This window comes from Mastigoproctus giganteus, chromosome 8, assembly GCF_048544385.1.
Source record: "Mastigoproctus giganteus isolate SK-2022 chromosome 8, ASM4854438v1, whole genome shotgun sequence".
In the NCBI taxonomy this organism is placed as follows: Eukaryota; Metazoa; Arthropoda; class Arachnida; order Uropygi; family Thelyphonidae; genus Mastigoproctus; species Mastigoproctus giganteus.
The window spans coordinates 77,601,994-77,746,172 of NC_143582.1; the positions used below are offsets into that span (position 1 = coordinate 77,601,994).

Consider the following 144,179-nt stretch of genomic DNA (forward strand, 5'->3'; position numbering starts at 1 on the left):
AATGAAGTCTCAAACTGCAGAACTAACTTTACTTTCAAATCAAATCAAATTCGTATGCTTTACCTGCTTTCGATTTCTATGACGGAGACTTTCTTCTCCCACGGAAGACCGAGTACCGAGTATTTGGCTGTAAGGTTTGGATTTAAATTCAACTTAGAATTAATTTCTCTAATTCACAAACACCAAACCCAAGTCTTAGTGCTGAGTACTAGGTTCGCTCTCAGTCTTTGGTGAGAGCACAAGTCTCCCCATAACCGAAACCAAGCGCAGGTACAGCTTACGACTTTTGATTTGATTTCATGTATTGCGTTGAAATACCCCTGGAATTCTATAGTAGTAAACTTGTCTTCTCAACTAGTTGCCCTGGTATTGCAATACCGAATACGGTTGCGAAAATAAGTCACTGAGTAGACCTATGGTTCTGCAATGGTACGGAAAATTCAAAAAGGACGTCCGTTTGTGCAATCATCCCGGTCAAGGTGGTGGTCGTGGCCAAACAAATGTCAATGAGGGCACAGTGGATCTGGTTCGAGGAAGTTTTATGTGAAACCCAGAGAAATCCATACGACGTTACCAGTCATGAGCTTAGCATGTCAAGGTCAACAGAGTAACGTGTTACATCGCCGTCTGAGGATAAAACCAAACAAGTGACAGCTTGTTTAGAAGCTGTCGATCGACAACAAAATCAAGATTGATATATTCCGCCATGATTGCAGTTTGGCAATTACACTGCAAGCAATCTATTGCAGCGCGCACACTTTTTTGGTGAATAAAAACTTGAAGATATATTTTATCACCTGTAGTGGTTTCAGGTTTGCATAATACATACCCTGTGCATACATCAACCTTTCAGTTTTTTAAAGGAGGCTTGTGGACACTCTCTATATTTATTTATCGTTATCATTTTAAGTTTGAAATATCACAAAATGAGTGCGAGCAACACGCATTTTGAAGCATATAATGTCTATTCAGTGAGGATTAGGAGGGCAAAATATTTATTTTGTTCTGGGCACAGGAACATCTAGTTGCACTTCTAGTGTCTCCAATGGTATTTCATATCTATAAATTAACAATTAGGTTGAATAATCACTGTAGTAAGAGTGAAGGTTTTATAGTCACTGGATCACGGGAACCGGGGATGCTTATTTACTGTATTTTTCACTAGCAGTTCTGAACAGCAAGTTATTTCAGCGGTTGTTTTTCAGTAATTCCATCGGAAGTTGTCAGATCAGGCTGTGACAAGCAAATCTATGTTTTTCCTGATATCATATTAGACAGAAAAATAACAAGCAGCACAAGGTCATTTACAAGACTTTCTCTTCGATAGCATTAGTATGGAATGAAAAACCTTGAGTCACCTGCTGTTTTTCTCCTGAATGTACAATGCAAGCAGCACAATCCTCCCCACACTGAGCGGAAAAGGCCCGGGTTCGAACCCCATCAATGACGCGAGGAACTTTTATGTGCTTTTTTTTTACTTCATGGATGAGTTAGTCGGTCTCAGATTCCTCCCATTCCCCCAAAACTCGGATTTTGCTTCTAGCAAAACAAGTCAAATCGACAAGAGAACACTCGCAACTTACACACATATTATATATGTTCAGATGAGTTCGTTCTTCGGTGATCCTAATATAACAGTTTCTTTTGACTGTAATAGGAAGTATAATGACTTGTGAGTTGGTATCCATGTGAATCGAAAGAACAAGAATAAGCTTGGACTATAATTTATTTATTTATTACACTTGGCGGTCCCAGCTAGCTTTCTTGGTAACCCCGCCACATATATAAAATACCGTACAAATAATTTATGCAATGCACATAATATAATACATACTACCACTGACTTTTAATGGGGTCGTCTTCTCTATTGACCCCATTTCTTCTGTCTTTCTCCCCCCAGTCTTCAGTCTCCTCTCCCTCTCTATCTGCTCGCCAGCGTATACCCCACAGGTAAAAATTTAATAGTTCCAAATTAAGTTCGCTCACATTTCGGTCTTTCAATCTAGCGATCAACCCACGCAAACGTTTTTTTTTTTTTTTTTTTTTTTTTCAGGTCCTAGCCACTGAAATCTCAGGAAACTAGGTGACAGGACCTGCCAGAGTAAACTACAACTACTGGATACCTGGTCTGCCTCCATGGGGCAAGTGTGGGCAACGTCGGGCCTCAGCAGGGGTCTGGGGGCTAAATGGCCAGAAGAACAACGGTACACGACATCATACACATCAAGATCCATATACTTTTAAATCTCTGATCTTTACAGTGAACTGCATCACACCACAATGTAAACTACGCGGAGATGGGAGAAACCCCTGGTGCCGTTTGAGCCTAAACACACTTTACACTTTACTTTACTGCCACTAGTTGGTTAAAATCCCTGGGACGTGTAGCCGGACCAGGGAATCTGCTATCTGCGTGCTGATAATACCCAAAAAAGAAATAGAGAAGAAGGTGTTCATGTTCTGATATGTATATTTTATTTTCTGATATGTACAGTTCACAAGTTGCATTTAAGTCATTGCATCAAAAGAGGATGCTTTGAGATCAATAGTTGGTACCGTTAAGCTTGGACGTCCCCAATGCCTTATTAAAGTCTTCGGATTACCATATGAAAATAAACTCTGGTTTTTTTTTTAAATGACAACTCTCACAGCACTGTCTCTGATGTTTTTCAGCGAACGCTACCATTTATACTTGGACAAATAGTTGGGAATTATCGTTTTATCACAATTATTATTATTATTATTATTATTATTAGCTATATGGTGCAAGGAAGCCTGAGCCTTATGCTGCACCAGCCAAAAAAAAAAAAAAAATTCTGAATTACCCTGCGAGAGAAGTAGAAGGGAATCACCAAAAAAAGAAGAATGATGATATCCAGCTCAGGACCCTGGGTGTGCCAAGCCCATACTCACCAAATGTGAGCCACTGGGGTTTTCGTTCAGCTTGTTCGCGTTCAAATGTATATGCATCTAAGAATCGATTCGTTCACAAACTATACATCGGCTAAGAGTAGCTGTGGTTAATACAGTATCTATACAGTATCACGGTTAACTGTAGGAATTGAGGAACTGAAAGGCCCTAGCGACGTGATTTGTAAACTACAAACAAACATCTGTTTGTATGTCATATTATAAAGATGGCTTCGTTGATGGAGTCGTTTGAGCAGCAGTATGCTGCTTTGACAGCTGATATTACATCAAAAACGGGAAGAATTCCGAACCTCTCAGGGAGTAAGTGAAAAACTATATATATCTTAAAAAAAAACTGCGCAGCAAAAGAATTTTTCGCATAACTGTAAGCAGACAATTGATGAAATCATTCAATCTGAATTATTTTATCTTCCCTGTTACCGAAAAGAAACTCATATCTTATAAGAGTATAATTTACCATTAGAGGAAATTTCAGTTTTTCTTTATTTCTTAACGCAGTGAATTGACTTTTATGGCGTTAGTTAAGAATAATACATAGTTTAGAGCAAAAGTTGCAAGCCATGAAAGCTATATATAGTCGTTGTACATGGGCTTAGCCAATTTCTGTGCATAGCTATAAGCAAACTGGGTTTGCCACTTGGTGCATTGAGTTCACCTTGGAGGTACTTTGCTACGAGTTGCTTAGTATTGCACGACTCTAAATAAAAGGCACTGCCGTAATGGAGACGTATATTGCTTTTAGGAGCTCACATCTGGTGAGTACGGGCATGGCACACCCAGGTTCCTTAGCTGGATATCATCATTCTTCTCTTTCTTGGTGATTCCTTTCTACTTCTCTCTCTCCCTCGCTCAGGGTAACTCGGGAATTTTTTTTTTTTTTTTGGCTGGTGCAGCCTAAGCCTCAGGCTTCCTTGCACCATATGGCTAATAATAATAATATTTGAAGTATATGCCACTATTCAGAATTGCGTTTTGACTCTCATTAGAGTTGAAGTCTGGGTTGATGTTTGCATATACTTAAATGGCAATATTTATTGCACCATCTGACATATTGTGGATCCCACTGCAGGATTGCACAATGCTTACCTGCCCGCTGATGAGATTCCAGTCACAGTCAAAACCTGTGTCTGGGTAGTAGCATATATTTTAAATAAAAAGTAATATATTTCTCCATTGGAGTCATGAAATACCGAGGCAACTTGTGGTGAAGTGCCTCCACAATATGAAATTGATGCACTAAATAGCAAACCCAGTTTGCTCATAGCTATGCACAAAAATAAGCTATGTCTGATTACCATGACTTTACTATAAGACAAGAATAATACTTTCTGCATAACAGTGCAAAATTCGTATGTTTCACATAAAAGTGCTTATATCTTTCTTTGTTCGATTTGAGTATTTCATATATTAGAATACTAGCTTGTTTGGAGAAAAACTTTGGGGGGGGGGGAATTAACATCAACTGCTGGTTTGTAGTTTAATTAGCATGGAATCTGGCAAGGGCAGATTTGTGCAAAGGCATTGGTTGGTTCCTCCCCCATTCAGAGTTTGGGAAATGGCTACTGTAATGCTCACCTATTGACTTTGCACCTTGAGCCCCTGACAGACTAAATTCGTATGTTTACGTGGCATCCCGAGTGGTTGAACTGCATATCTTGATCTTCGTGTGATTTATATTGATTTAATGAGTGGGATTATTATAAAATGCATAGCCGATTGTGATTTTTTTTTTTTTTCAGAGATAGAGCCATTCCAAGACATTTTAATCACATTTTAAGCATCTTAACATGCATTTTAATCATGTGGATCACAAACTAAAAATCACCACTACATGAAAAATTTTCAGTAATACTGTATTTTTTCTTTTGCTGCTCCTGTAGACAAAACAGTGTCATTGACATATTGATTCATTTTACCCTCCCCCCCCCCCCCCAAACCCAAGAGCCCTGGACACTTTTATAAATTTGTATGGTCTAGACAAAATATCTATACACAGGCCATATAGAGGAGGGTTCAGGAAAATTTTTCAAATAATAATACTCAGCACACTAATTTAAGTATTTTTTTTTTTTTATCAAAAATATTGTTGATGGCTAATATATACTATGGGCTTAGCAGACTTTTTAAAAAGATAATCAAATTAATGTGGAGCCTGGAGTTGTCACGGGCACTGCCAAATTATAGGCTCCAGAGTTCTCATTTGTGTAGGCACAAATTCAGCTGAAATGAGGACTACTGCCTGGGCAGAGTTGCTTCTGAGTTTTCCTTGGCACAGCCTTGAGAATGAATACAAAACAAGGCTATTTTAGAACAGGGTGTGCACTCCAGTCTGTTTGGTTAAACTGTAATGAACTGTGTTTTTTTTAATACACTAATATTCAGCTAGTGAACACAGGTTAGGTTAGTTACGCCACTAATTCGGGATGGAATCAAGCAAAAAAAACTGTGACCATATGCAATATCACACATTGAAGATTACAAACACTGTTTTTTTGTTTGAATCCACCCTAAATTAGTGGCATAAGCTAAATAACCTTTTGTTCGCTAGCCGAATATTAGGATATTCGATTTTAATATAATTTATTAAATTATATTAAAATATTAAAAAAAAACCACAGTTTAACCAAATAAACTGGAGTGCGCACACTGTTCTAAAGATTAACCTCAAAAAAATATATAGTTAATATTTTTGGGATGTAGGTGTATCACATATCCTGATTGCCTCATGTTAAGGATTAAATTATGAGTACATTAAATAATTTAAATCTTAATTTGTGTAAGAGAAAATTAATTTAGAAAATTAAGATAATTCAAAACGGCATAAGCTAAATAACCTTTTGTTCGCTAGCCGACTATTAGGATATTCGATTTTAATATAATTTATTAAATTATATTAATATATTAAAAAAAACCCACAGTTTAACCAAATAAACTGGAGTGCGCACACTGTTCTAAAGATTAACCTCAAAAAATATATAGTTAATATTTTTGGGATGTATGTGTATCACATATCCTGATTGCCTCATGTTAAGGATTAAATTATGAGTACATTAAATAATTTAAATCTTAATTTGTGTAAGAGAAAATTAATTTAGAAAATTAAGATAATTCAAAACAGAAGAAAAGTTTTGAATTCATGCCATATGTAAGTGCAGTATTAGCCATATGGTACAAAGTAACCCTAAGCTTTTGATGCACTAGCCAAAAAAAAAAAATAATAATAATAATTAATTAATTAAAATAAAAATAATAATAGGTAAAAATAAAATAAACTACCTATTTGACTCCTTATATAGGTATCCAGCTTACCTTTGAATTTCCCCATGCTGTCAGCCTCAACCACACATGAATGTAACTTATTCCAGTAATTTGATTAGCAACTTGCTGTATAAAAGAAAATCTCCTCTTGCAATCTATATAATTGTATAACATCTTATTTCCCATAATTTGAATTTATGGCCTGTAGTTCTCAAATCATTTATAACAGTGAAAATTCATTTTACTTTCACCTCTCAAAGCTTTATGCACCTCAATTAAGTCTTTTCTAAGATCTAGTTTCTAAGCTCTGTAGCCTACAAATTCAGTCTTTTCTCATATGGACACCCTTTTGCTAATCTCTCTTGGAATGATGCCTGTCTTTGGTCCACTTAAAAGAAGCTCAATGTCTTTTTTAAGTGTGGTTTCCATGCTTGAACACAATATTCCAATTGTAGTTTTACAGTTAGTTATTAGCAATGGCCACATGGTGCAAGGAAGCCTATGACTTATGCTGCACCAGCCAAAAAATAAAATAAAATAAGAATAAGAAAATTTAAAAAAATAAATTATTAATAAGAGAAAAGGAAATAGACAACCTATGTGTTTCCCTCCTCCCATAGGTAATTATTCAGCTGACCTTTGAATTTCCCTAAACTGTCAGCCTCTACCACCCATGTAGGTAACTTATTCCAGAATTTATAACTCGCAGGCTAAAATAAAACTTCCTGCTATCCAATCTAAACATCTCCCCTGTAACATGAAATTATGGCCCCTAGTTCTAGAATCATTTATAACCGTGAAAATTTTGTCCCCATTCATTTTACTTATGCCTCTAGGAGCCTTAAACACCTCAATCAAATCTCCTCTAAGGTGCCTAGTTTCCAAGCTCTGAAACCCACATATTCTAGGTCTTTACTCATATGGAGGCCCTTTTGCAGGTCTGACCAGGCAAGTTACCCGTTACCCATCTTTGGGCCCTTTCAAGAAGCACGTGTGCTTTATGTGCGGTCTCCATACTTGAACAGTATAAGAAGTTGCTGTATACTGTGGAATTATGACCTTCCTATGTCTATAAGCAAATGTACAATAAATCATCGATAGAACACCGTGGGCCTTGCTTGTCTGTCTACACTGTTCAGAGAACTTCATGTCTAACCATATTGTAACTCTCAAACCCATTTCTTCCACTGTTTTTAGTTCAGCCACACCAATGTATAATTTAGACTGGGGGTTTGAGCCCGTGACCACCAAATACATAGGATGTGGAAAGGTCATGGAATGACCACCGCATATCCCTGGAGCAATATGGCCTTAGTTGCTAATGCTCCTAAAAACCAAATAACAAACAAACACCAAGTGTATAAGTTATTTTGGGGTTGCTTTTCTCAAAGTGTAAGATTTTGCTGCATTAAAACATAGCTGCCACTTTTCTGATCATCCCTGAGGTCTAAGTTGTCCTAAAGAAGCACTGTTTGGCACTAATTATTGACTAGTGTACTGATCTTGATATCATTTGCAAATTTTGATATCACACCTCATATCCTCTCATCAATATCATTTTGGAAAATTAAAAAACAGCAGTGGTCCCAGTACTAATCATTGGGCGAGCCCCACTTATGTTAGCTTAATGTAGAATAATCATTAATCGAACCCTTTACCTCCTGCAGTCTATCTAAGGATTTTCCCTGTGATTCCAACATTCTAGTGTACAGTACCCTCTTATGCATGACTGAGTCTTGCACTTTGCTAAAATCCAACTAAAAGAAATTATTTCCTGTATACAGAGCATAAGTGACTCAAAATAGCCAACCAGGTTAGTTAAACATGATTTTCCCTTTGCAAAAACCATCTTGTGTTTAATTCAGAATTCCATTTCTATCTAAATGAACTTGTATTGTACTCTTGATTACTGACTGGGACTGAGTCAGATGTTTTTCTAAAATCAAAATAATAATGAAATTATTTCCTACATCCAGCTCATGAGTGGCTGTGTCAAAATAGCTAACCTGGTTAGTAAAATGTGATTTTCCCTTAAAATCTTGTTGTGTAGCCTTTAGAATTCCATTTCTAACTAAATGATCTTATCTTGTATTGCACTCTTTATTATTGCCTCCATAATTTTACCTACTACTGAAGTCAGGGAAAAATAGAAGGAAAGTCAGAGAAATAGTAGGGAAAAATCACAGAGGACAGATATTGATGTTAGTAATTACCCACTTCACCCTTAGAACTGCCTTTATGTATTGACGATATGTTGGCACTTTTCCAATCCAAGTGGATCACTCCAGAGTCCAATGACATCTCATAATTAACCCTAATTATTCCATACACTCTTTCCTGCTGCCTCCCTCAAAATTACTGGGTATGTGCCATCAACTCCAGGAGCCTTATTTACCTTTAGGCATGAAAGTTTTTCTTATGAATAATCATCAGAAATTTCAATATTGCTAATTTATGCTTTTCAGCTTCACTTGCCAGTTTCTCCTCATTATGAAGGGCCTTTCTTCTGTAAAAATATCAATGTATAGTACCTATTCAATTCATCTACAACATCAGCTTGTTCTGGTTCTACAACATATGGTTTAGATCTGATTTGTACTTTGCTTCTTAGTATTCAGATACATGAAAATTTCCTTGTTCTTTGTTTTCTCAGCCATCAATTTCTCCTTTTCATTTGCGCACCTAACCCTTTCTGTGGCACTATTACAGATCAACTTGTAGCTGTTATAAGCTTCAGTACTTTTCATTGTTCTGTAACTTTTCCATACATTGGCAACTTTTTCTGATATATTAATCTGGCTAGTTCATTTATTCATCCATCCATCCCGAAATCCTCATGTTGTACTTTTTTTTTAAACTATAATGCTCATTTACAATCTGTTCGAGCTAACGAACATTAAGTAAATCTGATGTATGACAAATGTCAGTAGGATTGTCTTGAAGGAAGGAGACATCCAGTTACAACTCTTCTGTTGAGTTTACTTAATCACTGATGACTGCATTCACACTGAATAGATTAGTTTAATTAAAACATTTATACATTCACAGCTTCTGACTATAGTTTTAAAGGTATGCCATAATTCTAATGTATTTGCACTTTGTGAACTGTCTCTCCAGTTGATAGTACCTTAAGTACACTATATAGTACCTTAAGCTGTTATGATCTTTCCTGAAATTAAAAACTCATTTGTTTGCCATTAATTACTGCTACCTCTCTCCTCATCATCCAAATTAGAACTCTGTGATCATTCCTTAATGATAGTTCCTGTACTGCTATCAGCACTGTCTTCTGGTTTGTGGGTGATGTTCAGGTCTAGAATAATTTTGCCTTTAGTATTTTCTTAACATGCTGATACAAATAACAGTCATCTAATTGATTTAAAAATTTGTTCCCCATGGTGAATTTCCCTACCACCTGCTCCAATCAATCAGGTAGACAAATTGAGATCGCCCATAATAAGACACTCATACTTGCTAGACCATTCCATTTGCCTGTAGATTCTCTCATCATGGCCCCTAACAACCTTCTGATCTGTAGATTACTCTTACCCTCATATCTTCTACGAACTAACTCATGCCACCCAGATTCAACGCTAGCATGTGTAACTGCTGAATCCGGGAAAGCTTTTAATAAGAAGTATGACCCCAGCATGCTTTCTATCTTCCGTAGCCTTCCTAAATTCATTGTACATAACATAGTGAAATTCACCAACCCCATCAACAGCTATTTTGATACTGCTCTGGGTGACACCATATTTCCATTAGCCCAATAAATGTTAATGTTAGTTGTCCTTACCAGGAGTTTGAATTCACTTATTTTATTGATGATGCTTCTGACATTACTATATACAAGAGACTAGGTGTTCTTTGTGTAGTTATTATCCTCCTTTCAAACCTCTTGAAGTTATATAAGCTTGTTTCCCTATCATTAGCCTCTTACCCATTTGAAACATTGCTACCCTGAGAATCCATATCACCAGATAAACTTGTATCTGTATTACCTCTATTCCCTTCCCTCTTCCAACTGTCATTTTCTATGAACTCTTAAGTATCCTCAATGATACTGGCAAAACCTTGCACCCACTTCATTCAAATGAATCCCATCTCTACAAAAAAAGATTCTTTGTACCTATAAGTTTGGACTTTGAAGGAGATATTAGCTCTCCTGGAATATTGGTATTCATTTTTTTTTTTCTTCAATACACCCCAGGGGCTTACATCTGGTGAGTATGGACTTAGCACACCCAGGGTTCTGAGCTGGATATCGTTTTTTTCTTTCTTGATAATTCCATTCTACTCTCTCTCAATTTTATTTTTGGTCGGTGCAGCATAAGCCTCAGGCTTCCTTGCACCATATGGATTATAATATTAATAATAATAATAATAAGTAAATATCTTTGTGTTTCTGGTGTATTATGAAGATAAACTGTATAGGAAACATGATTATAATACAAAAAAAAAATCCATAATATTTCTGCATATCCCTTGGAAGGTAAATCAGTGGTACATAATGTAGTCCATAGCACTTGCTTCCCAATTTAGAATGCCTTAGTTCTTGTGTTAGTTACAAAGCACATGGTGCAAACCACATAGTGGATGTAGTTCAGCACTGGACTTGTGTGATAATATTTTGTAAATTTGATGAACTCTGTAGTAATTGAATTGTACATCGTTTTTGACTATTAAATTTTATTTTCTCTATTTAATAATTTCCCACTACAATTATATTGTAACTGATATTAATATATAATACCATAAATTGCACTTTGATTAATTGTAGCTATAATTTTCTGTATTATATGAATAACCACAATATATGAAACTTATTTGACTTTAGTCTTAAGTCTAGATGAAAACATGAAATAAAAAAACAACAAAAGACAATATAAAATATGCAGTGCCGGCCTTAGCAAATGTGGATCTGGATTGGTGCATGCTGCCGATGTCCTCTTGAAAAATTCAATATTAACCCCTCAATATTTTGAAATAATGGAAAACTAAAACTATTAAAAATTCATTATTATTTTTATATTATTGCAATTTGTTAACAATTGACCAAACATTTTGATAATATAAACAAAACTAATCAGAAGGATATTTTTCTTGCCTTTTTATTGGCAGAATCTTTCAAAACTGTCTCAAAATTTAAATTCTTTGCTTCTTCTCTTTAAATAGATAAAATTGCAAGGCTGTTGAGTCTCTCTCTCTTGAAGCATCGTCGACCTCAATATGCTTTTATTAACTTTAATCAGGAAAAGCATCTTTCTCCTGACGTTAGAGTCACTGGAATTGTTAAAAATATTCTTAGCGATATGAATAAATTTGGAAATCCAGTGGCTCTTTCATTAGTTGCGAGAAATTTTAAAATATTTAAAGGATTTTTGAAGCATGATTCTGGAAGAATTGGTTTCAGTGCTTCCATTTCCTCCATAAGCATATGGCCACCAATATCTGCTACCTTCACAGACTTGACCAATTCGTTGCTCTCAGTGATTTTGGCATCTGAAAGTGCAATTTCTAAATCTCCAGCATGTTTTCTTAACTCATCCTTTGGAATTCTTAGAAATTTTCCCAAGAAACCAAAAAGATTATTATGTTTTACTAACTGTTCAAAACATGGCTCTAGAGACTGCAAAGTCTTGTTTAAGATTTGATTAAAGCAGTTTATCCTGTAAGCTTCCTTCGGATTTGTTATAGGTTCATCAGCAGGCTTGTGATTGAAGCGTTTCTTTCTTTTTTGTAATCTTCTTGTGCGAAATTCAGGAGATACTTCCAATTCTGTCGCAAGTTCTGTGGCACTAACTAAGACTTGTTTAAAGCCAGTCTCTCTATACTTTGACATCCAGTGCAGAAGCTTTTTAAATGAAGAAAGAGCTGTAGAATCACTTTGCAGTTCTTTACTAACAAAATTTACTTGAAACAACAAATCATACCAAAATACTAATGAAACAAGAAACTCGTATTCCTTGATCTGGTTAGCTAGTGATTCAGCTTCACTTCTTGCTTGAGCATCTTCTAAATAGATAAATTTCTGCTATTTCCAAAAGTGCATCATAGAAATCACCAACTTGATACCTTAAAGCCTTCATAGTTTGCATTTGATACTTCCACCTTGTTTCACAGAAAGGCTTTGCAGAAAGACCCTTCACATATTTTTTGAATACTGGCCATCTCTTTGTTGATGCTGAAAAGAGCACGTACAGATGTTGACATGTCCGAAAGGTAATTGCATCAGTACAGGTTTTAGCCATATCTCCTAGAATTAGATTGTAATTGTGACAAGCACAAGGTGTAAAAAATGCTCTTGAATTTTCCTGTAAAATTTGTGCCTGAACATCTGAAACTTTTCCTCTCATATTAGCTCCATTGTCATAACCTTGACCTCAGATATTAGTTATGTCTAATACTAATATTTTGACTTTCTGTTTCAGCACATTGTACAAATTTTCTCTGATACTGCTCTTTACATTGATAAATTTTATAAACTGTTCATACACACCAACTGGCGTATTGGGCAATGTTCCATCAGAGACGTATCTAATTGTCAGGGACATTTGTTCCTGATGACTGATATCGGTTGTACAATAAAGAATAACGGCAAAATACTTCACCGATTTTATTTGCCCAACAATATTGTTTTGTACTGCATCTCCCATGATACCGAGGAGCTCATTTTGAATTCATTTTCCGAGGTAGTGGTCCTGAATATCTTTATCAGAAATTCATCAAAGGTGCTCTTGAATAATGGGGTCAAATTTTTCCAATAATTCTGTAATACCAAGAAAGTTTCCATTGTTGGAATTTCCCAGTTCAACAGAGCCATGAAAAGCCAAATTATGCTCTGACAAAAATTGAACAGCAACTAATTGTTCAAAAACTTGACACCATCGCTTTTTTTCTTGATCAATCTGTTTCTGTTCAATTTTGTCAATAGTTTCTTCAGCAGAGTCTGCTCTGCAGTTCACAACAATTTACCATAGCTCTGAAATGGCCTTTTGATTTTTCATGCTCTGATAATCTTGTGTGAATATTGGGCCAATCATCAAATCCATTTGTAGCCAAGACGCTTTTCATATCCATTTACAAAGAGGTGACAGAAAAATCAAAATACACTGCCAGCTGATTCTGAGTATATTATCCACAGGCAAAGAATGATTTCCCCATTCAGAAGCTTCCTTTGGCAGTGAATTTTTGTTCGTTCCATGGAAAATCTTCCAAAAGAATTTTTGGTGGACTTTTCTTCACTAAATAGTCTCTCACGTTGAACAATTCTTTTTGGCCAAGTGATTGGATCATGTTATGTTTAGCTGACCTTCAAGGCTTGAATTGTTTTGATCTTCTTTTTCTTGATTCCTGATTGACTCTTTGCTCTGATTAGTTGTGTCATCAGCCGGAAGTATTTCTGAGTCAACATCTGTTTCCTCAAAGTCTTGATTGCTTATGTCACTCTGACTGGTTATTGTGTCATCATCTTCTTGATCATCTTTGAAGAGATGATCTCTTCACTCTGACTTGTTGTTTCTGGGTGAAACATTTCCATGTTAACGACTGATTCTAGAGATGTGCTTTCTTCCACTTTCATAAATTTTTCAGAACTCGGACCTGCTTCGTCGGACGTCCTTGACAAATACTTATCTAAAGCACCATGTTGCTTTCCGTTAGTGGCTTGTATTAATTTATTTAATTTTCTTTTTAAATTTCCACTCAGGTATTTTCTCCCAATATCTCTAGCTCTCTTTGGCCTTGGCATTGCACTGAAATTATTAAAAATAACAAATAAATCTACGAATATGGAATATAAAGAAATGATCATAATGAAACCAAAGTTTCACAGATAAAATTGAATTTGACAGAAGCAAGTAGTATGGGTGCTGTAAAATAATATCAGCTTATGAATTTTTTGCTTTATTTTCACAACCATAAGCATAATTTAAAAAAAGGTTTTGATGGTATTATTCCCCATATGTAATTTACATATTATTTTTATAAACAATTAAATTCAATTTATTGCTCAGAATTTATGATCAAAATATAAAAAATATATTAAAAAATAACCTCACATTCCAAAAAAAAAATTAAATGTAAGTTCTTTTATTGAATAGAACTAAGTTTTATTTGAAATGTAGTTACATTGTAACTACATTTCAAATTGGCTGTCGTGTCAGTCGAATCCAAACTTTATACATCAGAATTTTTTTCTCATGGTTCCAGGAATTTGCAAATTTTCATTTTTAGGTTAGCTAGGAACAGTAGCGTAACTAGAAAAAATTGGCCCCAACGGAAATTCAGGTCACGGGCCCTTCCCTGTTAACCCAACTGCACAATAAAAAACAAAAAAACTCAACATATTACCCGTTATTTCTGAAAAATACCTATCATAATTTTGTTTTTACTTTTTTCCGAACAAAGAAATAAAATACCAGAGGATGACAATTATACCAACAACTGTCTACTTACTTTTTACAGCATACTTGCATTTTACGGGGTATATCAACGTGATTGACATCATTCTTGCAAATCTAGGTTTATCCATGTCACTTACATAGGTTGAGAAAACATACTTTTCTCCCTCTTGGTGCTGGATTATTCAAGTGAAAGAAATAGTTTTTTTTAATAGATTTTCATTTGAACCACTGAAAGATTATGTTGATATATGCCACCAATTCAGGATGGATTCAAGCGAAAAACTGTGTCCATAATCTTGTATACAAGTGGTTCCCAAACTATTGAGATCTACAGACCCTTTAAAAATTTTTTTAAAAAAGTTTATGGACCCCTCCAAAACATTAAAAAAAAAAAAAAAAAAAGTTTATGGGCTCATATATATATATAGACAAATAGAATAGATAAGTGTATGAGTAGGGATGCTGACCTGTCAGGTGTGATTAAGATTGAAAAATTAACGTGCCTGAAAAATAAAAGCAAATTACATAAAATTAAATAAAAATATACAAATGGTACTTAATGCTATAATGGTACTTAGCATTAAGTACCATTTGTATATTTTTATTTAATATATACCAAATAGCATTATACTTAATGCTATTTGGTACTTAATGCTAAGTACTATAGATCCTAAGATTTTAACTGTCATCAAGGGCCGGCAGCCAAAACTAAAGGAAATAAAGCAAGTAAGGCCTCTGTTTCTGTTATGATATATACGTAGCAGACAGCTATGTGTATGTGTATATATATATATATATATATAAATTGAAGTACTATTACTATACTTATCCCTACTTCCTTTCTTCTTATGTCAGCAGTAGCTTTCTTTTACATAAATATAAATCAAATAATATTACCACAACTGAAATTTAAAATTATGTTGGCCTTCTATTTTCTATATAATATTCTATATATTCATTTCGTAGTTATCTGTTGAGCTAGCTGTTATCTTGCCTATTTGCTGTTAAATTTAAATTTTAACCAAACAGCCTTTATGGTTATGATTATTAATTGGGCCTAGTTAAACAGGCAGATGACAATCAGAAACAGATAGCTCTGCCAATTATTGGTGAGATATATTGAAAGGGGTTAGCCCTTGAAAAAGTTCCTTCCAGTGTATCTACAGATCAATAATTGGCTACATTATCATTAGTGTATTCTATATTGTATATGATTACTAATTATATGTTTATTTCCAGGGTATGGCAATGTAGACCTACACAGGCTATCTTAGTTTTTATAAGTTATTTTGGCCTTATGGCCCACTGTATACTGTTATGTTTATATACGTATTCAGTACCTATATAGTAGCTTAAAAGTTTTTCTTTTTTGTTTTGTTTTTTGTTTTTCTTTCAGTAGTTCTTTTAACCCCTTTTTGGTGATATTTCACATTTTTCGGAAATGGTACCTTCTAAGGGGGGGGTACCGCTAAATCATATTATAATTTGCATTATTTTAAATTTTATATCGGTTTTATTAATTGGAATTAAAGTGCTAAGTTATATAGGGGACTATCGGCTACTGTTTATATTTTACCTTTACTTCCCCTTCCCTGTTTGTTTATTTTTGTTATTTTATGTTAATTTTTCCTCTACATTTTTTGCCATACTACTGGCTTATGTTATATGTTGTTTTATTTTGAATTATCGGATATATATATATATATATATGTTTGTATAATTTCCTTTAATTTTATGTAATCTGCTTTTATTTTTCAGGCAGTTTTTAATTGTTCCATTGTAACTACACCTGACAGGTCAGCACCCCTACTCATACACTTATCTAATCTATTTGTCTATATTTCATTATGGTTGCTGAGTATTTCTGCTATTACTTACAGTGATCCGGATCCATAAAATAGCACAATATATTATTTTTTCATTCTTTTTTAGCCGTTATTATTTTTCACTACAACTTATTCTCTGTATTTCTCTGTGTATGTACTGTATATGTGTATATATGAATGAATACTGGGTTTTCTGAAAAGAAAATTCAAAGTTTTGTGTTTAGAACAACTCAGTTCTATTCTTATTTTTACATAATAATAACTTTATTTACCTTAACTTTATTTTACATAATATAACTTTACTTAATATATAATAATTTTATTTATCATTAAGTCGCTAACGAATAATTTGACCAGTTCCAGAAGGTTCATTTTGCATACCCCAGTTTGGGAAGCGTATACTATAGAATACGAAAATTGTTGTAAACGTGAATCCGTTAGTCTTGGATGTTTATCTCACACTTGCCACTGTTTAAAACAGTGTCAAGTGGGAAATAAACATCCTAACTAAGACTAACAGATTAGTGGGCTAGGAATGTCAATCACTGTTACTCGCAACGATCAGTCGGAAGGGGTATTAGATTGTAGATTTACGGAGTTTTTTTTTTTTTTTTAATTTTCATAATTTTACTTTTGCTAGCATAGTACAACGGTTAATTTTTTTTTCATTTGAGAATTTTACGTTTCCAAGCATAATGGTTTTCCCTCATATACCGTTGTATTAAATGTAAACTGCGATTCACTCTGCGGAAATGTTTTCTGTAATAGGTATATAACACGATACATTAAATCCAATTTGAAAGAATTATGTCAATAGCATTAATATACCCCATAAAATGCATGTATGCCCTTTTTACTTTACTGTTATTTTTTTTATTAATGGCTATTAATGAAGTGAGAATAAAATATTTAAATTGGTATATTGATAACAATGATATATTTAATAGGAATCACATAATAATACAATACACTAAATGCTTCTAAATGTAAGTTTAAATATGCATTTAAACACAAAAGCAAATGATGTACAAAAAAAAAAAAAATAATATATATATATATATATATATATATATAATATTTTTTTAAAATTTTTTTAAATTTTTTAAAGACAGTTAATGATCACTGTCAAGCTGAGCTTCTTCAGAGAGACCTAGATAGACTTCAGGAATGGTCAGAAAAATGGCAGCTGTGCTTTAATCCAACAAAGTGTGAGGTATTACACCTGGGAAACAGTAATCCCAAAAAAACTTATTCACTTGGTGGAGTTCAACTAAACCCAGTACTGGAGGAAAGGGACTTGGGTGTTACGATACGGTCAGACATGAAATTCTCTGAGCAGTGTAAACAGGTTGCAAGGAAGGCCCATGGTGTCCTATCGATGATCTATTGAACTTTTGCAAGTAGAGATAGGGACGTGATAATCCCATTATATAAGGCTTATGTTAGACCACACTTGGAATACTGTGTTCAAGTATGGAGACCACACCTAAAGAAAGACATCGAGCTTCTTGAAAGGGTGCAAAGAAGCGTAACTCGCCTGGTGAGATCGGCAAAAGGACGTCCTTATGAAGAAAGACTTCGAATATGTGGGTTGCAGAGTTTGGAAACTAGACACCTTAGAGGAGATTTGATCGAGGTGTTTAAGGCTCTGAGAGGCATCAGTAAAATGAATGAGGACAAAATTTTCAAGATTATAAATGATGCTAGAACTAGGGGACATAAATTCAAGTTATGGGGGGAAATGTTTAGATTGGACTGCAGGAAGTTTTATTTTAGCCAGTGAGTTATAAATTACTGGAATAAGTTGCCTTCATAGGTGGTAGAGGCCGACAGTTTGGGGAAATTCAAAGGTCATCTGGATAGTACTTTCGGGTAAGGGAAGCGCATAGGATGATAGGTTTAATTTCCTTTTTATTTATTTTTTATTTTATTTTATTATTTTTTTTATTTATTAATTATTATTATTTAGTTATTTATTTTTTGTTTTTATCATTGTTTTGTTCGGATTTTTATTTATTTATTTATTTTATTTTTTTTTTTGTGGCTGGTGCAGCATAAGCCATAGGCTTCCTTGCACCATGCGGCCGTTACTAATACTAATATATATGGCACCTCCTTAGCCAGGTGGGCAGGAGCAGCAGTGTGTAGCACATGCTTCTTGATTAGACCGGGGTTCGAGCCCGTGACCACCAAATACAGAGGATGCAGAAAGGTCAGGGAATGACCACTGCATATCCCCAGAGCAATATGGCCTTAGTTGCTAATGCTCCTAAAAACTAAATAACAACAAAAATATATATTTAAATAGCAAGTATGCAAATTGAATAAATTTCATTAACACAAAGCAACTTACCATATATTCTGACATTTAAGTTGATTTTTATTTTCTTGCTTTGAAAATTTATATTTAGAACTTCTTTCTAATTGTATAGAAATCATCAGTTAGCTGAGACACATCCATATTTTCTGCCTTTATGCAGGAATTTTTCTAATGCAAATTCAAACATTATATGAACTCATTTTGTATTTTAGAACTTAGATATTTTGATGTGCCACAATGGCAAATTTAACACTTGTTTCATAGTGTCATCATATTTGGCTAAACGTTTTACCTCAGACAAAAAGCTTCCATTGTATGTATCTTTCAAACTCTCGATGACCTTGAAATGTGATTGAATATTTTGATAATTTTAGAGTTATTTTGATAAGCCATTCCAAAACTTTATGCCAAAAATTAATTTCTTGTTGTAAATTCTATTCTACATTTTTATCCAAACATTTGTTTGCCATCCATAATTCTTTAACATAACAAACCTCTGTCTGTGACAAACTTTTATTGGATATATTTTGCCAATCCTTTATTCCTTTTATCCATCCAGAATTCTGCCCACTTGATGAGAGCATCCAACAGGGTTCACAGTACAGTGTATCCAATTTTGGGGAATAACACAACCAAAATCTGTTCATTTTGAAGCCCAATTTGTTTGTTTTGTAATAGCTTTCTGAAAATGACCTGTTGCTTTGATTTTTTTGGGAATAGGCCGTTAGGTCTACAAATCCCAGGGGCTCACATCTGGTGAGTATGGCCTTAGTACACTCAGGGTCCTGAACTGGATATCATAATTTTTCTCTTTCTTGGTGATTCCCTTCTACTTTCTCTCTCTCTCTCTCTCTCTCTCTCTCTCTCTCTCTCTCTCTCTCTCTCTCTCTCTCTCTCTCTCAGGGTAATTCAGAAATTTTTTTTTGGCTGGTGCAGCATAAGCCTCAGGCTTTCTTGCACCATGTGGCTAATAATAATAATAAAAGGTCCATGTTGTAAGATGATGTAATTCCTTGACACAACAAGCCTCTGTATGCGATGAAATCTCTTCATATCCGTTGTTATTATGTCTGGATAATTAGCAATGTCACTTGGATATTGTTCACTAACTAAATTTTTTAATAGTTTGAGTTTATTGGTGTTCATTTGGTTTTTTACATCTATATCTAGTTTGTGCTGGAAAAGATGATGTTGCAGATACTGAACCCGATGTTGATGCTGTTATTTCTGATGTTTCTGTTGAAGTGAATGAAAAAATTGGAAGAGCTCATGTTGCTCCCTCCCGGGGGGGGGGGAGAAAACAACTTTGGAATTTTCTTTAATTCTTTTTCTAGTGCTTCTGTGGACTCTTTTTCCTTTTAGTGTAGCTTATATTATTCTTTCTTTTTTTTTTTTTTTTTTCCATTCAAAAAAGAAATTATAAGGCAGCAGACGAATTAGTAAAAGTTTTCTTACATGTTTTGTTTCTAACTTACTTGTCGAATAACAAACTTTATAAAATAACTGCACTTTATGCTCTATCAGTGATAAAATGACAAACTCCAACATTCATTAAACCGTAAAGCTTTCTTATATTTAGCCTGTTGAATAGGTGAGTGGGAGAATAATAAGAAAATATGTTTCGTAGCAGACACTCATCGACGGCATGGAACACCACCTAGACACTGCTAGTTGGAGTGAATGACAATAACACAGTTGATAAGAACCAGACAGGTAATCTCAGCCTTTAATTTCTTATACATCATTGTTGATACCAACCATTACGAATGCATTGTCAGTACAAGTGCAATAAGTCTGTGCAATTCTAATCCATTACTTCTTAGCGATGTTTTCAAAGATTTACATATTTCTTCCGCAATGCATTCATTGAGTTCGATTATGTTAAGAAAAGTTACCACAAATCGACCTTGAAATTCAAATAGTACCGTATTACAATTCTCAACATATTTATAACACTAATGTCATTACTTTCATCGTGAGTTTCTATTTCTTAATTCAGGTTTTAAATTATCCACGAAACGTGATGCTATAGCATTGCATATTATTGAAGTACGTTTTGTTCTTCGCAGTTTGAAGTCCTTACTTACCTTGCTGTCTGAAAAACAAAATTTACAAATGTCACTCAAATGATCAACTACCCTTAATTTCTTATACAGCTATGAAAAATGCTATGCTGCTTTCTGTCTTTGCACCTGTGTCGCCAATTTTCTTGAATGGCAATACTCTCTAATGCTGAAAACTAAAGGGCTCTTCGGCTTTCTTGTGCTTCGTTTGTATTACAGTGCCTTTCGATATCACTTAATTTGGCTGTCAGAGTGGACTGCAATATTTACAAAATCACTTTAAATAATCACCATCTAATTTGCAGATTCAGTTCTTATATTTAGTGTCTTTGAGATCACGAAACTTTCAAAGAAAGGAAGTTGAAGAGTTCTGAGTGATTGGTGCAAATTCATATCATTATTATTATCATCATTAGCCATATGGTACAAGGAAGTTGAAGAGTTCTGAGTGATTGGTGCAAATTCATATCATTATTATTATCATCATTAGCCATATGGTACAAGGAAGCCTGAGGCTTATGCTGCATCAGCCAAAAAAAAAAAAAAAAATTTCCTAATTACCCCGAGAGAGAGAGAGAGAGAGAGAGAGGAGAGAGAGAAGTAGAAGGGAATCACCAAGAAAAAGAAGAATGATGATATCCAGCTCAGGACCCTGGGTGTGCCAAGCCCATACTCACGAGATGTGAGCCCCTGGGGTTAATATATCTTTCTCTGATCTGTAAGTGATCCAGCAACAAATTTTCAATAAAAAAAAATTGCTGCCATCAGAGTAATAAAATTACAAATTGTTCTGTCAAATTGTAACAAAATGCAAAGAATATTAAAAAAAATAATAATAAATAAATAAATACAATAAAACAAATCTACAGCAATGAGTAATATATATATATTATTATTGCAAACTATACGTTTGCTGATCGCCAACATCATGGACCATTCGTAATTTGTGAATGGTCCATTGTGTAAACTTATGAAAACTGGAATAATAAATTCACTTATTACAGAATCACAAAAAAGAAGTTGGCATTGTATTGTGCACATAAAGCAAATCAATGCATACTTCTCTATTCAGAGATGTGCATTCATTGTTCACTGAGTGCAAAAGGGGAAAAAAAAAAGGTGCAGTCAAGAAAAATAACCTTTTGAAATTCATGTTATATCTTTCTATGATGTGTAAATGATCCTTCAACAAATTTTCAATAAAAAAAAAAAAAAAATTGACTGACACCACAGTAATAAAATTACAAATCGTTCTGTCAAATTGCAACAAAATGTATAGATTATAAAGTAAATAAATAAGTAAATCTACAGTAATGAGTAACAAATATTAGTATCAAAACTGGACAACGTTTGACAATCGCCGACATAATGGATCATTCATATTTGTGAATGGTCCACATTCACAAATTATACATTCACAATTTGTGAATGAAAACTGTATAAATTATTGGCCATATAGATGAAAATGGGGATAATAAATTTACTAACATCTTCAGCCTTTCTATTACAGGTTAGAAAACAATGGTGGTAATGAGTAAATTTTTTCGTGTTCTGATAAACTTAAATGTAGAATCACAGAATGGTACATTGTTTGATAAGAGCTGTAGAACTTTTTCTGCCAATAAAGCAAATGAAAATCTATGTGATTGGCTAAATTTTTTTGTTTTGTTTCCCACACTCATTTCCCCAGTTTCTCCTTCAAGTAACATTGCAACAAATTTTCCCACAACAAACGAAAACAGAAAAGATCCATATTAAAGGGTTATAAAATGTATTATTCATGACCAGTGTCTGGGGCCTGTTGGCTGTATAGAAAGAAAGCAATAGACAAGGGCAGAATGTTGTGAAAATGGCAAATGAACCTCAAAACCATAAACTTACCGAAACAATGCTTTGGAGCGACCAAAGTAGAGGCTTTACTCTGCCTGCCATTGATTATTCTGCTGTCTGAACACCATGGAACAAATGCTAATTATGGGAAGGATCCCTCCCAATGCTCTGGTCAGTTTCAGAACGAGAGAATCAAAGGTCCGCTATTCAGATGTGTTTCTCGTTAGTATAGTAATAACTCATTTCCCAGTCCTTGTAGTTTTTCATTTCAGATAAAAAAAAAAAAAAAAAAGCCAAATCTAGTGCGATGGGCATTAAAAACAACAATACTGTCCGTAAATTCACGAACACTAAAATAAAATCAGACTGTGATTATATTTGACTCTGGTTTTGCTGAATATTTCATGACTATCTTTTATTTACTAATATTTCTATAAGTGTGGCATCAGTCTAAATGCTAAACAGTACTCGGGCAGGCAGTCGCTGGGTTGATAGAATTTGTTACATTTCATTTTAAAAAAATTGCTCATTTAGCATTAGCAAAGGCACGTGATGCAAGAAAGCAAGCTTATATAGCATCAGCCAAAAAAAATAATAAATAAATAAATAAAACCCTTATTTCACCCATCCACTCGCTCCAAATGTTTGTCAAGTTCTGCCTTGAATCTGTTTAAGCTATCAACTTCTACAACAACAGATGGAAGTTTGTTCCACCAATCAACCACCCGCTGGCTAAAGGCAAACTTCCACACATCTTTCCTACAACCATCTTTCCTCAATTTGAATGAAATTCGTTAATTGTCTTGAAAAATGAATGTCTTCCAAATTTCATAGCCCCCTTTCAAGCTCAGCCCCAATGCAGCCACAGTGGCATAGTTCTGACACTGTCGCGTTCCAGCTCCAATTGAATAAATAAAATATAAATTTTATTTAACTACATAAGGAGCACAATTATTCAAATAAAAACACACCAACATTACAAAACAAGTTTATAGTGATGCATTCAGTGGGAGCGACCGAGGTTGCTAGGCCATACAGTGGGTATACAAAAGTAATGAATTTTCATAAATTTACAGTGATGAGCCAAAACATTATGACTAGCGAGTTGTTATGCAAATCGAAGCAACTGCAGGTAAACTATGGCACATGCGCGGGTCGGGACATGGTATAAAAACACCTGATATTGCACTCTGTTAATCAGTGTTACTCTTGTTCTTTAGATGGGAAAGGCAGCAGGCTTGAGCAATTTTGACAAAGGCCAATTTGTAATGCCCAGATGACTGGGTCAGAGCATATCCGAAACGGCACTGTCAGTTGTGGTTAGTACCTACCAAAAGTGGTCCAAAGAGGGGGAACCCACGAACTGCTGGCGAGGTGTTGGACGACTACAGCTCATTGATGCTCAATGTGAGAGAAGGCTCTCCTGGATGGTACGTGGCAACAGAAGGACAACTGTGGTGCAACTCGGCAGTAATTGGAATGCTGGTGATGGGAATAATGTGTCATAACACAGTACATCAAACCCTGCTTTAAATGGGGCTGCGTAGCTGCAGGCTGCTCCGAGTGCCCGTGCTAACCACGGTTCACCGATGACAGTGCCTGCAATGGGCATGCGAGCATCGAAATTGGTCCTTGAGTGATTGGAAGAAGGTAGTCTGGCCCGATGAATCGCATTTCCCATTGCACCATGTGGATGGCTGGGTACGTGTGCATTGTTTACCTGGGGAAGTGATGGTGCCTGGATGCACCGTACGACAAAAACAAGCTGATGGCGGCAATGTACTGCTGGGATACCCTGGGTCCAGTCATCCGTGTGCCAGGCACTCTGATGCTACCACCTACCTAAACATCATTGCTGACCAGGTACACCCTTTCATGGCAACAGGCTTTCCCTCTGGCAGTGCCGTCTTTCAGCAGGATAATGTGCCATGCCACACTTCCCGGATTGTGTGAGACTGGTTCAAGGAACATGAGGAAGACCTTCCAGGTATTGCCCTGGCCTCCAAACTCCCCAGACATCAATCCCATAGAGCATCTATGGTTTGTGTTGGAACAGTAACTCCAATCTGTGGCATCTCAACTACGGACCTTACAGGAGTTAAAAGGATCTGCTGGTTACATGTTGGTACCAGATAGCAAAATTCGCATTTAGAAATCTTGTAATGTCCATGCCTTGCTGGGTATGAGCTGTTTTGGCTGCACGTGAAGGACCAACATCATATTAGGTAGATGGCCATAATGTTTTGGCTCATCGGTGTATACACCACCTTGCGTCTGGCCCATACGGAAATTCTTTACACCTTATGTCTCTCCCATATATGTGTGAAAATTAATTAATTTTGATATTTCAAGAGATGTGTAAAAATTGGTCTTGAGACGATTACCCTGGATAAGTGGTTCTGAACCTTTTTTTTTTTTTTGCTCGTGGCCCACTTCTGAGTTTCATTCACCTCTGTGGCCCCCCTCATATATTGTTTAATTATAATAAATGCAATATTTATAATAAATATGTACTTTATTAACTGCACTTTTTATTTATAATATGTATTATATGTTTATAATATAAGGAATATTAATAATAAAAAAGGTGTTTATTAACTACAATCTTTATTTATAATAGAAATTTTACTCATATAATATTTTGTTTATTCATAATATACAGTTATGCTCCTAACAAAAAATATTACAATAATATTGTCCCTTAGTTTAGTGAGATCCTTGCAGATCTCACTAATTTCTTTTTTATATCAGTAATAATTTTATTTTAGAAGTGAACTTTTCATGGCTCACTTAACAGTTTCCATGGTCCCCAATTTTATGACTTTTACCCTTGGTCCCCTCAGAAATACAGTATGGCCCTCATTGAGAACCACTGCCCTAGATAATGGCCAAAATTTTTCCACCTTTATAAATTATACAGACTTCTGTTTTCACATATTATGAATTGAAAAATAAATAAATAAATAAAAAAATAAAAACATTATTTTTGTCTGCATCCTTTGTACTCATTGATAAAATGCTAATAATTTTTTTTAAAACATATTTAAAAAAAAAAAAGTCGTTTCAGGTTTCACAAGAGTCCCGCACGACTTAAATACATTTCAAAATCAGTTTTTAAACTTTAAAGTAAAAACATTTTCTTCTCTCTTTTTTTTCTTTTTGTTTATCTTTTTTTTTTTTTTTCCATTTTTTTTTGTTTAATTAAAATTTTTCTGCAATGCACAGGGCCCAATTGGTCCAATCGGCTTAAGGCCAGCCCTGAAAATATGTATTATAAAATCCAATTAACAGATTAAAAAAGAATGAAATATAATAGCATGTAATTGAGAACTCATTGCTACCAAAATGTAGTACTTGTTTTATTGTAAGTTCTTTCTCTACAGAATTGATACACAGTACATTTAAAAATGCTTACTATGCTATATAACTAAATATAGAAATATAATTAAAAACAGTATTTAAATTTTCAAAAAAAAAAATGTTTTATAGCTGACAAGAAAGTGATTGCTAATCAAGTGGAAAAGCATATTGAAGAAACTCATGAATTAGTAAGTACATTTTTTTACTTCTACAGTATTTTATTGCTGATAGAAATCATATTCAAATATGTAAGAATATTTATTTACTAGCTTTTTTTTTCTATCTGTATGTAGCATAAAATATGAATGTATAAGATTTGCGGTTATTAAAAATAACCAGAAGTTGTCAAAAAAAAATCAACTTAAGCTGAAATTTTTTTTAAGTCAACATATCTTTGATTCAGAAAACCACTGTATAATAGGTGCAACATTCCGATGGAGCTTCAAAGCAATGCTGCAGCCACCACGACTGTAGCATATCACTCACTTCAAGGAACACTCCCAAGTATTCTGGATCTTAAGTTTAAAAAATAATAATAATAAACCCATAGTTACAATTGGAAATTAAATGACTTTAGGAAACCTTGTTTGTAATTCCATAAGCAATTTATATCCTAATGTCAGTCAAATGCGTGCTGCAGTATGATTGGATGGTTCATTGATAATCAAGCTCAGTTCTTAATCACAGCTGACAGCTGTTATTCTTCAGACTACTGTTTTTAAATTTTTTTTTAACTTGAGGCTTAGAATGATGCTTGGAAAAGCATCATTCTAAGCCTCAAGTTATGGCAGTCACAGGAAGGTTTTCCATTTTCCATCAGGAAGGTCTAAATCAATGCACCATGGTGTTGGTGCATTGATTTAGACCATATTGTGCTATATGTATTATGTCTGTACAACTTCGTGTTCACTGGCCAATTTCAAATAGTTGTGCAAGCTGAAAAACCCAGAATAACTCAGTGGCGGGGGGGGGGGGAACTACTCTCTCATCTTGAGATTGGCCAAGTCCCAATTGATGAAGCTTTCAGAAATTCCTCTCATATACAAGAATTGAACTCGTATCTCTTCAAACAAGTGACAAGCAGAGAAACCACTATACTGTCACGGTGGATTTCCAAGGTTAGTGATGTGCTACAGTTACCTTGCCTGCGGTTGTGAATTGCACACATAAAAAAGTTGATGAAGCAAAAAGTTTAACAAAAAACATCTTTATATGATGTGTACAATTTGAAATAATAGTAATTGCACATACATCATGGAGTTTGGATAACACACTTTTCAGGAATCTGTGACATTTGGCATTTCCTCATCTTATGTAACACTTCATGAGGCATAAAGTAATTTCTAAATTATTGATTTTTATATGTGTGTATATGTTGAGATGCAGATTACTGTGGCTAGTCAAGTATGTCAGTAATGGACATTTTCAAAATCAAAGAAGTATGGGTTCACATTAAGTAAGCAGATTATGTTAAGTTTCTATATATAAATCAAAATTTATGTTAAAAACTTAAAATAATTTGTAATATTAGTGTGTCCATCTTGTTCTCAGTTCTTTATAGATTATTGTATATTTAGTTGATATTTTTTGTTTTGCAGTGTTTTTTAGTACAGATTCAGGTAACACTTGGATTTCTCAACTTCTATAGCATTCACATTTTTGCTATACAGTAGTTCCTTTGTTTTAATCAGAAGTGCAGTTGGTGGCACTGGTAATCACATAAAACTAGTGTTACTAATACTTTCATAAAAAGTGCAAATATAGGTAAAATTGAAAACAAGCTACTTAAACTACTTTTTGGCAACAGTGAGAATGATGAAAATGAGGACTTAATGGCTCTGAATAAAATTGCATTTTTAAATTGTTTGTCAATAAGACAATGTCAAATAGTTGTTATTCATTTAGTATTAAGGGAAGTGATAAACAAAATCTCTGATTTTAGAAAATACATCAGAATAAATATTCCAGTCATTTACTATTAGAAAAAGATTTTGGATCAAATAGTTTTGTACACTCTACCCATTTCTTTATGATGAAATATACAAAATCAAGCACTGTCCACTATGCCCTTAAACCACATTTTGTAATACCAACTTATATATTGAACAGATCGGTACATTTTCTGACTTTCCCCAAAACTAAGGGTCAACTTACACTCAAAGTCGACTTGTACTTGGGTATCTACAGTAAAGTGTAAAAGATAAATTAATAAGAATACATAAAACAGAAAATAGATAAATAATTAGACAGACATTGGAAGGTGCTAAGCAGTCACATCTGAATGTGCTGTTGTAATATAATATAAATTAACAATAATTATGTAGAATGACAAATATGTTACAAATATAACCAAAACTGATAGTGCAGATACAAAAAACAGTTGGGGTGAAGCAGAATACTTAAAGGTGTGTGTATGACCCTCCCTTCCTCCTGTTGAATAATTAAGGAACACTCTCATTCAATTCACATGTTTACTTTGTCTCCATTATTAAACTCTACCTTCCATATTCATTTTATCTTACATATAATGTGTATATCCCTTATTTAGCTTTCTCTTATTATTATTATTATTACTTCCTCTTCATTCCAGATCTTTTAAATGAAACTACAGTAAAAATGAGAATAGATTAGGGGTGTGTTTTTAAATATACAATTCTGTTACAAACAGTATACATTCAACTAAAAAAAACAAACGATCCATATAATTGCATAACATCTAATGAAAATTTGCCAATACACAATGCTCTCTGTAACTTAATAGATGCCCTCTAAATAAATGTGACTCAGTTTACATTTGTATATTTAAATTATTTCTCTTTTTTTTTTTTTTTTTTCTTTTTTTTTTTTTAAGTTCTTTTGACATAACATTACATAATACTTATCATTCATAAACCTGTCATTCATCATATCTATTATACATAATATATACAGTAAAACCTTGCTTATTTGGATCATCTGTAATTCAGACCGCTTTCTTTTTTATGTAGAAAAAAGAAGGCAACCTGAAAAAAGAATGTAGAAAAAAGAAGGCAGTCTGAATTACAGATGCCTTCTTTTTTATGTATGCATTCTGTTTGTGCAGGGCAGATTTTTCACAAACAAGAATTTAATGGCACAGTTTTGAACTTTTTATCAGGATGATTTCATGCTTTGTGGCATACTATGGCCATAGTTGCCGATGTGCCTAATAAATCTCCAGAGAAACAACAAACAAACAAAAGATTTCACACTTTGTAAAAGAAGTAAAATCAATCAGAAGGAAAAGTTATAAATGAAAATGGCAACATTAAGGCATTGTTTGATAATACATTTGCATATCCTTTTTGCTGAAATTTTTCAAACAGTGATGGCAATATCAAATGCCCTTTCTTACTATTCAGCATTATATAATTCTTACAAGTAGTAGTGTCATATGATGCAAGAAAGCAAACTTATAAAGCATCAGCCAAAAAAAAAAAAAAACCTACCACATCACTTGTCCATCCCCTCCAATAATTTGTCTAGTTCTTCCTTTAATTTATTCAAACTGCTCACTTCCACAACAGATGGAAGTTTTTTCAACAATCATCCACCTGTTGGATGAATGTAAACCTCCGCACATCAATCCTGAAGCCATCTTTCCTCATTTTGAATTAATGCCCCTTCGTGTGTAGTCTGAGCAAGAGGAAGAATGCCATTAGTATTGAGCTTGCTCAATCCATTCAAAACCTTAAACACCTCAGTCAGATCACCTTGCAGGTTTCCAGATGCTGCAGTTTGCAGAACTGAATCCTTTCTTTGTAAGACCACCCTTTCATTCCTTTCACCAATCTCTTTGCTCTTCTTTCCACTTGTTCCATCAATCAGCATCCTTTCTAAAATGAGGCCTCCAGGTTTGTATGCAGTACTGAGGATGTGGCCTAACCATTGCCTTATACAATGGGATAATCACTTCCTTATTACTGCTAGCAAAGTTCCTGTATATTATAGACAAACACCATGAACTGTCCTGGCAGCTTGTCTATACTGCCTAGAAAACTTCATATCTGACGGCACAATTACTCACAGGTCTTTTTCATTTTCCACTATCCTGAGTGTAATACCACACAGTTTGTAGGTAATCTGGGATTATTGCTACCCATATGCGCAGTAAAAATTTGCCAATATTGAACTTCAACTGCCTAATTTTTTTTTAGATCTTGTTTCAGTAGGTTAACCTGATTACTGTCATTACAACGAATGGAGGGGTGAAGTGGAAGGGGTTTTTTTTTTTTTTTTTTTTGGCTGATGCTGCATAAGCTTGCTTTCTTGCATCATATGCCTCTGCTAATGCTAATTAACCACCCTGCCAACCTTTGTATCATCTGCAAATTAAGATATTAAGCCTGATATACCTTCATCAGTATCATTAAGCCATCAGTTTTCTGATCCACCTAATATTGCCTCGATAGCATCAGCAAATTTTCTTGCACTCTTTCTATTTAAGTGTATACCATCCTTGTAAAAAGTCTCCTCTGTTAACAAACACAGGCCATGCTGTGAAAAATTCTACCTCATGAGCCTTGCAAAGTCTCTCCAGGGCTAAATTGATTGATAAGGCTCTCAACATGTACTCCTTCCTATTGCATCTGGGCAGGATTGCAGACACGTTCAAATTTAATCCTAACTCTCTGCTTTTTTCCCAACATTGTATTGTACTTGTTAAGTGTACTTGTTTCAATTATCCACCAAGGTATGGGACTGAGACCATGACAAATAATAGAATATGTACATTAAAACCATTATACATGTAATAAACTGGGTCATCTAACTTGTTTATTTTATTACATAATACATAACCTAATGAAATTTAATTAAACTTTAATTATTATTTATTTTTTTAACAGGTCATCAAAAAATCATAGTACAGATATCTACATACAGTACACACCTATTTTTAATATTTTGACTTACATTGGTCTTGTAACATCATAAAAAATTTAAAATAAAACAAATATTACATACATACAACTTTGTTGTAATGTCATTAAAGAAATTTAAAGGAAACCTTTCATAACATTGCCTCCCAAAAGGGTGGCAATGTTACGAAATTGAGTGGTTTGTACCTCAAACCACTCAATTTCGGAAATGCACAAGGCATAATTTCTTATGGGTTTAGGTAATTAACTATATAATATCGGTGTAGATACACCATAGTTTACCCATAAATTTGAACTACGTATGTAGTGTAAAAGGCATCGTTTAATAGTATCTCAATTGTGGGTGCCTTTTACACTACATGCGTAGTTCAAATTTATGGGTAAACTATGGTGTATCTACACCGATATTATATAGTTAAACTTAGTTTCAGCTTTACAGTGGCTAATTATGTTTGTTGTTCCATCAGCAGCAGATTTTTCTTCTTCAGTTTCAGAATCATCCGAAATTGTCATCACTCTTTGCACAACTTCATTGTTTAAAATTTCACATCCAATATCCATTTTGTCCATATCCAGGCAATCATTTACTTCCTCCATCGAAATATTTTTAGAACCAGGAACATCCAAGCATAACTGCAAAATTTTACTTTCTTTTGGAATGGTTTCTGTATCAGTTCAATATATTTCTGGCCACAACTTATTCCATCTTCTTTTTATTGCTTGAACTGGAACATCATTCCAGGCATCAGCAACATTGAAAATTGCATCTTTTATAGTGTAGCTTTTCCAAAACTATCTAATCTAATTTATTTTCTGCCGAAACAAGTTTTTGAACGAATATTTTGCGATAACGATGTTTCATACTCTCAATCATGCTTTGGTCCCTCGGTTGAATGAGAGATTTCGTGTTTGCTGGCAGAAAGTGGCATGATATTTTGCTATCATTGCTTTTTAAATCACATACATGTATGAGATGAATAGGCGCATTGTCCATCAGTAGCATTGCCTGTTGTGGTAAACTTTTGATGCCAAATGTGATCTTGCACATGGTACAAATATTTTATGAAACCAATCATGAAATATATCTTGGCTCATCCACACATTGTTTTGTGAGAAATATTTAACTGACAAAGCATTTAAATTAATATTTTTAAATGATCTAGGCTTTTTTGGTTCTTCTATAACAACCAAAGGCAATTTGGCTACTGCTGGCATTAGCACATACCATTATAGTGATGCGATCTTTTTGCATCTTATATCCCGGTGCCATATGTTCAATCATTGAGGCCAGTGTAGTGCCTTCCAATTAAGGCCATTCTCATCGCAGTTGTATATTTGGTCTTTAACCAAACTTCAATCAGCTATTTCCTTCTGTAGTTTTTCCCAATAAACAGAAATTGCTTCATTAGCTGCACTTAGCTTCTCACCGTGGATCGACAACTGTTGAATACCATGGTGAAACTTAAATTTGTCCAACCATCCAATGAAAGATCTCCTCCTACTTTTTGAATGAAAGATCTCCTCCTACTTTTTTATTGATTTCATTGGCTTTTTCGATTAATATATGTCCCGACAGTGGAATTCCTTGGCTGTTTTTGAACAAACCATTGAAACCTTGCAGTGTCCAATTGTTCATTTTTAGCAAGCTTCATTGTTTTAAGACTTTTAACCTTACTGTCAGTGGTTTCCATTTTCAACGCGTGGTTTTCAATTTTGTTTGCATCAAGCTTTATATCATTTACTGTTTTCTTCCTATTCCATAAACTAATGCTATACTTGTAGCACTTTCACCTTTTCTTAGACGATTGATTGTTTCAATTTTTTGTCATAATCCCAATGCTACTTTTTACGTTTCTCTGTCATTTCAATGAGTTTACAAAATAAAAATTATTAAAATGTGAAATGAGAGGTTGAAGTACAATTGTATACAGTAAGTTGTATACAAAGACTGAGTGATACATTGCACCAATATCACAATGCAATACAGCGTAGTGGGGTTAAGTGATGGTAAATAAGGTGACCGACAATTGAAGTTCTACTGTATGTCCTCAGAGCTTTTACTCTTAATATCATTCATGCCTATGTGTACAACAATATCACCTTTTGTGCCCTTAAAGATATCTACTCTACAACGTAATATACTTTTGGTCCTGGTAGACATATCCTGGTTCTATTCCACCTATCCTTTTTGCACAACATATTTCCCGTTTTCCTGATAATAGAATTACCAACAATAATTACCTCCTGTGAGACTAGTGCATTCTGCCTTGAGGTTTGCCACTGTTTTGTCTGACGCATAAATGAGGGATCTGGCATTGATTTGGGCAGCTGAGAACTTGATGGTCTCCCCATTTTAATTCCTTCAAAAGCATCCCTCTCATTCTTCAAGCTCTCATAAACTCCCATCAGAATGCAAAGTTTGTGCCTAATTTCCTCACTCTTTACACTAAACACACACACACACACACACACACACACACACACACACACACACACACACACACACACACACACACACACACACACACACACACACACACACAAACAAAGATATCCTCCCTTGTCTACATTATGTCCCATTAAGATAATATGCAAACATCTTTCAAGTAGCACATTTTGTCAGGCCATGATTCATAGGAAAACCCCCTTCAGTTCTCCCCAAGTCACAGCACTCCCACTTCTTTGAGCCCATTGCTTTGCTGCTCTAATCTGAGGCAAGATTTTTGTTTAAATTCAATTTAACTTGAGAATAACAACTCTACTGATAGAAACCTAAGTGTATAATACATATTATTCTATCAAGTTTACGTTATATGTATTATGTTATTAAGTTTATGTTATATGTATTACGCTATGAAGTTTACATTATATGTATTACGCTATCAAGTTTACATTATATGTATTACGCTATACCATTACATTCATAGTTTTAAATTAGTTATAGCCTTACTAGAATAAAGTTTCTTAGCTAAAATAAAAAAAAAATATGTGCCAAACTATGTGATTAGAACCTATGTGCTGCACTACTAGATATGTGATACTATATTCGTGCCAAATCACTAATACAGAAGCTCTGTAAATATTAATGCCATTTTTTATATACTATATGCAGTGCCGTCATGAGATATTTTTGCACCCTAGGCAAATCAAGCATTTGGTGCCCTTTTTAAATTAAAAGTAAATAATCCCCACGACGGCCCAGCACCCCTACCAGAATGGCACCCTAGGTATTTGCCTGGATGCCTACCATACCACGATGACACTGACTATGTGATAAAGTTAAGTTATTAAAATACATTTGTATTGCTATAAATTATAGTTTATATGCCTCTTGTGATACTGATTACACTGCTACAAAACTACATAGCAACATCCAAGTATTGCCTATATCAGTACTCTGTACCACAATGTCATAAATGGTTTGTACTGAAGGAAGCAATTGAAGATTGGTTTTTTTTTTTTTTTTTTTTATAACAGTTCTGAAGGTGAGCTGGATGCAAAAAAAATAAAAACAAAGACCAGTATTAAAATTATTACGTAAAAAGTGCTATTTACAAACTTGGCTTGAAGTTGGAATGAAGTAAAGCAGAGCATAAGTACATTAAAAAAAAAAGGCTATTAAATGATGAAGATATTCTTATTGGTTTAGGTGGCAACAAAGAGATGAGTGTTAAAATGTGTTGTGCACACAGAAGAGAAAAGGATATTAGTCTGGTTTAAGAACATGACTAGAAGAAGCTGAACATGAGGCTGAATATCATGTGGTACAGAAAATGAAGAAAAGCAAGAGCAGGTCAAGGGATAAAGTTTGTAGGGGAAGTGGAGAACTGATGAAGAAAAAAAAAGAAAATTAACTTTGACAAATGCAGGGAACTGCATTTGGGTAGCAGTAATCCTGGAATACTATACCATTTGAGGGACATTGAACTCATGGTAGTTGAAAAAGAAAGCGGCCCGAGGGTAATTGTATGAAGAGGTAAAGTATGAAAAGTTCTCTGAGCAGTGCAACCATAATTATAAGGATTAATTTGTGTCCATTTCTCTTTCAATGAAATCACTAGTTTAGTTGAAGAAGTGAGCTGTATACCCTGCACTGGCATTCCAGTTCATCTCAAAGGTATTTGATCGAATTCAGGTTGCACTCTGGAAGGGATGTCCAATTACTTTTTGGGGAGAGTAATCTATATCTGTCTGTCACAATTAGTGACCTGCAGAACAGCTCATCGGTGATATAAAGGAACTTTGCCAGTAGGGACAAAGAGGTGATTATCCCATTGTATAAAGTAATAGTTAGGAGTACTGTGTACAAGTTTTGATACTTCATTTTAGGTAGGACATGGATCTGTTAGAAAGGAATGAAGAGAAAAGCAACAAGATAATTGAGGGCACAAGAGGATATTCTTACCAAGAAAGAATGATATTTTGTTTGTAGTCTCTGAAAACTAAGAATTTGCGTGGTGGCTTAATTGAAGTGAAATAAGACTTTAAAAGATTAAGTAAACACTGTGCTGATGGCATATTCAAGGGGACATAAATTTAAATTGGAAAAGGATGGTTGCAGATTAGATGTATTGAAATGTGCATTCATCTAGAAAGCAATTGATATTTGGAATAAACTTCCACTTAGTGTTCTGGATGTGAATAGTTTTAATAAATGTAAAGGTTTGGGGCAAATTATTAGAGGGAATAGACAAATGAAATGGCATTGAGAGCATTGTAGTCTACAAGAAGAACTCTCCTCACCAGGCCCTCCCCTATTTTTTATAACTATTAAATGACACCCACACACCTTCAGAATCCTATGCCCACAGGGTCCTGGCCCAAGACAGTTTATCTCAAAGATGCTTGATTAAATTCAAGTTGGACTTTGTGAAGGATGTTAAAATACATTTTGGGTGTGTAGTGTACATATATCTGTTTGTCAGGTGCCTCCGTAGCCAGGTGGGCAGGAGCAGCAGTGCATAGCACACACTTCTTGATTAGACTGGGGTTCGAGCCCTTGACCACGAAATATGGAGGATGCGGAAAGGTCAGGGAATGACCACCGCATATCCCCGGAGCAATATGGCCTTAGTTGCTAATGCTCCTAAAAACCAAATAACAATATCTGTTTGTCATTATGACGAGTTGCCCATTTTTTGCCTTTTTTTTTTTTTTTTTTTTTTTTTTAACTTTTAAATAGCAATCAAGGCTCAGTCCTCTTTCCCCCCCCCCCACCATACAGGGTCCAGGCCCAGGGCACTAAATCCACTTCCCATATTACCATTGACCACTATCTCATATAACTTAAAATACATATCCTCTAGTTTGCCACCTAAAGGGAAAAAAATAATTATCCAAGATATCTCCAGTATTTATTTACTCTCTTACCCTTTTAAATTTCTAAAAATATCAGTCATTTACAACATGGGTAATTTATTTCTATATATGATAACCTGAAAAACTGGAGTTTCTCCTTGTAAGAATACCTCTTTAAAGGACCTCTTTCCAGTATATCTACATTCATCCTGATATGGGTTTCCAGTTTTGTATAATAGTTAACATGTGACTTAACAAATATTTAAATAAGTGGTTAACTTTGGTATTACTGGCTGTATTAGATTTCCATAATGTGGGATCACAACTAGCAGCTATAATATGTTTATGTAAAATCAATTAATTTTAAATGTAAGTAACATTACTTAACATTCATGTGAGTTGGGCTGCATATTTATCCCTATGGTTGGGAAAGCTTTTGATACTGTGGCACATGGAAGACTACTGTACAAATTGGAGCAGTATGGCATTAAGGGCAAGTTGCTACAATGGATGAAAGGATGGTTGAGTGGGAGAAGACAGAGTGGTTATCAATGGACACTGCACTTCGTGGACTAATGTTATTAGTGGAGTCCCCCAGGGTTATGTCGCTTCTTGTTCCCATTATTGTACTTTGGTGGCAACCATTTTGTGGAGATTTCTTTTTTATTTTTTTTTTTTACAAGCAGATCTCACTGAAGTTGTCAGCATGGATAAATCTCATGCATCATCCATTGTCTTCAAACTGAGAATAATGTTTAACTTTTGCACCAGTTGAATCATGTTTTAGCTTTTTTCTTTTCAAACACACAATTATCAGTTGCTGTTGCAGGCTGCTCAGATGTCATAATTAAACAGAGTGTAGTTTCACACTTTCGTATAAACTTTATTAGAAAAATTATATTAATCTCATTAATAATAAATGTATTAAAATATCCGAAAATATTTTTAGATTTTATATATATTTTTTATTTTTTGAAATTTTTTTTCCTTTTGATATATTTGATTCTAAAAGGAAAATTATGATTTTGTGCTTAGTGCAGCCCCCATTTTTGCATTAAATATTCATTGATTGCAGTGACCTATGTTGGGTTGATTCACCATATGACTCATCCTGATTTAATGGGTACTGCAACTCACTGGCACCCACACACATTAGAACATGTTTGATGTCTTCATCATAATCAGTTCCCCTCACAATGTTCAGAAAATAAAATAGCATAAGAGAATTTCCATCTTTTGTATTGTGCAGCAATGAATAAGTAGAGATATTCTCCCTCTTTAGTCTTTATCTTCCATGTATTTCTGTCACCTGCCTCTTCTTTCTTTGCTGCTAATATCTGCAGTGACTCACATATGCATAAGAATATCTATCGCTGCACTGCTACTTGGGGAAGGTTCCCACTTGACCATGTTTTGGGCCATAAAAAAAAAGAAAATAAAATAAAACCTCTTGATTGTATTTCAGAGCATCAGCAGCTGTCACCAGCACAGACTCTGACCCATTCAAATTATAGATATCACACTACATCTGGAAATTGACATAAAACAGGAAAAGAAGCGAATATGGGAATACCTCATGAAGCATTGGCTGCCAAAATGGGACCAGAAGGATAAAGGAAGTATTACCCTGAAATTATACTACAGGTCAGATTTGCTGACCCTAAGATTTTATTATGGTTTACTGCTGCTGGCTGGCCATGGAAGTGAATGCAAAATTGACCAAACTTGATCTCAGCCCTGTGGAAAAGTCTTATTTAGTGATATTGAGGACTGGGCGCATTTTGTCTATACCTGTTCCCTCTATGAGATGTACTGGAGACAAATGATTGCCTGCCTTAACAGCCTTCCTATCAGAAATAAAACCATCTTTATCCAAATGTGAATGCTGCTCTCCCAATAAATTCCCAAGATACCAAAACCCACAATACAAACAGCACTACTGACACCCTACCTCCTTTTGGGCTACATTTCAGACTTAAATCTCCCCCCCCCCAACCCAAGGTGTATTTCTAAAAAAAAAAATAGTACCGGAACACTCTTCTCCAAAAGACTATATGATAATGCCACATCAACTGTACAGTAACTGAACCAGACTTCAGACTCACAGTTCATAGAACAACCAGTTCTAGCATTCGGGAATAGACAAAAACAGAATTACATATGTTAATGAAGAAATTTACGATATCAGGTTTTTTTTTTTTTTTTTAATGATAATTACAAATGGTGAATCAAAATGCAGCGTTTGCACACATCACAGTATATCTCGTTCATTGCATCTCTTTATCTAACACATTGTACTTTAGTAAGAAACATTCAAGTTTCATTGCGAAATTTATATTTTTGTTTTTAAATAATTTTTTAAAGAAATCTATTAATTTTAAAGATTACTATTAATATATATTTTTAGTAGCAATGGGTAAAATAGATATTTCTCCCTCCCCTTTGATTATGCCATTGTTTCATAATATTAGGTGTATAAATTTAATGATCTTCTCTTATGAAATTTATAAAAAAGTACTGGAATGTTGTTCCGGTGCATTCCAGCCCGAATACACCACTGCCCCCCCCCTTCTCATTTGGATTGGTTTCTGTGGCCATGAGGCAACGGAAACCAATCCAAATGCCTCACATATGTGACTTGGACAGTTCTTTCCCCTTCTGGCTTGCCTGCAGGCTTTATTGACTAACTATATGCCTGTTGACATCCTTCTCTGAAGTGTGGAATTACTTTCTTCACATAATACTTGCACTACTGACCACTCTTGAATTCATGAAACCCTTCGTCCTCCCAAAAGGCTGATTGTATCAAAATAAAAAGGTGTAAATAGAAATGTTCCCTATCCTGATTAATGTACAAATATGTTATTCATCAGGAGATACAGCATATAATCTTCACACACACACACGCTCACGCGACCTCTAACTTGAACACTTTCACTCATCAGCAGTCACTCTTTCATGCATTCTCTTAATACTATTTTGTGCGTGCGTGTGTGCGCACACGCGCACGCGCACACACGCACGCACAAAATAGTATTAAGAGAATGCATGAAAGAGTGACTGCTGATGAGTGAAAGTGTTCAAGTTAGAGGTATGAATGTGTGAATGAAAAATCTTTTTCTGAGACCAAATCAGCTCTTAGGTGCAGAAGCATCAAGCTGGCATGGAAAGAACATGGCTAAATACTCAAACATTACAAGGCCCAGCTTGACCCCAGCATTCCTGTTTTCTTTTAGTCCTCATCTCTGTTCATGTTGACGCATAATTCTCTTCCAATCTTTTCTCATTAATTACAGAATAAATTGTTAGTGCCTGGTTGCTGGTGAAGGAACCAGTTGTGAATGTGTGTGTTTTTTTTACTGTCAAATAATAAAGCACACTCACATCAAAACATAATCAAATATTATATCAGTTCCTTAGTGTAAAAAATAAGAGGAGGAAAAAAACTTTTCAGATAATCTAATCAAAATTTTAGATAGCTGGTATTCTAATAACTGGAATTCTGTTGTGTCTTTCTGTATTTTTCAAAAATTATTAATTCTAATTAATTAACCAAAATGGACATGATGTGTGTTTAAAAAACTCTAATGAGTTTTAAATTTTTCTTGCCAAAAATGTAGCATCGAATAATGCAGTAGCTTACGGAGAAAAAATGAATGGCAGTCAGATGGAAGTAAAATAATTTTAATAGTAGTTAGCACTTCAAGGGTCAAATATAGAGTCAAAATAGAGTCAAATATAGTAAATATAGAGTTTTTTATCAAATGTTTTTCTCTTGGTCACTTGGGGTGTTTCAAACACCCTAAACACTCCAAGAAATTGCTCAAGAAAGTTTGGCAGTGGCGAGTGCAGAATTGTGTATCAGCCCAAAATTAGTTCTTGTTTTTTTTTTTTATTATTATTTGTTTATTTTTATTATTTTTTTTATTATATTTTTTTTTTGGTTAGTAATGTTTATAAATATTGGTAATGGCAGTAAGAGAAAAAACATTTGATAAAAACTATATTTACTATTGTGTTATTTTTTTAAGAATAAAAATATATAATTATAAAGAGAGCACTTAGTATAAGAAATTAAAAAATATAGAAAAAACTATTTACACTAAAATTTATTTTATTTTTGTAATATAAATTTGTTTGTGTCACCAGAAAAAAAATATCAAGGACAAATTTCCACACAAGGTGACTGCATTATATACATGCTACTAAAAATGGAATATGTAGAGAAATGGGTGTTATTTAAGACCATTTTTTTTTTTTTAAGTTTCTTTTTTTTTAAACTTAACTACTGCATTTATTATAAGTTACTTATCTGTATGGTATACTGATGAAAAATTTATTACTGTACTTTATTATCCTGTTTGTCACACAGGCTGATTCTCAACCTGCAAAAAAAATGCTTGTGTGACCAATTAAGTTATAAAGTAATTTTTTAATAAAACACTATTATGGCTATGAAAATCATATTTCAGAATTTAACTACATTAATTTTTTAACCGGGATAAAAAAAAAGAATGAAAAATATTTATATGAGGTCATTTTATAAGCTTTTAACATAGGGGCATAAGCTTTTAACATCAGAAACCCCCAGGTAATCATGCATGATATGAAAAAGTAGGTCTGATGTGGGGTTTAAAGAAGTTAAAATTAATTAATTTTACTAGAATTGTTAATTAAATTTCTGTTTTTTATCATTTTAGTTAGAACAAATGGATCTAGAAGTCAAAGGAATGCCACCAAACATTCGTCCTAAATACCAGAATAGAGTGAAGGTGTATACAGCAGAACTTTCACAACTCAACAAAGAACTTGTGAGTATTTTAATGATATGTTAATGAAGAAATTTACGATATCAGGTTTTTTTTTTTTTTTTTTTTAATGATAATTACAAAAACAGAAAGTTACTGAAACCTGTAATATTCTTGTGTCATGTTTGGGTTGTGAGTTCAGAAGACAGATGGCACTCGTTGACATTGTGTTTGAATTTCTGCGGATTGTTATATTCAGTAAATAATAAAGAGAAAGGTGAGATAAATGATGAAGAAGAAAAGTTAGTTCAGTGAGTTTGGAGTTTATCTATGAATGTATGTCAGCTTGAGTGAGGAAATAAAAGTACACAGTTACTTGTGCCATTTACCCTCGTTTGACTCTTCAGTGATACCCAAAAATATGGAAACATTCTTGCATTCTCTGTTTTGTATTTGTAAACTCCTGTGTGGCCGCCCCAGAGTGTAAACATAAAATTTATTCTGTTGGGAATGACCACAGCTGAATGGTTGATGTCAAAGTACAGAGTTACCCATGCCACATGTTTGCATTCATATGATATCACAGAATATGGTAATATTCTTCCACTAATTATCTGTAAACTTCTCTGGCCCTCTGTTGCCGTGTGGAATATAAACAAAAAATTTGTTTACATTGATTAACTGATACACTTGTTTAGCCTAGCTTATAGACCCATGTTTAGACTGGCTTATAGGTTTTGTCTTCAATTACAGATTCAGAAGAATATTATCCATGGGTATATCTGTAGAAAAGACATGCAGAAACTGAATATCTGTGTGATAGAGAATTGAGCGAGTATGTTAAGAGAGGAATCATTAATTAACCTGCTCTGTTTTTTGATTAAAATATAGGAATTTAACAGATGTAGATTTTAATTTGGACAGAACTAGCAACTGTTCAGAAGAAAGACAACCCAGAAGCAAAAGAGAGAGCACAGTTTTTTAGTTGTAGAGGAAATAATATTTGTGATATGCTTATGCCAAGAAAGGTTACAAGTCAAGTTTATCCCCAGCAACAATGTGTTTTTTGCCTTGTGTTTGTGAGAAACAAAACAGGACTGAATTTTACAAAGTGTTGGATTTAAATAAGTTTTCTTCTCCCACTCTGGGGAATTGCCTAAAGGTTAGTATTTAAGGAGTTATTGGTGAATATTTAAGAAGTAGTAGCTGTTTGTGTTGAGTAGAATTTGTCAAATGTGAAGGCAGAATGGAGTATACAGTAAGTCCTCGACTTATGTAAGCCCAAGTTACGTAAATTTTATTATTTTTTTCCTTTTGGGATGGTAAAATTTAAAACAGTGAATAAAGATAATAATAATAAGCAATCAATAACGACAAACACAGCATGCACAAATTGGACAAGTGAGATACAGATTTTTTTATATGACTTAAGATTTCAGTGAAGGGGACACACATTTCACCATAATAACATAAAATCCCACAAAATTCCAGCTATCAGTATTATCGCAAATGCAATAAGATTGGGTTTACTCCCTGTTTATAATTAGGTGCACTAACAGAAAAGCCCAATAACCCAGAAAGTGAAAATTGTTTTATGGTAGTGAGCTTGCATGAGGTGATAATAGTGTTTCCACCTTAATCCTGTGAAGTTCTTTACAGAAAATTTCATTTTGACCATTATTATGGTGCCCACTAATATAATAAGTGACAGCAGTACTAGTAAATTTACCAAGAAAGGGAAAGTGATCGATTTGGATCAGAAAATTAAAATAATAAGGATGTATGAAAATAGTCAATCATTAAAAAAGTATCGCACAGAATTTTAGATTTGTGAGCGTCAACAGTGAACACAATAATAAAGGACCAAGATAGAATATGAGAAGGGATCGGTACCAATGAAGTCAACTATAATAACGAAGGCTACGAAATACATATCAGTTTTTACTGTACAATAACATGCATTCTTTCTACCGTTTATGTTTTCTTTTGTTATGTGCCACTCTGGCTACTTCACTGCTGTCACCAGATAAAGTGGTTAATTGAACTAATTAAAAATACAGTAGAACCCAGATAAGAAGTTTTCCAAGGGATTGGAGATTTAGAATCTCTTACAAGAGAAAATGACCTAAGGGTACGAAATATTAATTACACAAATAAAAATGAAAAGATACACATACATAAGTTACAGATGATTTTTAAGTACTATTTCAGGATTTATAAATATTTTACTATGGGAAACATTTTTAAACTGACAATTTCTAATTGCTTAACATTCTGTTCATAAAACTCAGTGCCTTCACAATGAGTTGCCCTGATTATTATTATATATATTATTTCTCCCTGATTGGGGATTCTACCTCGTGACGGGTATTGCTACCAAGTACACAGGGTGGTTGTTGTTATATCTGGTGTTACTGTCGGTCGAGGAACTCTCTGACTATCCTACAGGTGTTCAGAATTGCAACTTTCTGGAGTTCCTTGTAGGTGTTCGCTGGGAGACCTATTGCTGCTAGGCTGTTATGTAGGGTCTTTGGCACCATACTGGTTGTTGACACGATGACCGGGATGCTCATAACTTGTTGCATATGCCGCATCTCTTTGATCTCCTGTCTTAGGTTTGTGTACTTTCTGATTTTTTTTCCCCATGGGTTTTCTCAAAGTTGCCAGTGTTGGGTACCGCTGTCAGTCAAATAGGTAGCCTTTTCCTTCTTGTCCACAAGGGTTATGTCCGGTCTGTTGTGCGGGATTGTATTATCCGTTATTATAGCACAGTCCCAGTACAGCTTGTGGGTTGGGGTCTCTAGTACTGCCTGGGGTTTGTACTTGTAGTACTGTACACTTTTTTTCAATCAACTGGCATTTTCTTGCTATTTTCTAGTACTGCCTGGGGTTTGTACTTGTAGTACTGTACACTTTTTTCGATCAACTGGTATTTTCTTGCTAGCTTCTGATGTATTATCCTAGCTACTTGGCCATGTCTATGATTGTACTCAGTCTGGGTGATCACCTTGCATCCCGCAGTGATGTGTTCGATCATTTCTGAGGCCAGGTGTCATCATTGACATATGTCATCGGACACTGGGCTCCTTGGCAATGTATTTTCTATAGTTTCTGGTTCTATAGTTGATTATGTGGTCTTGTATGGCAAGCACGAATCCTTCAGTCTCGGGGAAGAGTGTCCCCGCTCTTGAGTCATGCATTGGAAGCAGTTTTATATATGTGATCTTTATGGTGATCATTGTAGTGTCTGCCATGGAGTGTCTTCTCTGGCCATCTTTCTAGCTTTGTTTGTGCCTCCTGGTTCGGAGGGGACTCCTCGCTTAGATTGAGTGGGGTATACCGCTTGTCTGTCTTTCTTATGGCTTGGTGGAGTACTGCTGTGCATTTCTGGAAGTAATCCTTCAGGTTAGCAATTGCTGTTTTCTGTTGCTTGATGAGGTCTATCAGGCCCCCCTTCCTCCTCTTTTCCGAGCAATTGTCAGTCTGCCCACGGCTTACTTCGGGTGGTGTTGGTGGCTCTTGGTCATTATTATTATTACTATTATTATTGGTCATATGGTGAAAGGAAGCCTGAGGCTTATGCCACACCAGCCAGAAAAAAAAAAAAAAATTGAGTTACCCTGAGAGAGAGAGAGAGAGTGAGCAAGCGAGCGAGAGCGCACATGCTTGAAGGGAATCAACAAAAAAGAGAAGGATAATGATATCCAGCACTCGGGAACCTGGGTCTATTGCTTGATGAGGTCTATCAGGCCCCTTCCTCCTCCTTTTGCAAGTAGAGATAGGGATGTGATAATCCCATTATATAAGGCTTTTGTTAGACCACACTTGGAATACTGTGTTCAAGTATGGAGACCGCACCTAAAGAAAGACATCGAGCTTCTTGAAAGGGTGCAAAGACTGGTAACTCGCCTGGTGAGATCGGCAAAAGGGTGTCCTTATGAAGAAAGACTTTGAATATGTGGGTTGCGGAGTTTGGAAACTAGACACCTTAGAGGAGATTTGATTGAGGTGTTTAAGGCTCTGAGAGGCATCAGTAAAATAAATGAGCATGAAATTTTCAAGATTATAAATGATGCTAGAACTAGGGGACATAAATTCAAGTTACGGGGGAAATGTTTAGATTGGACTGCAGGAAGTTTTATTTTAGCCAGCGAGTTATCAATTACTAGAATAAGTTGCCTACATGGGTGGTAGAGGCTGACAGTTTGGGGAAATTCAAAGGTCATCTGGATAGTACCTTCAGGTGAGCGAAGCGCATAGGATGATAGGTTTATTTTCCTTTTCTTTTAATAATTATTATTATTTATTTATTTATTAATATTTTTATCATTGTTTTATTATTTTTATTTTTTTATTTTTTTTGGCTGGTGCAGCATAAGCCATAGGCTTTCTTGCCCCATGCGGCCATTACTAATACTAATACTTTCCGAGCAATTGTCAGTCTCTCCACGGCTGACTTCGGGTGGTGTTGGTGGCTCTTGGTCATTATGATTATTATTATTATTATTAGCCATATGGTGAAATGAAGCCTGAAGCTCCAGGAAGCCTGCTGCCAGAGAGAGTGGGCAGACTGACAATTGAGAGAGCGAGAGCGCTTGAAGGGAATCACCAAGAAAGAGAAGGATAATGATATCCAGCACTCAGGAATCTGGGTGTGCCAAGCCCATGCTCACCAGATGCGAGTCCCTGGGGTTGAACTACCTTGAATAAGTCAATAGCTCAATATTACTTCGACGGTGGATTCTCGAATAGGCAATGCTTTGCCAGTGGATTCTCGGCAGATATCATCTCCTCTGGGAGGTGTTATCCACCGAGAATTAGCAACATTTGTCTTCTCCAGTGGGAAAGCATTGCTTATTCGAGATAGTGCAATATCAGGGCAACTCATTGTGAAGGCATTCACAATATGAGATACGTGTATATCAAAAATGATGCCAGTTCACCTACTTTGGTGATTTTCTACGAACTAAAATAATTCTTGGCATTAACTTGTTCGATTACCAAAATGTTTATATTGTTTTATATATTTTTTTTAATATAAAAATAAAAGAATTTCTATATTTAAAAAATGTATTAACTGGGAAACTGTCATTATAATAATATGCCACATATTCTTTATTACAAACTTTTTATGCGGTAAACCTTTTACTCGGATAACTTCTTACGTGGGAAAATAATACATAAAAATATATAAAATTGAAATTGGGAATGAAGAAAGCAAACGTAGAGGAGGGGAAATGTCTTAAACAGGAATTTCTTCTCCGAGTTTTGACTGTATATAATTATTTTTCTATGTATATAACTAATATATAAAAATATATAAGTAATTAATTGAAAAATATATAACTTTTCTTCATTCTTCTGAGGATATTGTGTGGTTTTTGTAATTTTAGCATATCAAGGATATATTTTTAGTCAGCAATATTTTATTAGTCCTTCTCGAGTTACGTAAAACTCAACTTACGCAAGAAGTCTTGGAACGTATCTCTTACGTACATCGGGGACTTACTGTATTGTCATTGACAAAACTTGGATAGAATTTTTAGCCAACGTGAAGTCATTAAATGTGCAGTTATGGTGAGGAATTTCATAAGTGCTACTCCAAAATATTGGTCATACGTTAACTGTTAGATGGAATTTAAAATCTGTAGTCTTTTCTACCTTTTTAAATTTAAACAAATTTACTTTAGTGGTTCTCCCCCCCCCAAGAGTAAGTGTGTGTGGAACAACCTACATGGTGATGCCATTCTTACTACTATTTTTGTAATCAATGACATAGCATCTCAAGTGATATTCTAAACTATTGGTTTGTTGCTCATTTAAGGTTAGTTATTTTTACTATTCCTTTATGAATATTTGCAGTCTTGCTTATTTTTGAAAGGGATATGGTATTCTTTTCACAGAGTAATATACTAGATTTTCACATTACAAATTTTCTTATAACTGTTTTTGTTTCAGTGTATTGAAGGAGTAATCTGAGAAGTTCAGTGATTTCTATTCAGATGACTAAATCTTTTTCTGTGGCAAGTTAGATACCATTCGTTTTTAGAAAATTCTTTCTTGTCTCAGTTATTATTATTATTTTATGTATTTGACAAGATATATATTATGATGATGTTTTCGATCAAGTATATGAGTACATATTGAATTGTAAGCATGCATAATTTTGAAATTTTGCACACTTAGCAAGGTTTTATAAACTTGAAAATGGAAGTGACTAATAGTATCTAATAGACACGCATGCAGACACACGCACACGCACTCTTCCTTTAATTTACAGCCTTAATTGGTGCTGTGGAAACTGGGTTAAAAGCTGTGAAAAAAGAGTCGTTTCCTCATATTTTGGTATTATCCTATTTTTATCAGTTTTAGCCCATAAATATAGTGATATCTAGATTTTTAACCCATTACAGTATCAAACACACATTAGACCTTTAACCCATTACAGTATCAAACACACATTAAAAATGCTTTTTAATATTAATGATAAAATAGTTTATTAATTATGCTTGACATTTTGCAAAAATATTGATCACATAAAACAGAAACATGACACTACAGCCAAGCCTCACATAATGCAAGTTTGATTAATGCATTTTTCAGTTACCACTATTTTAAAAAATTATACCACTTTTCGCATTTCATGATCCAGTTAACACAATCTTTTTTATGTGATAGTTGAAAAAGATTTGAATCATGTGCTAAGCTTACCACACGTTGGATGGGCAATAAACAAACGTTTGCCCGCCTCATTGTGTTCCATCAACCATTGGAAGATGTGTTACTTGCTTGTCTCCTGCTAATGAAGTCACCTGCAGACTTGCATTTAAAAATTCTAATTTTTAAATGCAAAAATAAAAAAATTAAAAAATATTAAATTTTAAATGTGCCAGATGAAAATGTTGCCAGAAAGGAGATAATGGTAAAAGAACTAGATGAAATCTTTCATATCGCAGAGAACCTCAAAATATTTCCATAACAAATGGTTTCTTCATTGTGTATTTTATGCCAGAGGTTTCCAAACTTTCTCAGTTCAAGCGCCCTTAGTGTCTCAATAATTTTTTCACGGCACCCTAGGCCAAAAGAAATACCTAACAGTTCTGTTTATTAAGTAGTTATGTCCAAACAACTTAATAAGCAATGTTGAAACTGAACTACCTTGAGCTAGAAGTTCGTGTAGTGTCTGACAGATGTCGAGTACCAATGTGTTTCCCTCAAAAATTTAAAAATTCTGCGGCACACAGTTTGAGAACTGCTGTCTTATGCAATAAACATTTAATTCTATAATTATTTTCATTAAATTTTACATGGTGTGCAGTTAAAAAGTTATTTAAAAGGTATTTTTAAAATTCTTTATGAACATTCCTGAAGGTCATGGATCAATTATAATTTTTCCTATTGGTTATTATATTCGATTAATGCATTTCCATTTTGCACAATGCGCTCACAGGATGAATTAATTGCATTAATCGAGGCCAGCCTGTATTAATATCTCTGCCAAATTTAAGTTTGTGGAGGCATTCATTGCATGAAACTTTAGCATTACTCCAACACAATAAAGTAAGTCAATATTTTGAAATTAACGTATTTCAGTTAAAAAGTAATAATAAATAAATTGCTATTAAATTTGCCTGTATGTACAGTGAATATTAACAAACATGACATTATTCTCGTTTTTTTTTTTTTCCAAGGTTCTTGTAACGTTCACTAGATAAAAATTCTGCACAACACTAACCCAAAAATAGGTAATTTTTATGCCCATTTGTTTGAGTATTTATAAATATAAAGTACAATGGTCTTTTCTTTCTTTTTCATCTCTTATTGAATCTCTAGTTTTATCACCATGATTTGCACTGTATCTCATTCTACCAGAATTTTGTTATTTTTGCTGATAGTAATGGAGTTCTATCACATAGATGAGATGTTGACCTTTGAGAATCTTTTTGGTCGTAGAAACTTATTATGTACATTATACAATGGAGTGGTGCAAAATATTGCTTACCCTCTCAAGTTTCCTCAGCTTACACAAAATGAACAGCAATACAACAGACAAAAAATGCAGCACACAAAGTTGAAGGGACAATTAAGAAGAACCCCTAATTCCAAATCAATCAATGACTTGCAAGCAATAAATATTTTTCTGCAGGGCTTCTGAGGATACAATGTTAAATATATTCAGTGAGAATGTTAAATATGTTTAATGAAACATTTAAAATGAAGGCTTCACTTAATTTTTTCTTATGTGAATAGACTTTAAAAGTTATTTAGATGAACTCTTATCTTCATCTATTTGTCATTTTTTGAGGACAAAGTAACTTGCAAGCAATAAATATTTTCCTACAGGGTCTGAGAGGGTACACAGGTCCTGTGGGAAAATATACAATGCCGTACGATCGCCTTCTTTTTTCTTTCACTTTTGCCTTCCTTTAGTAATTTTGGCTTAATTCTTTGATATTTGTCCTCCTCCTGCTGTGTGCATTCTTGTTAAAACACATTCCTTATATAATGACCTTTATTCCCTGCATATTAGCCTGATGATTTACTTATTATAATAGGTCAGTTATTTAATTAGTTTACTAAGTTGGCAATTAGCTCACCATGGGTATAATCTTGACTCTTCCTTAGTCAGTAAATGTCCCCTTTTTTATTTCATTTTGCTAGCAAACTCAGAAAGAAACTAGTCACTTTCTAAAGTAAGTCATATTTTCATTTTTATTTGTAAGTGGTGTACTTCCTACTCCTAGCTTGGTTGTCTTAAGGATTTTAGTATGTTTTAATATGTTGTTAGCTTAAATCAGATTCTTTGCTACCAGTAAGTAATTTTGGAATAAAACGTTACATTATAATAATTTATTTTAAGTAGTAAATAACTGAATGTATTACAAATCCACAGATATAGTTCGGTTTATAGTTCATGCATTATCCTTATGTTTTACCTTTTCTTTCCCTTAGTTTTTTCTTGATAATGGATACCCAAAGTTGGATCCCAAAAAAATCTACATTATTGCAATATTATTTAATATAGTGCCTGTTGATAGGAAATAGATCTAAGATTTTCTGGGATTCAATAAACCATTTAAAATTGCATAACAGACATAGAGTCAAGCATTTAATTTTTAAGTTTTGAATGTTCATCCCACATAATGCCTTTCACACAGTATATTGATAAATTAAGCTCTTCAGTATAAAGTTACTATTTTGACCTTTTCAAAATTACATAGAGTGAGTCTTGCTTTCCTCATGTTTTTGTGGCCAACAAGATTTAAAGTGACTAGTAAAGGCAGTGATTGTAACAATGATGACTGAAAAAATTTTATTATGAGTTGCTGTTGTAGTATTGCATTCTTTTAAACAAATACATCACCAAAAAGGTTAATTTTTCATTTATTTGATAGATGTACTGTTACTGATAACTTGTTTAAGGGCTTACTGGTTCCTCATCACATAGCAGGTTGCTAGTGATAATTCATAATAATATCATAAGAGTAATACAGTAGAGCGTTGATAATCCAAACTAATTGGGACTGGGGTAGTTCAGACTTCCAATTTGTTTGGATTTTCGAACTTATCAAAAATATTGTTCTGGAGACTAAAAAAAAAAAAAAAAAAAAAGTTTAAGTTTATAAATAAAAAAACTGGCTTTAAAATATGAGCGATTGCTTAATTTTTTCTTAAAATCCACTGCTTTTTCTCACAGCAAAGGTCCAGATATGGGTTCTCCTAAACTTTGTCTCTTTGTGAACCACAAATAAATGGCATCTTTGAGGTATGATTCATTAGGTATTCTCATAGGGTTTTTTTTTTTTTTTTTTTTGGCACCATCTGAATCAAGTTTCGATGCGAACTTCGAAAATTTTTCCTTATTTTTATTGTCTGTTATGGTTGACTTTCCAACCTCTTAAAATTTTGCTAACAAAAACTTGCTTTCTCCCTTTGAGGGCGCCTCCGTAACCAGGTGGGCAGGAGCAGCAGTGCGTAGCACACACTTCTTGATTAGACCAGGGTTGGAGCCTGTGACCACCAAATTTGGAGGATACGGAAAGGTCAGGGAAGCACTGCATATCCCTGGAGCAATATGGCCTTAGTTGCTAATGCTCCTAAAAACCAAATAACAACAACAATTCTCCCTTTGAAAGTCTGTTTAAAATATCACTCTTCGATTCAATTGTTAAAAATTTCTCCTTCCTTTTAAAAGATAAAAAAAACTACAGTACAGTAAAATAAAATTGTAAAAACTCTGTTCAGAATCTTTTTACTCAATATCTCACTTGCGAGTATTGTGTTAGATACAATTTCTGTGCTATGTTTGTTATTGATCGACGTTTATCATTATTTGCTGTTTTAGCTTTTACAACCCCCAAAAAATGTCAGTGAACCGAAATATCTGATTACAAAGTGTTATGGTTAGTTAGTGCTGTATGTATATTAATTAAGCTATGTACATAAACATAAATTTATTTTTATTTTACTAACATGTGCATTGTTTTTTCGATTTTCAAGTACCATTTAATTTTGTTAATTGATAAGGGAAAAAGAGTATAAATTTGTGCTTTGTATCTTCATTTTTATAGCCTGTGGAAAATATTCCTCTGATTTTCGCTTATTAGAATTGCCATTTAATAGAATCAAAATTTAATTCGCAAAGGAGATCACAATAACTGCTTACTGTAATTATTTTATGGCACCAGCATAAAAAAAATAATAATAAATAAATGCTGGCTCGTTCAGATTATTGATGATTTTCGATGCTTTACTGTATGTGTAATATTCAGTAATAACTTGATACATAATCTTCCAATATGTATTATTTCAGCAAAGAGCAAAAATAGCCTTTAGTGACGAGGTCTACACAAGAGAAGAGTTATTTGGAGATGATAGTTCACTTATAGAAGATCAGGTAAAGTCTTTCTTGGTTTCTTTTGTATGGTTTTTATAAATTTAATTCATTTTAGATAATTGAATGATGAAAAGGTTTTATTGAACTTGGTCAGTTTCAAACATTTCTTGTGACACCAAAAAACAAAAAAAACGCATTAACCTGTTTTTCTGTCTTACAAAGCAAGAAATAGACCTAAAAATGTAATATACAGGGTTATTCAAAATGAAGTCCAGGGTTTCAAACAATTCCTGTACTGAAACCCCGGATTTCATTTTGAATAACCCTGTATAAGGGAACTTCTTGGCCAGGGCCTTCTTGACTAATAAGGCCATCGTAATAGTAATGGCAGTTGATGCAATAAAGCAAGCATATACTACATCAACCAAAAAGGGAAAAAACACTTCCTATACCATCTCCCTCTAACAATTGCTGGCTCATTCAGATTATTTCATTGAGTTTATTCAATGAACCCACTTCCACAACATCACACATGACGTTTGTTCCAACAATCAACTATCCCCTGGCTAAAGGCAAATTTCCACACATCTATATTGCAACCATCCTTCAGTTTGAATTGATGCCCACCTCATCTCTGTAGTCTGAGCAAGAGGAAGGATGCCATCAGCATTTATCTTACTCAGTCCCTTCAAAGCCTTAAACACCTCAATCAGATCTCCTCACAAGTGCATAGTCTCTAGACACTGCAATTTGCAGAAATGAAGTGTTCCTGGTAAGAACACTGTTTTGTTGCTCTTTTCTGCATCCATTCTGGAGGCCTCAGGACCTGTATGCAGTACTCAGTTGTGTGGGCTAACCATTACCTTGTAAAATGGGATAATCGCTTCCTTATCCCTGCTGGCAAAATTCCTGTATATCATGGACAAAACACCATGAGCTGTCCTAGCAGCTCATTTGCATTGCTTTAGAGAACTTCTTGACTGACTGCACAATTACTCCTAGGTCTTTTTCATTCTCCACCATACTGAGTGTGGCATGAGACAATTGGTATATTATTCTTGGATTATATTTGCTACTCATATGCCATACATTGCATTTGTCAATGTTAACCTTGAATTGTTACTTCTCAGCCCATCTGTTTAATCGTTCTGTGTCTTGTTGCAGTAGTGTACCCTGATTATTGTCATTAATTACCCTGCTAACCTTTGTATCACTGCAAACTTAGATATTAAGCTTGATATGCCTTCATCAGTATCATTAATAAATACAGAAAGCAACAATGAGCCCAGCACTGAATCCTGGAGAACTCCACTAATAACAGTAGTCTAAGATGAGCAGTGCTCATTGATAGCCACTGAATAGTCCCTTTATCCATAGCAGTGACTTGCCCCTAATGCCACATAGCTCCAGTTGGTACATTAGTTTATGAACTTATTGAAGGGTGTTTTTCCCTCCCCCATTTGGAACAGTGCCAAAAGCTTTTTTTGAAGTAGTGTGTGTGTGTGCGTGTATGTGTCAGCAGTGCCAATGGTCCTTCACAAAACTGCAAAACAGTGAAAAGTGCTGCTGTGAAGAAACAAAATCTGCCAAGGCCAGATGAGTGCATGAGTAGTGCATGTACCGTGAATATAGTGTTGTTCATCTGGCCTCTCAGTTACTGAAGGGCCCCGTCACCAGGAAGAGGCATTCCAGCATCTGCCCACAGCACAAGGAGCTGGACCAGGTCAATAGAAGGATGCCTGTTGGAGTCCAGTCCCCCCCCCCCAGCAGAGCAAGGAAGGAGAGAACTCAAGAAATGAAATGGAGCAAAGGGAAGGGGAAAAGGGAGGTCTCAATATAGAAATAAAGAACTAAATAAAATAAAAAATAATAATAATGAAATAAAAAATAATAGATAAAAAAAAATAAAATAAATTTTTTTTCTCTCTCTCTCTCTCTCTCTCTCTCTCTCTCTCTCTCTCTCTTTACTCCTAAGGGTTTGCACACCACCAGAGGAAAACCTAGGTGGAAGAATCTTGCATAGCAGTGCATGCACCAGCAGGAATGTTAGAAATTCCTATTCCATGTCGGGGTTTGCATGAGAACGGTCCCAAGTTTGAAGAGAGAGCAGGGACAACCAGGAGGTTGCACACGAGAGAAACCTAGTCAGGTTGCAGTGGGACAGCAGGAGCAACAGTAGTCATAAGGTGTCTCCTCCTCTTGAAAAGGGCAGTACAGTAGCGTGAGAAGATATTGAAGATTTCATTAGTTGCAATCAATGAGTGTAGGTGCCGGAGAGGAGGCAAGTTGCTTTGGAGGAGGAGTTGTCTCAGATTCAAATAAACCATGCAATCGAGCAAAAGATGATTCCAGTTCTCCATTTCACCACAAATGCAAGTGTATTCATCCACCACGCCAAATGACGAAGACAAGCTTTGAAGGATCCGTGCCTAGTGAGCATAAAGGTGGTCTCTAAGTTGGGGTTGAGCCAAGACAGGGTACTTTTAGTAAGGAAAGCAATATCTAGAATGACTTTTCTTGTGGTCTCACCCTGTGGACCATTGACAGCCAGAGGTTGGTAACTTCAGACCAGTCTTTTCTTCTTGATTACAAGGTTGGTATTGGTAGTAGCAGAAATACCAATGAAGGTAGTTTGTATGTTCCTTCTGCAGCAGTGCAAGAGGCTGCAGTAAGCAGTATAGAGGTCTAATGGTAGATTTCCGGAAATGATCTCGAGTGTTGGGGTGGAGGTAGTTCTGCAAGCTCTTGTGGATTAGAGAAGAAAGAGACGTTGAATGCCATTTAGTTTGTTGGAGAAGGTGATTTTCTCAACCCTGTGGAACCAGGCAAGGGTACCATATGAAACAATCAGGAGGAAGACTGCAGAATACAAGAGTTTGAGAGTTTTGCCTTTAAGTCCCCAGTCTTTTCCTTTCACACGGGCCAGCATGGCCATGTATTTCTTGATCTTGTTCTCAATATAATCGAGATGCTGCATGAAGGACCATTTATGACCGAGAAGGACACTGAGTTATTTTACAGTTGTATGCATTTTGACAGATGCGCCTTGGAGTCAGATGACAGGTGACCGACCTACGGAAATAGAGGGTATCTTTAATCAGTAACGTTTTGGTTGAGGATATGGTAAGTATATGAGTTTCAGCCCATTCGGTAAGAGCATTGAAAACAGAGTTGGTTTGCAGCTCCAGAGTGACCCAGGAGGGACCCCTATGACTAGAACAAAGTCATCTGCATACGATGACCTTGTCATCGATAGGACTACCATCTGCATGGTAGTCCTATCGAAGTTGTTGGAAAGCCACTCATCCAAGACCATGTTCCAAACAGCTGGTCCCAAGATAGAACCACGGGGACAGCCTCTAGACATTGGTCTGGTGATTTTGTGATAAAGGGTCTTGATGGTAATCTTCCTGTTGACATTTTTAGATTTCGGGCGAACATTCTGCCTGTCTGACCTGCCTGATGACGCTAGGCCACCAAACTGAGTCAAATGCTGCTTTAAAATCAATAAAGATAGCCAGGATATATTTAGATTTGGAGCTTTTCTAATCGTGCATAGTTGCAGCACAGCATTGGTGGTGGAACATCCTGATTTAAAACTATATTGGTTGGAAGCTGTCAGACCTTTATTTTGGTAGTCAGCTTGGATTCTGGTGAGGATGAGTCTTCCAAGCACTTTCTCAAGGATGAGCAAGAGTGCAATAGGCCAGTAAGTAGTTGTGTGGTTAGCAGAAGCAGCTGGAGACTTAAGGATAAGGCGGAGATTTGCATGCTTCCAAGCATCTGGGAAGTAGCCCTCATGGATACAGGTGCTAAAAAGCTTGCTGAGCACATTTGGGGCAGTTTATCAGACTTGCTTGACCACTTCACCCTCGATGAGGTCAAGACTAAGGGCTTTCCCATTCTTGATCTTAGCAATGGCCTCTGCAATTTCTTTGATGGTGAAGTCATCCTCTTGTCCAGCAGGAGAGTAGGAATTATTCTCATCAATAATCTTGGTGGGTTTTCCTTTGTTCAGATTAGGATGATCCTCAGTGATCAGCTGGTGAAAAATTTTATGCATCGTGTCTAACCAGGTGGTAGTTTCCATGGTGCCATGTGAAGTAATGGAGTCAACGATATCTGGAGTAGAAAGCTTTTGACGGATAATCTTGTGGATAAGATCCCAGAGATCATCATTGCCTCCTGTCTGAACAAGATTCTATATTAAGTTTCTATCCGAACAAGATTCAATAGTAATGAGAGAACTGCATTCTTGGTTGGTGCAAATATGGCTGGTAATGAAAAACTGAAGCTTTTGGTAATAGGCAAAAGTAAACAACCCCAATGTTTCAAAGGAGTAAAATTGTTAGTTGGACTACAACTACAAGTAAAAAAACTTGAATGACAAATGAAATTTTTGAACAGTGGATATTAAATTTCGATAGGAAGATGGCGAAAGAAAACAGAAAAATCGCATTGATCATAGACAACTGCCCTGCCAACCTTAACTTGGTAATTTCAGAACTTACAAGTGTGAAGCTTGTTTTCATCCCTTCGAATACTCCAGCCAATGGACCAGGGTATTTTCAAGAATTTGAAAATGCACTATTGAAGGCACATGTTGAAAAATTATACTGATAATAGAAACCAACCAACCTATGGATTTGCAGATGTGCATATCAGAGTTGGCAAAAGTGTGGAGACAAAATGTAATAAAAACAACAATTAGAATTGTTTTGCTAAAATGCCAATTAACAGCTATGAGTGAGAGGGATGAACTACTACACAATATTGAGCAATTTTGGGAAGAACACCAAACGAGAGGTTTGATCAGTGGAGAAATTGTTCTTGGTGAATTTTTAGTAATCAATAATGATGTCATTATTGACATCATTATCGACTACATCAGTAGCTTGATCCAAATGACTCCAATTTTGGAGTATTCAAAGAACTAGTGACGATATTGACGATGAGTTGGATGAAAATGAGGGCAACGAAGGCAGTTAGGGCAATATTAAACCTTCCAAATGTGAAATGTTGGCAGCATTTGAAACTTTGCGTCGAGGCCTTCAGTACGAAGAAAATGTGCCAGAAAATATATTTGAATGTTTAAATAAATGCAAATATTTATATGAATGATGTAGAGTAAAATCCAGTGAACAACAAAAAATCCCCAAATATTTTACAAAGTAATTCTTAAAAGTGTGCTAATATATTGTGCACATCATGCAAGTATTTATTTCTTATTATGTATGTATTAATAAATTAATTGTTTTAAAATGTTAGAAAAGTTATTCATTCCCACTTATTTCTAATTTATTTTCAATCTTTTACTGTGTTTTTGAATATTGAATTAGAGTATTTTTCATTGTTGAAAAGGTCATATTTCTTTATAACGAATTTTTTCAAGTGAACCATCGATTTCGTTATATAGAAGTCTGACTGTATATATATATATATGTATTGACCATTAATATTCTTACGATTTTCATTGCCATTTTTAGGTTCTTATCAATTTTCATTTCATTGTTAGGGTAGAAAGGGTGAATTCTGTGTGTAGTAGCAGGCACAATTTATAGAAGCCATAAAATTAGAAAGTTTGAAGGTTTAAAATTCAAAGATGAATACATACAAGTAGTATAAACTTATTACTGAAACTGTCCACTTTAACAGAACGAAATAGGCAAAATCACTCAAAGTTTTGATACTGCTGTGAATATATTTATAAATTTATATGAATATATTTATTTGAGTGTTACATCTAAAGTATATCCTAATTTAAGAAAGACAATGAAAATATACACTGGTGTTCAAAGAAGGTGCATCACCTAGGAATTTCACATTTCTAACCGTTTTTCATGACGGTATGTTACATTAATGACTAGCATCAAAAATAGAAATATAAACAAAAGATATTTATTAATAGTTAAGGCAAAGCTAAATAACATTTTACAGGTGCTCTCAAAATATTCCAAAATGAGCATTTGCAACTTTTATACAACAGTTTTGGTAAAAACGACAATTATGGCTGAAATGCTATCAGAAGCCCTCAATTTGCTTCAGTTTATCATTTTAAATGGAAAACAGAATGAAAAGTTCACCAAGTGCAAATTAATATTTAGTTGAACTGCCTCTGGCCCTGATGACAGCAGCACACCGTCGAAGCATTGATAAGATCAATTTCTGAAGATAATCAACTGATAGATTTGTGGTTTCAAACACGAATTATGGCTTCCTGAAGTTCGCAAATGGCCTTTGGTTTCTTTCTGGCAACTGCAGATTCCACACAATGGTGCCTCCATAGCCAGGTGGGCAGGAGCAGCAGTGCGTAGCACACGCTTCTTGATTAGACCGGGGTTCGAGCCCATGACCACCAAATACAGAGGATGCGGAATAGTCAGGGAATGACCACCACATATCCCTGGAGAAATATGGCCTTAGTTGCTAATGCTCCTAAAAACCAAAATAACAAACAAACATTCCATATGATGCCAATGGTTCTCTATAGGATCCAGGTCCGGGCTGTTTTCTGTCCAACTAACAATTGTAATGGACTGTTCTTCCAACCATTTTTTCACCTATAACAAATATAAACACATTACTGTCGAACCTCTAATGCAGAAATGAAGCTAAAGTAACTATAGAAGTGCCTACTTACACTTTTTGCCTGATGACAAGGAGCAGAGTTGTCCTGAAAGATGCAGTTACTTGGCAGGTTGAAATGGTCTCTAATGGTAGGCAGTAGTTTGCCTTCTAATATAGCCAGGTATCCATTGGCATTTATGGAACCTTTTATAAAATGTAAGTGACCTACTCCGCGATACGAAATGCACCGTATCATTTGGCTGGTAGGGAATTTCACTGTAGGCACCATATAGTCTGGATGGCATTATTCACCATGTCTATGACAAATCGTTTGTCTCCCATCAGAGCCATGCAGGTTGAATTACTTCTCATCCATGAAAATAACTAACTTCCATTGCTCAGGGGTCCATTTGACGTGCTCCTTACACCAAATTAATCTGGTCTTCTTAGGATGACGGGCTACAAGTCCATTTTTGAAGAGGCATCTTCTGACTGTTACTGCACTTTCTACCACTCCTGTATGTTCTTCCCATTCTCTTTTCAGCTCCGACGAAGAAGCTTTACGGTTTTCAAGGCATAAGCACTTCAAAACACGGTCCTGTTTTAGCGTAGAGACTCGTTTGCATCCGGTTCCTTTTTTTCCTATCAGCAGAACCAGTATTCTTGAGTTTGGAAAGAAATCTACTCACTGTCGACTGATTACAAGACACTCTATAAGCAATATGACAGGAAGAACATTCTTCCTCACGTAAAGCAACAATAGCACTCTTTCTTCGTGACTTCAACTGCACGTAACTCGCCATCCTGACACAATCAAGAAATGACTGCAACTCTTGCACAGCATGCTTAATAGCTGAAAGTAACAGCTGATGCAATATTACATCACCTATGTGTGTCGATCTTATCTGATGCAATCTGTAAGAAATATTGCCATATACTTATGTTATTCAGATGACAATTACAATTTTAATGGGTGATGCACTTTCTTTGAACACCAGTGTAAACATACAGGAACTCCCCGACTTACGTAAGGCTTGCATTCCACGGAACACTACACAAGTTGGATTTTACATAAGTCGGAATTTCCCTTATGCTTGTGCAGCACTTGCAACTGTGCTGGCTGAATTGATTGAATCAAAAAAGAAACATTTGACAAACATGTAAATAGAATTATATCGTGCGCAGGAAAAATTACAAAAGCGTGCAATTTAAAAAAATTTCAAAATTATAAAATTACAAAAAAAAGAGGAGACAGGCATAATGTTAGTAAGTTTTACCTCTCAGGCTTCGTTGCCAGAATTGACGTCTTCAGCTGATAAGTACGCCGCTGCGGAGGTTGAGGGCTGTGGAGATTTAGAAAGGGTCAGCCACTCAACCTAACGAAAGAACATATTAATGGATGACTGGATGGTGGCTTTTTTCTTTTCATCGTAGATTTCTTTGTAGCAAGCAAGCATATCATTCACCCCTCTGCTATCATTCACATATCATTCACCCACTCTGTTAAGAATTGTTCGCCGTCAGGATCCATCTTCTCAAACCTCGCCATTGCCGATGCAATTTCATGAAATGCCATTGCCATCTCTCTGATGATGAAGTGTCTTGGCTCCTTATTTGGTTCATCTTGAGCTTCGTCAGCATTTTCTTCTTTCACTATCTCTGCCTGCAAGTCAATAAGTTCTTCATTAGATAATTCCTTTTCTTCTTTATCTATTAATTCCTCCATGTCTTTGGCATCAACCCCCAACTGAAGTAGCTCTGCAACCTTTACAACCTTATCTGTAACCTCTTCATATGGTTCGTCTTTTTCAAATGTTTCGAACCTTTTACCTGCCATGGGCATATTTTCTTCCGTGCACCATTTAAACAACTTTTAGTAATTTCTGCCCAGGCTTTATTAATATTTAAGATGGTGTGGTAAATATTGTAAGATTTCCAAAAGTCTCTTAACGTAAAATTTTTCTCATCATCTATTGCAGACCATGCCTGAGCAAATGTTGTGTGTAAATAGTATGCTTTTAAATTTGAAATAATATCCTGATCCATAGGTTGGATGAGTGAAGTTGTGTTTGGTGGTAAAAATATGACTCATGTTCTAATTGAAATCATCTACATGCGTAGGATATCTAGGAGCATTATCTAATAGAAGCAAAATCTTGAAAGGAACAACGTTGTCTTTACAATATTTTTCAGCCTCGGGAATGAAGCATGGATAACAAGCAGCATTTAAACCAATCCTCAAAGAGGATTAGTTTAAATGCTTCTTGTTATCCATGCTCTCTGGTTTGATCGGAAATGCACAGGCAGGGTGGCTTTATTGATGCCCTTAAATGCATGAGGATTTCCAGAACGGTACACAAGCAGTGGTCTTAATCTGTAATTTCCCGCTGCATTCAAGCAACAGAAATTATAAAATTATCAATTGTACCTTGGGTGGATACACATTGAATGCACATTGACTTGTTTTACAAATAACTAATTATTGGCCAGATATTAGAAGGTTTATGAATTCTGATGCTCAGTTTCTTGGAAAATGTTTTTAGGCTAGCACATCTTCAGTATATCCCCCTTCTTTTTTTTTTCTTTTTTTTTTTTCAAACAAGTTTCCAAAGACATATGTCAATACTTGTAATGATACAAATGATACATATCATTGGTGGTCTTCCATCATAACAGAGCCATCATGGTTCTGAGGTCCATCAGGTTAGCTGGTTTCTTTAGGAAAAATTCCTTCTCTATGAAATTCAACAAGAAAAGCCATATGAGGGTTTATGTATGAACTAATAAATGGCCAGGAGTGCCTACAATTGTTATGGTCAGGATAACAATATGAGATTATATAATGGTTAGCTAAAAGTAATACATAAAAAATCTAACATAACACAAAATGTGATGGCACCATCTTGCATGAACTACTGAATGCCCGTGGGTAGCTGAATTGTCATAAGTTGCAGAAAAAGGGATCTTGTGAAACCATGACTTGTCATACCACATAGTACTTTCTCTCCATGGCTTCATTTTTAATGGAACTCACAGAGACGTTATGTTGTATAAAACTTTACATTTTGCTTGTTTACCATTCCATTTAAATGAAAATGGTATTCCTCTGAAAACCAGCTGCTGTGTAATGTAATATTTTCCCTCTCTTCCCATATGACAAATTTAAGTCTTTTCTTGCTGTTCTGTGAATGTTAATGAAACACTAAAACTGCTAAGGCAAAAAAAGGTGTTTCTTGCAGTTGCTGAAGAAGTTTCACATAGTTATCAGTTACTCTTTGTTTCAGCAAAAAAAAAAAAAAAAAAAAAAAAGCACAACTGTGGCCTTCTACTCAAATTTAAGATGTTCTTTGTGTGTCATTTTACCTATTTGATAGAAACATTAACAGACATGAGCTTCTTGCTGGTCTCTAGTGACATTTCTTTGGATTACTACAGACTATCACAAAATATGACTATTCAATGAATGATTTTGGTTTTGTTCAATGATATGAATGAGCCACCATCTCTTGCACCTTTCTGTTTGCATGTAAATGATGCTTTGTCATATATAGATATTAGATTTGGATAGATTATACAATTTCTTATGTTTCTTTGCAAAAGTATGAAATAATTATTTTTTCATGATTTTTACCAAACTTATTTTCAAATTGCTATTTTAGAAACAGAGGCTTTTAGATAGCTCAGAACGGTTAGAAAGATGTTCACGAAAGTTGGAAGGAGGTTACAAGATTGCTGTAGAGACTGGTATGTATCTATATATATATATAGTAGCATTTTTCCCTTGCAGTGGAAATTTAGGATGGCACTAGTGCAGGGTACCTTCTCAAATATTATAATGCATCATCAGTAATCAGTTTATTTACGTATGTGGATGTTAAAAATTATGCTTTTTTTTGTTTGTTATATTGTTGTGTATATGTTAATATATTTATTGATAATAATACAAGATGTAGGAATTGCATCCAAAACAGTGTAGGAATTGCATTCAGTTACAAAGGAAAAATAAAAAAATAGCAGAAAAAACCATTAACTGAGCATATGGGTTGAAAAGCAAGTTAGGGGTGACACATTGCTTTTAAGGACCTTCTCCATCCTCTTTAAAACTAATGTTTTGAAGATTGAAAGCGCTAGTGAGTCGCAGGAAAATGGTACTCGTGTCTCGTATGTGAGTATTATTTATGAAGGATTAAAATCATTTTCAGTGTTGACTTATCTGTGGTAAACTGAAATGGATGCATAAGGAGAATAGTTAAAAAGAGTAGAAGGTTATTGTCTGCTACCACTTTTAGATAGCATGACATCCAAGAGAGGTATAGGTCGATAAAAAAAGAAACAGGAATGAAAAGGGTTTTTAAGAACTTGTCAGTTTGGTTTCTTAGTAATTAACAGCATTCACATTTAATTCAATTATGAATATTAACATTCAAAAAAGTATTGTACTTAAACATCATAAATGCAACATAGCAACACATAAGTGCAGTTGAGCTTTAAGGATGATCAGAGGACCAGTATAGAATTTCAAAAAATTTCAGTGCAAATTTAGAATATATACCTAGCCACTAAAATATTGGGATGATAGCAGCAGTACTGTTATATTTTACAAACTTTGCACAGTTAATGGAGTTAACCCATTATGCCCTTCAGGTTTCTCACATTTACTAGCAGCTGCTTTCATTCTCTGGTGTTGCTTCTCAGATAATCTCACAAGATCTCAGTGCAGTGCTAACAGCACAGAAAGAATGAACTGCAGCAATACACAGGAATATTTTAAGATTTAACAATGATCAGAGGACCAGTACTGTTGCACAAAATTCTTGTCCATGTTCCAAAAACACCTTGGTGGGGGGAGAAAATTGTCCTCTACTGCTTTGTGTGGCTCTGGAGCCACACAACAGTTGCCTCTGGAGTGCAATATAATTGTGTAAAACCATTTCACTTACTAATGTGTGGTGCTGGTTGTGATATGAATGCTTTAGATTGTAGAGTACCTTCTTATGGCCTGCCTTATTGCTGTGGATTTCTGCATTAACATTTGATTATAGAACATCTCAGTTGTAGTGTACCAAACATCTCAGTTCTACTGTTGCTCTTAGGAGTGATCCCACTGAACCAACAATTGCATGCTTTGTGAATTTACTGATATCACATTTTTTCTTATTTGTACTACCTACCAAGACTGAGTAGTTCTATTTATAAATAAGCTCATTTCCATACATTACTGATGGACTACTCCACTTATAATTGACAGAAGGTACTTACATATCAGGATATCTGATTTGCTAAGTTTTTTGTGGGGTGGTGTATTTATTTTTTAAATTAACATGAAATAAAATTCAAATTCCAAAAGTTAAAGATAGGTGAGCAGCAGGCTAAGTAAAAATAGAAATATGTAGAAGGTAGAAACATTTCCTCTGAAAAGGGCATGTCTTGTTAATATTGCCTTAATAATCTTATTTAATACCAATTTTATATTTTTAATGAGTTTCCTGGTTGCACTCTCAAATTAATATACATTTCCAAGGTGGAGAGACAGAGAGAGAGAGAGAGAGAGAGTATGCCATTTAAGTGTAGCTGTTTCTTAAGTACTCCTGTCTCATCTGAGACATGAGTACTTAAGAAACAGCTACACCTGTCTCATCTGAGAGTAGATGTATAGTTTTTGCAAGTTTTCACTAGAAAAAACAATTTATAAAAAAATTTAATTTGAAATTAATTTTGTCATGAGAATTTTGCATCACTTATGGGGATTGGAAATACACCTGGCTATAATGAAAGGGATGAATTTATACATTCACTGAGAATGCAAAAAATATTGGAAGTGGGTAAAGTGTGAATTTGGGAAAGAAAGAAAAAGATAGTAGTGATAATGGGTTAAGAGAAGGGGCTAAAGATCATTTGTGCATTTTTTATTTTATTTATTTTCATACATATAATCTTTTCATGGATTACCTGTTTAGAAAGGCATCTTTGAATCTTTTTTCCCCAAGTATATCTAGTTTTGAAATTACTTTCATTCTTCACATAAAAATACTACAGTTATTAATATTAAACTTCCCTGTATTGCACAAATGGAAAAATGCTCTCTAGGTAAAATTCTCACTGACTAGCTCAGCCACTCTAAAAACAGAACTGTTTGAAGCTGCAAGAGCCTCACTCAGCATTCAAGGCCACAGACTTGATATGTGCACAGTCTACATTCTCCCTCCCACAGTAAAGAACACTTTACAAGAGATCTCCAACTGGATCATTAATCAATGCCACCCCAAAGCAACATTACTTGTGTGTGGAGACTTTAATATTAGCTCAGGCCAACACAGTCTTTGCAGATTGTTATTTTCTAATCTGGCTGCAGTAGGTCTGACTCTCCAGAATTTTTCCCCTACCAGAGGCGCTAACCTGTAAGACCTAATATTTGCAACAGACACCCTCACCGTTGACAGCCAGCCTGAAACAGCCTTCATGTCAGACCATCTACCAGTAGCCCTCATTCTTCCAATCACTTCCAGGACATCCTGGCAACGTCAGGCATCAGTTAAGAAGACAGTGATTAGCCCTTCACTCCTCAATCCAAATAAATGCTGCTTTGCAGCTTCCATTTTTCCTTGGGAAACCCTAAATCAATGTCATCCACAGCTCGGGCTGCACTTTCGTACCTGCTGGCTGCAAGCTATTGCTCGAACTGCAACGTCAAAAACAATCTTCTGTCGAAGCAAAGCATGGTGGACCCAAGATCTCAGCCTTAAATTTCAGAATAAACAAAGACTGCATGCAAAATGGAAAGCAAAATCAGATCCACTAGACAGGATTGCATACTCAAGAGCCCATGCCCAATTCAATAGAAGCAAATCTGAAGTCGTTAAAGCCTACATCGACAAAACAATCAGAATCGGGAAGGCACCGTTTAAGGCAAGGCATGATGAATTCCCTCAACAATTAAATCCAATCAAATGGCTAGACTACATCACAACATTTAAGCCAAAGTCAGTGTCAGACCTTAAGAGCATTCACAACAGTTGTCAGCGAGATGTCCTCGCTTCTATCATCATCACAAAAAGAGAGCTTATCCAGGCCATTAATGATATCCCACCAACGTCTTGCACTGGATATGATGGGGTCCCACAATTCATTCTTAAGAGCGTTAGTGTTTTCATCATTGATGCAGTCCTAGGTATTTAGGTATTTTTAACGAAATCCTCACAATGCAAAGTTTCCCAACAGCCTGAAATCAATATATTGTCCAACCAATTCCCAAAACACAAGGAGCGACATCAATTTCACAATTCAGGCCAATAATGAAAGCCTCATGTCTCCTCAAAGTCATGGAGAAATGCCTTCTTCCCATCCTAACCAACCAGGTTCTGCCATGTGAATCACCATGCCTTGAAACGCAGGTCCACCATTACCAACCTACTGCAAACCACCAACACCATTCTGAGGGCTCTACAAGATGGGACGGCTGAGATGGCAATTGTTTATCTGGATATAGAGTCTGCATTCGACAGCATAGATATCCAGCCCCTCCTGCAACTTTGTGAGGACAGATACCAGATAAAAGGCAATACACTGGAATTCTTGAAGTCGCTACTTATGACCAGGGTCCTTCACTTGACTGTGAATAAAAAATCTTTCACAAGGAAAGTTTGTGTAGGTGTTCCCCAGGGCGGAGTTCTTTCAGGGCTCCTCTTTATGGCTGCCATCCACCCATTTCTGTGCCAGCAAACAGAATTTATCAGTTATGAAGATGACTTGAAGCTCCTCTATCGGATGAACGGGACCGCCGGACCTGATTCTGTTTCTGAAACCATTATCAACAGCCTTAAGAATCTGATTACATACTTGGCACAGTTTTCTCGTAAGATAAATCCAAACAAATATGCACAAATGGTGTTTTCACTCAAATCAAAACCCAATGCAACTAAATCTGGAAATCCATGGAACCCCCATCACCCCAGTCACCAAGCACAAAGATCTCAGTGTTATGTTCGACCCTAAACTCAGTTTCAAACACCATGTTGCAGACATTCACAACAAGGTCTGCAGATCAAGAGGGCTTGCCAAACAACACCTCCTTCATGTCACAGAGCCTGAGTACACGCTCCTATACATATACCAGTTTCTGCAGCCAGTCATCACCTACGGTTCAGAAATCTGGGCATCGGCAATGAAAACGACGCTAAAAACCATTGCAACCGATGAGTACTGGCTTCTTCGGTGGGTCCTATTCAAGCATAAACTGCCACCACTCACACATACTTCAGATATCACCCAACTTCTAAATTCTAAAATACAGAAAAGGTTCCAAACGGATATTCACCCTCCGCTTGCTCGTGTCAATTAAAATAATAGCGGATGAAGTTAATATGCCAAATTTTTGGCAGATGTGCAATTGGAGGATCCCCCCCCCCGAAACCCTAAAGAGCCATCCCCTCTCTACAGTCTGTGACGTGGAAGCTCAGGATAGGGGATGGATGTGGACTACAAAAAGTTCATAGAGGACAAATCATACAGAAGAAGCATCATCAGGGAACAGCTTTCGTCTTCAACCGAGTGATCACCATCGTCTTTTCATTGCTTTTCATGTGTTTTCATTTCTATATTAATATCAATTTTAAATGTAAAATATGTAATTATACGTTTTATGTTCTGATATATGTTTTATGTAACTTTTCCTGTATTAGTTATTTCATGTTAAACCTCTAGCATTAGTAGTAGTAGTGGCGGCATGTGATACAAGAAAGCAAGTGTATGAGCTTATGCAGCATCAGCCAAAAAAAAAAAAATCACACCATTTCCTCCAAATGCATGTTCAGTTCCTCCTTAAATTTATTCAACCTATCAACTTCCACAACGACAGATGGAAGTTTGTTCCAGCGATTAACCACCTGCTGGCTAAAGGCAAATTTCCGCACATCTATTCTACATCTGTCTTTTCTTAATTTGAATTTATGCCCCTTAGGTTCGTAATCTGAATAAGTGGAATGATCCCATCAGAATTCAGTGTGCTCAACCCATTCAAGGCCTCAATCACCTTATACACCTCAATCAGATCACCGTGCAGGTGCCTAGTCTCCAGCCACTTCAATTTGCAGAACTTAAGCCTCTCTTGGTAAGAGGAACCCTTCATTCCCCTCACCAATCTTGTTGCCCTTCTCTGTACACGCTCAAGCAAATCGACATCCTTCTTAAAATAAGACCTCCAGACCTGTACGCGGTACTCAAGGCGTGGCCTGACCATTGCCTTATACAGGGGGACAATCACCTCCTTTTCCCTGCTAGCAAAATTCCTATATATCATTGAAAAAACCCCATGATCTGCCCTGGCAGCCTGTCTGCATTGCTCAGAAAACTTCATATCTGACTGCACAGTTACTCCCAGGTCTTTTTCATTGTCGCTGTTGTGGGTATTATTGCATCAGGCAATCATGTAACCATTCACTGCCTGCAATAAAGATATTAATATTAATAATCAACCGGTGCAATACCACCACTTTGCTTATTTGAGGCTTGAGGTATTGGAACCCATGTTTATTCTCCAGAGCAAAACTCTGGTAAGCTCTCCTATCTTTTCCATCATGGAGTATGATTGAGGTTATGGTGAGATCCATCATGTTGAGATCTAATCTTCCTTACATTTTGAGTGTACAACTCCAAAATAGTGTTTGCAGTCTGGCTGCTATTTAGTACACCAGACTGAACCTATTGGAGGCCTATTGATCAGTTAGTGTATAATCTCGCTGCCTCTACTCTGCTAGATTGTGACTGGAGGAACCTGAATAATGTGTATGCTGTATCCAAAACTTTCATGACTTCATACAGCATGTCTCCCAGTGCCTCCAGTCACTACAGCACCTCCATAGTGACTGGGGGAGTCTGAGTAATGTGTATGTAGGAGGAATTGTTGAGACCACGTTATGTCAAGGAGCTCGGTATATTCTTAACATGTGTATGCCGTATCCAAAAAATTCGTTACTTCATACAGCATGTCCCCCGGCGCCTCCATAGCCAGGTGGGCAGGAGCAGCAGTGCGTAGCACACACTTCTTGATTAGACCGGGGTTTGAGCCCGTAACCACCAAATACAGAGGATGCGGAAAGGTCAGGGAATGGCCACCGCATATCCCCCCGGAGCAATATGACCTTAGTTGCTAATGCTCCTAAAAAAAAAACCAAATAACAAACAAAAACAAACAATAGCATGTCCCCCCTCCCACCTTTTCTTACTACTGAATACATTGTGATTTGCCAAACTAATAGGGCAAACTTATCTGTGAAAAGATCTAAACCTCCCAAACAGTTCCCTGTTTGTTTCACAAATATGCATGGTCTCAGTTCCCCAGGTGTGAAATGATGTCCATTTCCACTTACAGTCTGCCAAACCTCATGTACTTTTTCTTACAGAATCTCAGTTATCGGTTGATTCAACCACTGCTCATCACAGTTTTCCGAGTTATTCACTATATGATTTCTTTTGCTTCAAAGGTAGTACTTGTGCCTATGTACTTTCTGACATTCCCTGTCAGAGACTTTGTAATTTGGAATGTACTCTTTTCGATTTTCTCTGGCTTAAAATCTCTACCACATTCTGTCAAATTCATCTGTTGACTCTGTCATTCTCCCAACTCCACTAACCACTTGAAACTCTTTGACTTCCTCTCTTTGAAATTTTACTTTCTCCAGTCCAACTTTCCTAGCAGTGAGGTAATTTTCCTTGGTGATTTTAATGTTCACAACTCCTGCAGTTTTCTAGTCACACGGACCCAGCTAGTCAATATGCTGAGGCTCTTGCAATTAATAGTGACCTCGCGCAGTTGTTCATTCACCTACCAGAATACCAGACAATCCTAACCACACAACCAACATGCTTGATATGCTTGATTTTTTCGTACAAACAACCCTTCTAAATACATGGTCGAGGTTAGTGGCCCTCTAGGCACCTCAGATCACAACTTGGTGAGAGTCTCTTCACCAATGGAGCCTTTCTCTCATATACATTCCCATCCTCGTGTTGTTTGGCATTACAAGAATGCAAAATGGGATGATCTGCGAGTATTTTCTTCTTTTCCTTGGTGGTCGGATTACTGTTTCAAAACTTCTGATGTCAATATTTCTTCACACCATGTCATTGAAATTATTCATGTAAGGGTGGAATCCTTTACTCTACACTCCACCTTAAAATCTCATCCTAAATTTATCTAAACCTTGGTTTTCTAATAAATGTACTAAGGCTGTTCAAGAGAAGAATGTTGCATATCATAATTGGCTTGTTTCCAAATCTTCAATTTCATTTTCTGCCTACACCAAAGCTCGCAAAAATTGTAAAGCATTTATTAATCGGTCCAAACTAGATTTTGAATAGGCTAAGAGTAGAAAACTTGCTTCTTGTCCAAATGGTAGTTGAGCATTCTGGTCTCTTGCCAAAGCTATTGGCTGCAACCTTTGCCCTTCTCTGTTCCTACCTTTGTCAAAACCAGATGGTTCTATTGCTATTTCAGCCAAGGATAAAGCTGACCTGCTAGCATCCTATTTTGCTTCTAACTATTAATGATCTTTGTAAACTACCTCCCACTATTCCCAGTATGCTCCATTCAGTACCTCCTGTGGTCTTCCGCTAAAAGGATGTCAGACAGATTTTGACGAATGTTGATGTTAAGAAAGCTCCGAGTCCTGATGGTATTTATCCACTTTTTCTCAAAACCTCTTCCCCTGAACTTCCTCCTGTTCTGTGTCACCTTTTTTCACTTTCTTATGCTTAAGGCATTTTTCCTTCTGCTTGGAAATTTGCTCATATCCAGCCAATTCCTAAAAAGAATGACAAATCCCTCCCATCCAATTATTGTCCCATTGAAATTACTTCTGCTCTTTCTAAAGTAATGGAGAAATCAGTTAACCACCAACTCTTAAACTATAGAAAATTTCGATCTGATCAACGATCGCCAGTATGGATTCCATCAGTGTCGATTCACTGATGATATTCTAGCTTATCTTACCCATCTATGGACAGATTCAATGGAAAAGTTTGGTGAAACTCAAGCAGCTGCTCTTTCCATTTCAAAGACTTTTGATAGAGTTTGGCATAAAGGTCTTAAATACATCTTATGGTTTGCCAACTGTTTTTTGTAATTGGGTGTCCAGTTTTCTCTTTGACCGCTCACTGCAGGTGATGGTGGATGGCTCTCTGTCTTCTAACTTCTCCAATAATGCTGGCATTCCCCAAGGTTCAGTTCTTTCTCCCACTCTTTTCCTCTTGTATATTGATGATCTTCTTCCATTGACTGGAAATCCTATCCATAGTTTTGCCGATGATAGTGCATTGCATTCCACTTTCCAGTTTGAGAAATCTTGCCCTGCTCAAGCAGCTTCAATTTCTTGAATATCCACTACCAATTCCTTAAATGCTGATCTCCAGTGGGGCAAAGATAACTTAGTTGATTTTAATCCTTCTAAAACTCAGTCCTTTCTTATATCTCGCAATAAGGATTATTCTGCCCTTATGCATATCTTCAATGACACTCCGATTTCTAGGCAAGATCATATATCTCAATTGGGGATTATCCTGACTTCTATCTCTCTTGGCATAAGCTTATTACAAATATTGCTTCCTCTGCATCCAAAAAACTGGGTTTTCTCTTTCTTTCTCGGCATTCCTTTTCTTCAAAAAGCTGTTTACTCTACAAATTGCAAATCCGCTCTGCCATGGAATATTGTTCCCACACTGGGGCAGTACCCTCAATCTCTTTCAGGTTTCTAGATTCCATTCAGAAGAGGGCAGTTAGGTTAATTAATGACTCATCTCTAACAGGTTATAATGATTCATCTACAGGGTGTCTCAAAAATATTATTACAAACGTTTAGGGGAGGTAGGTAACATCTAAAGGAATGTGATTTGCATAGGAACCCCATAACCGGAAACATCACCGTAAGTCGGTACACGGTGCTGTTCATCAGTTCGCAAGAGGAAAAATTTCTGGTTTACTCATTCGAGCAGTAGTCGGCGCATGATGAGCATGCATCGATATACGAACTGTGAGCTGGCAGACATGCAACTAGTGTATAGATTAGCAGAGGGCAATGGACGAGCCGCTCAAAGACACGTACCGGACCACTGTTTGTTTGCACGTGTGCATCAAAATTTGTGCGATTATGGGTCATTTAGAGGTAACAGGAGTAGTGCGGGCAGACCACGTTCGATGCGAACTCCCGCCATGGAAGAAAGTGTGTTGAATGGCGTCCAGAATAATCCTACTACCAGCACATGTGCCGTTGCCTCTGCCTTAGGAGTATCTCGTTGCAGTGTACAGTGTGTCTGGCATGACGATTCCTTACACCCCTTTCATCTCCAAAGGGTTCAGTTACTGCTCTCCCAAGATCATCCTGCACGTGTGGCTTTTGCACAGTGGTTTCTCCAAGAAAGTGTTCAAGACTTGAATTTTCCAGCCTATGTTTTGTTCACGAATGAGGCTTATTTCACTCGGGAAGGCTTATTCAATCAGCACAATGCTCATGTGTGGGCTCACGACAACCCACACGCTGTGCGCCCCCATGCAGCACAACATCACTTCACAATGAATTTGTGGGCAGGTATGGTCGGTGACTGCTTAGTCAGCCCGTACCTGTTACTATCCTGCATGAACTCCGCTAAATATCGGATATTTCTTGAACAAGTTCTACCAGGGTTACTTGACGATGTTCCAGAAATTGTGAGATGCAGCATTTCATTTCAACATGACGGGGTGCCTACCCATTATGGAGGGTGTGTTCATGACCATTTGAACAGGCGTTTTAGGTGTTGATGGATTGGTGTGGTGGACCCGTTGCCTGGCCCCCACGCTCACCTGATTTATCGAGCCGTGATTTCTTTCTGTGGGGGGGTCCTCAAATCTATCGTGTACGAATTGCCTGTGGAGACAGAAATGGATCTCGTGGCGAGACTCATCTGCGCTGCTGCTACTGTCAAAGAAACTCCAGGTGTGTTCGACTGTGTCCGCCAATCCATGCTGCATTGGTGTCTCGCATGCATCACGTCTCATGGTGGAACCTTCGAGCATCTGTTGTAACATCATGAAATGCATCCATCTCATACTCCATTGTTAATATTATGTCAAATAAATGTTTGCCACTAATTACTGTCTTGTGTCATTTCTGCTTCTTGTGCCTCTGCTACTACTTTCCCGTGACGTTTCCAGTTATGGGTTCCTATGTGAATCACATTCCTTTAGATGTTACCTACCTCCCCTAAACGTTTGTACCGATATTTTTGAGACACCCTGTATAATAGGTTAATTAATGACTCATCTCTAACATTAATTAATGACTCATCTCTTGTATATTAATGACCTTCTTCCATTGACTGGAAATCCTATCCATAGTTTTGCCGATGATAGCACATTGCATTCCACTTTCCATTTTGAGAAACCTTGCCCTGCTCAATCAGCTTCAACTTCTCGAAAATTTTCTACCAATTCCTTAAATGTGGATCTTCAGGTAATTCTCCAGTGAGGCAGAGACAACTTAGTTGATTTCAATCCTTCCAAAACTCAGTCTTGTCTTATATCTCGCAAAAAGGATTCCTCTGCTCCTATGCTTATCTTTGGTGACACTCCAATTTCTAGGCAAAATGATATATCTCTTTTGGGGATTACCCTGACTTCTAATAGTAACAAATGGGCCTAGTGTACAGGGGTCCATGGTTGAGAGAAAAATATAGATACGTATAATTATAACCCAGTTTAATTTAATAATAAAATATATATATCAATAAGTAACAGGCAGTAGCTTTCAAGACTAACGAATCTCTTTTTCAACTGAATTCAAATACAAATACAACGGATAAGTGCAATGAGCTGAGTGAGGCACGTTATTCATTTGCTATTGTTGTTGCACGGACGTGCGCTGTTTTACTCCACTGATCATCTAGCATTAAAACGGTTGTCTCTGGGATGGGGTGTAGACGTATGCCTTTGTGGCGGTTTATTGCCTTTGGATTGTTTATTATGTTAAGTGACTCTAGCCATAGGCGGTGGCAAAAGTGTCGTGAGTGGTCTACTATTTCAAGGTCACATTTGGGATCAAGCTTGTGGTTGGTGGCCCAAAAATGTTCCACGACTGCGGACTGGTCAGTTTCGGCAAGCTGGATTGCTCTGTCATGTTCCGTAAGGCCACGTGGCTCTGAAACAGCACTACTGGAATATCTCAACTCCCTATCTAATTTCATCCAGTTTACTATAGAGTTGGAGGTCAACGATGCACTCCCATTCCTGGATGTCTTAGTGCATCGCGTAGGCCCACATCTAGAGACTTCAGTATACCGCAAACCTATGTGGTGCGGACAATTCACTAACTACAGATCCGGCCATGCACCAAGTCATCTCAATAGCACTGCCCGCACCCTATTCCCCAGGGCTTGGAGCCATTCCAGCACTGATGCAATTAGGCGTAACAAGATCTCCTGTGTGAAGGCGGACCTAATCAAATGTGGTTATCCATCCCATGTGCTAAGCAGGTGCCTATTACAGGCACAAGAACTCACATCGCACACAAGACCACTGAACCAAGACAGTATACTGTCCGCCTACATTCCCTATTATCCAGGCGTGTCAGGATGGATCTCGAAGATTCTTAGAAATTACAACATCAAATGCGTGCAGTTATCCTGCAGGAACCTACGTTCACTTCTCTCCAGTGTGAAGACCCCCGTCACACCTTTCTTATGCAGCAATGTAGTATATCGCATCACCTGTAGAGACTCTGACAGCTGCTACATAGGAGAAACATCAAGGCATCTCCAAGATCGCCTTACGGAACATGACAGAGCAATCCGGCTTGCCGAAACTGACCAGTCCGCAGTTGTGGAACATTTTTGGGCGACCAACCACGATCTTGATCCCAAACGTGACTTTGAAATAGTAGACCACTCACGACACTTTTGCCACCGCCTATGGCTAGAGTCACTTAACATATTAAACAATCCAAAGGCAATAAACCGCCACAAAGGCATACGTCTACACCTCATCCTAGAGACAGCCATTTTAATGCTTAGATGAACAGTGGAGTAAAACAGCGCACGTCCGTGCAACAACAATAGCAAATGAATAACATGCCTCACTCAGCTCATTGCACTTATCTGTTGTATTTGTATTTGAATTCAGTTTAAAAAGAGACTCGTTAGTCTTGAAAGCTACTGCCTGTTACTTATTATTATATATTTTATTATTACATTAAACTGGGTTATAATTATATGTATGTATATTTTTCTCTGACTTCTAATCTCTCTTGGCACAAGCACATTACAAATATTGCTTCCTCTGCATCTATAAAACTTGGTTTTCTCTTTCGCTCTCGCCATTACTTTTCTTCCAAACAGCTGCTCACTTTGTATAAATCGCAAATCCGCCCTTCCATGGAATATTGTTCTCACGTTTTGGGTGGTGCCCCCAAAACCTCTCTCAGGCTTCTTGATTCCATTCAGAAGAGGGCAGTTAGGTTAATTAATGATTCATCTCTAAAGGAGTCTCTCCACTCGCTGTCTCATAGACGTACTGTTTCTGTTGCATGCCTCTTCTACAGATATTTCCATGGGCACTGTTGTTCTGAATTGGCTTCTATAATTCACGCTATCTCTTTCAAAACAGTCCGAACACATACATCCACCAGCCAACACCCATTTACTGGCCAACTTCAAACTCACAGAACCAACTTTTCATCTTCCTCATTTATTCATTCAACTGCCATTTTCTGGAACAACCTTCCTTCATACTGTATTTCCTGAAAATTACAGTCTACAGAAGTTCAAGTCCAATATCAACAAATATCTTCTTTCATCTTCTCAACCTCCAACCCAAGCACAGTACTAAGTACTATAGGTTCTAATACCTCTCGTGTTTGGGGTTTACATTAAAAAAAAAAAAAAAAAACCAGAATCTTTCCACTCTCTGTCCCATACATGTTTCGTTTCTGCTACAAGCATTTTCTGTAGATATTTCCGTGGGCACTGTTCTTCTGAATTGAATTCTATAATTTCCGCTCTCTTTTCCAAAGCAGTCCCAAACATCGGCCACTGCCAGTTAACATCCTTTTACTGTCCAACTTAAAACTTACAGAACTAACTTTTATTCTTCCTCATTTATTCATTCAACTTCCGTTTTCTGGAACAACCTTCCTTCCTATTTATGTCATGAAAATTACAATCTACAGAAGTTCACGACTAATGTCAACAAATATTTTCTTTCATCTTCTCAACCTCCAATCCATGCATGGTACTAAGTACTGTAGGTTCTAATACCTCTCGTGTTTGGGGTTTCATTTAAAAAAAAAAAAAATGAGTGGCACAATTCCCCCTCCCCCCACTCGCAACAAGGTATGTCATATTTTCAAAGAAATCTTTACAGACAGTGAATATAATAGTTAGTAAACAAGCAACTGTTTTAAATAAATTTTAGAAAAAAATATATATACAGTAGAACCCAGATAAGAAATTCCCACATAAGAAGTTTTCCACTGTACTAGGTTTGGTTTCTTAATTCCTAATATCAACTCTATATATTGTAATGTATTATTTTCCTGGGTAAAAGGTTTTCCCACATAAAAAGTTTGTGATAAAAAATACACAGCATATTATTATAATGGTGTTTTCCCACGTAATACGTTTTTTTTTAATATAGAAATTCATTATTTTTATTTTAAAAAAATATAAAACAATATAATCATTTTGGTAATCGAACAAGTTAGTGCCACACATCATTTTAGTTTGTTGTAAATCGCCGAAGTCAGTGAAATGGAATCGTCTTTGTTATATCTCATATTGTGAATGCTTTCACGAGTTGCCCTGATATTGCTTGAATAAGCAATGTTTCACCAGTGGAAAAGACTAATGTTACTTATTCTTGGTGGCACCCTTTTGGCAGATCCTGGGTGGTGGTATCTGCTGAGAATCCACTGCCAAAGTGTTGCCTATTCGTGAACCTACTGTTGAAGTGTTGTTTATTCGAGATAGTTCAATATCACGGAAACTCGCTGTGAAGGTATTCACAATATGAGATATAACAAAACAGTGCCATTTCACCTACTTTGGTCAGTAATTTACTACAAACTACAATGATGCTTGGTGCCTCTGTAGCCAGGTGGGCAGGAGCAGCAGTGTGTAGCACATGCTTCTTGATTAGAGCGGGGTTCGAACCTGTGACCACCAAATACGGAGGATGCGGAAAGGTCAGGGAATGACCACTGCATATTCCCAGAGCAATATGGCCTTAGTTGCTAAAACCAAATAACAACAATGATGCTTGACTTTACCTTGTTCGATTAGTAAATTTTCTGTAGTCTGAGGCTTTTGGCCCTAGTATAAACATTTTGATACAATGGAAGTGACATATTATGATTGTTTTCATTGATATCCATAATTGGATACATCGACCACGTTAAGCATTAAGTTCTGATAGTTGGGAACAGTTATGAATTACTTAGTGGATTATTGCTCTGTCTTATTGTAATTGTGACATTTTAAGGTATGTTGAAACTGCAAAGGAACTCCTTCCAACTTGATAATGAGTGTAATAAACAGAATGTTAAGCAATTAGAAATCCTCAGTTTAAAAATGTTTCCCATAGGCAGTGTAAAATATTTATAAATTCTGAAATAGTACTTAAAATGATCTTTAACTTGTGTATCTTTTCATTTTTATTTGTGTAGTTAATATTTCATATCCTTAGGTCATTTTCCCTTCTAAGACACTTTCCCTCGTAAGAAGTTCTAAACCTCCAATCCCTTGGAAAACTTCTTATCCACATTCTACCATATATTATTTTACAAAGTTTATTGCATAGTGATAAATGCCAATTTAATTATTCATGTAAATAGTGTTTGTTTAATATCTTAGTAAACAAACACTTTTACTCAAACAGTAAAAATATAAATGAAAACTTTTGATTTATTATGTTACCTGAAAATCTCCTGTGAAATAAATTAACTTTGCTACTCAGAGCTAAAGATTATATAAAATTAATAGAAGCCAAAATTGAGATCTGGTAGTAATTAAAAACAACACAAATGAGAAATACTGGAATTGAAATTGCAAATTTATTAAAAAAAATAAAAAATAAAAACAATTTTCTAAATAATAAGAACAGAGATTTTTTAAAAAACATTTTGATATTAAAAACAAAGGAATGCAAAATTTATCACAAAGAAATCTTGTTTTTTATTATCATATTTTCTGAGACACTAAGCTGAAATTCTGTGCTTTTAAATGCATGGTCACTATTGACAATTTAATATGGACATGCCAGGATTGATAAAAAATGCATGATTAACTAATTGACTTACTACAACATAAGTTTATAGTTAACATAAGGTATAAACCAAAGGAAAGACAGAAAAAAATTACTCTCAACCCTCATGAAATTTTAGTAGTTGAGTGTTTGAAAAAAAGGGGGGGGGAGTAGATGAAGAATTAAGAAAAAATTCTGACATTTATAGAATTTGTTTTATAAGGCAACACCTTACAGACCTGGGTAAATATGCAGGAGGAAGAAAATTTTACAAAAAGGAGTTGGATCTATTGAAGAGTTACCAAGAAAAGGAAATGCCTTCAAAATTGAAATGAGAAAGTAAATAAGAGGTGGAAAAAATTGATTAAGGAAAATAAAGATAACAACTGAAGATTGACCGGCTTGAAAGGAACTATCTCCAATGAAGTACACTTACACTGTGCTAAACTGTAGGATCAAAAAAGCTTTGGATTTCTCAAAAATTTATTTTATCAAATTGACAAAAGAAGAAGAGTAACAGACAAATCAGTGGATAAATCAGATAATCTTGTGGTTCATTGTGGGGAACTAAAAAGAAAAATGACTGATCTCTTATGTGAAAAAATAAGATATTTGATTAAAAAAAAAAAAAAAAAAAGTAACAGTGATGCTGTTAAGGATAAAAATGGGACACTGATAAACTAAACATGGTAAAATTATAAATTTTTGGAGAGAATATTTTACATATATGAAATATATGTAAAATTTATAGCTGAGTTTGTTTAGAAATTTGGGAGAAAAAGTTATTTGTAATTGTATATCGTCTTCAGTTTCTGTATTTGTGGATGTTTTATTTTCTCCATTTATGGCGGTCAGAAGTCAGCCATCAAAGATTGGGCTTATCTGTTTCGTTAAGCAAATGGCATCACCAAAATGCTATACCAGCATTTGTTCTAAATCTGAAGTATCAGCATGATGGCTGTTTCAAATCTACTGGTATGTCATGAGATAATAGTTGACCTCAATGGGTAAATGCGTGCCAAACTGTGCACAATCTATTGAATCGAAGTGAACAGCCAAACAGTGTATGGAAATAAAACTTACAATTAAACACAATAAAGGTTGTTTATCTTTGGCCTATAATACTGGACCACATTTGTCCTATTTTTTTTTCAACACCAATATTACCAACTAATTTGAAAATAAACAGATTAGCGTGTACACTGAAATGTGACACCATAGTCTCTATTACTGAGTTGTATAGGTCGAACACGACCCATTATTTGGAGTTAAAATAAAGTGTGGACATCGGTTTAACCACTAATGCAGATTGAACCATTAATGTTGCATAGTTGGCACTGGAAATGATCACTCAGCCAAAAATTAACTGAAACTTTTCTACATATTTTTTGATTTGATACTTATGTAAAGATATTTGCAATTAAAGAGTGATGATATCATGTCTAGGCTGAGTGATTTACATTCATAACACAGCATATGTCCAGAATGATGAAATAATTATTAAATCTAATAACAACGTGATGATGTTACAAAATCACTACGAATTATTATCTGTTCATCGCATTCATTGTGACTAAGCACCTGAGACATCGCATACTAAACAGTCTAGCATATGTTCAAATTATCATGCCCTCATGGGTAACACAGTGCATATACAAGCATCATCGTCCTCCTCACACTTGGTTGACAAGGCCCAGGTTCAAATCCTGTCAATGATGCGAGGAATTTTTATAGGTTTTCATCACAACATGGCTGAGTTAGTCAATCTCTGATGAGGGCTGCATTGTTTATTCCTACTAGAAACTTGAGTTTTTTTATAGCCAGGAAAATTGACCACACAACATAAAGTTTCAGACAATGTATATTGTGCAATATGGTCTAAGTCACTGATGTGCCTAAAAATCTACAACAGTTCAAATTATTGCTTAAAATTCCATGACTGCCTTCATGTCAAATTTTTAAAGATTCTGGAAGTTGATCAGCAGTTCTTACACACACAAGATATCTGGCTGTTTGCTATTTTTTTATGTATTTATTTAAAGACATGAACAATTAAAGATCTTCCAGCATGGTAATTGTCTGCTAAACTTTATCCTATTTGAATCTATAGTACCATTGAAAACAGAAGTTTCTCTGACACAGAGAATCTTCTCCTTTAACCTGATGCATTATTTACTGACTGCAACACTATGCAGCCTAACTGGAAACTTATTGATTATATTATGTATCTTATATTTGCCACTTTTTGCTATATAATAAATATTATGAATTAAGACATGGTCTAATGCAAGTAATGCTAATGTACAGTTGACCATATGGTAATCACCCGAAGCAGCCATGTGGCTGGCACAATACAGAATTTCATTAACTTGAAACTTGTCATATTTAGAACATTTTAATCAATGTTCCTAAAATAGTTTGAGTTACATTCATCTAAATATCTTGGACACACAACTCAGTTCCATATGAATGAATACTGCAAAATAGTTATGTAGTTAGAAAATTTTCTGTTTGATACAATCTACCTATGCTATATAAATATTAGACAGTAGCACTTTTTGGTAAAGTTAATTAATTTTTAATTTCTAGAACAAATAGGTGCTCATATCCTTAATGATCTGAGTTCTCAGAGGGAGACCATTGAAAAAGCAAAAGAAAGGGTATGTATAATGTATAATAAACACACAACTTACCTTTGTATTTCTGTTAACTCTTTAAGCAACATAATAGAGTGATCAAATGTGAGGATACATTCTTCTTGAGGTATAATTATCAATTTACAGTAATCCCACTCCAATCTCAAGTTTGCCAACTGCAGATTTGAGATAACATGATTTTATATTTGTGTATCAAAATTTTACTATCCGTGGTCAAGCACTGCCACCTGTCTTCCATAGATCATGGTCACAGGTCTAGTGGGTAATTCAGAAGGAGGAGAACTTTTTATAGTATCCCAATGGTACCCAGAATTTTATCACTTGAGTCGCACTTGGAATTGAAAGATTCTATCCAGTCAGAAAACTGCTAGCTTGGAGAGATTCACAAACTAAAAGATTACCAGTAGCCGCAAGCAGAGGCAAAAGTGATTCTTGTACTGCTTCTATGGTAATGAGCAGCAGCCTAGAGAGCAAGTTGCAGGGGACTTCGAGCTGCTGGAAGTCATCATGGAACAAGAAAATACATGGGCTGTGTTAGGGTAACTAAGAGTAAGGACAAGCATGTATACTTGCATGTACACTAATGATAGAAGTATAGTAAATAAAATTGATGAATTTGAAGTGTTGATCAAGACATCAGAGGCAGATATAGTTGGGATATCAGAGACATTGTGTCACACAGATATAAGCAGTGCAGAATTGGAATTTTGGGAGTACAATGTGTACAGAAAGGACAGACAGAGTAGGAAGGGAGGAGGGATTATGTTATTAGTTAAGAAACACAAAATTTAAGGAAGTGCATCCAGTCGACACAGGGGGACAGTGCAATGTTGAGCCTGTTTGGTGTGACATAAACACTGGGAAAGGAAAAACAAGAATAGGAGTATGTTATAGGCCTAATGACTCTGATGAGTACAATGAACAGTTGTGCAAAGAAATAGGATGGGCCAGTAAATCCGAATGTCTTGTAATGGGGGATTTTAACTTTCCAGATATTGGCTGGAACTTGTGGGTTGGTCACTCGCATGCTAGCAAGACCGTTAATTTATCGGAGGATTGTTTTCTACAGCAACGTGTTCGAGGGGCAACAAGAGGGAGTAATACCCTTGATCTGATTATCAGAAGTGATTATTCATGCATTAAGAATTTGCAGATAAAGGAACCACTAGGTGACAGTGATCACAGTGTACTGATGTGGGAGGTACTAAAAGATGTAACTACCGTCAAGGGTAAAGGGATGGGCTTTTATTTTCGTAAATGTGACTACAGTGGTCTCAGACAGTTTTAAATTCTATACAGTGGGATCAACTGATGATGTTACCAATGGTGAATTCTAAATGGGAAACTTTCAGGGACTTAATTTTGGAGGCTACTAGGCTTTTCATTCCAACTAAGAAATACTGTTCAAGGTTTAGGCCTATGTCAGATGAACTAATGAGGCTTGTGGCAGAGAAGAAAAATGTATGGGATGCATATAAATTATCAGGTGACACAGAAGCCTATGGCAGATATAAACTAGTCTGTAAACAAGTCACAAAGGAGGTTAGGCAGGCAAAGGCAGATTATGAGAAATCTTTGGCAAGGGATGCAAAGAAAAACAGCAAATAGTTTACTTATGTAAAACTCTAGAAGGAAAGGGATAAATCAGATTGGTCCACTTAACATAGATGGTGCAACTGTTGATGATTCTGCTCAAGTAGCTGATAAACTGAATGAGTATTTTGCATCTATATTCACACATGAGGAGTTATTCAAAAAGGGGAATGCCAGAAGTTTATCAAACTCTAACAGGGAGCTAAGTGATTTTGTAATAACTGAGAGCAAAGTGAAAGAGAAATTGAAGTTAAACATAAAAGCACCTGAGGCAGATGGAATCTATCCAGTTATAATGCAGGCAGCACCTGAGGCAGATGGAATCTATCCAGTTATAATGCAGGCAGCAAGGGAAGTTAGCAAACCCTTAACCATAATTATGAGAGCATCCTTAGTCAAGGGAGGTCCATGGACTGGAGATTTGCAAATGTATCCCCAATTCACAAAGGGTGACACAAATAATTATAGACCTGTTAGTTTAACTTGTGGGGAAAATAATGGAGTCATTGGTTAAAGAGGTAGGATCACCTAGACAAGACAGCAGTAATAGCTCAGTCAGCATGGGTTTGTTAAGGGGAAGTCTTGTCTGACCAATTTGATTGGATACTACTATGATGTGTTCACAAAGGAACTGGATGCAAAAAATAATTTTGATATCATATACTTGGATTTCAGGAAAGCTTTTGATACTGTTGCACATAGAAGACTGCTGTACAAATTGGAGCAGTATGGCATTAAGGGCAAGTTACTGCAATGGATAAAGGGATGGTTGAGTGGGAGATGGCAGAGGGTGGTAATAAATGGACACTGCTCTACGTGGACTAATGTTATTAGCGGAGTCCCCACGGTTTGGTGCTGGGCCCATTGTTGTTTTGTCTATTTATCAGTGATATCGATGAAGCTATATCAAGCTTAGTGTCAGAGTTTGCAGATGATACAAAGGTTGGCAGGGTTGTTAATGACAGTATTGACAGTACGCTACTTCAACAGGATCTAGAAAAGTTAGGCAGATGGGCTGAGAAGTGGCAACAGAAGTTTAACATTGACAAGTGCAAAGTACTCTATATGGGTAGCAGTAACCCAAGAGAAATGTACCAACTGTGTGGTACTAAGCTCAGGGAGGTGGAGAATGATAAAGACCTGGGGTGATTGTGCAGTCAGATATGACGTTCTCTGAGCAGTGCAGATAGTCTGCCAGAGTAGGTCATGGAGTTTTGTCAATGTTATCTTGGAATTTTGCTAGCAGAGACAAGGAGGTGATTATCCCTTTGTATAAGGCAATGGTCAGGCCACACCTTGAGTATTGTTTACAGGCCCGGAGGCCTCATTTAAGCTGATGTAGAGTTGCTAGAACAAGTACAGAGAAGGGCAACAAGATTGGTGAAAGGAACAAAAGGGTGCACTTATGAAGAAAGCCTTAAGTTCTGCAGTTGCAGCATCAGGAGACTTAGGCACCTGCAAGGTGATCTGATCGAGGTGTATAAGGCCTTGGATTTTTTGAGCAGGCTCAATGCTGAAGGGATACTTCCACTTGCCCAGATTAAGAACCTGAGAGGGCATAGATTCAAATTGAGGAAAGACAGTTGTAGAATAGATGTGCGGAAGTTTGCTTTAGCCAGTGGGTAGTTGATTGCTGGAACAGACTTCCATCTGTTGTTGTGGAAATTAATAGCTTAAATAAATTTAAGGCCTGAACTAGACAAATGTTTGGAGTGACCGGATGGATGAAATGGGAATGTTTTTTTTTTTTTTTTTTTTTTCTTGGCTGATGCTGTATAAGCTTGCTTTCTTGCATAATATGCCTCAACTAATGCTAATGCTATATTTGTGGTACACATAATGAGATTACAATTCCATTGAGTTTTCCCCAATCTTGCAGCACACTTGAAAGTCTCAGCTCACCATGGCCAGGACACATCATTTGGGAATCACTGTAGCAAAGATGTACTTATAAGTACCATGTATATAGTCAGTGCCAGCTTAAGGTACAGGCCAGCAGGGCTCTTGCCCGGGGTGGCATTCTTTAAGGGGAGCCAAAAACAGAACAATGAGGCAAAAAAATATATATCCTTAATAAAGGATGCCAAAAAATCCTTCTGTGTGTGGCACGTCAATACTGTCCAGTGCTGTATGTAGTGTTGTGCATGCATATGCTGCTGCTATCCCTTGATAGATGCCTATTTTTGACTAACATCAAGTTTTTTCCAGACATATTTTGGACTTGCTTTTGTAATGCTATGAAGATTGCCATATCAAATGAAGTTGCAGTCTAGGAAAATAGTTTTTGTGTGCAGGGAGCAAAATAGAAAATTTTATGAAACAGAATGCTTGTCACTAAAATATCATTTTTTTTATAATCAACCATGTGTGTGATGAACTGGAACAGTGTTGTGTAAATGGAAATGAAATGCAGTTTTTTTTTTTTTTTCTCCATATACTTTATTGGCATATTTATGGTTTTGCCCCTTATTTTTTGTAAGACTTAGTTTGCTAATTGCTGTTTTACCAATCTTGATACTTTTCTGAAAGATCCCTTCCCCCCAACAAAGAGATTACTGTGCACGAAATTTTGTTTTTAATAATGTACAAGTAATCTTGAGAAATTCAATCAGTTTCTTTCTCTTTGGTTGTGTGGAGCTAAATATGTTGTTTGTGCACATCAATAATTACTGTATATGGAAGAAATTAACCAAAGATTTAATGATGCATATATTTTACAGCTGTACCCGCACTAAGCATTTTCTCTCTTCACTCTGAGCTGTTCTAAAGCTTGTGTTCTAATGGCCATTTTCACAGTGATGTCAAACATGTCACCAGCTCATGTACATGCTTTATGAGGCTGTCCTCATAGCTGTAATTAATTTTTTTTTTATCAAAATCCCAAACACAAAAGATATTAGAATCTACAGTACTTAGTACCGTGAGAACCTATAGTACTCAGTACAGTTGAGAAGATGAAAAAAAGGTACTTGTTGACATTAGACTTGAATTTCCATAGATTGTAATTTTCAGGAAATACATGTGAAGGAAGGTTGTTCCAGAAAAGAGGAGTTGAAGGAATAAATGAGGAAGCAGAAATGGGGGAGAACTATAGATACCAATTCAAAAGAACAGTGCCTATGGAAGTAGAAGGTGCGTCTGAAAAGTTTTAGGACTGATTTTTTTTTTTTTTTTTTTTTTTAAATGATGCTACTAGTGCCATACATCAGCCACTATTGAAACTATTCACTATCAAGTCTGACCTGGCTCTGTGCCAAGTTTCATCAGTGTGTGCACAAAGACATTCTACTGGAAAAAATTGTGTTTAAGTTGGCACAGTAAAATCATGTCATAATGAATTCAAGGACCATGCAAAGAGTGGCGATAAAATTTTGTTTTAAAACTGGAAAAGGTGCAACTGAAACAGTTGCAATGCTGAGTGCAACTTATAGACATGAAGCACTATCACAATCCAATATTTTTTGCTTATTTGGTGGTTCTGTGAGTGGTGGAAAAATGTTCAGGGGGTTTTACAGAGTGGTTGCCCATCCTAGTTTTGTATGGACACAACCATTGAAAAGATTCAGCATCTGTTTGTGGAAGATCATTGCCTATCCCTCTGAATGATAGCTTCACATCAGCAAGGATACCTTGTGTTCGATCGTTGTTAAAGATTTGACAAAAAAGGAAAGTGTGCTTTGCACTTCATACTATGTGCATTGACAGCAGAACAAAAGGAGAAACGAGTTGCTGCATGTCAAGCTGTGATTGAGATCACAGGCAGCAATCCAGTCTTTTATAAAAAAAAAATCATAACTGGTGATGAATTCATTGCTTTGCATACAAATCCAAAAAAAACAAAAAGACAATTAGCTGCATGGGCTGGAGAAAATTTGCTGAGACCGAAGAAGCTCAGATTCCAAAAGCCTCAAACCAAAATGATATTGGTGGTTTTTTGACTGGCAAGGAGTTGTGCACAAAGAATTTGTACCTGAAGGTCAGACAGTCAACTCTGAATTTTACAGAGGAATGATGGACAGACTGCTGAAAAAGAATTCAGCGTGTTATTCCAGACAAGTGGTTCTTTCTTCACGACAATGTATCTTCACACAGTGCGACCATCATCAAGCAATTTCTTGCATGGAAGGGCATTACCTGTATTCATCGGCACCTGCTAATTACTTTCTGTTCCCGAGTGAAATCCCACCTGAAGGGGTACCACTTTGACAGCATTTCAGAGATTCAAACCAGCATGATAAGGGAGTTAAACAGGGTTCCACAGAACCATCCAGAAGCTGTAAAACTGTGCAAAGAGGTGTATTGAGTTACAAGGGATGTACTTATTACATCCCTTAATTAAATGGTAATAAATTTTTTCCTTGAGATTTTGATTTTTTATGAATGTAGTCCTAAAATTTTGCAGCCATGCCTTGTATCTATAGAAAAGGCATGTAGCAGAAACAGTCTGTGAGACAGACAGTGGAGAGACTTTTTTACGAGATGTCATTAATTAACCTAACTCCCCTCTTTTGAATGGAGCCTAGAAGTGTGAGAGAGGTTATGGAGGCACCACCATAGATGTGGGAACAATATTCCATGGTGGGGCAGATTTTAGATTTGTACAGAGTGAGTAGCTGTTATGTTTGTAATTGTTTTCTGGATAAGCAATAGTACTAAAGAAGGAAAATGTCTCCCATTTTTTTGCATGGTTTCCTAAAAACAAATGTGATTGTTGTTACAGTACTACCTTACTTCAACTTCATGGTGCATTTTCAATGGTAGAAAAAGGAAACAATTTTTTTATAAAAATTTGTTTGTCCATAAAGGTACAAAATATTGTTGACTACATAAAAACCTTCTATTAAAAAAGTTTATATAGTAGTGTTTTATAATAACCAGGCACCTAAGTTTTGCATTTGTTTTATTAGACTGAAAATTATATGTCAGATAACTCTGAACATAGAAACAGATGAAATAAAATCTGAAATAAAAAATAAAAGCTTTTCCATCTCTCCATTTGTTTGTCTCTTCTGTTATGCACTTAATTTATTTTTGACAATTCCTACAGAAATATAGATTTTTATAGGATTCAGTTTGATTGTGTTTTTCTAATAAATATCTGATATGATAAAAAATTATCCATATTTTCAATTATTAGCTGTAATGTCAGCTTTTTATAAAGTTCCTTTCAGTTATGAAGGTAAACGAAAATTTTCATTTATCCACAAGTTCATTAATTTAACTGTCAGGTACACATGGTGAATGATTATTGATAGACAGCAGAAAAAGTTTAACATAAAACTTAAAGCTGAAAACTTGGTTCACATATGTTTACATTTAGTGAAAGACAGTTCAGTGCTGTATAGAACGAAAAAGGTACAGGTGAAAGGAACAGTCTTTGTGGTATTCCAGCAATTATTTATAAAAAATTTGCAATTAAAGGAAACTAACCATCCAATCATAAAAAAAAGTAATACATGATAGCCTTTATTACTGGTCAGTAACAAATATTTCAATCCCCTGTGAATATCAACAGTTGATATATTGATGATCATTAATTAAATGTGAGGAACTGTGTTCATCTAAAAGTTGGCCTTACAGAGTCATAAAGGATTGAATTGAATTGAATAAAACACAATAGAATAATAATAGAAAAACAGGAATTAGCTATAGATCACAAGTTTTAAGAAAAACTTCAACTATAGGTGTCTCACTATGTGATACCTTCTAATATTCAGAAATTGCTCCAATTATAACCTGCCAGCATCAGGGTGAAATTCTCTAAAACAGGTGGTAACCCTTGCTGATATGAGAGCAAGAAAATTTACTAATTATAATAGTAGTAGCATGGATAGTTTTGAATATTTCTTATTGATTTTATGTATTTTTTTTTTTCTCCCAGTCAGTGCAGCACTTTATATTGTAACATTAAAATATCATAATCATAACGGCAGCAGATTTTTCTTTTTAATTTCATCATCATCATCTAAATGCTGATTTAGATTATGAAAAGCATTGAATGCTTCTCAAAAGTTAACTGGCCAGTTTATTAAAAGATAACTAGTTAACAAAATTATGAAAGTTTATGCCCCTTACCAGAGGCTGTTTCAGTACTGATTCACGTGTCATCATTTTGGAAGCCAGGCATTTAAATGAAAGATTTCTTGTGGTAGACAAAACTGTTAAACTCCGAGTGAGAAACTATAAATACTCCATATTAAAATATATAAGGAGGGGGTAGCTAAATATATTTTAGAGGTGAAGATAAAAAGATACAGGATAACTAGAATACCTTATTACTCTTAATTAATCTGCTAAGGTAAATGCTACAATAAAGAGAATAAGAAAGCCAAAAGTAAATAAAAAAAAAAGTAAAAGTATGTCTTACTTGCTTCAGGATCATAAATTCATCCCATGCCTTCTAGTGAGGGCTTTGGGGGGGTGGTTAACTAATGGCACTAGATAAAAAAAGAAAAAAATCAATAAAAAATAATTAAAACCTGATAATCATTGATGGTAACAATGCTGTATTAGCATCTGTAATACCAAAAAAAAGTTTAAATTATAGTAATAAAACTAATAATCATAAAATCCCAAATGTGCCATTGTCTCAGCAAACTTCTTATGACTTCAGTCATGGGCAAATACCTCACTGACCAGGAGCCAAGTTTCTGAGTGTTTGCTTCAACATTATGAGCAAATGATTCACCCTTTTTGAAAGGGAATCATTGATGAAGTCATACGAGGTTTACCAAGACAACAGCACAACTGCGCTTTCTTTGATTAGTAGTTTAAAGAACAAGCAAAGAAATTGCCTTGAAAGACAATTTCTTTGGTTGTTCTTTCATTATAAACTGTTTTGTGAGGCAGCACCAACCCTTTGTTCCCACAGCAAAAAGACTGCTGTTTTATTTTGAGCCCATGAAGAGCAGACCTAGGGGTATTAGTATTAGTACACAGGCTGATCATTTAATTTGTAGAAAGGTAGCACCAACATATGACCATGCAAGTTTTGGCAAACTGCTAGCAGATGGAAAGAGCATACATACAAGAATATTCTGACATGTTGTTTGGTAGTAGTTCAAAGTGACTTTAAGTTACATGCTGTTAGTGTGAACCATTTTGTGAGCTGTTAGTGTGAACCATAATTGAATTGAAGACTGAACAACATTTTGTTATTTGCAGTTGTTTGACATTGTATGAGTGCTGCAGAGACTGAGAGAAATGGCAGAGGTTTATGGAAAGAAATATTTGAAGAAGGCTGCAATTTTCGAGTAGCACACATGCATCAAAGATGGTCAAGAATCTGTAGACACAACAACTATTCTCAAAAACTTATTAAGAAATGGCCTTTGAGAGGGTTTCACCAACACTACAGGTTTATGACAGAGGATCTGTCTTTCTGATTCAATTTGACCTCTTCTCCATCTAACCATCATAACATAATTTCTCCATCTTTTTACAATAACATAGTTTTTTCTCCATCTTTTTCTTTTCACAAAAAAAGAGTAAGACTATGTTAAAATCGAAATTTAAAAAAAAATTCTGTGAATTTCTTATTAGTAAATATAGCCATGATAAACACCTGAGAATAATTTGCTGCAATTGCAGGTTTTTTATTTCCAGTGCATGATTATGATAAAGCACAGAGAGGGCGTCCTCTCTAGGCTTAAGGAAAAAATAAAGATTAATAAAATAATGTAAATTTATTAAAAACTAATATCATTAAAGATTTATTTTCCAATAAAATAAATGTATAGGGTGGCACCTCCTCTAACTTGCATTGCCAATAGAGTCTAGAAATATGAGCTAAAACACTGCCCTTCCTTGCCAGTAAATTATTAAAAGCCACCTTCCTGGTCATTCACAATTATAAAAGAGCAGTATGAGATGAGTATCAAGACAGTACATCATGAAAATCAAAACACGTTGATGGTGGACAAACTGATAAATAATCTGGCCACAACATTCACAGAAAACTTCAAGTAATATATGTGGATCAAAAGAAAAAAAGCATTAGTACAGTTCTACCAACATCGTGCTGTCGAGATTTATGCACTATTATGATCCAATGAAGTATTACACCTTTGAATATTTAATACGCTCATAGCAGAAGCTGTATGACTTTATGAATAAATTTGATAAATTGTGAACTTAGTTTGGCAGCCAAGCTTGAATTCCTAACACTAAAACATGTATCCTTACAGTCAAATTTTTGCTAACTTCTTTTGAAAATATTAATTTAAATATTTAACTCTCTAACATAAATGTAATCATATTTAGAGAACCAATTCCAGTGATGAGCTTCCAAAATCTTAATGCCCAGTTCCCTATAAAAAGTTCTGATTTAAGGGATAATACACAGTATGTATTTTTTGTACTTTTCTCCATAAGAAGTGGCATTGAGCCATTCAGAATCAATATACGCTGTGCTGCCACTTTATTAGGTACACCTACCTAGTAGCGCATTGAGCCTCCTTTAGCCTTCAAAACAGCCTGAATTCGTATAGGCATGAATTGAACAAGATGCTAAAAATGTTCTGCAGAAATGGAGTACCATGCAGACATGAGTGTCTCACGCAGTTCCTTGAGATTTGACGCTGGTGTAGGCCTGCAGCGAACAGCCCTTTCCAGCTCATCCCAAAGATGTTCAATAGGATTGAGATCCATGGACTGAGCGGGCCACTGCAGCAAAGTCATTGTTATGTTCCTGAAACCATTCCATAGTGATTCGGGCTTTGTGCACCAGCACATTATCCTGCTGGAAGTAACCATCTGACTTAGGATAAACTGTCAACATGAACAGATGCACTTGGTCAGCAATGATGTTTAGGTACAATATGGCATTCAGACGTGAATTTGTGGGTATCAATGGACCCAACGTGTGCCAAGAAAACATTCCGCACGCCATAACACTGCCCCACCACCTTGCACAGTAGTCGTCAGATGTGACGGGTCCATGGATTCATGTTGTTCCACCACCTTGCACAGTAGTCGTCAAATATGATGGGCCCATGGATTCGTGTTGTTTTCAACAAATTCTGAGCATTCCTTCAACATGATGCACCAGGAACTTTGACTCATCACACCAAGCAACTGTTTTCCAATCCTCGATAGTCCAGTGCTGGTGTTGCTGTACCCACAGGAGGCATGCTCTCTTGTTCATTGATAACAAAGGTACGCGATGTGGCCGTCGACTGTTGTAGCCCAAGCCCATTCGCAACAAAGTGCAACTAGTGGTCCGTTGCGATATTTTGTTCTGCGCACCAAGGTTGTATTCTGACGTGATGTGCGACATTGTGCCCCGTCTGTTTGCTTGCACAATTCTAATCCTCTTCTGACCTCTGTCATCAACAAGCAATTTTCTTCCTCAGGAGTGCCATTGAGAGGATGTTTTCTGTTCGCTGCACCATTCTCGATACACCCTTGAAACTGTGGTGTGTGAAAAGTTCAAGAGAACTGCCGTTTCAGAGATGCATTGTCCAGCGCGTCTTGCACCTACTACCATGCCATGTTCGAAGTTCGTTAGATCACTCGTTTTCCCCATTCTTGCTACGGTTTGTACGCTTAACTGATACTAGAAAAGTTGTTCTGCTGCATTTATATCCACAACTGTGGTCATGTGACTTGCAACGTTGTGGGACAAACCATTTGTGTGCACTGCAGGGGTGTATACCTAATAAAGTGGCAGCAGAGTGTAACTTAACAATATAAAAAAACATTTTTACATATTTCTTACAATATAAAAAAGTATTACTTAATTAAACAAATTTAAAATATGCACATTTGAAATGAAGATAATATTCTCATTTGCGTGAAAATTTTTAGCAACTGGTTCACATGAACTGGTGTGACTCCAGCTCATCACTGAACAATTTATCATTCAGTAGTGCAGAGGACAAGATTTTTGAACCAAATAAAAATGGATCAGTTTTGCAAAAAAAAAAAAAAAAAAAAAAAATGCAGTTCCTTATAGCAGTGCTGAGTGTGAGAGAATATTCTGCCATGTGAAAAAAAAAACTGAGTTCAGATCAGCTCTTTCTGACAAAGTTTTAAAAATACCCTTGACAGCCAAGCCTAAACAGAACTTTGACTCAGCATTCCTGAAGAGGGCAAAGTATGCAACAGTATCTCTCTTGAAGCACTCATAATTGCTCAATGCCTAACAGCATACTGTACTGGTAAACAGTATTTGTGGCTGTATTTTAATTATAAAATATTGGTAGTGACATTTAATTTCTGGGTGCAGTGTGGACTTTAAAAACCACCTGCTTTTTCCAAAAAAATCTCTTGCTTTCCTCCTTTTTGGCAAATAACTCCTAAGAAAACAAGATTTTTTTTTTCCTGCAAAAAATCTTACTTTGCCTGTTTCAGCCAAAAATTTTCTATTTTCTGCATTCTTACAGTTACCCAATCCCAATCAGTTGTAATTAAACTAAATTTTGACTTTTCAAAAAGTCATTCTTGTTTATTTCACAAAGTGCACCACTCTTTAGACTTTTTCAAGAAGCTTGATACTTTTTTTTTTTTAGGTGTGATAACCCATACTTGGACACTTCTCAAAGAAGTGCAATCTCTCCATTGCTTTATATCATGGCATTATGATCTTCCTATCTCTACAAGTAAATCATTGATAGGATACCATGAGCCACCGGCGCTTCTGTAGCCAGGTGGGAAGGAGCAGCAGTGCGTACCACATGCTTCTTGATTAGACCGGGGTTCGAGCCCGTCACCACCAAATATAGAAGATGCGGAAAGGTCAGGGAATGACCACCGCATATCCCGGAGCAATATGGCCTTAGTTGCTAATGCTCCTAAAAACCAAATAACAACAACAACAACCAAGAGCCACCCTTTCCACCTGTCAACATTATATGAAGAATTTCTAGTCTGCATGTATCATAAGCCCCAAATCTCTCTCGCTCTCTTCCAAAGGAGTGCTGTGTTGCACTTGCCATTAACAACTCTGTCATTGTTGATATTATCTGCAAAACATCACTTCCTGTATCCCTTTGTCACTGTCATTTAAAATAATCAGAAACAGCAATCCACACTTTTTTTGGGCTAGTGTTAAAAGTGGAGTCTTGAGGTTCCACTTTTAACACTAGCTTAGTCTGATGTTTGAGAGCTTTACTGACTTGAATCAGGCCTATAAGGTGTCTAGTTGGCATTAGTATTAATCTGATAAATTAGCTAATTCATCCTTAAATTTATTCCATCTACTTACTTCCACAACACCAGATGGAAGTTTGTTCCAACAATCACTCTCTGACACCAAGCAAATTTTCACACATCCATCTTGCAACCATCCTTTTTTAGAATTGTTTGTATATTGGAGGAGAATAATAAATATTATACAGTTGTAATGACATTTGTATAATTTTATAGCTGAAGGCTTAAAATACTGTCTTTTAATTCATTAAAATATTATGGCAAAAGCTTATTTCGCAGTACTTGCCTCTGGCGGAATGGTAGAAGTATTGGCAGTTATCGTTAATGTATTTTGTTTAATGACTGTTGTATAATTTTATAAAGCTGAAGTCTTAAAGTACTTAACATACTGAGAGATAAGCTTTTGCTATAATATTTTAATGTACAGTTATAATTAAACTGAAAGGTTAAGTTCAGAGAATGTAAGACTATAGAGTTTTATTAAGCATTCTATGAAGTTATCTTAGTGGAGTGAAACTCTCTATAAGGGACACTTTGTTGTGGATATTCAGGATTGGGTCCCGGCCAGAGAAGTAATAGAAATTACATATTAGATAACCTCTCCAAAATGGACACTTTAATAGGCATCCTTTTGGTATTTTCAACCTTCCTAGGTGGGACACTTTCAAGGCTATTTGCCACTAATATGCATTTTTGTTGGTCAACTGCATTTGCAATGAAGACAAGTGAATGTTAAGTCGGATTAGTATTTTTACAATAGCACTAATTACATCTGTGATGGCCATGGATTATTCACAAAACAGATGGTACAATATGCAATTAATATGCTCACCACTGCTGGTAAGGAATGTTTATAAACTTAAGTTGAGTTGTTTAAACTTGAGTTGTCTGATACAGTTCTACTGTTGCACATCATTTAGCAAGGCAATAAAACTGCCAAACTGAGAGATGTTTCCAGAAAAAAAAAAAAAACTGTAACAAGTCAAGTACAAGGTTCAGTTTGTGGTATGTACATAAAAAAAAAAAAAAAACCCTACCAACAGACTACATCAATAATTTTTCCCAGTATTCCATGAGGATTTTCCACATTCACAAATCGCCTCTACAAAACAAAAATCATCATTGTGTGCATAGGGTACATGATGCAAATCTGAAACCACTTCCAGGTGATACAGGATGTCTTCAAGTTTTTATTCACCAAGTGGAAAATTGTGCTCAGCAGTAGATGGAAACATAATGACAAAACTGTAATTGTGGTGGAATTTACCAACCCTGAGAAGGTGCAGTGTTTACTTTGGTTCAATGATGCTACAGTTTTCCACAGCTGCTATGTGCAAATTTTGAACATAGTTTAAAAAAGGTACCACACAGTTCTACAATTCTGCAGTGGTATAGAAAATTTATAAAGAATGCCTGTTTGTGAAATCATACTGGCAGAAATGGAGGCCAAACAACAGTCATTAAGGGCACAGTGGAGCTGGTTTGAGGAAGTTCTATGTAAAACCCAGGAAATCCATATGACAGATCCATGGGTTTGGCAACAGGTCAACAGTGTGTTATACGTTATATCACTCCCTGAGGATGAAACCTTAGACTTTACAGCTCATACAGAAGTGCCATTAATTGATGACAAAACCAAGAGGATGAATTTTGTTGGTAAATTACCCCATGATTACAGTTTTGCAATTGTGCTATATCTGCTGAAGCGTGCACATGATTGGTTTATAAAAATTTGGAATATTCTCTGTCACTTGGAAATGGTTTCAGATTTGTATCATGTACCTTATTCTTGCAATAAATTTTTAGTTTTTTAAAGGTTTGTGGACACCCTGCACATTTGATATTCCTGTATATTTGAAAAAAAAAAAAAAAAAAAAACATGCTTGGAGCAACAGCAGTGTCCAGCTTTTTGACTGAGAGGGTGATAAATTTTTTCTGTACCATCACACAGCACTTTCACTTGGCTGCAAAAAATGATCGTTTAAGTAGCTACATGTTTATGTAACAGATTTTGCTGGAATATAGGTTGAAATTTTAGTATTAGCAGTGGCAAATGAGCCAAAAAAGCAACCTGTGATCACCAAATACGGAGGATGCAGAAAGGTCAGGGAAAGACCACCGCATATCTCCCCCCCCCCCCGGAGCAATATGGCCTTAGTTGCTAATGCTCCTAAAAACCAAACAACAACAACAACAACAGCAGCAAAAAAGCAAGGTTATGAAGCATCAGAAAAAAAAAAAAAAAAAACCTTTCCACATCACCTGTTCATTTCCTCCTGTAGTTTCGTTTTCACCTTGAATTTATTCCGACTGCCAGCACTCACAACAGATGTAAGTTTATTCCAACAATCAACCACCTGCTGGCTGAAGGCAAACTTCCACACATCTATCCTGCAACCATTCTTCAATTTGAATTTATGCCCCTTCATATATAGATTGAGAAAGAGGAAGAATGTCATCAGCATTGAGCTTGCTCAATCCATACAAAGTCTTAAACACCTTAATCAGATCACTTTGCAGGTGCCTAGTCTCTAGATACTGAAATTTGCAAAACTGAAGCCTTTCTTGCTAAGGCCTCCTGTTTGTTTTCCTAACAAACAGGAGCCCTAGGTGGAATTCGAACCCACAACCTTTGGGTTGCCAGGCAGGCACTTTACCCACCTGGCTAGCCCAGTCGGCCTGTTGACTGTTGTTAACCACCCTGCCAACCTGTATGCGGTACTCAGAAAATGTGGCCTAACCATTGCCTTATATAATGAGATAATCACCTTATCACTGCTAGCAAAATTCGTGTCTGTCATTAACAAAACCTCATGAGCTTCTGTTATTACTGCCTCCTGTAATATAATTGGATTGAATCCATCCACCCTCAGGTGCTTTTTTTTTTATATTTAGTTTCAACAATTTCTCTTCCACTTTCCTCTCCATTATTAAAAAATCATTTAGCTCCTGTTAGAGTTGTTAAATTTCTGATATTCTCTTCTGTAAAGAATTCCTCATGTGTGAACTGAATGTAGATGCAAAATACCTATTCAGTTTGTCAGCAACCTGAGGGATTATCAACACTTAAACCATTAATATTAAGTGGGCCAATTTTATTTAACCCCTTCCTTTTACTGTTATCATAAGTAAAGAAGTCTTTGCATTCTTTGTCAGAGACTTATTGTCATCTACCTTAGCTTGATGACAATAAGTCTTAATATCATCATAATTTATATGCATCTCATGCATTTTTCTTCTCCAGACTTTATATTGATTGTTTGCTGATTTTTTTTAAGGAATTAAATTTCTTGCTGTTTGAGTCTGGGCTGTATGCAGAAATTTAAAAAGTGAGGGGTGTATCCTATTATATTAATTCTCCATAATATTCTCCATAATAAAAGTGAAATGCTTTAAACAAAGCCATTTACGTTCATTTTCACTAAAAGTTAATTATGTGTTTACTGTAAGTTTTGATAATTATTAAAAGTTAATTAATTGAAACATATATGTACAGTGACATTAAAAAAAACTCTGAATAAGCAACCAGTTACAGTGAATTTCATTTTTTCAAATTATATAAGCTGGTTACATTCACCTCTGTATAGTGGACAATTTTTCTGACTTAATGCTATCCACTTTAGAGAAAGTTTCACTGTAATTAATTGATAAGGAGATAACAATGGTTTACTCACTTTATTTAAAGCCGTAAACACTTCAATCAGGTCTTGTCACAGGTGCCTACTTTCCACGCACCGTAATTTGCAGAACACCATCAAATTGGTCAGACAAGGGTATGGTTTTGTGTCACTAACTAATTTTGTTGCTCTTCTCTGCACTCAATCCAACAGCTCCACATTCTTCCTTAAATATAACTTCCAGACCTGCATGAACTACTGAAGATGCAGCCTAAGCATTGCCTTAGGCTGCATCTATACAGCAGATTAATAATCATTAACAAAATTTCCTTATAATCATTAACAGAAACTCGTGAAACTCATTAACAGAAACCGATCAGAGAACTTCATATCAGACTGCACAGTTACCCTTAAGTCATTTTCATTCTGCACTACCCTGAGTGTGATACCACCCAATTGGTGTTACTGGTACTGAATATGAATTACTGTTATCTATATGCAGTACCTTGCATTTATCAATGTTAAACCTCAATTGCCCTTCTCAGCCCATATGCCTAATTTATGCAGATCTTGTTGCAGTAGCATACACTGATGCCTGTCATTAACCATGTTTGTATCATCTGTAAACTTACTTGTAAGACAATCTTTATATGCATTCATCATTATTGTTAATAAATATTAAAAACAGAAAGAGACCCAGCAAACCCTGATGGACTCTGCTAATAACATTAGTCCAAGAAGATCGGTGCCCCTTGATAACTACTGTCTTCTCCCACATTAGCATTAGTAAAGGCACAGCTGATGCAAGAAAGCAAGCTTATATAGCATCAGCCAAAAAAAAAAAACCTAATTTCACCCACCACTTGTTCCAAATGTTTGTCTAGTTCTGCCTTGAATCTGTTTAAGCTGTCAACTTCTACAATGACAGATGGAAGTTTGTTTCAGCAATCAACCACACGCTGGCTAAAAGACAAACTTCCACACATCTATCCTACAACTGTCTTTTCTCAATATGAATTGGCCCCGGGTGCCAAGCGTTCCATGGCCAAGCGATCTCAGTGATCCAAGCGAACTATCAAAAGAGCTTTTGCCAATACATATTCTGTTTATTTCTGAATACCGTTTTCTTTATTTCATTTTATATTTCAGTAGCTCTTTCATTCTATAAGTAGTAGGCAAAGGCCCAGAAAGGAAAGACACCTTTCTGTTTCTTTTTCCTTTATTACTAACACAACTAATAGCCGCTTGGTTACCTCGTGGCACTGCTCCTGCCTCCCCGTGGTGGGGCCAGTAACCTGGGAGGTAAAGAAAAACCCCCAGGGCCAAAAGGAGCCAACATGGATAAAAATACTTATTCACCATTAGAGCCTTCGAGCTCCAGAACAGAAAATTACAATGACCATGACACAAATCATGATTTAGGAAATAACACCAAAAGACTGAAAACTGATAGGATGGAGCAACCCTGCCCATCGTTTCTAATTTTCCACTCCCTCTCTAGTCAACCTATGAGTAAACTGTCTCCCTTTGTGATTCAAAAACATCTGAGAGGTATTGCAGGATCTCCTAAGACTGTTAAGAGACTGCAATCAGGAGACCTATTTATTAGTGGAAACTACTAACCACAGACATTCGGAGAAACTTTTACAACTTAGTAATTTTGCTGGTATTCCAGTAAAAATATCTCCTCACGCAACCCTAAATTCATCTAAGGGTGTGATATCCAGTTGGGATCTTCTAAACGTCAGCGAGGAAGAAATAACCCAAGAGCTGCAGGGACAAAATGTCATTGAAGCTTGTTGTTGTTGTTTAAGGGTTTTAAGACACAAGGGGTCATTGAAGCAAAAGGCATAATGACTAAAAAAGACAATCAACTTACACCTACCAGAAACATTATTCTCACGTTCAATACCCCTAACTTACCCACCTCTGTAAAAGCAGGTTATTTACTATGCCGCATTCGCCCATATATTCCCAATCCTTTACGATGTTACAAATGCCAAAAGTATGGCCATTCACAAACAGTATGCAGAGGAGTTCCAGTCTGCCTCAATTGTGGGTCCTCAGAACACAAAGTGACTGTTTGGCTACAAAAATAACGTGCACTAATTGCAAAGGTGACCGCCCTGCATATTCCAAAACTTGTGAAAAATGGAAAACAGAGAAAAAAATAGTAAAATACAAGGTCGAGAATAAAGTCAGCTACCAAGAAGCAAGAAAACAAGTTACACCTACTATAAACAAAAATTTAACCTATGCCAATGCAGTAAAAAAATCTGTTTGAGTCTCCACTCAAAGAGATACCACCGTTTCCACTAATAAATCAATTTCTGATTGGGCTAGAACTGTCCTCTCTGAGAAACAACCAAGTGTACATAAACAACAACCCAAAGTCTCAGACCAGGCAAATAATACTCCTCTGACAATATCAGCGGCATCTTCTCCTCCATTGAGTACTACTACATCCGATATTACAAACTCAAATGCAATGAAAAATACCCAGGACACAACTATGGATACAGATGGCACATCCATACAGGAAGATCCAATTTTAGAAATTCATGCCGAAGAAGAAGAAATGGACACTGATCAGCCAGTTTTCTCCAAAAAAGATAAATCAAAATTAGAACGTCATAAGCCAGTCACCTTCAAAAAGCAGTCAGATGCAGCTCCATCGGTTAAACACAAATAATGACTTGTATTTTACAATGGGACTGCACAGGCTTTCGTTGCAACACAGATGATATCGTTGATCTGGTTAATCGGTATTCGCCAGTTGCTCTTTGTCTCCAAGAAACTTACTTAACTTCGCAAATTTCTCCTTCAATAAAGAACTATTGCCTTTATCGAAGAGATCGTAATACAGCAAATGCTGCCCATGGTGATGTGGCAATTCTGATAAATTCAAAGATCCCAACTAAGCATATCCCACTTCAAACTGAAATAGAAGCTGTTGCTGTTCATATAACACCCCATATTTCATTAACACCTGTGTCAATCCACATGCAGCCAAACCATACATACTGTTTAAAAGAACTTGAAGACCTCGTCATACAGATACCTCCACCTTTCTGTATATTAGGGGACTTTAATAGTCACCACCCACTATGGGGTGCTACTAAATTAGATAGACGGGGTTAACTCATTGAAAGTCTTTTAGAGGCACTAAACCTCACCATACTGAATACTGGCGCACACACTCACATTCAGCTCCCAACTGGACATACTTCAGCAATAGATCTTTCCATTTGTTCTCCAGTACTGGTCCCGATCATAGCATGGTATGTTATAAACGATCCTATGGGCAGTGACCACTTCCCAATCGTATGCAAGGTATTGATAGCACAGACTCCTTTAACTAAACCCTGCTGCAAATGGAAATTTACAAGAGCAAACTGGGCAAAATTTCAGTCGTCAGTTTTTCGATGAGAAAAAAATCCGTCTCCAGCGTATTGATGATGTGACAGATTACATCACATCGCATCTCTTAAACGTGGCTAAAGATACAGTACCATTATCAAATCCACTGGGCTGTAAGCACTATAATTATTGGTGGAATGAGGAATGCACCAAAGCAAAAAATAAAGCGTGGAATTTGTTTCAGCAATATCCAATCATAGCCAATCTGATAAATTATAAGAAAGTAAGGGCAAAAGCACATTTCATACAGAGGCAAGCCAAAAAAGGATCCTGGATCCGTTTTGCCTCAACATTTAACAGAAACACTGACAGCAAATTAATTTGGAAAAAAATTAGACAGCTTTCTGGTAAGTTTCCAACCATACCTTCTCCAGTCCTCTCCTGGAATGGGTGAGATTTATCTAGTCCCTCGGATATAGCTAATGCATTGGGCAGTGCTTTTGTTGAGATCTCAGCAATATCAGCTTATGCTACATCTTTCCAACGAATTAAAAACAGTCGAGAACAGTATTCTATTAACTTCCAAACTGCCCTCATTCTACCATATAACAAACCTCTACAATATTCTGAACTATTGCATGCCATTAAAATAGCTCGTAATGGTGCCGCCAGACCAGATGGGATCTATTATGTCATACTGCAACATCTTGATGACAAAGCTTTGCGCCTCCTCCTGGTCTTTTATAACCGTATTTTTTTAGAAAATCCAGCTTCTTGGCACCACTCTATTGTTTTGTCGTTCCTGAAGCCTGGAAAAGATCCAACCAATCCCCATAGCTATAGACCAATATCTCTGTCAAGCTGCCTCAGCAAAATCCTTGACAATATTGTCCACAGTAGACTCGTCTGGATCATAGAGTCACAACATCTAATGAGCAATAGTCAACGTGGCTATTGACAAAACAGATCATGCTTAGATCTCATGATCAAGGCTGAATTTGCCATTCGCAATGCTTTCGTTAAACACGAGCATCTGGTAATTGTTTCTATAGATATACAGAAGGCTTTTGACACCACTTGGCGACATGGCATACTTAGTGATCGTTATTCTCTCGGTCTACGGGGCAACGTTTCCATATTTGTTCAGAACTTTCTATACACTAGATCGTTTCAAGTAAAATACCAAAATGACCTCTCTACAACTTTCATTCAGGAAGAAGGTGTTCCTCAGGGATCTGTACTGAGTGCCACTCTTTTTGCTCTTAGAATTGATTCCGTCACTAAACAGCTACCAAACACAGTTGAGTCATATCTTTAAGCGGATGACCTTTCCATTTCCTGTCATTTCCAGAGAATGAGATCTATTGAAAGGCAGCTTCAGATATCACTGAATAAAATACAACAGTGGGCCAACCTTAACGGCTATCGACTCTCACAACAGAAAACAGTTGCTGTCCATTTTTGTAGACAACGCAAACTCCATCTGGATCCTGAACTACAAATTTCCAAAGTCTCTATCCCAGTCACTACTAACATCAGATTTCTAGGATTAATCCTCGACAACAAATTAAATTTCTTAGACCATATGAAAAATGTACGTACTTCCTGTTTAACTTGTTTAAAAAAGTTAAATATACTCAGAACTTTATCCGTCCTAACATGGGGTGCAGATCGCACCTCCTTACTTCAGTTATACAGGGCATTAATCCAATCCATCTCGATTATGGTGCTCCTGTCTATGATTCTGCCAGAGCAAGTGCTTTGCACTGGCTTGATACAGTTCAGCAAAGTGCCTTGAGGATTGCACTTGGGGCTTTTAGAATATCACCAGCCTCTACATTGATGCTCATGAGCCCCCGTTAACTCTACATAGGAAAACACTGCTACTGAAGTATGCTGTCAAAATACAAAGTTGTGCCTCGCGTCCAATTCAGTTATACTTATTCAATCCACCATTAGAAAACCTCTACAGAATTAAGCCTAGTATAGTAAAACCAGCTGGTCTTCGCCTTCTTGAGCTGATGCAGGTTTGGAATGTTTCCATCCATTCTGTACAAAAGGTAGTAACACGCACTCAACCACCATGGACTCGTACTCCTCTACCCACCTGTGACACTTACCTTTGCCAGTGGGGAAAAAATGTTCTTCAAGCATCAAGTGTGAAACAACTTCATTCAATTCACACTCACAGATATTTTGACTCTTCTCCAATTTACACAGATGGCTCTAAATCTAACTCAAACGTTGGAGCAGCAGCAGTGTTCCTAAATACCACAATTTCAGCATCCCTTCCACCTGAATTCAGTATCTTCTCAGCAGAATTATTTGCAATTAAACTAGTCTTAGAAAATCTCTGTTCTGATTGCTCCTTAAAATTTGTTATTTACACTGACTCCCTCAGCTCAATTATGGCATTATCTAACTCCACAGATAAAGTTCACCCTTTTCTAAATGAAATTAGAAGATTATTACTGTAGATTGAAGAGTGCCACCAACTGATCACCTTCTGCTGGATTCTGGCACATTCTGGAATTTCTGGTAATGAACTGGCTGATAAAGCTGCAAAAAATCCAACTACCTTAGATTTAACCACTATCCACAAATCGTTCATGGTGCATGCCTAACAGAATGAACAGCACTCTCAAACAAATAACAAACTTTTACAATTTAAACAGGATCCTAGAATTTGGCGTTCCAGTGTCCGTTCATCAAGACGAGAAGAAGTACTCCTTTCAAGATCAAGAATAGGCCATACACATTTGACTCACCTTCATTTACTCACAGGAGATGATCCAACACAGTGTCCACATTGTTCTCTAAATTTGACTGTGAAACACATTCTCATTGAATGCCCATACTATAAACAAGACAGAAATACAACCCTGCTATCTTTGGTTAACCTTCGGAAACCAATAACTCTAGAGAATGTCATTGGTGACAATGCAAATATTCCTGAATTTTTTAACTTTCTGAAGAAAATTGGAGTTTTTAGTCATTTCTGATTTCTGCCTTTTCTGACCTGACAAGAAGTTCTCATATTTTATTACAATAAAGGAATAGGTGCATTATAGCCAAAGTAGCATATGCACCATAAAACCCCCACAACAACAATCAATTTGAATTTATGCCCTCTCAGGCGATTATTCTGAGCAAGAGCAAAAGGAAGAATCCCATCAGCATTGAGCATGCTCAAACCATTCAAGGCTTTATACACCTCAATCAGATCATCTTGAGGTGCCTAATCTCCAGACACTATAATTTGCAAAACTTAAGCCTTTCTTCGTAAGAGCAACCCTTTCTTCCTTTCACTAGTCTTGTTGCCCTTCTCTGCACTCGCTGCAGCAGCTCTACATCCTTCCTAAAATGAGGCCTCCAGACCTGTATACAGTACTCAAGGTGTATGGCCTGATTGGAAAAATTCCTGTATATCATTGACAAGCCATCATTAGCTACTCTTGCAGACCATCTGCACTGCTCAGAAAACTTCATAACTGCCTGCATAATTACTCCCAGGTCCTTTTCATTCTCTACCACTGTCAGTGTAGTACCACCCAGTTGATATGTTACTCTGGGTTTACTGTTTCCCTTTTGCATTACGTTACTTTTGTCAATGTTAAACTTCAGTTGCCACCTCTCAGCCCATCTGTTCAAATTTACTAGCTCCTGTTGCAGCAGTGTACTGTCATTAACAACCCTGCCAACCTTCGTATCATCTGCAAACTTGGACATTAACCTGATATACCATCATCAATATCATTAATAAATACAGAAATCAACAATGGACCCAACACTGAACTCTGAGGGACTCCATTAATAACATTAGTCTATGAAGATCAGTGTCCATTGATTACCACTCTGTCTTCTTCCACTCAACCATCCCTTTATCCATAGCAGCACTTTGCCTCCAATGCCACACTGCTCCAATTTGTGCAGCAGTCTTCCATGTGCAACAGTATCAAAAGCCTTTCTAAGGTCCAAATATATGATATCAAAGTTATTCCCTTCATCCAGTTCCTTTGTGACTGCATCATAGTATCCAATCAAATTGGTCAGACAAGACTTCCCCTTAACAAAACCATGCTGTGTCTGAGCTGTAATTGAAGTCTTGTCTAGATGATCCTGCCATGCTTCTTTAATCAGTGCCTCCATTAATTTCCCTGGAACAGAAGTTAAACTAACAGGTCTATAATTACTTGTGTCAGCTTTGATCCTCCTTTGTGAATTGAGGTCGCATTTGCACCCAGGGTGCCAAGTATGGGATTGGCACACCCAGGGTCCTGAGCTGTATATCATCATTCTTCTCTTTCTTGGTGATTTCTTTCTATTGCTCTCTCTCACACAGGGTAACTCAGGAATTTTTTTTTTGGCTGGTGCAGCATAAGCCTCAGGCTCTCTTGCATCAATATGGCTAATAATAATAATAATCTCCAGACCATGGACCATGAGTACCTCCCCTGAATCCGAGGAATCTCTCATAATTATGGTTAAGAGTTTGCTTACTTCCTTTGCTGCCTCCTTTAATGTAACTGGATAGATCCCATCCATCCCAGGTGTCTTTCTTATGTTTACCTTCAACAATTTCTCCTCCACTTTGCTCTTAGTTATTACAAAATCATCTAGCTCACTACCAGAGTTTAATTCACCTCTGGTATTCCCCTCCTGAATAACTCCTCATGTGTCAATGTAGAAGCAAAATACTCATTTAGTTTGTTAGCTACTTGAGCAGGATCATGAACAGTTAAACCATCGATATCAAATGGACCAATCTGATTCATCCCCTTCCTTCTAGAGTTTACATAGGTTAAGAACTCTGCTGTTTTTCTTTGCAACCTTTGCCAAAGATTTCTTGTAATCTGCTTATGTCTGCCTAACCTCCTTTGTGACTTGGTTACAGACCAGCTTGCCAGGTGGGAAGGAGCAGCAGTGCGTAGCACACGCTTCTTGATTAGACCGGGGTTCGAGCCCGTCACCACCAAATACGGAGGATGCGGAAAGGTCAGGGAATGACCACCGCATATCCCGGAGCAATATGGCCTTAGTTGCTAATGCTCCTAAAAACCAAATAACAAACAAACAAACAGACCAGCTTATATCTATCATAGGCTTCCATGTCACCCATTAATTTATATGTATCCCATGCATTTTTCTTCTCTAATCAGATCAAGAGTATTACTCCCTCTAGTTGCTTCCCGAACATGCTGCTGTTGAAAACAATCAACCAATATATCCACAAAAGCGTAATGTGTGAGTGACCAACACACAGTAGGTACGGTTGGTGAATTGGTCAGTTTGAAATCACATTTGAATGTTTTTATTAAATAATACAGTAACATATAACTGTAAAATTAAAACAACGCCTATACTACTAAGTATTGTACTGTGCATTGAATGTCATGAAAATTGAATGATTTGATATGTTGCAAATGCATAATAACATTGGTGTCTAGGAAAAACCACCACAGGTGTCTAGGCACCTGTGGTGGTTTTTTATACCAACAAGCCTATTTCTCCCCCTGCCCTTTTACAATTGATTACCCTCAAAGAAATATTCAAAAAGTGCCAGATGTTTGATAATTCTGGTTTTGAATGCTGGTTTTATGAGTTTCTACTGTAATGGTCAGCTAACATACTTTAAAAAAGACAATGGCAAAGTATTTCTAACATATAATTAAGTTTCTGCTTTTATGTCTTCTCTAACAACAGTATAGTTTTTTCACCGCTTATTACTATTTTAGAGAGGTATAAGTTTGAATCTTTCCGTCTGGAGAAATTCTCAAGGCCTTTTTCAGTTAGGCTGAGTTATGGATTTTTCAGCCTATACATCATATTTCCCCATGAACTTATACAGATATAACAACAAAACCATATGGACCTTTGTACTATAAGAACTTTCATACTGTGTGGCCTGCATAACTGATATACCAGAAATTCCAAGAACAGGAGCTCTTATTTTAAATCAGTTAGATAGGATTAATAGAATTTAATTTAATTGTTATTAATTTATTTATTTTGTTTAATTTATTAATTATTAGTTAATCTAATTTTCCATTTATCTGTTATATATGATAAGATTTTTTATAAAAACTCTCTAGAAGAAACAAGATGTTTCTTTTATACTATTATACTATCTTTATAAGATATCTTTTTTCAACTATTTCAGCTTAAAGAAACAGATCACGAGTTAGGGAAAAGTTCACGAATCTTGAGTGGAATGATGAGAAGGTAAGTTTTTCATGCATTTGTATTTCTCTGCAATTAGAGTAGTGGTGGTATCATTAGCTAAAGTCTATGATTAATAGTAAATCTTTATATTTACTTAATCTTTGTCTCTACTGAGTAAACAATAACGGCCATCACATCTAGTGTGTGTGTGGTCAACTCGTTATTCAAGGTAGCAGTTACCCAAAGTCAATTGCCGTCCTACCTACCTTGTTGACATCAGTGCTTTCTGTAAGTACTGATTAACTGCATTAGCATTTCATGGCCCCCTTTTGATTTTACCACATTTTATCTTCAGCTGCTATGAGAACTTAAGATGCAGTAGCAGATTTAGCACTTTTCTGATCCCTAAGTGTGATTAGTTTTTTTTTTTTGGGGAGCCCATAACAGTACACAGGCCCTCGTTATAATGCGGTTTGCTTTACGCTGATTCGCTATAACGCTGTTCTTATATATATAACCCGTATCTGACTATAACGCCATCATAAATCACTATAATGCTCTTTTACAGATTTCATTTTGGCATATTTAACGAAATCGTTTCATTTGATGGAGTCGATAGCTTGAATATGAATAGCAAAACAGCATATAAACGTTTCCCATGCCGATTTGAGAAATTTTCCCACGCTCAGTGAAATTTTCTGACACGCTAATTTAATTGCAGTACAGTGACTTGTTACGTAGTTCCGAGATCAACATTTTAAAAAATGATCAAGTATATTGCTTGTAATACTAGTGTTATATGCATTTATCTGAAGTCTAGTCATAACTCAGTATAGTATTAGACATCATGCGTAATGGACAGTTTACTTGAATGTTGTATCATAACTAATGCAACCAATGCAGTTACATTTTCGAAGAGTTAATAATGGCAGATAAGAATGAAAAAGCAACAACATCTGGACACAGTACGAAGACTATAAATGTAAGAAAAAGACTGAATATGAAAATTAAATTAGACGTTTTGAAGCAAATCGATTCCGGTCAACAACAAGCGGATGTGTGCCATAATTTAGGACTGGCAAGTTTAACTATAAAAAATAAAGAATTAATTTTAGCAGCGGGAAAGACAGCTGTTCCACTGCAAGCAACTAGGGTTAGGCCGGCTATTAAGATCGAAATGGAGAGACTTTAACTAATATCCAATGCAGAATTGAGTTAAGTTAAATATTATAAAAAAAAAAAAAAAAAAGAGAGAGAGAGAGAGAGAGAGAGAGAGAGAGAGAGATTAGCCTATATGATGATCTGAAAGAAACAACCATTAAAACTAGTAAGGGCACAGGTTGAATAGATTTAAAATGCAAGGTGCAAGTGCAGATTATTGAAGGGGGGGGGGGGATTATGTGTTATATTCTCAACAAGTTTTTAAAATAGATGAAACAGGACTTTTTTTTGCAAATGAATGCCTAAAAGAAGTTTCATATTGAAAGAAGAAAAAAATATGCCAGGTTTAAAAGCGGCGAAGATTCGGCTGACTTTATTGTTGGGTGGTAACGCTGCGGGGGATTTAAAATTAAAACCCCTTGTAGTTTACCAGGAAGAGGGCAAAAGTACAACCCAAAAGAAATCGACACATTTTTCATGATTAAATTAAATCAATTAAATTCATGATTTTAATTGGAATTTTAAGTTTAATTTTGATACGTAAGTAGTTGCCACATAATTATATATGTATGTAATGCAGAATATTTTATATGTATAAATATTTGAATATTAAATATTTTGACCGACATTTGTGCATCTTTTCACTACTGTTTATTATTGATTAGGAAATATCCTATGGCACCGACCGCAACTCACACAAACATATGTTACCTTATGGGAATGCGGCACTCGCTTAGTGCAGATTCACTTAGCACTCTGTTTTTCCGGAAAGAATTATCAGCGTTAAGCGGGGGGGGGGGGGGGGTCACCTGTATAAGAACATACAATTACAGTAGACTAGATTTTCAGGGATAGATGGTAAAATAAAAATCCCAGATAATCGATTTCCCGGTTAATCCAAAAATACAACATGTCCCCAACATACGTTCCAGGACTTCTTACGTAAGTTGAGTTTTACATAATTCATTAATGACTAATAAAATATTGCTCCTATATCTGCAATATGCCAAAATTACAAAAAACCACATAATATCCTCAGACGAATGAAGAAAAATAGTTACATATTTTTCAATTAGTTAGTTTCTATATATATTTTTTATATATTAGTTATATGTATAGAAAAATAGTTATATATTTTTAATTAGTTCAATTAAAAACTTTATCTGGGGACAGTGGTGAAGTTCCTGGAGTGGCACATAAGAAAAGAAAACATTAAAGGAATAAATTGTACAGTAAAAACTGATATGTATTTCGTAGCTTTGGTTATCATAGTTGACTTCATTGGTGCCGATCCCTTCACCGCTTCTTGTATTCTTTCTCCTTTATTGTTGTGTTCACTGTTGACACTGACAAATCTAAATTCCATGCGATACTTGTTCATGTTTGACCATTTTCAAACTCCTTATTTTAATTTTCTGATCCGAATCGATTGCATTCCTTTTTTTTTTGATAGATTTACTAGTACCACTGTCACTTATTCTCTTAGTTGGCACCATGATAACGGTCAAAATGAAATTTTCTATAAAAAAACTTCACTAAAAATAATTTGCACGTTCCAGTTTATTGGGCTTTTCTATTAGTGCATCTAATTATAAATGGGTAGCAAACTTGATCATATTGCATTTTCGGTAATACCGATAGCTGGAATTCTGTGATATTTTATGTTATTATGGTGAATGTCACTGAAATCTTCAGTCATATAAAAAAAACCTAAATAAATTTTAAGAATCTTCTCTTCATTCCTATTTTTAAGCTTGTTACTCCATATCTCGCTTGTGCAATTTGTGCATTCCATGATCGTTATTATTGATTGCTGATTATTATTATTCTGTTTTAATTTTACAATGCTAAAAAAAAAAAAAAAAAAATTTGAGTGAAAAAAAATTAACGCAAGTTCGAAGGTACTCAAGTCTTGGACTTACTATATCCAAAAATGTTCAGCAACCTATGTAAAAAATATGGCGATAGATAAAAATATACCATGCACTTACCATGGTATACTTACCATGATACTTACCATGCACTACTCGCGTGTTCAATACAACGCTTCCTTTATTTTTTACGATGTTGCGTATGGTTTGTTCACCAACATTATAATGGTTCGTTAAAGATTTAACAGATGCACCGTTTTCAAACCTTTGAATAATTTCAAGTTTTTGTTTAATTGAAAGCACAACTCGTTTGTGTTTACCCATCATTTTTGCGATTTCTAAACAAAAAAAAAATTTTCATTATCCCTGACATAAATAGCAAAATAAAATTTTTCTCTTTGCAGTGCGACAGAACACAACAATCAAAGCAGCACACTAAAACAAACTAAACATTTGTTCCTTTTTTTTAGGGTCGGGTGTGAAGACAGTGCAGGTTGGAAGATAATAATCTTCCAATGATGACTTTATAATGCCCTGCTTGTCACTTATTTACGACTTGCAAAACATCTGTTTATAATTATTCTAGTTATTACTTGAATTTTGATTTCTGGTTGGGTTTTTTTTTTTTTTTTTTATTTGGAGTCTTGAAGTGTCCCGGTTAAACTGATCCCAGTAAATCGAGAGTCTGCTATATATGCACATACTTGCCAGTTTTTTTGTTTTTTTTTTTATAAAATAACTTTAAAACATATTGCAGGCAAATGTTGCAACATCCTCTTGATTGATGTTGCAACACTTTCAATGTGTCTTGAATATAGTAATTTTGGGGCTCCCTAATTTCTGACACCATAAGCAGCTACTTACCCCACTTCTGCCACTCAGTTTCTCACAGTTGTGGCTGGATATCAGTATTTTTATTTTACAGCAGGCCCCCATTATAACACGGTTCGGTTTACACTGATTCACAATAATGCTGTTCTTATATTATAACCCGTATCTGACTATGATGCTGTCACAGATCACTATAACGCTCTTTTACAGATTGAATTTTTGGCATATTTAACGAAATCGTTTCATTTGATGGAGTCGATAGCTTGAAAATGAATAGCAAAACAGCATTGAAACGTTTCCCACGCTGACTTGAGAAATTTTCCCACGCTCAGTGAAATTTTCTCGCACACTAATTTAATTGCAGTACAGTGACTTGTTACGTAGTTCCGAGATCAACATTTTAAAAAATTATCAAGTATATTGCTTGTAATATTTGCGTTATATGCATTTATCTGAAGTCTAGTCATCACTCAGTACAGTATTGGACATCGTGCGTAACGGACAGTTTACTTGAACATTGTATCGTAATTAATGCAACCAACCCAGTTACATTTTCAAAGAGTTAATAATGGCCAATAAGAATGAAAAAGCAACAAAGTCTGGGCGCAGTACGAAGACTATAAATGTAAGAAAAATACTACTGAATTTGAAAATTAAATTAGACGTTTTGAAGCGAATCGATTCCGGTCAACGACAAGCGGATGTGTGCCGTAATTTAGGACTTGCAACTTTAACTGTAAGAACAATTATAAAAAAATAAAGAATTAATTTTAGCAGCGGGAAAGATAGATGTTCCACTGCAAGCAACTAGGGCTAGGCCAGCTATTGGGATTGAAATGAAAAGACTTTAACTACTTTTATTGAAGATAATATCCAATGCAGAATTCAGTTAAGTTAAATATTATAAAAAAAAAAAAAGAGAGAGAGAGAGAGAGAGAGAGAGAGAGAGAGAGAGAGAAAGTGATTAGCCAATATGATTATCTGAAGAAAACTCACCTAAAAAAAAAAAAAAAATGTGGAACCATTTAAAACTGGTAAGGGCTGATTGAATAGATTTAAAATCCAGGGAGAAGCTGGAAGTGCAGATCAAGAAGCCAAAACTTTCAAAAAAGAACTTGTTAAAATTATTGAAGAGGAGTATTATGTGTTATACTTCTCAACAAGTTTTTAACATAGATGAAGCAGGACTTTCATGGAAACGAATGCCTAAAAGAAGTTTCATATTGAAAGAAGTAAAAAGCATGCCAAGTTTTCAAAGCGGTGAAGGATCGGTTTACTTTATTGTTGGGTGGTAATGCTGTGGGGGATTTAAAATTAATACCCCTTTTAGTTTATTTGGAAAGAGGGCCAAAGTTCAACCCAAAATCGACACATTTTTCATGATTAAATTCATCAATTAAATTAAATCAATTTAGATCAATTAAATTCATGATTTTAATTGGAATTTTAAGTTACCACATAATTATATACGTATGTAATGCAGAATATTTTATATGTACAAATATTTGAATATTAAATATTTTGACCGACATTTGTACATCTTTTCACTACCATTTATTTTTGATTAGGAAATATCTCCTATGGCACCGACAGCAACTCACAAATACATATGTTACCTTATGGGAATGCGGCGCTCACTTAGCACGGATTCACTTAGCACTCTGTTTTTCCGGAACGAATTATCAGCGTTAAGCGAGGGTCACCTGTAATTTATTCTTTGGTTGTTTCAGTACTTATTTTTTCACTCTTCAAAATCCCTGCATGTCAGTGATCCCAAAATATTGCAGTGTGTGCTTAAATAAATTTGACTTTAATTGAATGAACTAATATTAATATTAATCTGTATCAGCTACTGTTTTCATTCCCTGGGAAAACATCATTAAATAACGGGTTCCCTTTACAATATTTGACTTCAAGACATGAAAAGATCAACAAATTATCTCTTGATTCTTTTAGGGAGTATGTCATGACCTTACCTACTAAATCAAACTCTTTCATCACTTTTTTCCCTTCTTGCAAACAGAGTAAGTTTGTAACATAGTATGTTTTTGTAAGTGGACAGGATGCAAGTAGATAGTTAAATATGCTGTGTTCAAATCCATATAATATCACAAAATAAATTTGTTTTCTCTGATCTTACTTGGTCACCTCAAAGGCTAAACCAAAAATTTATTTATTTTATTATATATATATTTTTTTTAATTTGCAGAATTTTGTGCATCCCGAAACTTCTAAAACTGGTCCGAATTTTGGTTTTTCATCTTCAAGTAGTCAGTCTTCAACTTATGACACTCCATTCTTATGACATTTAGTAATTAACGAATGTGCTCCAGAGTTAAGGCACCATTCCACACTTATGACACTGAGACATGTGGGAATGGTGACATTCTTGCTAAGTGGTTATTTTTTTCAGTGGCAGTTCTCAATTTATGAGTCAGTTTAGTCTGTTATGTGTGATAATGTGATCATAGTATTGCATATTCTTTGCATTATTATTTATTTTATTTATTTATTTTTTAATTACTTGCCCCTTAAAAATGTCTAAGAGAAAATCAAGTGCTGGATGTGTTTCTTTGGAAAAAATTTAGAACTGTAACAGTAAAGCAAAGATTGATGCATTTAAGTGCTCTGAGCAAGGTGAGATGCCTGCAAACTTTAATTGGACCTTGGATGCCCTTCAACCATTGGTAGTGATAATCACAAAAGACAAGGTAAGAATTAAGGATGAAGTTAACAACTAATCCAATGCAAGCAACAGTGACAACAAAGGAAGCTAGTGGGGCTTGTTTCAGATCAAAATTCTAACCATTTGGATTCATGATCAAACCCAATGCAGTGTGCTCTTGAGTTTAACAATAATTTAAGAAAAAGGCCAATAATCTTTAGGAGCATCTTAAACAAAGGCAGAGGAGATTTCTAATACTATAAGTACTTTATTCTTTCAGTATTTTTTCCTGCTTTTTATTTTTTGATGATGTTTTTCCAAGTCATTATTGCATCCCTATTAGAATAAAAAAAGATTAGTTTACTTTTTGATAAGTTATATTTACATTAATTTTACCTGAACACAATTTATTGTGTTCAGGTACACTCCATTGGAATGGGCATGTAACCCAAATTTTTATTATTGCTCTTATGAAAACAAGCTTTAGCTTATAATGATTTAATTGTTCAGGAACATGTTGTGTTGTAAGTGTGAGGATTGCTTGTAATAGTGTATATGTGCCTTCAGTCAACACGAAGTTTTTATTCTTGAGATACAAGTTTCTTGACAGTTTCAAGAATATGTAACTTTGGTTCAAAATTGATACAAGTTCTTGTAAGCTAGTTCAAGTAATCCTCCTATGCCATTTACAATGTCTGTCTCGCATATCACCAGTGTCTGGTCTCACATATTACTGACTAGCTTAATGAACATCACATAACTACTCTGTCTGTAATAAAATTAAAAACTAAATTTCCTAACTATTCCTCATCCATAGAATTCCCTATTTTATTTTTCTTTCACAGAATTCTCTATCTATTCCTCTCTTACTGAATTTTCCAGCTATATGCATCCTTCAATTAATTCCTGACCATTCTCTTTCCAACTCTTCCAACTATTTCTCCTTCAATCTTGACCACTTAAGTTTTCAGGTACAAACCTTGCATCAGAACTGATGGAAAAAGATGGAAAAGAGTTTTAATAAGATTCTAAGTATTTTTATGGCAAACCCTCATCATTCTGTATGTAACAGAGGGACCCCAGTGGATGAATAAGGGATGCAAATTCTGCATTCCTTAAATCTGAGTGACCATATCTCCAATGTCCCCACAATGTCTGCATTTGATGAATTGAGCAGTACTTCAAATTCATCAAATTTATTTACTATGCTTACAAGCATACATATACCTGTTTTTATTCTTAGTAACCCTAACACAGCCCATGTATTTACTTGTACCATGAAGACCCCAACACCTCATTTTCCAAGCTGTTATGTGTTCCAATAGAAGCAATGCAAGAACATCTGCCTGCAACTGCTGTTAATCTATTAGTCTGTGTACTCCCCCATCTAGTAGTTTCTGACCCATCTAACACTGCCTATCAAAGCAGTGATAGATGGGTCAAATTTCAACTCTAATGGTCAAATTTACAAATATCAAAGGGGAGATCAGAAACATTTCTCCTGCTCTCATACAACAGTGTGAAGGTAGTAGAAATTTTCCAATAGTAATATAAATTTTGTGAGATTATTTAGACCAAAAAATAAGTTTGCTCTCAAGGCTGTTAACATTATAGTTACACAGACTATCTCAGTATTAATTAAACATATTAAAACATACAAAAACCTTACTTACATTTTTAATTCATTCCTAAACTAAAGATGTTCTTGAAGAAAGTTATGTTGATAACTTCTTAAACACATACTCAAATTATGTCAAAAAAGAACATAAGAAGTGAATTAGTACAGTTCTCTATCTATGAATCTGAATATACTGAATATAATTTATAAGAATCTTTTGCTAACTATAAACATGTGCATGATAAACAGCTATCAGAAACTTTTCTCAACATGTTTCTTATGATACTGTACCTGTCACTATCTATTCCAGCTGTGAAGCTAGAGCATAATTTTCATTTATTGCCTTTGAAAAACTTACAGGTTGGCAATGAATTAAGACAAGCTAAAGTTACTGCCTCTGCTCTTATCAGAACAGTATATCACAACAGATTTGAATTTTTCAGTAACTATATTCAAATGTGCTGCTGCAAGACCTAAAAAAATTTTCATATAAGTGGTAAACATTACAATTTTATAAATGGAAATGGTGTATGTTTCCATTTATAAAATTTATGTATTTAGTATATTTTGTTCTTAATGTTTTTGGATTAAACCAGTCTTGATCACTACAAAAAAAAAAAAAAAAAGTATTATGTTTGCTTACTGCATGATAAATCCTAAAATTAAAATAATTTGAAATAATCTACGGTCCCAAAATTGTGTCCAGTGTCCTGGGTCCCCAAGAGTGCTTAAATGGGCTCTAATCACTCTGTTGAGACATTTCTTCCAGCATTATCAATGCAAAATATTTGATGTAGGCATTTACTGTTTAACCCATTGTCATCCATAAGGAAACATTTAACTTTTGTAGTTTTTTAAGGAACCAGAGTTATGGTAATCACACATAGAAAGATCCGTGCTATAGTGAAGATCATTGATCACCTCCATATAGCTTTCAAATTCAAATCTCAACATGTGGTTGGGTGTGTAGAAGGGAAGGAAGCTGAAGGGAAAATCCACTGCCATACAGTAACACAAGCATATTTGTTTGCTTGTCCTTTATTTCCTGCTGAAATATTGGAGTATTTCACAACGAGCATTCAGAATTTATCATGCTGAATGCTTGTGAAAATGATAAACTCTCTTTGCATAACAGTTCTCGTGATTAAAGAAAAATGGGAACAAGGTTTTTAATAGTGCTAGGCATGCTATGACTTTCCATTGACGGGGGGGGGGAAGTATATTTCCTTTACTAACCCATTTTTCTAGGTATGTAATGGCTGCATTTTGATTCATCCCCAGGGATAGTCAACCCCGCATGCTGGTAATGCAAGATATTGTAAGCAGACACATGTAATTCTTCTGGTTTTCTCTGAATTATTTGGCTGTGTACCTAATAATACAAGTAATCATATATTATTGTGTGTGCAGTACTAACACTAACATTTGCCTGCACCTTGACAATTGTTACATGACTAATGGCATGATATACTTGTCCACCTGCACACAGGCTCAAGTTTCCACACTATGCATCGCTAAACTCAGGGCACATGATAGTCAAGACCAGTTTTCCTGTGTGTGATGTTTTTGTTTTATTTAAATAACCTTATTTTGTTAACAACTAGGTGTTAATATGTTTATTAGTACCTAGTCATTAGTGAAATTAGTTGTGTTAAAAAAATAAACACATCTTTTTTTTTTTTTTTTTCCTTGAAGGTTCTTAACAGATTAAATACATTTAATATGCTGTTACTCAGTTTTTTCCTGTTACCATTTTTTTTCCCAACATGCTTAAATTATGAAAATATAGTGACACCTTGAACTACACTCTTATTTGGATCCTGATGACAGTGTTATGTAAAAATAGTGCCTAAGACCATTATAAAATATAGATCCTATGTAGATATATATTTTATAATGGTCTTATAATAGCTAAACCAACAAATACTTTAGACGGCGGTTCCGTGGGCAGGAGCAGAGTGCGTAGCACACGCTTCTTGATTAGACCGGGGTTCGAGCCCATGACCACCAAATACAGAGGATGCGGAAAGGTCAGGGAATGACTACTGCATGTCCCCGGAGCAATATGGCCTTAGTTGCTAATGCTCCTAAAAACCAAATAACAAAACAAAACCGTTTAGACAGCTTTTGATATCACTATTAAGCACAGTATGACACTGAATATAGATACCATACTGTAGCATTTCCTTAAGTGTGGCCCACAGCTTGTACTGGTCCTTGGAGATGGGTGGGGGTTCCTTAGAAAACATGCAAATAATCATATAACCTTATTATCACACAATGTTTGTAAATACAGCAAGTCACAACATATATCTGTAAAACTAGTTTCCCATCTTTTTCTTTCTCAAAAACAATTACAGAAGTAGACTGAATGTCAAACCAAGTTTAAGGATAAGATTAATTCTTTTGCTCCTGACATTAAGTTGCTATGTGATGTTAAACGACATCATCATTCAAATTAGTTCTCATTTAGTTATTTAAAACCTCTAAAGGGAACATGTAATAAATGAACTTGTTATAAGATAAAATAGAGTGAATTTTTTTTATTATTGTTTTCTTATATGTATTTATATCATTTATATCCTTAGAAAACGTTTTTGGGACGAAAAAAACAGCACCTCCCATTTCATATATTCATTCCCTCCAATAGTTTGTCTAGTTCTTCCTTTAAATTGCTGGAAGTTTGTTCCAACACTCAACCACCCATTGGCTAAAGACAAACTTCCGCACATCTATTCTGCAACCATCCTTCTTCAGTTTGAATTTGTGTCCCATTAGATGTGTGGTCTGAGCAACAGGAAGAATCCCATCAGTATTGAGCTTGCACATTCCATTCAAAGCCTTATACACCTCAATCAGATCACCTTACAGATTCCTTTCTCCAGATGTTGCAATTTGCAGAATTGAAGCCTCTCTGGGTAAGAACACCAGGATCAGCCCGAGATATATTGGCGTCTCGGACAGGAAGGCATTCCTGTGTCACTTCCAGATAGAAAACATTTAAGTCATTTTTATTGGGTTAATATTTTTATTTTTGCTAGAGAAAAGTTAAAAAGACAAATGTAAACACAAAAAAAACAACCAAAATATTTATAATGTTTTAATTGTCATATTAAATTGTTTTCTCCCTTTCATGAAGCATATATACCCTCTCAAACCTTCGATACCCCCAACGTCATTTACCCCTAAAGTGTCAGGCACCTGGGTGACCGACCACCCGGCTTGCCCATAGCTCGGGCCAGCCCTGAAGAACACCCCCCTTTTGTTCCATTCACTAATTTTGTTTCATATATTCATTCCCTCCAATAGTTTGTCTAGTTCTTCCTTGAAATTGCTGGAAGTTTGTTCCAACACTCAACCACCCATTGGCTAAAGACAAACTTCCGCACATCTATTCTGCAACCATCCTTCTTCAGTTTGAAGAAGTTCTCTGTACTCGGGCCAGCCACTCCAAATCCTTTCTAAAATGAGACTTCCAGACCTGTATGCAGTACTCAAGATGTGACCTGACCATTGCTTCAATCCTATTGCCTCATACAATAGGATAACTACCTCCTTATCCTGCTAGCAAAATTCCTGTATGTCATTGACAAAACTCCATAAGCTGTTCTGGCAGCATGTCTGCATTGCACAGAGAACTTCATATCTGACTGTACAATTACCCCCAGGTCTTTTTCATTTTCCACTATCCTGAGTGTTAATACCACACAGTTGGTACATTACTCTGGAGTTATTGCTATCCATATGCATTTATCAATGTTAAACTTCATCCATTTCTCAACCAGTCTGCTTAGCTTTTCTAGATCCTGTTGCAGTAGCATACTGTCATTACCCACCCTACCAACCCTTGTATCATCTGCAAACTTGGACATTAAGCCTGATATTCCTTCATCAATATCATTGATAAATAATGAAAACAACAACAATGGGCCCAACACCAAACCCTGGCAGACACCAGTAATAACATTTATCCGTGAAGAGTAATGTCCATTGATTACCACTCTCCATCTTCTCCCACTCAATCATCCCTTTATCCATAGCAACAACTTGCCCCTAATGCCACTGCTCCAATTTGTACAGCAGTCTTTTATATGTGATAAGAAAAATATGATTATACAAAGAGGTACTGCAGTTAAAAAATAAAACTGAGAAATGTGAGTACATAGCATGGTACTGTGTAAAATAGAGGATTCTTCCTGCAAAACTGATCTGGAAGGGTGGCAGACTGGCCAGGAATCCCTCCCCCATTAAATTGTGTTCTTACATTTATGCAGAGCTTCTATACAGTATTCATATTTCAGTAAAATTATATGAGTTTTTATTTTCTGTGATATTTATGAAATTGTTAATAATTACTTAATGTAGCAGAAGGCCCTACAAATCCCAAATTGTGGGCATTTGACTATGCTACGTAAACTTGGGTACAGCCACAAATGCTTATTCGTACTCCCAGGTATAAACAAATATAATGACTAATGCAATGCTGGACAAGTATTTTAAATGCAAGCATTTAGCCAAGGCTGTTCAAGTGTTGATTGGTGCATGATGTAAATAAACAGCAGTGTACTTCGACATTAGTAACTTTTGCACAGTTGAATTTTTTAGCATGAATCATTTATCACATGTAATATTTTAACTTTTGAGCTAATTTTTGTAGAGCATTGTACAAAAATATCCATACTACATTAGTACAGTGAGATTTAGTGGCATAACTAGGTTTGTGGTGCCCAGGGCAAATAAAAAAATGGCACCCCTTGAAAACTGTTCTTTTGGAATTTTTGCATTTTTTAACCATAAAAATAGTGTCCCACAAATTTAGCACACAGGGCATGTGCCCCACCTGCCTCACCCTAGTTACGCCACTAATGAGATTGCAACTATATCTGTTTTTCAAAATGTTAAACAAATCCAGCTTCACTTTTATAGTTTTTTTTTTTTTTTTTATTCTAAAGTTAAAAATTATTTTTTCCTTGTTTTTTGCTATATCTTTTTAAATGAGAATAAATTCCTGAAACTAGCATAGGTGCTGCCTTTAGTTCAGGGTTATATCCTTGTCCAAAATCTACATTTGATATCAGATGATTTATTTTATAGACTTTTATGCATTGATCTTAATGCATAAATATTTATCGTTCTATATAGAGCAAAAATACCTGCAAAAGAATATTCTTTTGTATGGGGGGTGAGAGAGAGAGAGAGAGATTTGAGAATATTTTTCACAAATCCATATAATTTTTAAAATATTTCTGCATTTGTATAATATTCATCATAATCTGGTTACATACTTTTGTATTCCAGGGCACTCCAGAATCGAGTAGTTCTGTATATAATAGCTGCAGTCATAGGCATAGTTATCATACTAGGAATCTACTTCACAGTAAGGAAGAACAGTTGATAAAATAACTGCCCTTGTTCTTAGTGATTTTCATTAACAAAAGTCAGAACAGGACATATATATATATGCATCTTGCATTGAAATTAATTATACATAGTAAATACATTATTGTGGAAATGTTAAATATACATCATCAGAATTATATTTCCAGGATCCTTAAAAACATTTGTTTATATTCAGTGTAAATAACTGTTTACAACAACAAACAATTTTGACTGTATATTTATGCAGCTGAAATATAGCAAATATTAATATATATTTTTTGTTTCTGTATATTTGTGTATTTATAAAAAAATGATGTATGTGCTTTTAGCCTGTTTATACTAATATAACTTCAGTAATTTTTATTGCCACAAGTCTTTGAAGTGTGTTGTTTTTACTGATTATGTGTTGATCATTTCAGAATTATGGATTTTTTTCTCTCCTTATTTATAAGTGAGGATGAGATAGAACAGCTTGAATGTAATACCAAGAGTAAAAAACAATTCTGTATAACAGAATTGTTTTTTAACACAATAATGCAGAGAATAATTGCTGTTCACAATAATGCAGAGAATGTCAAAGTGTTATTGCTTTACAGCTTTGAGAATTTGCATCTCATTTGAAGCAGTTTGGTAATATTTTTGCATATGTGATATTTGCTCTTTGTGTTTAAAATAATAAGTTATTAAAAATTTAATTAAATAAGTAACTCTTTCAACTTTCCAATGCCTTGAGATATGTTTAGCTTTTGAACAGTTTTTATGAACTCCACATCTCAAATAGATGATATTTGTAAGACATTAATTATTACCAAGACTGAATACAAATATTATTGGCATGATGCAACTAAAAAATTAAAACAAAATCCAAAAATCTACTTTCGAAGAAATGCTAGTTGGCTAGCTGCTTTATAGTTAAAATTACGATTATTGTTTTGAACACTTGTTTAATATTTAAAACAGCAGCTTTTAACACTATGATTATTTACTTTCCATTAGAATAAAAATGAACGAGCAAACAAATCAACACGAACAGAACTAAGCATAGGTTTGTACAGCAAAATATATATTATTTTTTTTTAATTACACAATATAGAAAACTTTTTAGAGTAATCCTACTTAATAAGTTAATTTCTGGATACTTTTTAATATGCAGAATTTGCACGATAACTTATTCAGTAGATTTATTTGTTCACACATGATTTCATCTTTTTAATGATTTCAGCAAAAGTAGGAAGTTCACAGAACAGTAAGTGTTCCTACTCGGCTGAACGGTTGTCTTTAAATTATCTTAGAATATTTACAAAAAGTTTTGCATCAAATGCAGTTTGTGTTGTCATTTTCAACTATCCACATTTCTTATACTTCATGAATTTCACACATTCCATATTTTTTATGTTCGTTTTTGTAATATCATTACATTATTGTGACATCACTTTCTATGAACTTTTTCTTTTCATGTATTGCATTTGTACACCAGTTTACCTCTCTTTCTGATTTTTCAACTTTCACTCTAGAATGTGATCTGCAGTCATGAGGGCACCTCCGTAGCCAGGTGGGAAGGAGCAGCAGTGCGTAGCACACGCTTCTTGATTAGACCAGGGTTCGAGCCCGTCACCACCAAATACGGAGGATGCGGAAAGGTCAGGGAATGACCACCGCATATCCCGGAGCAATATGGCCTTAGTTGCTAATGCTCCTAAAAACCAAATAAACAAACAAACAACAAGCAGTCATGAGAGAGAGAGAAAGTGAAGTACATGTTAAGTATATCTCACTACTGTATTCCAAAAATGTCTTATAATACAAAGTACTTTTCACAGTTAGCAATTAAAATATTTAATATAGCATATGGATATATGATATGAACAGATGGATACATTATTATTTATCCAGCTGCTCATATTGGCATTTACACAATAGTTTCTTTATTGAAACTGAATCTAAACCTAAAAATGCTCATTAAAAGCAGTAAGAATAATTTTTTAAGTATATTTATATGTACAGATATAGTAATTCAATAACCTTTTTTTCCTAACTTGGAAAAAAAGGTTATTGAAGCCCTCCATCAATGGAACCACATTTTGGATTCATATGAAAAATAATATAATCCATGTGGTAGTTGTTTCACATGACATGTTTTGAAGGGGAAGTGTACTCTGATAGGTTTTCTCCTGTTGGGAACAAGTGCAGTTGTAAGTTACTGCCACTAACCATTCCACTACATTCACTTTTTTTTTTCAGTTTCATGACCACTTCATATGATTGCAAAGAATGCAATCATGTGGATAACTTCGGTGTAAATAATTTAAAATGAAATAACTTTTTTTTGTGGTCCAGTGAGCCTTAAATTCAGTAACAAACTGTCAGCCATATGAAAAGTTGGAATCCCCTGCTGACTTTTTCTGAATGAACTTTTCATGAAGTTTTTTTTTTGATATCTTAATAAGTTAGATTGGCAAAGAGTATGGGTATTCCATATCCCATTTTTTTATTTACTTATAGAATTATCCTTAAATGAGAAGCAGTGACCAATGCAAAATACAATTGGAAACATTGATATCAAAGTGGTTTCTCGATATTTATTTTAGGATAACAGAGTGATATTAGGAACAAAATGCACTCTATTCATGGTTCTTTTGCTGTCTCCCAATTAGTAATTTAATAAATAAAAAAATTATGTTAATAATATACAAATTTAATAAAGTAAAATTCTTAGTAAATGAAGTGTATGAACAAAACTAACCAACCACACATGGAGACATTTTTATTGTCTTTCATTGAGACAAAAAATACTTTTTATAGGCTTTTTTGATCTGCAGTACTTTCTAATTTTTAGATTTGGTGCACAAAATTATCATTCTTCCTCTAAGCAGTGAACAGCTCCTGCAGATTTAGAACCCAGATTGTTCCTATATATTTTTACTTCATTAAGATTTTAGTAATAAAATTACAAGGATATTCTGAAAAGTGATGTCTCTTATTGCATAACGATTTAAGGAATAGAAATAAATATAAGAAATATACAGAAATAAATATAAGAAATAAATATAAGAAATATGTCAGTGCGACAAACTTACAAGAGGTGTAGGGGGCACAAAGACGAATCGGAATCACATAGCATTGCAGGGTTCTAAATGCCTTCGTCATACGGTAGAGGATGTTGAACGGGAGGTGGCGTGAACAGCGACCCTGCTGGAAGTCAGCATTTGCGAACCGGTTCCCGAGGCAGTAGGATGGACGAGTATTCAAACGTTGAACTGGCTGACATGCACCTCGGGTATGGAGCTGCAGACTGTAACGGGCGCGCCGCTCTGCGCTTGTACCAGGAACGTTTCCCGCACAGGCATGCTCCTCATCATACAATTTTCACACACGTGTGCACAGAAGGTTACGTGAGACTGGTTGTTTCACGGAGGTACCATGAATCGAGAGCGAACAACAAGCACGCCAGACAATGAGGAGAATTTCCTACGTCTTGCAGAAGGCAATCCGAGTACGAGTACTCGAGCGATAGGCCAACGACTGGGTATTTCCCAATCCACTGTATGGAGGATACTGTCAACAAACCAAATGAGTTCATACCATCTGCAACGCGTCCAATCATTGGAGCCTGCGGATTATCCACTCCGGAGGACTTTTGCTACTTGGTTTCTTCAACAGAAACAGTTCGCAAATGCTGGCTTCCAGCTGGATTGCTGTTCACGCGACCTCCCGTTCAACATCCTCTACCGCATGACGAAGGCATTTCGGATCCTGCAATGCTATGTGATTCCGGTTTGTCTTTGTGCCCCCTACACCTCCTGCAAGTTTGTCGCACTGGTAGTGAATCACCCTGTATAAAATAGATATAGAAAAAGTAGAAAACATACTTATAGGTAAGAGTTGTCTTCAATATGATTGATCCATTTTCTATGGATGCCCCACCTAGTTTCTTGATACATTTCCAGTGATTAAGAAGTTTTTGTGTGCTATCCAGTAAAATTCTTTTGGGTGAGAGCCACCCATTTTTTAATGATTGCATTAACTACTTTATCTATTGCCTTGGAGATATTTTTTAAGCTTTGGGCACATAAAAAATTTGCTTGGGACCAAACTATCTGACTATAGGGAGGATGCAGAACTTCAAATCCCTGTGCCCTTCACTGCCTTTGACTTATAAAACCTATCAACAAACACTACTGACATCAAGAAATTTAACTCAATCAGAATCTCAATAATTTAATGTTGTTTGAAGCTAGCATTCAAAGATACAGTTTAACTTGTGAACAAACAATTGCACTGAAATGCTGCTACAAGTGTTCTAACTGGAAACTATTAGCTACATGGAGAACCTAGTTGGAATTTCCCATGCCACGTAACACTGAGGTCAGTGCTTCCCAACCTTTTTATAGTTGTGGCACCCTTAAGGGCCTTTTCAAAATTTGGAGGCACCCTTTCTCTTCCCCACCAGTAGTTATTGTGGTTTTTCAGTGCCACATGGGGCAAGAAATCAAAATTTTATTGTTATTTATTCTACTAGCCAGTAAAGTTTCTTAATTTCAACAGTTTATTGTAGGTATTGACATGATATATAAACAAATGCCCTGATACATAATTTGCTAGCAAGTAATTGACATTTTGAAACAAAAAAAATTTAATTCAAAATGTTGCAATAGGTGTAGTGCATGTTATAATATTGTTTAATGTAACAAGTGAAATATCTATTGTAGATTAGTATCATGACAATATCTGGGTAGTAATGCTAGCATGTCAAATTTAAAGTAAATTACAAAAGCCATGTAATAATATATTTCCAAAGCAAGTATATATGAAGGTAAATATAAACAATTTGTTAACACATAAATATAAAAACTCACAAATAATCTCTTTTTAATGGGATATTTGAGCTTGCACTTACAAATTTCTCTGATTCTTGGATGAATCGTGTATAGGCAGACTCTTGGTTCCTCGTCAGCAGAAATAAATTTCTATTCTCTCTTTTTTTTTGTTTTATGTATGTTTGCCAAAGCAGGAAACCAAGTTCACATATATACGTTATAGAATATTGCAGCAAGCTGGCAAATGTTTTTTGTCCTAAATTTGAGTATTCGTTGGAAACCTGAACCCAAAGGTTTACCAGTGGGACTTCTTTAAGCTTCATGTTTAGGGATCTATCATTATGAATTTTAACAAATTCTTCTTTCTCCTGGGTATTACATTTTGTGACTCTTCAGTTTTTATTAAACGGATCTCTAACCCAGTTGTAAGTTTTTTTATTATTATTATTATCTTTATTTCTCCTAGGAAACACCCGGTTACAGCCATTGCATTGACTAGGGGGAGTGTAGATACATATTCTGTTATGCAACAGAGAATAATATTATATACAATTTTACATTATATGTAACACTCGTTACTAAATTATACAATACATATAGTACTTCTTATCAGAATTATACAATACATTAATAACTTGTAATCTGCGTAAGACTTACTTAATAAATAAATGAATAAAATTTTATATGCTGCATTTAAAGCATAACATCACCATATTTACATTAGCATGGATATTCGCAGCAGAACAGCATACAGAATACAATATAATACAAAGTAAACGGTAAAAGGTTCATTTTTACTGTTTTCAGCAGTCTGTTTCTTTTGTGGGAGTAGAGTGGAGTAGGTAAGTATCCAGGAGAGTGTGTTTCCAGATGAGGTCGGGATTCCTGATTCCTGTCAGCTACTGTATGGAGGTTCTTAGTGCTGTTTCAAAGTCTAAATCCAGAAAATAGTGCCCTAAGTACTATTTAGCACTTTTAAGTGGTCTAATATCGAGGGACATATTTCTGCTCTATTTATCTCAGCAAACTATTGCTAACTTTATCCAAATGTTAATTTTTTTCTAATAAAGTGAAAAGTTTATCTCAAGGGGTTATTACATTTTCATTTTGTCCTTGTACAGTAGTATTAACCTTATTCAAATGTGCAAATATGTCTGCAAAATAAGCTAATTATCCACATCATTAAGAACAATTTTCAATTGTGGACATAGAGTTTTGACTACAAGAGCTTCACAATGAAAGAAACACTGAGTTGAAATTACATTCTTATTATGACATTTCACAGGAGAAATGAAACCCTTTACCAATCCTATCATAATGGGAACACCATCAGTGCAAATTCCAACATGAGTCCCAAGACAAACAGAAATTCTTAATATAAGAATTCATCAATTCAAATATGTCTTCACCTTTGATGGATTCTTTGAGCTCCTTACAGCAAAGGAACTGATCTATTATTTTATCATTGTCTACAAAACGAGTAAAAGCTAAGAGTTGACATTTTCCACTTGCATCTTCAGACTCATCCAACTGCAGACTAAATGCAGTGGCTTCCTTTAATCTTTCCCCAATATTCACTTCAGTATCTGCTTACATATCCTTTATTCATCTTTTGACAGTATTATTAGAAAGAGGAATAATTTTCTTAATTTCTTTTTCAGCATCAGTACCCAGCATAATTTTTACCATTTCTGAGCAAGCTGGAAAAATCAGTGACTCACCTATTATATGGGATTTAATTTGCCAACTAAACTTGCATGTTTACTGTGCATATGCCATTTCAGTTTACTCAATACCATCGTTTGGTTAGATAATTTCTCACCACAAATAATGCATTCAGGTTAGAGACAGTTTTCATCACTAAACCAAGTGAAACCCAATGCTAGATAATCATCACTGTACAGTCTTAATTTACCTCTAATGATTTTTTAGCCTTAACACAGCTACTACTTGAACTTTTGTTTACTTGTAATTCAGACTCAACTCCTGAAGACAATGTGCATTTTCATCACGGTTCCTACACTGTTCAATTTTTTGCTTTTTAATAATATATTTATCCATCTTTGCTATGGGTGTTACAAAAGATTAAATTTAATAATATTAATATAAGCACCTTTAAATGATGATTAAAAACACAATAATATATTTTTTAAATAAGTGTACACTTCAAACATTCACAAAACATAATAAGATGACTAATGCAAGAGAAGCATATAAGCAAGCTCCACTCCACAAGTAAAAGTGCAACATTAACCCTTGAACACTAAGGCTTAAATTTTAGGACACCATCACTATCATACCATGTTATGAGATTTACCACTTTTATTTTTACTTTTACTACCAAGATTTACCACTTTTATTTTAAACATGAATTAGAAGAAACAATGTCAAAACCAAGGCAGAATAGCACCAACTTGGCTGGCTTTGGCATGACCAAAACCATGATCATAACAATGTAATGACGATGTAATCCGATGAGCTTAAAGATGAAAATAACTGAGTTAGTATGAAAAATATGGTTTTCATTTGCCTCCAATTTCTATAGTCCAAACTATGAAAGAATATCAGAATTAAATGCTATTTTATTCCATAAACTTATCCTTTAAAACTTTAATACTGAAAATGTTAATTTATTTTGCTTACTAGTTAAAGATGAATTCAGAAAGAGGGTAGACAATGAAAGCAGTAGAATTTTTTTGGCAGCCAGGTTGGGAAACACTGACTGAGGTTATGAACTGAATGATATTTTCTCCTCAAATAAGAAAAAGAAAACTTATATGGTATATTTATATATTTATACAAATAAATAGTTTAATTGAATTAAACTATGCAAAAGTAATAGTGCTCCTTTTTTTTAATAAACTTTTTAATAAACAACTTTTTTAATAAAGCTTAGTCTTTTTTTTTTTTTTTTTTTTACATGATCTTCAGTGCGGTTAGCTCTCCCTTATGTTTTCTTTTATTTTATCTTCTTTTAAGATAATAGTTGTCATTAATTTAACCAGTATTAATTTATTCTTTTATTTTATTTATTTATATGTGATTATTTTCTTTAGTAGTTTGATTTAGTAATTTTATTTTGCATATTTGCATTAGTTTCTGCTCTGTTGATTTATCATTGGTCAATTTAATATTTACATTTTTTGTGGTTGGTTTTTAGGTTACCTTGGGAGGGCTGGCTGTGTTTTCTGTTTATGTTTATGTAAATTAGTTTTCTCAGTTGGTTCTGCCATAGGTCCTATAGTGGCACCAGTGAATGCTGATTTGCCTTTCAGCAGTTCACCATGAAAATACAACCTGTTGGGTGTCAACTGATGTGGATGCTCCCTGGAAGAAATCATGTCTGTGATGATACTCTTTTGATTTTGTCATTTCTTATTTGGAAGTCTCCTTTTGTTTTTGGGAATGGATATCTTTAGTCTTTTTGTGTGACATTGCAGCATTGTGCTAACCTTGCAGGGGGCTCTTCCTGTGGCAAAAGTAGGTTTTCCTTATGATAACAACATTAACTTTTTTATGATAACAACAGTAGTTACCTAAATATGTAATGTGCTGGAGTTTCAGCACTATTACTTTCACGTGGTTTAAGAGTGATTAATTCAATTTAACTTTGATTATTTGAAAGACATTACTTTTCAGTCCACCCTTATACTTCCAGTGGATATTTAGCATTGTTGGTATCTATATTCATGTTGTTTTATTTAATGGGATCACCGAAAATAGCATTGCTTTTAAGAGTTTAAAGTTTCTAACAAGAAGAAGACAGTTTTCTTTCTTTCTTGGAGCTGAAAAATTAAATTGATTTCAATTAATAAATAAAATTAAGTGTTAATAAGTTTCAAAACAAAAAAAAGTGTTATTTCTTTGTTAGCATTACTACACTTCATGTAACTTGAAATAAAAAGAACTTATGTGACTGATAAATGTAAAGTTAAGATAGAAAAGGCACAAATTTTATTTAACTAATTGCAGTTGCTGACTTTTATATAAATATTTTACGCACCAACATTTTATGACAGAAAAAAGCCAAGAATGGTAATTGCATTTAAAGATAAAGAATAGAACCTCATTATCTACAAATATCACACAGTATGTTGTTACTTTCTGAGTTTGTTGAGAATCTGTGACATATTATTCTGAATCTGAGGAGTAATTCTGAATCTGCATGGATATATTCATACTGTTGATAATTAGACAATTCTATATAGATAACAGATAGAAAATAGTTTAACAAAGTTTAGCTGTCACAGAATTTAATATATTTTGCCTGCATTCCTAATAAGGAATGCATACAAAAGACATTCATAGGAAAGATAAGATATAACTGTACTAAATATGCAAATTAAAAAATTTATTGGAGTTACAGGGCAGATGATATTTTAGGCCCAGCTACAAATTAAAGCTGCCGATTGTATGTAAAAACATAAGGTAACAACTAAAACATTTTAAGATAACATGTTATTAGCCTATGCTGTCCCAAACACAGTGTACATCCTTTTGTATACATGTGTACATATATACAAAAGTGACATGAACATTTTACAAATTCACATAGAAGAGGAAACTTCTTTGTGTGTAACTTAATACACTTAGTTTGCTTTATTCATGCTTACAAAAACCTAGTTTTTAACTTCCTTTTTTATTATTATATATAATTCAATAATTGATATCTTTTATGTGTAAATCCCAAAGTAATGACTGAATGGAATACTTAAGTTTTTACTTGAAAACCACATGTTTTTGGTATGTATAACTGGCATTCAGCTGTAATTCTCTGTAATCCATAGCTCTTTTATGTATAATCCTAACATTATCTATTGTTTGTAATTAAATAAAAGTTGTAAAGTGTGTATATATATATATATATAATTGGATTTTGGTCAAAAATCTAGTGTTTCTGGTTTATCAGTAAATTATATGTGTGAGAATTAAAACAAAGAAGTAAATGTATGTAAATAATTAATATTCTGAAAATGCAAACAGCATTAGTTGCAGTTCAGCAATGATATATAATTGAATACCTGGTACTTCTGTTGCACTAATAAAATATTTAATCTCTTATGTTACTTTATAAGATATACCATTATAGTTCATGGTACTGAATATATGGTATTTGAATATTTAAAAGGTACAACAGTAAAATCTAATGTCTCATGTGTTAATATACGTGATGTATCACTTAACCTGCCAGTGGTGAGGCATCTGACAGGTATCCATTTTCTTTTTAATTTTTGAAAAACATTTTTGGATTTTTTTTTTTTATTCTGTTTGAACAGCTCCAATATTTCATCTTTTCTTAATGTACTTATTGTAACTTTTTTAAGTTTTAAAAAAATTAACATTTTTAAACATGCAGTGTGTTTTACACCTTTTTATTTTCAGAAAAGCAAAAAGTAAAGAAATATTAATTTTACTAAAAAGTGCAAAAGATAAAAAAATAAAATAGAAATATCATTATCTCAATTTGTTCCATTTTTAAATTTAAAATACAATTGCGTGAAATTTCAAACTGAGCGTGCATATGTATTTCTGCTTATAATGTATATAAGTATTATTAAAAAGATTTAAAAAAACACAATATATTCAATATTATTAGTTCCGTTTTCAGGTTTATTTCAAATTTGGCACCTTTCACAGCCCATTAAATTTAAAACTATGTACGTTTCTTCCTGCAGAATAGTGGCCACTTTGAGAGAATACCAGGGAAAACAGTCTTTACTCTGTAAAAACAAATCTTTCAAAAACAACTAGAGTAAAATGATAGATTTTTATTGACCTCCTGGGAAAGGAAAAACAAGTAACTTGAAACTTTGAATAAACACAGCATCCCACTTGTCCATTACCATGCCATTCTTCAAGCAAATTCCAAATAGTTGCAAAAATGGTGGTAGGGCACATGACAGGTTCTTGTGCCCAGTTTCTATATGAAAACTCTAAGGAAACCACTTCAAAAACTACTGCAGTAAAAGTTTGACAATGTTTACTATATTTAGGAAAGTAGAAAAGGCTCCAGATTTTTACGAATTAATTAGTAGTCAATGCAAGAACATTATTTTTGAGGGCACCTGTTAGGCACCCAACTACCACTGCCGGGTTAAAGTTATTAATTTCTAGTTAATATCTTAATATTTCTTATTTTATCAATTACAATAAATAATAATGCCCTATAGATTTTTTTGCTAAGATAAAAGGAAAAAAATATCTAAGCTGCCAAGCTCCAGAGCTATTCATCCTTAGTATTTATGGAACTCTTGGGGTACCAAAACCTCCTAATGTGTTATTCCAATGAAAAAATAAATACTTAAAACTGTTGTTCTTCTATTTTTGTATAAAGAAATGCCAGTGTTTATTTATTTTATTTTAGTTTTCCTTCATAATCGAATATTGAAAAGGACAGCTATTTTAATGCTTATGTACAGGATTTCTGTATATGAACATTAAAACAGCATTTTAATGCCTACTCATTTCTTAAGTATGCATTAAAAATGTCTACTCAAGACATACAAGGAGATAAATTACATGATGAACTTGCTAATCATTAGATTAATGCAGACATTCCCAACCCATGCACCACAAAAATTTAATACATTCAGCCCCACCATCAAGATTTGCTGATATATAACTCTGGCTCTCATAGCCCGCAATCAGCAAAACTCAATACAGCACACTGTTGAATGTAATTTAAATACTTAATTCTGGAGATCACAAGTATTTCCTAGTGCTAACTAGCAGATCTAGGTTTATTTCTAGAATTTCTCTCTTTATAATATTGGTGCTGCAAAGAGAAAGATGTAAATCTAGAAAATATGCAAAAGTGACTAGTAGACTGCTGCAGGAAGTGTAATAGTAGGACAGTAGGATATGGGGAGGGAATTCCATGTGTGAGCGTGAGAGAGCGATTGACCTTGTCCATCTGATCTTACAGTAGCAGTACAGGAACAGTGAGAGTGTGCTAACAGCAGCATCAAAAAGTTATTATTCTAGATTTTGTGCTTCTAATTGCATTTTCAATGCAATTAGAAGCACAAGACAAGTTTGTAGTAAAGAAAAGAAAGTTGAATAAACAGTGTTGATGTCCATTGTCTAAAAAAGTTTGTTGTTACCCACTTTGTCTGTTCTGCAGTGTCTCCTTTTATCGGTTACTTTCTTTTCTTGAAGGAATATGAGTTGGTGGTTACATTCTGCACTTTTTCCATAGATCTCTTCAGCGGTGCATCATATCTGATTTGTGTGGAAATGGAAGACCCTATTGAGTTATTTTGTGATACAACATTTTAAATGTAATTTCATGATCTTTCTCTTTTTGCACTTCGACTCACCATGGAAGATGCATATCCTGAATTATCTGAAAGAGCTTTGGATATTTTGTACTAACCTTCTAACTTCCTAACTCTGCAAGAAGGCAGTTTTAGTCATGAAAACACTCAAGCCCAAAAGTTGTGCACAATTGAAAGATATGGAAAAATCTGCCTATTTTTACTGTCAGGCCTGGAATTTAATGCCAATTTAGCAGACATGAGTGTTAAAAGATTATAAAAAAAAAACAAAAAAAACTTGATTCTTTTTATTATTATTATTGTTAGTCGTATGGTGCAAGGAAGCCTGAGGCTTATGCTGTACCAGCCAAAAAAAAAAAAAAAAATTCTGAATTGCCCAGAGAGAGAGAAGTAGAAGGGAATCACCAAGAAAGAGAAGAATGATGATATCCATCTCAGGACCCTGGATGTGCCAAGCCCATACTCACCAGATGTGAGCTCTTTACAGTAATTGCATTGGTAACAACCTTGGGGTCCAGGAGCAATTGTGCCATTGTGTCCAAGTAAATCTGGGTTGCCAGGATTGAACAATTGTATGACACCCATCAGTCACAAGTCTTCCATTAACATTAATGTTAATATTATGTTCTTTATAATACTGAATTTTAAATGTTTAGCAATTATTGCTTAAAATAAATTAATAAAAATGATAAAATAAAATTAAATATGAGTTTTTGTATTCATAGAAATAACTATGACTTAACTAACCATTTAACTTGCATTTAAATAAGATCAACAAATAGAAGAATTATAATGAACATTAATCTTTCTCTGATCAACTTTGAACGTAAACCTCTCAATAAATACCTCAGAAAAAGTATGTTCCCACTGGAAGATCAACAAATAGAAGAATTATAATGAACATTAAATGCATATGAGGAGAAGGGGAGAGAACAGGTGTTCTGTATGAAAAATGGATGAGTCTTAGTGTGCCACAAGAGGAAATTTAATGATGATATAAAATTTTTAATGATAAAAAATGAGCAATGCCTTTCGGACATTATTTTCCATCCATACTGATCAGGTCTAGTCACTTTTGAGTGTTGTCCTTATTGATATTTTTGGTAAGTTTTAATTTAACTTAATCACTGATCCCATCAACAAATACACTAGATTCCCAATGTTTAATTGTACCAACTGTTTTTATGTGTAACTTATGTATATTTGAATTATGCTCGTATGTCTACAAATTAACTTGTAATTTTCTCTAGCACATTGGTCATTTGTCAGTGAACTAGCATCTGCTTCTTAGTAAGGAAGCAATGCCTACGTAGCATCAACCTTAAAAAAATAGGTGCATCATCCTTAACATATTTGAAGTTTATGGTAAATAAACACAAACTATGCATTTTTTTATTTTAATCAATTGACTGATATAAAGTCAAATGGTATCTTAACTGACATTTTACTGTAACCTTCAAGTAATAACACTGTTTATAACTGCATTTCTTTCACTTGTATGAAAAAGACCTGGATTCAGTTCCCATTAGTTAGAAATTTTTGAGTACATACTGTGGACAGGTTAGTCTCTATAAGGTATGGGTTGCATGTTTTTTTTTTTTTTTTTTTCCCCTTTTAGAAACCTGTTTTCCTTATTATTATTTTTTTAATATGCCAACTTGACCAAATACACGCAGTTTATAGACAGTATACTGATACTTCATGTTAAAACATGAAAAAACAAGTATTACTTTCTTCAGTGCCATTTTTAAACAACTCAAAACAACCCAGTTCGCTGTACCTATTTTTAACCTTCCTTTTTTTTTTTTTTTTTTCTTCCCCAATCAACTCATTTGGTCTTGATCCAGTTCTGTCTAATGATAAGGATTGAGTTATGCTATAAATACAATTCTCAGTTTGTAATGTTCTGTTACTGTTATGTTTTATTTTAAAATATAATTTTTTTTATGTTACTTTTTTTTCATGTTACTTTTTTTTCATGTTTTAAGTGTCTGCATGCTGTTTGGAGCAGATGTACTTCCATTTATATGAAGATTGTATTGTGTTTCTGAAGACTATTGAACTGATAATTGTTATTGCTATTATTATTAAAGTAAAGATACTGTTTCACTGAGCTGAGAAAATAGGTCATGAGAGAATTTGTGGCAAAAGAGGTCCTGAAGAAGAGGAAAAATGCATACTATAAAAATGAATCTGGCAATTATCGAATATCGTCTGAGAAGTAAAGAAGCATTGGGTATATGGGATTAATAAGCCCATGTATTTTTTCAGCAAAAGCTAGCACGCTATTTGAAAATGTGTTTCAAGCGAGATGAAAATTTCCACTCACTTTCCATTTTATGAAAATGGAAACTTTGAGCGTAAACCTCTCAATAAATACCTCAGCAAAAGTGCGTTCCCACTGGAAGACTAAAAAAAAAAAAAAAAAAGCATGGATTGACAAGTATTTTTATAGTTGGTAATTTAACAGTGTTTCAGGACAGAAACACCAAGTTACTAAGGGAGATGAAGGTGCATATTTTCAAGTTAAAATCTATGGTAATGTAGAAGAAACGATGTTGAATTCAAATTTTTGTAAGGTTGTAATTTTTTAAAACTACTTAAGGAGGAAGAAATTCCGTAGGTTTTAATTTTCAGGACGTACATAAATAAGCAGAAAGTTGTCCAAAAAATAAAATATATTCAAGTTAAATATAGTTGGGGAGCTTAGAGTTGAACTGTGAATGGACTTTGACTAGTTGGTACATTTGCTAAGTCCAGTTTTGAAAAAACAAGTAGGATTACAGTTGCTAGTTCAGGAGAACATTGTCCAGAAAAGCTTAGTAGGAAAAAGCATGAACATAAAAATGTGTTTGATAAGGAATTGAGGAGTTATTAAAATAAGTTGTCGGCTTTCTTGAGATAGAAAGCTGAAAGTTGGTAACTCAGAAAGATTTAAAGAGTAATGCTGCCCTGAATGTATTGTGAACAGTATTTCATTGTAGAGTGGATTTCGTACAGAATAAAAAAAAAAAAAAGAAGTAAACCTGGTTTCAAGATTATGGCAGAAATAAGAACACAAATTATACAATGAAACTAAATGTATTGCACGAATGCAATGCATTATACTTGGCAAGGTGCAATTTTGCTACCTGACTTCCAAGCTAACCAATGATCAAATTAAAATCAAGTCCTAAAAATAAAACAAAAGTGCCACTCACCTTCAGCAGTGGGTGTGAGAGTGTCTCCCCACCCAAGGAGACACTCACACCCAGACGACAGCCACTTCCAAGTAAATGAAATGAAATGAAGATAGGGAAATCCCAAGCATCACTTCAAGGAGCATCAGTGTTTCTAGGTTCCGAATATAACAAACTGTACTCAGCCATTGACTGTTATTCAGCCAAACATTAATAGATGTCTCAGTGAAAATTATTGTTGAAAACAAATCATAATAAATATAATCAACATTAATAATAAACTTCATTAAGGTAAACAAAACAATATAAGTTAAAACATAATGAAGAAAATGAGGTGGGGGTTTGTTTTAGTAGGGAAGTTACTTATTGAGCCCAGTTTTTTGAAGCAGAGGAAGATGTATTTGTGATATGCTTATTTCAAGAATGGATAAGTGTGAATTAATCCAAGTAAAGAGATGTGTTCTTGCCTATAACTATTTAATGTTTTTGAATTAGTGCATGGGAGCAGCATATTCATTTTTGTGGAAAATAAGAGAGGAGTGGGATTTAGAAAGATTGAAGTCCTCTCTGCTGACTTATTACTGGATATTAGCATAAGTAGAGGCATATGATGCAAGAAAGCAAGCTTATGCAGCATCAGCCAAAAAAAAAAAAAAAAAAAAACGCTCCCATTTCGCCCCTCCATACGTTCCAAGTACCTGTCCAGCTCAGACTTAAATTTATTTAGGCTATCAACTTCCACAACAAAGGATGGAAGTCTGTTCCACCAACCAACCAACCAACCACCCGCTGGCTAAAGGCAAACTTCCGCACATCTATCCTAGCTGTCTTTCCTCAATTTGAATTTATGCCCTCAGGATTTAAGCAGTGGGTGATGAATATTTTTGAGTTCTGTCTATAGAGCAGGATTTGTGAAATGAATGTACAAAACTATTCATAGGATTTTCAGTCAATGTCAATTACTGAAGTTACAGGTTTGTTCATTTACAAGTTTATCAATTACAGGTTTGCTTTATTGCTCCTCCACTTTCTATTCAGAACCCCAGTCAGTGCTAATAACCTAATCTTAATTTACTTCTTTTACTCTTTTCTTTTACTTACTTTACCCAATCTAATCTAACCTTTACTTTGTAAAGTAAATAAGATTATTTTTGATAACTGATCTAGATGTTCATAGAGTTAGCAAAAAGTTTAATCCAGTGGATTTTCTAGTAATAATACTGAAGCTGCACTTGCAAGCAACTTCAGTATTGGTATTGCCAACTGATGACCAACTTCAGAAACCATTCAAGGCTACTGCAGCTAGCAAGTGGCTATAACTGATGTTCTGTACCATGCAGAAAAGTCATGGGTTCAGTTTCCATTAGAATGGGAGAAACTTTTACACATAGCCTTCACAGAAAGCAGGTTGGATATAATCACTCCCTGCATTGGGTGGTGTTCCTGAGTTTGAATCCCGTCAATGAAGTGAGGATTCATGATGGGTTTTTTATTTAACATGATTGAATTAGAGGTTGCAGGCGAGAGTTGCATGGTTTTTCATCCCATAAACTTGGACACTTGCAGGTAGCATAGTAGAACCATCTTCCCACACTGGATGGAAAAAACCTTAGTTTGAATCCCGTCGATGATGAGCAATTTTTATGGGCCTTTTCCACAATGTAGCTCAGGGTTTCAGTCAAGGTCTTTCTCTCCAGGAAACTCCAGCAAAACAAATCAACCACAGAAAACAGGCAATTTATAGGCATATACACCGATGAGCCAAAACATAACCAGCAAGTCGTTATGCAAATCAAAGCAACTGTAGGTGAAGTATGGCGTATGCACTGGTCAGGACATGGTATAAAAAGCACCTGATACTGAGCTCCATTAATCAGTGTTACTCTTGTTCTTCAGATGGGAAAGGCAGTGGACTTAAGTGAGTTTAACAAAAGCCAAATTGTAATGGCCAGATGACTGAGTCAGAGCATAAACAAAACGGCATGGCTGGTGGGGATGCTCAAGATCAACCTTGGTTAGTACCTACCAAAAGTGGTCCGAGGAAGGGAAACCCACGAACCGCCGGTGAGGTGTTGGACGACCACGGCTCATCGATGCTCAAAGTGAGCGAAAGCTCTCCCGGATGGTACATGGCAACAGAAGGGCAACTTGCCAGCAATTGGAATGCTGATGATGGGAGTAATGTGTCACAATACAGTACATCAAACTCAGCTGAAAATGGGGCTGCTTACTGCTCTGAGTGCCCATACTAACCACCTTTCACCCACGACAGTGCCTACAATGGGCATGCGAGCATTGAAACTGGACTTTGTGATTGGAAGGAGGTCATCTGGTCCGACGAATCATGTTTCCTGTTGCACCATGTGGACGGCTGGGTATGTGTGCATCGTTTACCTGGGGAAGTGATGGTGCCAGAATGCACCGTGGGAAGAAAATAAGCCAGTGGTGGCAGTGCCATGCTTTGGGCAAGGTTCTGCTGGGATACTCCGGGTCCACTCATCCATGTGCCACTAACAGTTATCACTCCAACGTGTACCACCTACCTAAACATCATTGCTGACCAGGCACACCCTTTTGTGGCAACGGTACCTTCTGGCGGTGCTGTGTTTCAGCAGGATAATACGCCATGCCATACCGCCCAGATTGTTCGAGACTGGTTCATGGATCATGAAGACTTCCAGGTATTGCTCTGGCCTCCAAATTACCCAGACATCAATCCCATTGAGCATTTGTGGTTTGTGTTGGAACAGCAACTCCAATCTGCAGTGTCTCAACCACGGACCTTACGGAGTTAAAGGATCTGCTGGTTACGTGTTGGTACCAGATACCACAAGACATTTAGAAATCTTGTAGCATCCATGCCTCGCTGGGAACAAGCTGTTTTGGCTCATCGGTGTATACTCTGAATGGACAATTCATGGGATACCTGGTTCCTGGGCAACGCAACACTGTCACCCCTCTCACTAGTGGACAAGACCACCACTTGGCAGGTATATAGGTACACTACGTTCACATCGATAGTAATTCGATGTCAGCATGGATAAAAGTGAGTTGACTGACTATGAAAGAGGGATGATAGTGGGTGCGCAATGCATTGGGCACTATCACGTAAGTGGTACAGAAATTGCACTATTCCCATTTGACAGTATCAAGAGTGTATCAGGAATACGCCGTTTCTGGAATAACATTTCATGGACAGTGGTGCGGGTAAAGAACGGTGGTGGATGAGCATGACTGTCAACATCTGTCTTGCATTGTTTCAGCCAACTGGAGAGCGACAGTGGCCCAAATCACTGCTGACTTCAATGAGGGAGGTGCCAGAAATATCTCCACCAAGACCGTCAAGCGATCATTAGCCGCAATAGGTTATGGGAGCCTCCGACCCACTAGAGTCCCATTGCTACCACCACACAGGACTCTATGCCTCAACTTGGCAAAAGAACATCAGCACTGGACCTTGAATGATTGAAGACAGGTCTACTGATCTGATGAGCCCTGTTTCCAGTTATTTTGGGCAGACAGGAGGGCACGTAAAAAAAAGTATAGTGGAAACCACATGAAGCTATGCACCCATCATCAAAGAACTGTTCAGCTAGGTGGACAGTTGGCAATGAATGGTCTAGGGCATGTTCAACTAGCACACGGGAATTCTGGTACAGCTTTTTTTTTTTTTCTTCTTTTAGCAGTTATTGGCGCATCGGCTTCTGTGGCCATAATGCACCTCCCAAGATTTTTGCAGTACTTTGATCCAAGCCCGAGGCGGGATTCGAACCCACGACCTTTGGGTTACCAGGCAGGCGCTTTACCCACCTGGCTAGCCCAGTCGGCTTGGTACATCTAGACGTATCTCTGAATGGGCCAGGTTACGTGTCCATCCTTGCAGACCTGCATCCCTTCGTGGCCATTGTGCACCCACAGGGCAATGGACTCTTCTAGCAGAACAAACATGGTTCAAAGAACATTCCGCAGATTTTACCACCATGGAATGGCCTCGTATACCGGACCTGAACCCTGTGGAGCATCTTTGTGATGCTGTGGAAAGATCCGTTCGAGCTTTGGATCCTCCAACCAGGAATTGCAACAGAATACTCAATGCCTTGCTGTGTGACTGCCCTTATCTGGGCAAAAGGCCATATTGCACCATACATCCATGTATGGTGCAATATGGCCTAAATCGTTGATGGGTCTAAAATCTTACAACCAGAAACTCGGGTTTTTCATCCAGCAAAAAGGCAAATATACACAATTTACAGGCACTGACACCTCATAGCCTACGATGGCGAATCAGTGCCATTCAGCGACGGAAAGACAACATTTAAACTTCATTTCTGCAAACGATGAATGCGTACGTCCATTATTACACCATGCAAGCAGGGGGGAACACCTACTTTTTCGGGCCCTCTATCCAGATAGGTTATGGTTTAGGAAGCACTTCGAAGAGCGTTCCATTTTCTCACACGAATACTCAAACAGGCAGCAGCATTCCTCGGTTGGCAAGAACTGTCGGCAGGAGGTAATATTGTAGACATCATATCAGGCATTCCACCTAAACGTTCGTTTTTAAATCGTGTATCCAAAGGTTCGTAAACAGAGAGGTGGTAAGCGTAGAAGCCGCGATATTTTCGACGGAAGTAGTTAAGTCTCAATTGGATCTTTTTAGTAAACCTGCAACTAATATGTGTGTTGAACGGTCGTCATACATTACATTCCTTCCTCTAGCATCTGTAGACAGTATAGGGCCGATCGAATTCTATATTCCGGGGACTTCAGAAGAATATCTAAATCTCGGGAAAAGTTATTTACGGTTGAAAGTTCGAATCGCTAGAAGCGATAGAAAAGATCAGGATGACAATGACAAAGTAGGAGTTGTTAACAACTTTCACTCTCTATTCAGCCAAGACGATCTCTTTGTGTAAGACAAACTGATTAATCTATCATCGAATACGTACCCTTATCGTGCATATCTGGAAACACTTCTTAACTATGGACAGGAAGCCAAGAATTCACAACTGACAGCAGAAATGTACGTCAAAGATCAGTATCCCGATGTTAAGCAGATGTTTGAGAAGGACGACAGCAGTATGCACAAACGGTCGAAATCCTTCTCAAAATCGAAAACGGCTGAGATGTTAAGTAGACTTCGACACGATCTGTGCCACCAGTCTAAACACATAGTGAATAACGTCTCTCTCCGTTTACGACTGGTAAGAAATTCCCCCGAATTTTGTCTGCTTTCCAACGATTCGTTGACTGCCAAGTTGAATATTATGTAAGCAACGTTATTGGTACGTAAAGTGAAACTAAATCCTCAGATCCAACTCACTCACATCAGTGTTTTAGAGAAGAACCCACTTGTGTACCCTATTAATCGCATTAACGTGATGTACTTTTCGGTTCCCAAAGGAATGGTAGATTCCACTCGTAATATATTCCTAGGACAAATTCCATTGTGTGACGCGCAACCGTAGCCAGGTGGGTAGGAGCAGCAGTGCGTAGCACACGCTTCTTGATTAGACTGGGGTTCGAGCCCGTCCCCATCAAATACGGAGGATGCGGAAAGGTCAGGGAATGACCAACGCATATCCCAGAGCAATATGGCCTTAGTTGCTAATGCTCCTAAAACCGAAATAACTAACTAACTAACTAACCACCGAGTGTGATTGTAGGTTTGGTGTCGAGCGAAGATTTCAACAGATCGAACGCTCGGGACCATTTTAACTTCTCGCACTTCAACCTGTGTTACTTACAGGTGCCAGCTCATGGTGTTCGTTACCTATCAATACCTCTAACGCCGACTTCAAGGCAGGACATTATACGAGATCTTACCTGTTGCTCTTCTCATCATTAAATAAACAGACGGAAGATGCTGGAAATGACATGTCCTACTCCAAATACTAAGTCGGTAACGTACTGTACGCTTTTGACTTAACGCCCGACGAAAATGCTTATCTTTTAAACGTTCATTGTCAATAATTAGGGCAGTTGTAATAACCTCCATATCAATCCACTTATCGAGGACATAATTGAAGACAGCCTTGGTTACCTTATTCCCCTCATTGGTGATATAGTCTATAATCTGTTTCTTTAACTTTATCATTAATTCATATACTGTGGATACATTTCCATTCCTCTGGTCGCCATGCCGCCTCCCCTTATGATGACACTTGGATATGGTTGCCATGTCCAAGTGTCATGGTCCCCGTTACGATTATACCTGGATATGCCACTGACCGCCGCCACTGGCTTGTTTTCGTCTCAGCGTGCATACAGGAGCCATCACTTCCAGAGGTAAACAACACACACACACGTACCTGGCTATCCACATAGTGCAACAGGAAACGTGATTCATCGGACCAGACGGCCTTCTTCCAATCATCCAAGATCCAGTTTCGATGCTCGTGTGGCCATTGTACGCACTATCGCGGGTGAAAGGTGGTTAGTATGGGCACTCGGAGCAGTAAGCAGCAACGCAGCCCCATTTTCAGCAGGGTTCGATGTACTGTGTGTTGTGATACGTTACTCCGCGTTACCAGCATTCCAATTACTGGCGAATTGCGCCACAGTCGCCCTTCTGTTTCCACGTACCATCCGGGAGAGCCTTCGCTCACCTCGAGCATCGATGAGCAGTGGTCGTCCAAGACCTCGCCGGCCGTTAGTGGGTTCCCCCTCCTCGGACCTCTTTCGGTAGGTACTAACCACGGCTGACCATGAGCATCCCACCAGCCGTGCCATTTCGGATATGCTCTGACCCAGTCGTCTGGCCATTACAATTTCATTACAATTTGGCCTTTGTCAAACTCGCTTAAGTCCGCTGCCTTTCCCATCTGAAGAACAAGAATAACACTGATTAACGGAGTTCAGTATCAGGTGGTTTTTATACCGCGTCCTGACCTGTGCACGCGCCGTAGTTCACCTGCAGTTGCTTCGATTTGCATAACGACTCGCTGGTCATAACGTTTTGGCTCATCGGTATAGTAGCTAATCATATTGGTTAGACAAGGTCTCCCCTTAACAAATTCATGCTGCGATTGCAATATAATTGCATTCATGTCTGGATGGTCTTGCATCATTTTAACCACTGACTCCATTATTTTTCTTGGAACAGAAATCAAATTTATAGGCCTGTAATTGCTCATTTTGTCCTTTAATCCTCCTTTATGATATTTTAGAGGCATTTGTACACCAGCTGTTCCGGTTTGCTCGTAATTATGGCTATTCGCTTGCTTACCTGTTTTGCTGCTTCTCTGTAATATAATTGTATAGATTACATCAGCCCCACCTGCCTTATCACAAAACCACCTTTTTAACAAAATCATTTTCCTCCCAGTTATAACTTTTTATACTTCCACTATTCCTTCTTCAGCTATGGATGTAGTTGCAAAATTCAGTTTGTCGTCCACTTGAACAGGTTCATCATAAGCTGTGCCATTCGTATACAATGGGCTAATGTGATTCGTCCCCTTCCTTCTAATGCTAACACATGCAAATAATTCTTACTTTTCTTTTATTTTCTTTGCATCCTTGGCCAAAGACTTCTCATAATATCCCTTAGCTTGCTTAAACCCCTTAGCGACTTGCAAACTAGTTTGTATCTACTGCAAGTTACTATGTACCCTGATAATTTACTATATATACTCAAAATTAATCTGACATTCATTTAAGTCTAATCTTGAACAATATCTCTCAGTTGGTATAGAAAGCTTAGTAGCCTCATGATTGCCTCCCTGAATGTTCCCAATTTAGAATTAGCAGTTGGTAGCATCATTAGTCCCACTGAAAATAATTTAAAAAGCTATCTAACACCATTGTAGTCACCTTTATTAAAAACAAATTCGTTTACCTTTGGTAGCAGTGGTCATAACATTAAATAAATCCCACATCAATATATTATGATCACTGCAACTTAGTGCTTCCTTTCCTTTATTTGAATATTCTTAATGCATGAAAATAACTACTGATAATCAGATCAAGAGTATTTAATACTCTTAATCTGATTTTTGATCAGCCTTTTTCTCTTGTTGCTTCTCTAATATGTTGGGGCAGAAAACAGTCATTAATGCATCTAGAAGGGCTCTATCCAAATTTCACATCCTCTATGTCGACTAGCGCCATGTTTTTGATATCTCTACAACAGGGGTCGGCAACCTTTTTTGAGTGAAGAGCCATTTTTGATCTAATTAAAAAAAAAAAAAAAAGAGAGAATCCGAAGAGCCGCACCTCAGCTCAATTTGGGGGTAGGGGAAGTTTTTTAAGAAATGGAATAGAGTGGGAAGGTGTTTTATTAAAAATATATTTTGAAATATTGTTTATTAATACTGAAAAACGTAAAAAACATCCAATTAGGTAACAATTACTTGGCTTTTGCTGCTGAACTTCTTGAGCGAGTCTCACAACATCAAGCGAGTATGCCCTAATTTTCATCTTTAAACATGCTGAGAGACTCGCATTGTTCAGACGGTTTCTTGATTTATTTTTAATATAGTTCATGTTCGAAAATATTTTCCCGCAGAAATACGTCGAATAAAACACTGAGAGAAGTCCAAACGCAAATATTTTCAAATTTATATACTTGTCCGGTAAGCAACTCCAAGCATCGAACACAATTTTTTCTTGCTTTTTAAACTCATCTATCACCGTCCACTTGTGTAGAATTACAAGGGCAGCCTTTTGCCTTTCCAAATCCTCAATTTCAGTTTTAAGGCATTTTAGTCTTGCACTCCCCATGCCCATGATTTTTAAGTCCACTAACTCAATTTTAAATTGTGCTTCACGTGGGCTAAAAGTTAAAGAGCCGCAGTTACATGTTCAAAGAGCCGCATGTGGCTCGCGAGCCCCAGGTTGCCAACCCCTGCTTTACAATGTCTACATATGATGACAGCTAATATTTCAAATTTATTTACTCCTAGCATTCACGTACACGCAAGTTTCGTGCACCTGTTCTTGTTCTGAATAACCCAAACACATTTCACGTATTTGCTTTTCCCACAAGGACCTGCTGGAGAACTCGTAATCCCTGACACCCTGCTTTTTGGGCTGCTGCTGCATATAGCCCAAGAGAAGCAGCGCAAGGCTCAAAAAAAAAAAAAAAAAACGATTATTTTTAGGCCACCCGAATAATTAAATTCATCTGCCATGCTGTGTGTCTTATGTCTGTTAATTGCGTGTGGTCTATGGTCGATTTGTCTGTTTTGCTGGGCGAAAAACCCCAGTTTCTGTGGAGAAAACCTCGCTGTATACGC

General features: G+C 35.7%; 1 protein-coding gene across 1 annotated transcript; it reads left to right on the top strand.

Annotated features, from left to right (window-relative positions):
• The first annotated feature begins 3,137 nt into the window (after positions 1 to 3,137).
• On the top strand, positions 3,138 to 119,683 carry Vti1a (Vesicle transport through interaction with t-SNAREs 1a). The gene is made up of 8 exons (XM_090380277.1): positions 3,138 to 3,231; positions 26,123 to 26,181; positions 40,890 to 41,000; positions 51,751 to 51,834; positions 62,001 to 62,085; positions 80,192 to 80,262; positions 106,141 to 106,202; positions 119,587 to 119,683. Exons 1-8 carry the CDS (start codon positions 3,138 to 3,140, stop codon positions 119,681 to 119,683), a joined length of 663 nt encoding a protein of 220 aa, XP_090236403.1.
• Positions 119,684 to 144,179: the final 24,496 nt, after the last annotated feature.

Coding starts and splice junctions, on each gene's coding strand:
- Vti1a (XM_090380277.1), top strand. CDS start 3,138: ATGGCTTCGTTGATGGAGTCGTTTGAGCAGCAGTATGCTGCTTTGACA. Junction 41,001..51,750: donor CACAACTCAACAAAGAACTT/GTGAGTATTTTA, acceptor GTATTATTTCAG/CAAAGAGCAAAAATAGCCTT. Junction 51,835..62,000: donor GTTCACTTATAGAAGATCAG/GTAAAGTCTTTC, acceptor TTGCTATTTTAG/AAACAGAGGCTTTTAGATAG.